At 44.6% G+C, this 122,853-nt stretch overlaps 1 protein-coding gene across 1 annotated transcript; it reads left to right on the top strand.

Annotated features, from left to right (window-relative positions):
• Positions 1-1,255: 1,255 nt before the first annotated feature.
• On the top strand, positions 1,256-110,404 carry LOC145348669 (macrophage mannose receptor 1-like). The gene is made up of 20 exons (XM_080196833.1): positions 1,256-1,341; positions 2,952-3,042; positions 34,737-34,829; positions 37,552-37,929; positions 44,622-44,630; positions 45,359-45,715; positions 56,740-56,859; positions 59,031-59,387; positions 62,653-62,760; positions 67,442-67,795; positions 75,076-75,192; positions 78,327-78,692; positions 91,704-91,817; positions 92,298-92,666; positions 98,392-98,508; positions 98,641-99,009; positions 107,826-107,942; positions 108,086-108,454; positions 108,659-108,719; positions 110,314-110,404. Exons 3-20 carry the CDS (start codon positions 34,787-34,789, stop codon positions 110,402-110,404), a joined length of 3,816 nt encoding a protein of 1,271 aa, XP_080052959.1. The 5' UTR covers positions 1,256-1,341; positions 2,952-3,042; positions 34,737-34,786.
• Positions 110,405-122,853: the final 12,449 nt, after the last annotated feature.

Genomic DNA, 122,853 nt, shown 5'->3' with positions numbered 1-122,853 from the left:
TCCTCTTTTCTTCTACCCCTCCCCTCCCTCCTCTCCACTTCCCTCCTCTCCCCCTTCCACTTCCTGCTCCTTCCTCCTCCCCCCTCTTCTGCTCCCCTCCTCTCCCCTCCTCTCTCCCTTCTCTCCCCATCCTCCTCGTCCTCTTCCCCCCCTTCTCTCACCCCTCCTCTGCCCCCTCCTTCTTCTCTTCACCCATCTCCCCCATTTCCCGGGAGGAATGAGGAAGAGGTCTAGGCCACCTGTGACCCTATTGAGGCCCTTAAGTGGGTAGTTAATGCCCAATGAGGGCTCTCTTCCCACCTGCCTCCTCTCCTCCTTCCCTCTCCACCCTTCTCCTTTCTGCCCTCCCTTACTGATTAAAAATCTGTGTCTATCTAATCCTCTGGCCCTAGAGTCTCCTACACAGGGAAACAATCTTTCAGTATCTACTCTGTCAAACCTCCTGAGAATTCGATCTGTCTCAATAAGGTCGGCTTATTCTTCTGAACTCCAACGAGTATAGGCCCTACTTCTCAACCTCTCCTCATAAGAAAATCCCCCTATATCCAGGATCAACCGAGTGAACCTTCTCTGGATTTCTTCCAGTGTCATTATACCTTTCCTTATCTAAGGGGAACAAGACTGTTCACAGTATTTCAGACGTGATCTAACTGGTCTTTTTAAGTGGAGAAAGACTGCAGAAAGCTGTAACTCAGGGATTTAAGGTCCTCATTTGTAAATTGCAAGAAGTTAGAATGCAAGTTCAACAAGTAATAAGGAAGGCAAATGGAAAATTGGCCTTTATTTCAAAGGGAATGGAGCATAAAAAATAGGGAAGTCTTGCTAAAACTATACAAGGTATTAATTTGGTCACACCTGGAATACTCTGAACAGTTTTGGTCCCCTTATGAATTAATTGAATGTTGGAATAGACTCGATGGGCTGAATGTCTACTTCTGCTCTTAGGTCTTATGTGGTGAGCAAGATGGAGACTGCTCTTATCCGGCACGCATGGCTGAGACACACTGAGTGTAAACAAGAGCTGCTGCAGGATAGGGCACGTGTACACAGCTGCAGTGAGTGAGCAGATCGGCGAAAGTATTCCAGTGTTCTCCTGGCTGGCCTCCCCGCTCCACTCCAATCCCACCCCGCCTCATATTATCCTCCACCCTCCCCTCTTAATAGATCATTAAGCTAGGGCCGGTCAAGAGGCCAGAGTTGGAGAGAGTCTCAGAAGGTTGTCACTTTGAAGAGGATTACTGGGGGTGAGGGAGTGACAGAGACCGTGAGGGGATCATGGAGGGATTTGGAAAAGTGAGAGGAAATTTTTAAAGTGGAGACGTCGCAGGACTGGGAGCCAGGGTAAGTCAACGAGTGCAGGCCGGTGATGGGTGAACGAAACGCGACCTGTTACCAGTTAGGACGCAGGCAGCAGGGTTTCGGGTGAGCTCAGGTTTGCGGAGAGAGGGAAGGGTGGGGGATGATACGACGCGGGGTGGGATTGGGGTGAGGGGGGAGGCCATCCAGGAAAACACTGGAATACTTTCACCGATATGCCCACTCACTGCAGCTATGTACACGTGCCCCCTCCTGCCGCAGCTCTTGTTTACACTCAGCGTGTCTCAGCCATGTGTGCTGGATAAGAATGGTCTCCACCTTGCTCACCACATAGCTGCTCCACCACTGGAAAGATCCCCTCCTCGCCCACTCGCACTGACCTTGTGCGGAACTGTACAGAAGTGACTCCTCTGACAGAGGGAGAGAGCGAAAGAGGTTCTCAGCCCTGAGTTATTGACAGGGCTACAGCTGCTGGAGGCTGACAAGCCAGTGGAGAGAAGGTACAGCTGTTTACTGGAATGTTCCCCCTTCAATCCAATCAGTGCTTTCATGTGTAGTGGGATTTATACTAAAAGCAGCTGTTCTCTCAGCTGCATGTGTGTGTGTGTGTGTGTGTGTTTGTGTGTGTGTGTATGTATGTGAGTGCTTGTGTATATGTGTGAGCATGTGTGTGTGTGTGTGTGTGTGTGTGTGTGTGTATGTGACTGCGAGTCTGTGCGGGTGACTGTGTATTTTGTGTTTGTGTGTTTGTATGAGTGCTTGAGTGTTTGTGTGAATGTATATGTTTGTATGAGTGTTAGTGTATGTGTGTGTGTACGTGTGTGTGTGTGTGTGTGTGTGTGTGTGTATATGTACATCCAGATAGAATATATTGGTAGTCTTGGCTGTAGTTGCACTCATTTTCCGTAAGGCTCTGCCAGTGTAGCACTCATTACCATCCAGACGGAGCTGTCACTTTGGACCTATCCCTATGCTAATGATAGCTGTGACCCTGGTGGGTAACTCTGTCTCTCAGATCTGAGTCAGAAGATTGCGGCTTCAAGTCTTATTCCAGGGGTTGGAGAGCAAATTCCAGGCTGACCCTTCAAGTTCATGAATTGAGGCAGTGTTCTCTTTCTCTCTCTCCTCCCCTTACATGCTCTCCCTCTCTCTCCCCTCTCCCTCCCTCCCCCTCTCTTTCCCTCTCAGTCTCTCTCTCTGATGATCCCTCAAGGCTCAATCTACTCCCTGAGGTGGATGCGTAATATCTCATGGTGTTACTTTGAAGAAGAGCAATGGGGAGGCAGTGGGGTGAGGGCAGGTGGGCGGGTGCAGGGTGGGTATAGGCAAGGGGGTTAAAGTAGGGACGGGGGCTGTCAGATGGACTTCTCCCTGGTGTCCTGTGCCAACACTTGCCCTTTGACCATCACCAATCTGAACTGACTGTCCGTTCATTACCTACAATGGACTTTGTGGGATCTTGATGTGTGCATATGGCTTGCCGTGCAGCCTGCAGTACCATAGCAACTGCCAACTCATAGTCTGCTCCATTGGCTGGGGGAGGAGGGGGGAGGGGGAGGTTGTGTATGTGAGTTCAGAATGTCCTGGGGTGGTAAAAGGTGCTATATAAATGCACATCTTTCTTTTTTTTCCAGGACTCAGGGAAAAGTTGAGGAAAAATAGTATCACTGCATGGAAAGGAAAGCAAGACTATAACCCACAAGGGGGAAATGGATAGAAGGAGATGTGAGTATTGTGAGAGATTTTGAGGTTTATTTATTAGTGTCTCAAGTAAGGTTATATCAACACTTCACTGAAGTTACTGTGAAAATCTCCTAGATGAAGCAGGGTTGGGGGCTGAGTGGCCTCCTTCACTATGTGTTGTGGGAAAATCACCACTCCGAGTCAGATTTAAAGATTCAGCATGTAGTTTATCGGACAAAGCTTTGGGAGAAGCACTGGGGTCTCCACAGTGCTCGCAGTCACCTTCTCAACTTTAAAATGGCAGCTGAGCTTCTTTTATACATTTTCGAATAGTGGACAAGTAAGGACATCAGCAGTTAGCATGTCGTTATACATTTCGGAGAGTAGACAAGTACAGACATTAGCAGTTATCACATTGTTATACATTTATGCCCTTCTTTCAACGACTGATTTTGTTAACAAAACTCATTGTTTTGGTTCTGCCTTATCTCAAGCTAAGGTGATCATCTGGGCCTCAAGGTCTGATTTATTTCCTGTAGTAATTAGACACTAACAAGATTTAACTCATTGTGCAATGTCTGTGCCTAAGTCAGCACATCTTAATGTCTTTTCACAGAGTCCATTTTGTGCCAGGTAACCATCTTGTATCTCTTAATTTCGGGTTTACTCCAATATTATGTGTGCATTAAGATGCACGCCAGGGGTCTCCCGACAGCGGAGCGATGTACCTGAGCTCTGTAGAAGCAGAGAAGGGGCAGTGCATCATTCTTTAGCATGGACAGCCTGCCCCCTTCAGGACATTCACTCCTGCCATACAAAGAGTGGGCGCATTTGCTTGCCCTGCAACTGATCTTGTGCTCCGCCGAAGGTTGATTGGCTAGAAATGGAACACCCACCCTCCCTCAACTGAGAAGAAGCTGCACCTCAGAGAATTGTCGTCAAAGCTGATAGGTTAGCAGCTCTCTAGTGTCCCTACTGCACCACAAGAGGCATGGCCTGTGCCGGGTCTGCAAGCAAGCCCTCGAGCCCATGCCCTGGGATGCCAGGACCAGCTTCGTTTTGGGGGGTAGTGGGATTAGCGTAGGCCTGCGGATAGTGCAGCTGGGGGTGTGGGGTGGGGGGGAACGGTCTGATTGTTGGCAGAGAGGCTGGTGTGAGGGAGGGGGGGGAGGGAGGGCTGTCCTGCAGTTTATCGGATGTCAAGGTTCCTTAAACCGTCCAATTATTTTCAGATCAAGGCAAAATACTGCGGCTGCTGGAACCTGAAGCAAAAGCAGAAAATGATGTAAAATCTCAGCATCTGTGGAGAGAGAACAGAGTTAAAGTTAATTTATTAGTGTCACAAGTAAGGCTTACATTAATGCTGCAATGAAGTTCCTGTGAAATTCCATGAATCACCATACTCTGGTGCCTGTTTGGGTCAGTGCACCTATTCAGCACATCTTTCAGAATGTGGGAGTGGAAACTGAAGCACCCAGGGAAACCCACGCAGACAACATGCAGACTCCACACAGACAGTGACCCAAGCCAGGAATTGAACTTGGGTCCCTGGCGCTGTGAAACAGCAGTGCTAACCACTGTGCCACTCAGGATGCTCTGATGAAGCATCATCCAGACTCAAAGTGTTGGCTCTATTTTCTCTGCACAGATACTGTCGGACCTGCTGAGATTTTCCAATTATTTTCAGACATTCCCCATATCCCAGAGATCATCCGGCCAACCGCTGCATTGAGGCTAGCTGGGGAATGGCCCTTAAATATGGTTAATAATTGACCACTTGGCCTCAGTCAGGATAAGGGAGGATGAGTTGGCCAAGGCCTTGCCTGCCCCAGCGTAAAACTGCAGAAAGTTTTGGAGCACGGGAATTCAGTGGGAGCCCATCCGAGGAACTTTACACTCCCTGCCACCCCCGACTGACAAACCTGCCGGCACAGATGTGGCACGTGGAATATAATATTCTGCCCATTAGGCCAAATGACCAAAAGCCTTGTCGAAGAGGTTGGTTTTAACGAGTGTTGTTACAGCTTTGGCAGAAAGCAGTAATGTTTTTATTTTCTGTCAGAGCTCTGAAATCCAGGTGTTCCCCAAAAAATGGAAGCCACAAGGTAGGCAGATGAAATCATAAGAAGTTCACTACACAAAAATCAAAGAGCTACAAGGATAGATTGGCACTGTTTTCCTTGGAGAAAAGACGGCTGAGAGGAGACTTGATTGAGGTAATTACGATCCTGAGGGGTGTGGGCAGGGTTAGTAATGAGAAACTGTCCCCACTCAAGACAGCATCAAGAACTTGAGGGCACAGATTCAAAATAATGGGCAAAAAGAGTAAACGTGATGTGAGAATTTTTGCTTTCCCTCTCTCTCTCTCTCTTTCTCACAGTGTCAGCTCCTGGCTATTCCAGGAATCCACCTCACTGTTCGGAATCCCTCATCTAACAAAAAGTTTAAGTACTTTTAGGCAACAGATAAAATTTCAACAGGATATTGTTTGATAAAAATGTTTTCATTTCTGTAAATAACTTGTTCTCAAACCTGAAACCTAAGCTGTCTGAATCTAAAATTGCACCCTTATCTTAACTTGATCCCCCCTCCCACCATTGTTTATGCACCAGGCAACTTGATCACATGATTATTTACTGGAAACTAAGTGCTTCACTAAAAATCATACTCTTCTTGAGCCACTGCAGTCCAACTGGTGTAGATAAGACAACAATAGAACCATAAAATCCCTAGAGTACAGCATTTTACCCAGGTCCTCCCCTTCCTTCTATTTCTGTACCCTTAAGCATTTACCATGGATAATGTATCTCACCTACACATCTTGGGACCACCTGGAAGAAACTCACACAGACACTGAGAGAACATGCAAGTGGTGGTGTATTTCCAAGTCAGAATGTTGTGTGACTTGGATGAAAGCTTCGATGTTGCCGAGGGGATAGGGGAGGCATTGGAAGCAGAGTCTTTGAATGTTTTTTTTAAGGCAGAGCTGCATAGATCCCTGATTAATAAATGGGTTTGCAGTACGGGGCTTGAGTTTACAGTCAGATCAGCCATGATCTTGTGGAATGGCAGAGCAGGCTTGAGGGGCTGAGTAGCCTACTCTTGCCCCTAATTCGCATATTCAAATGAAAGAAGCCCAAGGATCTATTCTTGGGTGATACCAGAGGCAATGGTGCAGGAGCAGAAGGTGGTGGTGTGGTGGTATTGTTGCTGGACTAGCACTCCCAAGACCCAGGTTCAAATTCCACCATAGCAGATGGTGAAATTTAAACTCAATGAAATATCTGGAATTAAAAATCAACCGCTGACCATGAAACTATTGTCGATTGTCGTAAAAACCATCTGGTTTACTTATGTCTTTTAGGGAAGGAAATCTGCTGTCCTTACCTGGCCTGGCCGACATGTGACTCCAGACCCACAGCAATATGGTTGATTCTTAAATGCCCTCTGAAAACCACTCAGTTGTATTCAACCGCTACAAAGAAAACAGACCACCCGGCTTGGACCTAGGCACCGGAAGTGACAACTGCAAAGCCCTCCTTGCTAGCAGAGCTAGTGCCAAAATTGGGAGAGCCATGTCACAGACTGGTACCTACACTTCAGGGACTTACTTCAGCGGTTCAAGAAGGCAGCTCACCACCACCTCCTGTAGGGCAGTTAGGGATGGGCAATGAATACAGGGCTGAGCCAGAGACACCAACATCCCCTAAGTGAAGTTAAGAAAAGGAAATCTGAGGGATTCTGTGATGGGAGATAAGACGAGCAAGTCCCAATCAGCTGGGTGTCAATGAAGAAGCTTTGAAGGCAGATGTTGTCAATTGTGTCAAAACCTTCAGTAGAGATTACAAAGTGAGTAAGATGTAAAAGGAGTTGGCATTAAATGAGGACCTAAGGTCCCCTCAATATCTGAAATATAACTTTGAGTGATGGTTTAAGATGAAATAGATTACATGACCTTCACTGAAAATTCTTTTCTCAGTAGTTACAGCATTTACGTACCATCCTGAATGTAGTGAAATGCTTCCTCAAGGCGCTTCACAGGAACGCTACTTAGACAGAAATTGGCACTAATCCATTTCACAGAACCTCAGAACTGTTACAGTGCAGAAGGAGGCCATTTGGTCTATCATGTCAGTACCGGCTCTCCAAACAAGCATCATGACTTAGTATCATTCCCCTGCCTTTCTCCTGTGACCTCTGCACATTGTTTTTATTCAAAAAATCATATTATGCCCTCTTGATTGCCTCCACCACACTTCCAGGCAGTGCATTCCAGATCCCAATCACTCGCTGTGTGGAAAAGTTTTTTTCCCACACCACATTCACTTCTTTTGCAAACCTCTTTAAATCTGTGCCCTCTCGTTCTTGATCCTTTTACGAGCGGGAACAGTTTCTCTCGAACTACTCTGTCCAGCCTCCCGCATGATTTTGAACATCTCTATCGAATCTCCTCTCAGTCTTCTTAATTCCAAGCAGAACAGTCCCAACCACTCCAATCTATCCTTATAACTGAAGTTTCTCGCCCCTAGAAGAATTCTTGTGAACATAGACAGGACAGATGAGGTGACCAGACACACTGCAGTCGAAAACTGTAATTGACTTCATTGAGGGACAAGTGACCTGAGGCTTCTGTGTGACAGAAGGCACTACCTAAAGCTCTCCGTCTTTAAACGCCCATGGGGTATGTTAGCACTACGCCTTAATGGAGGCTGGAAGAGAAAGGCTCACAGCAGTGTAAAATTCTGAGTTGACTGCACCCAGAGCATTGAGTGACAGTTCATGTTCACGAGAATGATCCCAGGAATTAATGGGTGAAGTTTGGTTGCTGGGGGAAGAGTTGATGGAATTGATTGAACAGCCCCAGCAAAGGGCTGGCACAAGTTTGATGGACTGAAAGACCTCTCTTTTGCTGTAGTTTCCTCCGATTTTTACTTGGAGTTGAGGATTGGTAAGAGAGAAAGACTAGGCAAGTCTTAGTGTGGAAGCACTGCCACCTGCTGTCTGAAACTATTCATTACATGAGCAAAATACAAGAGGCGTTTTGGAATTGTTGCTTATATTAGTGGACAAAACTTTTAGCGCATTTACATTGCATTTGTCTGGCCACTGTTTTGATAAATTCCGTGTATTCAAATACCCTATGGTGCCTCACAGGAATGCTCCTAACACCAAACCAAAGGTATTAGGACAGACGTCCAAAAACTTGGCCATACAATTCTTGCAGTGCAGAAGTGCCCATCGGATCTGCACCAATTTTCCATTAGAGCATATCACAGAGGCCCTATCCCTGTAACCGCACCTACTTGCATGGCCAATCCACCTAACCCACACATGTTTGGACTGTGGGAGGAAATCGGAGCACCCAAAGGAAACACATGCAGACACGGGGAGGACATGCAAACTCCACATGGACAGTCACCCGAGGCCAGAATTGAGCCTGAGTTCTTGGCGCTGTGAGACAGCAGAGCTAACCACTATGCCACTGTGTTGGCCAAAAGAGGCAAATTTGTATAAAAGCGAAGTATTGAGCATACGGAGATTTGCAATGATAACAGAAAATGCTGGTAAAACTCAATAGGTCTGACAGCATATGTGGACAGAAAGAGAAAGAGAAACAGAGTTAACGTTTTGAATTGTTGATTCTTAAACGCCCTTCTGAAATGGCCTAGCCAGCCTCTCAGTTCAAGTGCACACAGAAACAGAAAATGCTGGAGAAACTCAGCAGGTCTGACGGCATCTGTGGAGAAAGAATAGAGCCAAAGTTTTGAGTCCGTGTGACCCTTCTTCAGAGCTGAAGGCAAAGAAAATCAGATAAGATTTAAACCATGAGGGTGATGGGTGGGGGAGGGCGTGTTGCTGGGGGGTGGGGGTGCTGTAATTGGACAATGGGAATGGGAAGTGCAGAGGGTTGTGATAAAAGCTGAGAAAGGTGTTCAAAGCATCCATTAAGTGATCAGGATGGTGAATGGCAGAACAAAAGTACAGATTGTTATGAGACTACCTGAGGAACGTGGCAGTTTTCCTGGGAGGTGTGGTGGGGAGGTGGTTGGAGACAAGATGGAGAGCAAGAACTGGAAAGTCTAAAATAAGAATAAAAAGTGATAAAAATGGTTGAATGAGATGAAAAGAACAAACAAAATGAAATAAAATAAACGGTAATGTGGTGAAGGTGCAGGAGAGGTCTATAAAATAATGAGGGGCATAGACAAGGTGGACAGTCAATATCTTTTCCCAAAGGAGGGGAATCTAAAACTAGAGGGCATAGGATTAAGGTGAGGGGGAGAGATACAAAAGTGTCCAGAGGGGCAATTTTTTCACACAGAGGATGGTGAGTGTCTGGAACAAGCTGCCAGAGGTAGTAGCAGAGGCGGGTACAATTTTATCTTTTAAAAAGCATTTAGATAGTTACATGGGTACGATGGGTATCGAGGGATATGGGCCAAATGCAGGGCAATTGGGATTAGCTTTGAGGCTTTTAAAAAAAGTAAAGGTGGCATAGACAAGTTGGACCAAAGGGCCTGTTTCCATGCTGTAAACCTCTATGACTCTATGAGAGAGTTCATTCTCTGGAGTTGATGAACTCAATGTTCAGTCCAGAAGGCTCTAACGTGCCCAATCGGAAGATGAGGTGCTGTTCCTCCAATTTTCATTGGGGTTCACTTGAACATTGCAAAAGTCTAAGGACAGGAGAGTAGGGTTGTGTGTTGAAATGACAAGTGACAGGAAGGTCTGGGTTCTGCTTGCTGACGGACCAAAGGTGTTATGCAAAGCAGTCACCCAATCTGTGTTTGAACATATAGAACATAGAACAGTACAGCACAGTACAGGCACTTCGGCCCTCAATGTTGTACCGAGCTATGTCCAAACCCAATATCAAGCTATCCCACTCCTTATAATTCTGGTGTGTTCCATGTGCCTTTCCAATAATGGCTTGAAAATTCCTAAAGTGTCCGACTCCACTATCACAGCAGGCAGTGCATTCCACACCCCAACCACTCTCTGAGTGAAGAATCTACCTCGGACATCCCTCCTATATCTCCCACCATGAACTTTATAGTTATGTCCCCTAGTAACAGCTACATCCACCCGAGGAAATGGCCTCTGCACGTCCCCTCTATCTATACCCCACATTATCTTATAAACCTCTATTAAGTCACCTCTCATCCTCCTCTGCTCTCAAGAGAAAAGCCCCAGTTCCCTCAACCTTTCCTCGTAAGACCTACCCTTCAAACCAGGCAGCGTCCTGGTAAATCTCCTCTGCACTCTCTCCAATGCTTCCACATTCTTCTTACAGTGAGGTGACCAGAGCTGAACACAATATTCCAAATGTGGTCTCACCAACGTCCGGTATAGATGAAGCATAACCCCATGGCTGTTAAACTCAAAGCCCCTGTTAATAAATGCTATCACACTATAAGCCTTCTTCACGGCTCTATCCACTTGAGTGACAACCTTCAGAGATCTGTGGATAAGAACCCCAAGATCTCTCTGTTCCTCCACATTCCTCAGAACCCTGCCATTGACCCTGTAATCTGCATTCAAGTTTGTCCTACCAAAATGAATCACCTCGCACTTATCAGGGTTAAACTCCATCTGCCACTTTTCGGCCTAGCTTTGTATCCTATCAATGTCTCTTTGCAGCCTACAAGAGCCTTCCACCTCATCCAGTACTCCACCAATCTTGGTGTCATCAGCAAATTTACTAACCCACCCTTCAGCCCCCTCTTCCAAGTCATTGATAAAAATCACAAATAGCAGAGGACCCAGCACTGACCCCTGTGGTACACTGCTGGTAACTGGCCTCTAGTCTGAAAGTTTTCCTTCTGCCACCACCCTCTGTCTTCTATGAGACAGCCACTTACTTATCCAATCGGACAAATTTCCTTCTATCCCACACCTCCTTATCTTCTTCATGACCCTACCATGGGGAACCTCATCAAAGGCTTTACTAAAAATCCATGTATTCGACATCAACTGCTTTACCTTCGTCTACACACTTAGCAACCTCCTCAAAGAATTCAATCAAATGTGTGAGGCAGGACTTACCCCTCACGAAACCGTGCTGACTATCCCAGATTAAGTTGCATCTTTCCAAATGGTCATAAATCCTATCTCTCAGGACCCTTTCCATTAACTTACCAACCACTGAAGTAAGACTAACTGGCCTATAATTACCAGGGTCATTCCTATTTCCTTTCTTGAAGAGAGGAACAACATTCGCCACTCTCCAGTCCTCTGGCACAATCCTCGTGTACAGTGAAGACCCAAAGATCAAAGCTAAAGGCCCCGCAATCTCATCCCTTGCCTCCCAAAGTATCCTAGGATGTATCCCATCTGGCCCAGGGGACTTATTGACCCTCAGGTTTTCCAAAATTGATAATACATCTTCCCTTAGAACATCTACCTCCTCCACCCTATCAGCCTGTATCTCTCACTCATCCTCAAAAACATGGCCCCTCTCCTTAATGAACACTGAAGAAAAGTATTTATTCAATGCCTCACCTATCTCTTCTGACTCCATGCACAAGTTTCCACTACTATCCTTGACTGGCCCTAACCTCACCCTGGTCATTCTTTTATTTCTCACATAAGAGTAAAAAGCCTTGGGGTTTTTTTTTATCTGACCTGCCAAGGACTTATCATGCCCCCTCCTAGCTCTCCTAAGCCCCTTCTTTAACTCATTCCTAGCTACCTTGTAACCCTCAGGTGACCCAACTGAACTTTGGTTTTTCATCCTAACATACGCTTCCTTTTTCCTCTTAACAAGACATTCAACCTCCTTTGTGAAACATGGTTCCCTCACTCAGCCATTTCCTCCCTGCCTGCCAAGGACATACCTATCAAGGACACGCAGTATTTGTTCCTTGAAAAAGCTCCACTTTTCGTTTGTGCCCATACCTGACAGTTTCTGTTTCCATCTTATGCTCCCTGATTCTTGCCTAATCGCATCATAATTACCCCTGCTCCAATTATAAACCTTGACCTACCGTGTGACCATATCCCTCTCTATTGCAATAATGAAGGGCACCGAATTGTGGTCACTATCTCCAAAGTGCTCTCCCACAAACAAATCTAACACTTGGCCTGGTTCATTATCCAATACCAAGTCCAAGGTGGCCCCGTCTCTTGTTGGCTTATCCACATATTGTGTCAGGAAACTCTCCTGCACACACTGTACAAAATGTATCCCATCCGAACTATTCGACCTATAAAGATTCCAATCAATATTTAGAAAGTTAAAATCACCCATGATAACTACCCTGTGACCTCCACACCTATCCATAATCTGCTTTGCCATTTCCTCTTCCACATCTCTATTACTATTTGGGGGCTTATAGAAAACTCCTAACAACATGACCGATCCTTTCCTATTTCTAACTTCAGCCCATATTACCTCAGTAGGCAGATCGCCCTTGAAATGCCTTTCAGCAGCTGTTAAACTATCCTTGATTAACAATGCTACTCCTCCACCTCTTTCACCGCCTTCCCTACTCTTACTGAAGCATCTATACCCTGGAACTGCCAACAACCATTCCTGTCCCTGTTCTAACCATGTCTCTGTAATGGCCACAACATCATAGTCCCAAGTACCAATCCAAGCTCCAAGTTCAGCTACCTTATTCCTGCTGCTCCTTGCATTGAAGTAGATACACTTCAACCCACCATCCTGTCTGCCTGTACACTCCTGCGACCTTGATACCTTCCTCAGTACCTCACAACCCTCACTGGCTTTTGGATTACATCGCATTTTCCCATCCCCCTGACAAATTAGTTTAAACCCCCCTGAAAAGCCGACGCAAATTTCCCTCCCAGGATATTAGTGCCCTTCTGGTTCGGGTGCAAACCATCCCGTTTGTACAGGTCCCACCTTCCCCAGAATGTGCTCCAATTATCCAACTAAATGAAACCCTCTTTCCTACACCATCCCTGCAGCCACGGTCTCTCTGATGTAGAGTAGACTGCATTAGGAGCAGCGAATGAAATAGACTAGATTAAAGTAGGTGCATGTGAAGCATACATAACACAAAAGGAACACCTTTATCTGTGAGCACATTAGTGTAACCAAAAGATGCTGTGTTGTTGTGCAGATCGTTAGGAGGGAGTTTGTTTTGGAAGGTGCAACAGGTACAGTTGGAGCTGGAATGTTCCGGAAGATTGCTGCACTCTGTTCTTTGTTTTCCCTCTAGCTTTTGAGGAAGCCTTCAGACTGTTCTTCGCCCTAAACAATCTTAAGAAAAAATCTTATTTATAGTTCAGAAAAAATAATTTTAAGCAATTAAATTTTTACTTATTGAAATTTGTGCTCCCTATAGTGGAGATTTTGATTTTTGGTGGACTTTTTTTCCCCCCTGATGTAACAATAGTAATTGCAGAACAGGTTGGGATAACAACTTCAGAGAAGGTGATTTAAGCCACAGTGAAGCAACAGGTTTGATTTGATTTATTATTGTCACATGTATTGCTACACAGTGAAAAGTATTGTTTCCTGCACACTATACAGACATAGCATACCATTCATAGAGAAGGAAAGAAGAGAGTGCAGAATGTGGAGTTACAGTCAAAGCTAGGGAGAAGAGAAGATCAACTTAATTTAAGGCAGGTCCATTCAAAAATCTGACGGCAGCTGGGAAGAAACTGTTCTTGAGCGGTTGGTATATGCCCTCAGACTGTTGTATTATTTTCCCAACAGAAGAGGTGGAAGAGACATTGTCCAGGGCGCATGGGAAACTTGATTATTCTGGCTGCTTTGCCAAGACAGTGGGAAGTACCAACAGAGTCAATGGATGGGAGGCTAGTTTACGTGATAGACTGGGCTATGTTCACAACTCTTTGTAGTTTCTTGTGGTCTTGGACAGAGCAGGAACCATACCAAGCTGTGATACATCCAAAAAGAATCCTTTCTATAGTGTTGTGGGAAATATACCACTTCAGAGTCAGACATGGAGGTTTTAACAATACAGTTTTATTTCGGACAAAGCTTTGGGAGAAAGCACTGGTACTCTGCGGTACTTAGCAACTATCTTCTCAGCTACACAATGGTAGTTGATCATTTTTATACCTTTTAGACAATCGGCAGTATGGACATTGGCCGTTAACACATCATTACAATTTGAATGGACAGATATGGGCATTGACAGTTCGCACATCGTTGTAAGCAGACAGGTATGGACATGGACAGTTAACATATCATTGTTCATAGAATGGATACATTTATGCAGTTATGTCTTTATCAATGATTGGTTTCGATCTATACATTCAGTGGCTGATCTTGTTACATTTATGTACTTACGTCCCCATCTGTGGCTGATCTTATTATCAGGCTCATTGTTCTGGTCTAGAGTGCCTCAAGCTCTGACCAGCTTCCTGCAGCAATTCAGATACTGCAGGTTTTAAACTTTTGTGTAATTGTCTGTGCCTAAAGCCAGTGCCTCTTAATGTCCCTTTCCAGGTAACCATTTTGTGTGCCGGGTAACCACTTTGTGTCCGTCACTTTTAATTCCAGCATAATACTCCCCCTTTTTGGTCAGGATTATTAATTAATAATCCCCAGACCAACAACTGCATCTTCACAGGTAGATGTCCATTTTCTTCTTTCTTCGTAGCTTTCAACATCTTCAGGGGTTCCCATCATGTACTTTCCTTGATGGTTACGCTGGCTCCTGGCACAATTCGTGTCACCATTGCTTTACAACAGACATTAAGGCATCCAACAACTAGGCAACAGACAATTACAATTGCAATGAGTACGATCAGTCCATGCAGTAAACAGGGTCCCCAGGATCCCCCCACTAGCCATTCCAGCCAGCTACTCCCTTTCTTGGGTCCCTGTCTGAAGTCATCAAACTGTTTTAGAAATATAGAAAAGTTATAGCACAATAGAGGCCCTTCGGCCCACAAAGTTGTGCTGAACATGTCCCTACTTTAGAGATTACTAGGCTTACCTGTAACCCTCTATCTTACTAAGTTCCATGTACTTATCTAAAGGTCTCTTAAAAGACCCTATCAAATCCGCCTCCACCACCGTTGCCAGCAGCCCATTCCACGCACCCACCACTCTCTGAATGAAAAACTTATCCCTGACATCTCGTCTGTACCTACTCCCCAGCACCGTAAACCTGCGTCCTCTTGTGGCAACCATTTCAGCCCTGGGAAAAAACCTCTGACTATCCACTTGATCAATATCTCTCAACATTTTGTACACCTCTATCAGGTCACCCCTCATCCTTTGTCTGTCCAAGGAGAAAAGGCTGAGCTCCCTCAACCTATCCTCATAAGGCATGCTCCCCAATCCAGGCAACATCTTGTAAATCTCCTCTGCACCCTTTCTATAGCTTCCACATCCTTCCTGTAATGAGGTGACCAGAACTGAGCACAGTACTCCAGTTGGGGTCTGACCAGGGTCCTATATAGCTGCAACATTATCTCTTGACTCCTAAACTCAATTCCTTGATCGATGAAGGCCAGTACACCATACGCCTTCTTAACCACAGCTTCAACCTGCGCAACTGCTTTAAGCGTCCTATGAACTTGGACCCCAAGATCCTCCTGATCTTCCACACTGCCAAGAGTCCTACCATGAATATTATATTCTGCCATCCTATTTGACCTGCCAAAATGAACTACTTCACACTTTTCTGATGTTATTAATGACTTGGATAATGTTGTAGGATTCATCTGTGACATGGGTTATGCATTTGTTGCCTATGATTGGACATACTCCCCCCTGTTGCGCTAACTGATAGTCTACTGCATATCATGTCTGCTGTGTGTATAATCTCAGTTCAGCCATTTCTTGGTTGACAGCCTCCAGTGCCTTTGAAGTGCTGTTTCCCAGGACTGTTACTCCACAAACAATATGATTCCTATTTTTTGGACTGATTACTGCTGCTGCACCCCTACCCCCTCTCAGAGATAGGGCTCCAAGGAACCTGTATCCCAGTGATGATCCCATTGTGCCGGGGGTTTCCCAATCAGCGCAGAATTCTTTGCTGATGGCCCAGATTACTATCTTTCTCCAGATAGGCCCCTTCTGAGGGCATGGAACAGCAAGTGGTCCTATTGTTCCTACTGCAAAAAGGACTGGGAGGTTTGGTGTTTCTGTCGTGTAAGTACCATCAAAGAGGAATACAAATCCCTTCTTAGCCAGGTAGCATTTAGTGTGCTGATTATTAGTTTGTGTAAACCGCCAGTTGCCCAGTTTACTTGACTCCCACCACCTGGTAAGTATCAAATGGGTATGTCCATTCGGCTGAGCTGACATGAGTCCCATTACACTGTCCACAAATGAGCTACCTCTCCGCGGTTACATTCAGGCATTTCTGTTCATTGCAGGTGCAAGTAAACTGACCCCTATTTACCCGACAGTGCTGACGGACACAATGCATCTGTATGCAGGAATCATTCTTGGGGACCAAGGCATATGCACATCCCCGTCCCTGCCCCGTAAAACAAAGCAGATAGCTTGCATTATCCGAACAAACTCCACCTCCCACCTGGAACCCCCTGCACCCAGGATCTGTGGGATTTATAAGTTCCACACACCTTTCCAGTATACCTCTTTTATAATTGCCAGGATGCGTCTGATGTATCTACAGTACATAAGTCATGGGGGCCCACACAGGGGTGGCGACAAATAGGGCTTCTACCGATTGGGCTAACGGGTAACATACAGTTCAATTCCTATGTAAGTGTATATGAGCCTTGTAAAATAGGTTATCCTCTAGTTCAGTCAAATTTACAGTCGCGACAACGCAAAGTAATACAGTTCACACATAATCTCATACATGTCCACGACAAGCAAGTATCAATCCTAATACTGTAAGTTACACAATTTTCTAAAGTTATACTGTCAACCCGAATGTGTCAGCTACTGTTGCTTGCAGTCTTCACCTGTTTTGGGAAAAGCAAAAGCAATGTGGTCACTTTAATTCATTCATTCATTCCTTTGTGTAATTTCAGCTGTGTCCAATGTTTCTAGACACCTTTCTCTCTTATGTCTATACAGGCACAGGTGTCTCCACTAATTATAACTTCATATGGCCCATTCCATTTTGGTGCAAACCCTGGTTTATCAGGTAATGTTTTTAACTAGGATGCGACTTCCTGCTTTTAGGACGTCAGGGAGCATTTCAAGCTCTCTCTGTGCATCTCTTTTTTCTTGATTATCTTTTACCAATTTGCGCATCTCTTTTAGTTGGGTGCTTAATCCCAAAACATACCTTCTGATTTTATCTTTTAGTGGACCCACATCGGTCCCACCTGTTATGATGCTTTCTGGTAATTGCATCACCTGTCCTGTCATCAGTTCATAAAGGGTTAATCCGGTTGTCTGGTTTGTGGTAGCTCTTAGCCTCATTAATATAGTGGGCAATACTTCTGTCCACATTTTTCGCGATGTTTGTCTGGCTTTAACCAGTGCATTCTTAAGTGTTCTATTCATACGTTCACCATTCCAGAACTCTGTGGGTGGTAAGGGATGTGAAATTTTTGTTTTATCCCCATTAATTGAACGTAAGAACATAAGAAATAGGAGCAGGAGTAGGCCATCTAGCCCTTCGAGCCTGCCCCGCCATTCAATAAGTTCATGGCTGATCTGAAGTGGATCAGTTCCACTTTCCCGCTTTCTCCCCATAACCCTTAATTCCCTTATCTATCAGAAATCTATCCACCTGTGACTTAAACATATTCAACGAGGTAGCCTCCACCACTTCAATGGTGGAATCTTCCAAAGATTCTCTACACTGTTTTTACAGTTGGCACACTGTTTTTACCACCTTTCCAGTGAAGTTCCTCCCTTGGTCTGAATCGATTTGTAGGGGTATTCCTCATGTAGGGATTATCTCTTCTGCCAATACTCTAACCACTGTGGTAGCAATACAATTTGTCGTAGGGAACGCTTCTAGCCACCTGGTGAACTGATCTATAAAGCCAGACAATAGGTTTTGCCATGGGATTGTGGTAGTGGTCCTGTGAAATCCACTTGCAGATGTTCCCAGTTTAGTTGGGGCTGGTGTCCCATCTTAATTTTTATGGGTGAACCAGGATTGTGTTGCACGCACGTCACGCATCGGTGACCGTGGTGGGCTATGTCTCTTCCCATTCCTTTCCACCACCGTTCCTTTCCGATACTAGTTATCATGGCCTCTCTACTTGCATGTGAGAGTCCATGGTGTAGTTCCAATAGGGTGTTTTGTATGCACTCTGCTGCTATTACCTTATCTTTTCTTCTCCAAATATTATCAGTTCCTTTGATCGTTCCCTGTGCTTTCCACTTCTCCTTTTCCTCTTTCGAGGTATCCTCATGTAAGTCCCGAATATCTATTTCGTCTCCTGTCTGTTCTGTTACTGCTATTGGCAGCTTGCCAACTGTCTCCTGTTTTAAGGCTAACTGTACTGCTCTATCTTGGCTCCCTTTGAAATTTAACCAGTCTGGGTTATCTCTTCCTGGTTCTTTCGATGCGCTTTAACTTTGATTGCTGAGGCTTCTCGAAGTTTTTCACTAGTTTTTAACAATGCCTCAAGTCCTTGTTGGTGTTCAATAGGAGTTTCTCCTGTGGTTATGAACCCGCTTCTACCCCATGCTGTCATATAGTCATGTCTTACCCCGAACGCGTACCGACTATCTGTATATATGTTTACCGTTTTGCCTTCAGATAAGTCTAGTGCCTGTGTGAGTGCCACTAGTTCTGCCACTTGCACGGATAGACCTCCACCAATCCTTTCTGACCTTACTGTCATTTACTACTGCCCACCCTGTCCAGGGTGATCCTTCCACATATTTGCATGAACCATTTACAAAAAGGGTCTCCTCAGCTGTTGTTAAAGGTACATCCTTTATCCTACCTTCTTCTACGTCAATATCTATATCCCCACAATTGTGTGGCTCTCCTGTGTCTAAAATCCCTTCTACTAGGTTATTTCCTGTGTCTCTTATTATTATTATGGATTTACTTGGAGGTAGGAGGACAGCTTCCCATTTAACCCTTCTCATGTTTGAGATGGACCTCAGCTTTCCCGTGTACAGCATTTCCACCAAGATGTGTTTGATGTGAAGGATTCTATTCCCTGTCATTATTATTGGCTCGCTAACCTTTACAGCCCAGGCGGCGCAATCCAAGGCGGTTATGCACCTTGGCAGTCCGGTGACTACTAGTCCTTCTGCGGTTGAATAGTAACCTATGGGTCTCCTTTTGTCGCCATGGTCCTGTGTTACCACTGCGGAATAGAACCCTCCCTCATTGCTACAATGGATGTGGAAGTCCTTATTGGAATCTGGTAATCCTAGTCCAGGGGCTGATACCAGTTCTGTTTTTAATTTGTTGTAAGCCTTTTCCTGCTCAGGTCCCCGTTCTATGGAACTTAAAGCTGGTTTTCCCCCTTTGACCAGTCTTTGTATAGGTTCTGCCAATTTTGCGAATCCCGGAATAAAACTTTGGCTATAACTGAACAGTCCTAGCACCTTTCTGACTGCTCTTATGGCGGCATTTGTTATATCGCCTTCTTTCGGTCTGTTGGCTTTAAGCCCTTGGGATATAAGGTGTCCTAGGTACAGGACTTGTGCTTTCCCGATTTGTGCCTTTTTGGGGCTCACCTTTCTCTGGGTGAATGGTTTATAATTTACCTTTGGCGGTGCATCTGTTCCCGCTCGGGTTACTGGAGCTAAGTTGTGTCTAGCGCTTCCCGCTCCTCTGGAGGTGTAGGTGGTCCCTGTCGTATGGACTCGTAAGGAGGTAGAGGAACAGTTTCCCCTCTCCATTGCTTCTCTTCAAACACTTGGTTTTATTTCTCCAGTTCCCTTACTCTGGATTCTAACACTCTAATCTTTTCTTTATCTTCACTCCACTTTTTAGTAGAAGCGACTGCTTGCTCAATTAGTCCAGCTAACTAATGTACTAATAATACCCCTGTCTTCTTTGTCTTGTTTTTCTTTTCCCCATCTATCCACTTTCTCTGCCGTTCTAAGGTCTGAGAAGCATTCCAAACATCCCTTTGCATCCTCTTTATTAACGCTTGCTTTTCTGTAATGTACATTTCAATAAGAGATTCTGCAGGTGCTCTCTTAATTTCTTTATCTGCCATCTCGCAGACTTCACTACCCCCGGTCACTATTGCCTCCTTGGCAATGTGTTTTAGATACCGTACGGCCATGGTTACTCCCTAGTAAAGTGTGCTGTGGGATTTCACTATCCTGGGTGTCCATAGGGACTTCACTATCCCCGGCCACTATCACTACTCTAGCACTGTGTTTCACTACCGTCTCAGGGTTTCAATTTATATTCACAGCTTCAATGTGTTTCTCCACCAGGGTCTGGCTCTCGGTCAGAGTTGATCAGCTCCTTTTCCGCACCACTTTACAACATTGACAGTCCAGTACCAACTATACAAACTTTCATGCAAACAGGTGGCAACTCTGTGTTTGTGTGCCACTACAGAGTTTGATGTTAACCAACCTTTGCCGCTTGTGCTTCACAATCTAAGTGCCCTTGGCGCCTCTATGCCCACTTCAGAGTCCTGACCTTCGCGTGGGGGATTTTTCCCTCTTAACAACCAGTCTAAGGCTGCACAGTTGAGACAGGCACTTCCTTGTTCCCTAGTTGGTCAGCACAAGTAAGTTACTTATCACTATACCATATACAATCAATACTTATCACTATAAATACCCCTTAATTTTTAACCCCTTTTAACCTGTATTGTTGACCCCGTCTGACTCCCACAGATTCAGTGATCTCTATCTCAGCTTTCCGATCGTGACCAGTGGATCGAACTTACCAGCAAAAAGATCCTTGCTGACTACACCAATTGTTGTGGGAAATTTACCACTTTGGAGTCAGACTTGGAGGTTTCAATAATACAGTTTTATTTCAGACAAAGCTTTGGGAGAAAGCACTGGTACTCCGTAATGCTTGGCAGCTACCTTCTCAACTATACAATGATAGTTGATCATTTTTACACCTTTTAGACAATAGGCAGTATGGACATTGGCCATTAACACATCATTACAAGTCGAGTAGACAGATATGGACGTCAACAGCTAACACATCATTACAAGCAGACAGGTACGAACATGGACAGTTAACATACCATTGTTCATAGAATGGATACATTTATGCAGCTATGTCTTTTATCAATGACTGACTTCGATCTATACATTCAGTGGCTGACCTTGTTACATTTATGTATTTCCATGGCTGATCTTATTATCAGACTCATTGTTCTGGGTCTGCTCTTATCTAGAGTGCCTCAAGCCCTGACCAGCTTCCTGCAGCAATTCAGATACTGCAGGTTTTAACCTTTTGTGTAACTGTTTGTGCCTAAAGCCAGTGCCTCTTAATGTCCCTTTCCAGGTAACCATTTTGTGTGCTGGGTAACCATTTTGTGTCCATCATTTTTAATTCCACCATAACAATGGTGTATCTGTAAATGTTGATGAGAGTCATAGCAGACATGCTGAATTTCCTTAGCCTCCTGAGAAATTAGAGGCATTGGTGGGTTTCCCTAACTATACCATCATCAGGAAGGGACCAGGACACCTAGAATCTTGAAGCTCTCGACCATTTCCACTTCATCCCTGCTGATGTAAACGGGGGGATGTCCTCCACTACACTTCCTGAATTCGATGACTAAGTCCTTCATTTTGATGACATTGAGGGAGAGATTATTGTTGTTGCACCAGTTCATCAGATCCTCTATCTCTTTCCTGTACTATGTTTTGTCATTGTTGGCCTTGACAAAAATGAAACGAAGTACGTGGGACTGGGATATTATAGCAATTACTGAAACATGGCTAAGGAAGGGGCAGGACTGGAGCTCAGTGTTCTAAGGTACAGATGCTATAGGAAAGATACAACAGGAGGTAAGAGAAGAAGGGGAGTTGTGTTTTTGATTAGATTGAACATCATATCAGTACTGAGGGGGGATATATCCGTGGGTTCGCCCACTGACTCTATATGGGTAGAACTGAAAAACAAAAAGGGAGAGATCACTTTGATATGATTGTACCAGGCCCCCAAATAGGCAGCAGGAAATTGAGGAGCAAATATGTAAGGAGATTATAGATAGCTGCAAGTAAAATAGGGTGGTAATAGTAGGGCACTTTAATTTTCCCAGTATTGACTGGGACAGCCATAGCATTAGGTGATTGGATGGAGAGAAATTTGTTGAGTGTACTCAGGAGGAATTTCTCATTATGTGGATGATCTGACTAGAGAGGGGCAAAACTAGACCTCCTCTTGAAAAATAAGGAAGGGCAGGTGACAGAAGTGTTAGTGAGGGATAACTTTGGAACCAGTGACCATAATTCCATTAGTTTTCATTTAGCTATGGCGAGTGATAGATGTGGCCCAAAAGTTAAAATTCTAAATTGGGGCAAAGCCAATTTTGATGGTATTAGACAAGAACTTTCAAAGGTTGATTGGAGGTGTCTATTGACAGGCAAAAGGATGGCTGATAAGTGGGAGGCTTCCAAAAGGGTGTTAACCAGAGTTCAGAGTAAGCACATTCCTTTTAGAGTTAAGGCCAAGGCTGATAGAAGTTGGGAATCCTGGATGACTCTGGATATTGAAGTCCTGGTTAAAAAGACGAGGGAGGCATATGACATGCATTGGCAACTGAGATCAAGTGGATCCCTTGAAGCGTGTAGAGGTTGTTGGAATAGACTTAAGAGAGAAATCAGGAAGACAAAAAGGGAATATGAGGTTGCTTTGGCAGATAAGACAATGGAGAATCCAAAGAGCTTCTACAAATACATAAAGGGCAGAAGAATAACTAGGGAGTGAGTAGGGCTTCTTGAAGGTCAACATGATCATCTATGTACGGATCCACAAGAGATGGGTGACAACCTAAATGAATATTTCTCATCAGTATTTATTGTTGAGAAAGGCATAGATGTTGGGGAACTTGGAGAAATAAATAGTGATGTCTTGAGGAGTATACATATTACAGAGAAGGAGGTGTCGGATGTCTTAAAGCGCATCACGTAGATAAATCCTGGGACCTGATGAAATATATCCCAGGATGTTGTGGGAGGCTAGGGAGGAAATTTCTGGACCCCTAGCAGAGATATTTGAATCATCGACAGGCACAGATGAAGTACTTGAAGATTGGACGGTAGCAAATGCTATACCTTTGTTTAAGAAGGGCTGCAGGGAAAAGCTTGGGAACTGCAAACTGGTAAGCCTAATGTCTGTAGTGGGTAAGTTGTTAGAAGATATTCTGAGAGACAGTGCCTACCTGCATTAGTGAGGCAAGGATTGATTAGATACAGTCAGCATGGCTTTGCAAGTGGAAAATCATGTGTCATGAATTTGACTGAGCTTTTTAAAGGGGTAACCAAGAAGGTAGATGAGAGCAGTGCAGTCAACGTTGTCTACATGGATTCTAGCAAGGCCTTTGACAAGTACTGCGTGGTTGGTTGTTGCATGAGGTTAAATTTAATGGGATGCTGGGTGAAGTAGCCAATTGGATAAAAAATTGTCTTGACGACAGAGGACAGAGGGTGATTGTAGAGGGTTGTTTTTCAAACTGGAGATCTGTGACCAGCAGTGTGCCTCAGGGATCGGTGCTGGGTCCGCTAATATTTGTTATTTATATTAATGATTTGGATGAGAATTTAGGAGGTATGATTAGTAAGTTTACAGATGACACCAAGATTGATGACTCAGTGGACAGTAAAGAAGTTTATCTAGGATTGCAACGGGATCTTGATCAATTGGGTCAGTGAGCTAATGAATGGCAGATGGAGTTTAATTTAGATAAATGTGAAGTGATGCATTTTGTTCGATTGAACTGGGACAGGACCTATTCAGTTAATAGTAGGGCACTGAGGAAAGTTATAAAACAAGGAAATCTAGCAGTACGGGCTCATAGCTCCTTGAAATGGATGGACAGGGTTGTGAAGAAGGCATTCGGCCTGCTTGATTTCATTGCTCAGAACACTGAATACAGGAGTTGGGATGTCTTGTTAAATTTTAAAAGTTTATTTATTAGTCACAAATAGTATATTCACTCTGCAATGAAGGCATTGTGAAAATCTCTTAGCTGAAGTTGTACAAGACACATTTGGAATACTATGCACAATTCTGGTCACTCTATTATAGAAAAGATATTATTAAGCTAGAAAGAGTGCAGAAAAGATTTACTAGGATGCTACCAGGATTTGACGGTTTGAGTTATAAGAAGAGGCTGGATAGACTGGTACTTTTTTCTCTGGAGTGTATGAGGCTTAGGGTTAATCTTATAGAGGTCTGTAAAATAATGAGGGACATAGATAAGGTAGATAGTCAACATTTTTTCCCAAAGGTAGGGGAGCCTAGAGGGCATAGGTTTAAAGTGAGAGGGGAGAGATACAAAAGGGTTCAGGGAGCAATTTTTTCACACAGAGGTTAGTGAGTGCCTGGCACAAGCTGCCAGAGGCAGGAATAAAGGTGGGTACAATTTGACTTTTAAAACGCATTGAGCAGCTCATGGGTAAGACGGTGTAGAGGGATATGGGCCAAACGTGGGCAATTGGGGCTAACTTAGTAGTAAAGGACAAGTTGGACCAAAAGGCCTGTTTCCATGCTGTAGCTCTAATTACTGTATTTTGAGCACATTTTTCAGTAACATCCGTGCCACTGCACAAGTTTTTGTAAAAATTGAAGCCACAATTTTTCTGACACAAAAGGAACAGCCTCCAGAGAAATGTCCAGCAAATTTGAGCTTTATATTGGACACATTGCCATTAGAGTTCCATATAATGCGTTTTCTTTTGTGCTTTGTTACATTGGCTTTCATTGAAAATTAAGATGAATAAACAGCCTATCACTTTGTTCCAAATTTCTTATTTGAATAATCAACCACTTATTCATAAATTAATCACAAGAACAGCTTCTTCCTTGCTGCCAGCAGACTTTCGTATGGACCTACCATATATTGATTTGATTTAATCTGATTTATTATTGTCACATATACTAATATACAATGAAAAATTATTGCTTCTTGTGCTATTCAGGCAAAGCATACCGTTCACAGAGAAGGAAAGGAATGAGTGCAGAATGCAGTGTTACAGTCATAGCTAGGGTGTAGAGAAAGATCAACTAAATGCAAAGTAGGTCCATTCAAAAGTTTGACAGCAGCAGGGAAGAAGCTGTTTTTGAGCATTGGTACGTGACCTCAGACTTTTGTATCTTTTTCCCAACAGAAGATTGTGAAAGAGAGCATGTCTGGAGTGCATGGGGTCCTTAATTATGCTGCTGCTTTTCTGAGGCAGTAGGAAGTGTAGACAGAATCAATGGTTGGGAGGCTGGTTTGCGTGATGGATTGGGCTTCGTTCATGACTCTTTTTGTGACTTGGACAGAGCAGGAGCCATACCAAGCTGTGATACAAGCAGAAAGAATGATGCATCCGTAAAAGTTGGTGAGAGTCGAACTGGACATGCCAAATTTCATTAGCTCATGAGAAAGTAGAGGCATTAGTGGGCTTTCGTAACTATAGCGTTGATGTGGAGGGACCAGGACAAGTTGTTGGTGATCTGGACATCTAGAAACTAGAATCATAGAATGCTACAGTGCAGAAGGAGTCCATTCAGCCCTTTGAGTCTACACTGACCACAATCTCACCCAGGCCCTATTCCCATAACTCCATGCACTAACCCCATCTAGTCCCCTGACATTAATGGGCAATTTAGCATGGCCTATCCACCTAACCTGCACATCTTTGGACTGAGGGAGGAGATTGGAGCACCCGGAGGAAACCCATGCAGACGTGGGGAGAGTATGCAAACTCCACACAGACAGTAACCCAAGTCAGGAATTGAACCCAGATCCCTAACCCTGTGAGGCAGCAGTACTAACCACTGTGCTACCATGCTGACCAAATAGTACAACTATTTTTCACAGCAATGCAGAACCTGCCTGAACTCTGCAATGGAAGGTATGTTTGAATCACTAGCAATCCCAGAACAACTACAAATTCCAGAAGGCTCTTTAGACAATGACACAAACTCTAGAAAAGCAGCAGAAGATATTAATAAATAAAATTGAACCAAATACACCAGTCTCCAGGCATAGAAATTGTAATCAATCTATTTTACACAAAAAACATCTTTGATTTGATTTGATTTGGTATGTTATTGTCACGCGTATTGTGATACAGTGAAAAGTATTGTTTCTTGTGTGCTATACAGACAAAGCATACCGTTCATAGAGGACATAGGCGAGAAGAAAAGGAGGGAGTACAGAATATAGACTATAGTCAATTCTAGAGAGTTGTAGAGAAAGATAATCTTAAATATAAGGTGGGTCCATTCAACAGTCTGATGACTGCAGGGAAGAAGCTGTTCTTGAGTTGGTTTCGAGTCTTGATGTTCATGCCAAAATAGAAAAATTGTTGGAGTCTAGTCTGGCTTCATGATATATCTTAGTGCTCTTGTCCAAAAACCTAACAGTATGGGGGCGTGTTTCTTGCAGAAGTATTCTGTGTTGAATTTGTGTAAAAACTGGAGTAAATCCTGCTTGTTTTTTCAGCAGGAGTTTCAAAATGAATTTCCTACACTCTGTGCACTGCAGAGTTCAGTAGTGTGAATCTCATGAAAATTCAGTGGGATGGGCATATTCCTGCTAGAGAGACTGGCAGCATAACGCTGAGCAGGTCACTGCACATGCACCAATCTGTCAGTGCCGAGATTGGCACACATGCAGTAGCCCCACACTGCCGGCCTCCTGACTGCTGGCTAGCTCGATTGTCCCCTAGGCCTTTCTGGATGTGGACATCGACTGCTCACTAAACACTATATTTCTCACATGAGAACATAAGAAAAAGGAGCAGGAGTAGGCCATCTAGCCCTTCGAGCCTGCCCCGCCATTCAATAGGATTATGGCTGATCTGAAGTGGATCAGTTCCACTTACCCACCTGCACCCCATAACCCTTAATTCCCTTATTGATCAGAAATATATCTACCTGTGACTTAAACATATTCAACGAGGTAGCCTCCACCACTTCAATGGGCAGAGAATTCCAGAGATTCATCACCCTCTGAGAGAAGAAGTTCCTCCTCAACTCTGTTCTAAACTGTGCACTCTCCCCTCCCCCTCTTATTTTGAGGCTGTGCCTTCTAGTTCTGGTTTCCTTTCTAAGTGGAAAGAATCTCTCTACCTCTACCCTATCTAGTCCCTTCATTATCTTGTAAGTCTCTATAAGATCCCCCCTCAGCCTTCTAAACTCCAACGAGTACAGGCCCAACCTGTACTCGTTGGAGTTTAGAACTCATTGGCCAAAGTCCGACTTTCTCCTTATAGCATCATGTCAGATTTTAGCCGATAATTGCTCCTACAAAGTGTCTTGGGTTGTTATATTAATTTAAAGGTGATGTATCAACCCATCAGATTTATTAAGCCCCTTTAATGAAGGAGGTCTGCTGTCCTTGTGTGGTCTGGCCTATATGTGACTCCAGACTCCCACAGCAACATGGTTGACCCAACTGCCCCTCTGAAATAGTCCCGATCGAGACACTCAGTTTTATCAACCAGCTGCAAAGTCTAAAATAGGAATGAAACCACACAGAACACCTGGCATTGACCTTTTGAAATGACAGCAGTGCACCCAGTTCTGTCGAGCCTGCACAATGCTCCTCACTAATGTCAGGGCCATTGTGCCAAAATTGGAAGAGCATCCTCACAGATTAGTCAAGCAACAGCCTGACAGAGGTATACATAGGGAATAATTCCTTACAGATAATAAGCCAGACACCACCATCAACATTCCTGGGTTATATGTCCTATGCCACCCTCAGCTCAGTACTCTTCCTTGTTGAACACTACTTGGCAGAAGTACTATGGATGACAAGGACACTGAATGTGCTCTGGGTGGGGGACTTCAATGCCCCTCACTAAAAGTTGTTCTGTAGCTGTTTGACCTCTGAAGAGAATGGGACTCTAGGCAAACAGCCTGCACTGTCTACCATCAAGCCAGTGGCAGTAGAGAGAACTCTGGCTCTCATCAATTGAGACTGAAAACTGCTGGAACATTTGAACTTGTGCCAAGCTAATTGACTCAATGGAGGGGAATTTTCCCAACCTGCCTGCCATGGGAATCGTAGCAGGTGGGGCGGAGCATGCAAATGTCCGTTGATCTCAGGTAGGATTTTCCAGTTTTGGGGTGAGCACGACTGGAAAATCCTACCTTATGTGTTTTCTCCCTTTGTGGAGGCCTCAGTCTGGAAAGACAGACCACCTTATATTCAGTCAACTTCCCCTTGAGGCAACATTCTTTTAGACTTCTGACCCTGGACTCAAGATGCAGGTAAAACCTGAACTTGAATCTGATTGTGGTCACACCCTGAACAATTTTCCATTTTCCTTATCCTCTGTTTATTGTGTGAGTGCAAAAAGGATGGATGTTGTGAAACCTCTCTTGCCTGTATGTATGTGGAAAAAAAATTCCAAATTTTAGGATTGGTGTATTTATACAGGGGGAAACCTGATCGCATCAGGGCATACCCTATGTAGGTTAGTAGGGGGTGTGGTGATCGGCCCTTTAAGGGCTACACAGCAGAAAAGGGTCACCTGCCTTGGGGGATCAATTGGGACTGAGAGTGGATAATTACCCCAAGGTGGGGTGGTGGAGGTAGGGGTGGAGAGGATGGGGTTGTGGGCCTGTAGGTCTCTGTACAGTTCTTTTTTGTTAATAAATACTTTCATTGTTCCTTGCAGGGTGGTAGGCAGGCATGGAGGGTAGAAGATACAAGCAGATTAGCCATGATCTTCTTGAGCAGGCTTAAGGGGCTAAGTGGGTATTCCTGTTCCTAATTCTGATGTATGGATGTTTGTATCTTGGAGTAGAATTCTCGGATTCTATGGCGAATTCCACTGGACAGGGAAGATAGCACTCATAGAATTAATACAGTGCAAAAGGAGGCCATTCAGCCCATCACATTTGCACCATCTCTGACAGCATCTCATCCAGGCCCACCACCCCACCCTATCCCATGGCTAATCCATCTAACTTACACATCGTTGGACTGTGGGAAGAAACCGAAACACTCGGAGGAAACTCACGCAGACACAGCAAGAACGTGCAAACTCCACACATACAGAAGCCCAAGTCCAGAATCAAACCCAGGTCCCTGCCGCTATGAGGCAGCAGTGCTAACCACTGTGCACCAAGACGCCCATGACAACCACCATGACAACAAAAATAGACAGTCAGGGCCCATACGTCAGGGCTGGTCCCTGACCCGGTCTTCAGAAATGTCCCCACATACTACAGTACAGTTTGAAACACAGTTCATGCACTGACACAATGTCTGACTTAACATTTTCTTCAGCAAAGGAGAACAAGATATTCAAAGAAGGTAAAAAGATTGTGTCAAATGAAATCTGGATGTTTATAGGGAATGGCTGAACTGTATCAAAAATAGGGGGAAACTATTCTCACTCGTAAAAGGATCAAGGACAAGAGGAGGTCAGTGATTTGCAAAAAAAGCAAATGCGACATGAGAAAGTAACTTTTTCACACAGTGAGTGATTGAGATCTAGAACGTGCTGCCTGCAAGTGTGGTGGAAGCAGATTCGATTGAGACATTTCAGAGGGTATTGGGTGATTACTTCAATAGAAACAATGTGCAGAGATCATGAAGAAAAGGCAGGGGAATGGCATAAAATTTTGGATGACCTCAAGTTTATGTAGTTTGGTAGATGGCAGCTAGAGTGGGTACAGTCAGGAGTGCAGTGGAATAATCAAGTCTTGAGGAACAGATGAGGGTTTTAGCAGAGGTAGGGGCAGAGTTAGCTGGCACTATGCAGGGGAAGTAGGCAGTTTTGGTGTTGACATAGGTATGTGGTTAGAAGCTCATCTCATCACACCCACGTTGCGAACAGTCAGCCTCAGACAGTTTCCACAGTGAGGGATGAAGCTGGTGGCCTTGGGAATGGAGTTTGAGATGGGCACCTAAGACAATAAATAAGAACATAAGGAGCAGGAGTAGGCAACTTAACGCCTCGAGCCTACACTGTCATTTAATATGACTGTGGCTGATCTCATCTCATCCTCAACTTCACGTTCCTGCCTGTTCCCCATAACCCCTCAGCCCCTGTTAATTAAAAACCTATCTATCGCTCAATTAAATTTGTTTAATGTTCTGGCATCCATTGCAATATGTATTGTAAAACAGCATGAGGAGAATGGCAGAGACACAGCGTAAAAGAGCATGAGGAGAGTAGCGAAGCAATATATCTTTCTAAGGTGTGGTGCTCGGAGCTGCTCACAGCATTCCATTAACCAGGGCTTTGACCAGCTATTTTCCACTTCACAAATTCAGATACTACAGCTTTAAGTTTCTTTTTGGTCATTTAAGTGATTTGATCTGTAATAGTAAGAATAAAGGAACTGAATATTATTTAAATGGAGAAAGCGGCAACAAAGAGGATTTGGGGGCCTTTATGCATAATTCACAAAAAAAGCCAGCATGCAAGTTCAGCAGGTAATAGGGAAGGCAAATGGAATGTTAGTCTTCATTTCAAATGGAATGAAGTAGCTTTGCTAAGACTATATAAGGCATGAGTTAGACCATACTGGAATACTGTGAACAGTTTTGTCCCTTATCTAAGGAAAGATGTGCTGACATTGGAGGCAGTCCAGAGAAGGTTCATTAGGTATGGAGGGATTTCCTATGAGGGCAGTTTGGGTTTACACTCCCCACAAATTTAGATGAATGATATTGAGACATATTGGATTCTCAGAGGTCTTGACAGGGTAGATGTTGAGAGATTGTTTCCCCCTTGTGGGGTAGTCTAGGACTAGAGGGCATAATCTCAGAGTAAGGGGGTCACCCATTTAAGAGATGGGGAGGAATTTCTTCTCTCAAAAAGTAGTGAATCTGTAGAATTCTTTGCCACAGAGGGTGGTAGAGGCTGGGTTGTGAAGTATGTTCAAGGACAGATTTTTAATCGGTATGGGAATCAAGGGTTATGGGGATAAGACAGGAAAGTGGAACCGAGGATTCACATTGGATCAGTCATGACATTGTTAAATGATGGAGCAGACTTGATGGGCCAAGTGGCCTACTTATGCTCCAATGTCTTATGGTCCATTAATAAATCGATAATGTCCAGACTCCTGCTCACAAGGAGAATACAGGATTATTTTCAGACTATGCTTTGTTTGATAAGGGTCTCACTGCTCCTTCAGATAATTAAGGGAGGGGAATACAGCCAGTAGTCATCCAGTTGCATGGCCGAGACTCATTTGAATCAGGCAGGGGAGGGCCTTAAACCTCCAAACTTAGAGCCTGCCTGGAGCACTGGCAGTCCCCCACAGTCTGCCTTGGCTGTGTCATCACCCCATTTCCCCCCCTGCCCCTCACCTAGGCAGCCGCACTGCTTCCCACCACTGTTACCCACCTTGGATGCTGAATGGAAAATTGCAGTTGCCCTCCGAGATCGATTGACTGCGTGTCTCCAGAAAAATGACCTGGGGATGGGACAGAGCTGAGGAATCTCCATGCCAAAATTCAGGCCCTGTGTCTGTCAAGGTACTGAATGACACTCTCAGGCCTTTTCTTGGGACTGCTGAGTGACGCGAATGAATGCCCATGTCTGAAATACATGGACAAAATGGCTTGTCTTGCTCTGAAATACATGCAAGTTTGGGATGGGCAACAAATGTTGGCCTAGCCAGTGACACCCACAGCCCACAAATGAATGAAATCTCCCTGTTTTGCAGCCAGCAGCTACTGGAGCTAAGACACTATCTGCAAGGAATTGCAACTAATAGGGTGCGGCATGTGCTGTTCTTGTCTTTGCGTATGTGTGGACTGTAAACAACATAGCGTGCCAGGACATTGCCAACACAGCATTTGTTTCAAAGTTGCAATGTGGCCCTGAACTAACCCTGTCGAAATGCTTTCCACGGCTTCCTCACGGCTTGTTCTTCCTCCCACATAGGCATTGAGCAGCAGATCCTGCTGGGCGAGGGTGAACCTCGCTCCATCCTCACTGAGCCAGATTTGTAGTTCCCCTCTGGGTGATGGTTGGGGCAGAGAGGTGTGTGGGGTGGGGGGGGGGTCAGACAGAGGTGGTCTGGCCCACCCCATGAAGGGGCTTCCTGATCTACCTCAGCCTGCGTGTGTCTTGCCCACCCGTTGATGTCCACTGCTACCTGCTTGCCACTCAACACCGACCTGTGGATTGCGGTGAAAGCTTATTGAGAGGCCCCACCGTGGATGGGTGATATGCCAGTGCTGGACCGTGGCAGCGAGAGGTGAGGCTACACATAGATAGAATAGCTACCAAGTCAACCGAGGTAAGTGCAGAGCTATTCAGCAGAGCTTCTGAGTGAGTATTTCCAGCGTCCAGCACAACTAGAATGCTTAACTGGAGATATCGCTTCAGAGTCTGCTCTTCTTTGTTAAATAGCATAGTTATTCATTACTGTATGGTGATCGAGTGCAATTTAGTTGAAAATAAGCTGTTCTTTAAAAATAAAAATTGGCTTAGGTAGATTGGCCATGCTAGATTGCCCAATCATGTCCAAAGGTGAGTAGGTTAGATGGATTAGCCATGGGAAATCTCTGGGATTACAGGGATAGGGCAGGGGCTAAGGCCTGGGTGGGGTGCTCTGTCAGCGGGTTGGTGCAGATTTGATGGGCCCAATAGCCTCCTCTATACTGTGATTCTAGGGAAAGGGGGCTAGTTAGCTCACTTGGCTTGATGGCTCATCTGTGGTGCAAAATAATGTATAAAACAACGGTTCAATTCCCATCGTAACTGATGTTCGCTTGGGACTTCTCCACTAGCCTCAGCTTTGATGTGGAGTGGTGCCTCTGAAACCGTCAGACCAATTATCTCTCTCCCCAATAGAGAGAGAGAGAGAGAGAGAAATATGTCTACAGACGTTCGTAGACAATGGTTCATTTCCAACTTAAGGATGGGAGGATCATCTTGGAATGAAAGCAAAATCTGTAATGTAAACGGAAAATACTGGAAAAGCCCAGCAGGCCCTAGAATCCTTACAGTGCAGAAGGAGGCCATTCAGCCCATCAAACCTGCACTGACAACAATCCCACACAAGCCCTGTCCCTATAACCTCATGTATTTACCCTGCTAACCTCCTGACATTAATGGATAACTTAGCATGGCCAATCCACCTAACCCACACATCTTTGAAGTGTGGGAAGAAACTGGAGCACCCGGAGGAAATTCACTCAGATACAGGGAGGACATGCAAATTCCACATAGACAGTCACCCGAGGCTGGAATTGAGCCCAGGTTCCTGGCACTGTGAGGCAGCAGTGCTAACCATTGTGCCACAGCATCTGAGGAGAGAGACAAAAAATAAGAGTTAATGTTTCGAGCTTCTGAAGGTGAGTGATGCGGACCCAAAATGTTAAGTTTGGCTTGAGCACTGGCCAACCCATTAGGACAACCCATGCTATTATAGTCAATTTCTACCCTGGGTAGAAAGATGTATCATAAGAGTCCCTGCAGATGGAATCTAACACAATAACAGCACAATAGTCAGAAGCTTTGTCCCAAGGTGGAAGAGTCAATTACTAGGGGGCATAGGTTTAAAGTGTGAGGGGCAAGGTTTAAAGGAGATGTATGAGGCAAGTTTTTTTATACGGACGGTGATGCACACCTGGTACTCATTGCCAGGGGAGGTAGTGGAAGAGCAGATACAATACTGACTTTTAAGGGGCATCATGACAAATACATGAATAGGATGGGAATAGAGGGATATGGTCCCCGCTTGGGTAGAAGGTTTTAGTTCAGATGGGCAGTCTGGTCGGTGCAGGCTTGGAGAGCCGAAGGGCCTGTTCCTGTGCTGTAATTTCCTTTGTTCTTTGCTGTTTGTTCTATATTCCTGTAGTAATCCATTCAATTAAAGCATGCAGTTGTCGCAGCAGAGAATTACAACAACTGCAAGGTTTTTTGGCTCTCCAGATGACTGGGGAATAGTTTTTGGAGTGGAGACTGGAAACAATGGCATCAATCTTCCTGGCATTGAACCGGAGGATATTTCTGCTCAACCACTTCTGAATTTCAGGCGAGCAGGCTGATAATGTAGCTCCAAAACATTTACATGTCTCATCCCTTGTTTAGGTATAGAAGCTATTCTATTTTGGGTTTCTCACTAGTGGGAGGGGAGGGAATATGGTGGTAATGCGACTGCACTAGTAATTCAGAGACCCAGGCTAATGCTGTGGTGGGTGGGGGGAGGAGGGGGCGGGGTCACGGGTTTAAATTCCACCACTAATGGAATTGAAATTCAATGAGCAGATCTGGAATTGAGAAGCAACCCTCAATAATGGTAAACATGACACTATCATCAATTACTATAAAAACCCCACCTGGTTCACGAATGTCCTTTAGGAAAGGAAACCTGCCGTCCTCACATGTTCTGGCCTATGTGTGACTCCAGACCCACAGCTACATGTTGAGGCTTCACTGACCTCTGAAGTAGCCGAATGAGACTCTCAGTCCAAGGGCAAATGAGGGAGCGGGTAAAAAAACTGGCCTTGACAGTGATGCCTATGTTCCATGGAAGAATAAATAAAAAATGTTAACGTGACAAATTGTGACAGATTGTTCCTTGGGTGTCACTCCTGGGATGTGAGTGTTTCTGGCAAGGCCAACATTTGTTGCCCGTTGCTAATTGTCCTTGAGAAGTATATTTATTAATTTATCCCAACACTTGCTTCTGCTTAAACGAAGTTGCCTTGGGGTGGTCCTCTTGGTTACCTGCAATTGACTTGTTTTTCAGTTGCTGTCGTCCGTCTTTGAATATCTGGGTTCTGTTTAGCCGGTGAAAGCATGAGCAGAGTGTTACTTTTCTTCATCATCATCCTGGCTCAAGGTGAGCTCTCTTGTTTACTGTCAGTTAATCTGCCTTTCAGTAAATCCTGGAGACATGAATGAGGTTGGGATTGAACTCTACTCATCTTGGCTGTGTTATTCTAGGGTCTGAATTTTCATTCACAGGTCAGGAGATCAGAGTTGGGATAAATTCCGATTTGGGAGAGTGCCCTGGAGAATTTTTACTCACTGAGTTGGAGGAGTGGGAGCTGGGTGGAGGAGAGGATAGTGTTTATTTGTAGTCCTACTTCAAAGAGTCTATAACCACTTAGGGCTGTCAGTCAAACTGTAATGTGGCAGGCAATCCACTGTGATAATGTGAAGCTGTGAAACAGTCATGCAGTACCAAATAGTGATCCCCGTCAGGTGTATGTCAACTGATGGAACGAAATAGCAAGCAATTATTTTGCTCTAAGACTCCATGCAGTTTTTACAAAATTTAAAGGGTTGGATTTGTCAACGTCTTGACAGATTGACAGTTGTTTTTTACAATTTTAACAGAATCCTTTGACATTTTTGATTGTTGCCTTTGATAGTTGCTTTCAATAGCTCTCTTGACAGTTCCAATGAGTTTATGCACTTTTTGTGCATATTCGTGTCCACTTTAAACAATTTCAAAGGGCACTTGACTTCTTCCAAAAGACATGTAACCTCCCACAAAGGTGTCCGGGAGCTTATCAATCATCCTTCCTTTCCAAAAGAACTTTGCAACGTTTAGACTTGCTCCTGCCAGGACCTGGACCAATCCTAATACTGAGGTTAAGTCACCTAGTTCTTGTCTCTTCCATCGCTGCCCCCACCCCCCCAAAGCCTCTTGCCTCTACACTGACAAATCCTTACTGAATTCTTTTATTTTAGGATTTTCACCTGTGTTTCAAGGTCAGCAGCAAAGTGAAGGTGATTGCTGTTGATATTGAAAAAAAGCTACCCACAAAGATTCAGCCACCCTCTGTGGCATGGATTTCTCCTTTCCCCCCATCAAATTGAATCTTGTCAAGGGGATCTCAAGCCTCCAGCAACAATCGTGTTATCAAGCAAGATGAGTAACCATTCTGATCACAGTATCTTCACAGGCAGCAGACCAGGAAGTGAAATACAATGAACTTTTCACTTCTGTAGAGAGTAAAATATACTACTGGGACATATGTGCGGGATTAAGATGGAAACTGAAATATAAAAAAAATATTTTCGGAAGTGTGGTTTTAAAAATCCTAATGGAAAAATTTGACATTGCGCAGATTAGTTTTTCAGAAACAATGAGGTGGTCCAGCAATAATTATGAAAATAGTAAAATTCAGAAGTCCAGCTACATCTCCTTCAGCTAGGTGTAACTTTTCCAGGGGTTGTTACAGTGAGACCAATAGCATAAAGGGGTAAGCTTTCATCAGTTCAGTGATTTCTATTTGATGTCTTTGTGGGGAAAGGCGTATACTTTAACAGTGCAACTGTGGGAAAGTGTAGGATCACTGACAGCAGTTTCTGGATCGCCACTGTTACGATAGGACAGTGTGCACAAATCCATTTACAGTTTCCCAGTTGTAAATGTTTCTTTTACAACACATATCCTTATCTCCCAAATGTAAGTTCCCATTCACGCTGCCCCTCTGGCACTCCGTCTCAGCTCATTAATTTCCACTTCAACGACTTGCCTTCTAATAAGAATCATATTGATTCTTTGACCCCTATAGTTTTGAAGGTTTTTTTTCATTTAATTAAAACCCCCTACTCACACACACAAGTCATTTTGGTAGATTAAACCAGGGCAGGACTTACTCAGTTAATGTTAGGGCACTGGGGAGAATTATAGAACCGAGATCTAGGAGTACAGGTTCGTAACTCTGAGATGGAGTCACAGGTGGACAGAATGGTGAAGAAGGCATTCAGCATGCTTGGTTTCATTGGTCAGAACATTGAATACATGAGTTGGGACATCTTGTTGAAGTTGTACAGCTCATTGGTAAGGCCACACTTGGAATATTGTGTACAGTTCTGCTCACCCTATTATAGAAAGGATTTTATTAAACTAGAAAGAGTGCAGAAAAGATTTACTAGGATGCTACTGAGGCTGGATGGTTTGAGTTAGAAGAAGAGGCTGGATAGACTGGCTCGTTTTTCCAGGGAGCGTAGGAGGCTTAGGGGTGATCTTATAGAGATCTATAAAATAATGAGGGGCATATATTAGCTAGATAGTCAACATCTTTTCCAAAAGGTAAGGGAGTCTAAAACTAGAGGCTATAGGTTTAAGGTGAGAGGGAAGAGATACAAAAGGGTTCAGAGGAATAATTTTTTCACTCAGAGGATAGTGTGTGTCTGGAACAAGCTGCCAGAAGTAGTAGTAGAGGCCGGCACAATTTTGTCTTTTAAAAAGCATTTGGACAATTACATGGGCAAGATGAGTATAGAGAGATCTGGGCCAAACATGGGCAATTTGAAGTAGCTTAGTGGTTCAAAAAAAGGGCCTGTTTCCATGTTGTAAAGCTCTATGACTCTATAGGTCTGTTTCACAGTATGTGACAGTGATATTCAAAAAATATTGAGAAATCTCGTTCTTTCTCACACCTCATTTAGCTGGGCATGTGAGAAGTCCAGAGGTTGCTGTCAATTTTTGATGAGTGAATAATGGCAAATGCTAGCAGTTTCATTGTACCTACTGTGGCAAAATCCAGGCCAGTGCCTCAACTGGTAAGAGTTTAATGATTCCTTTTATTAAGTCATTTTTCAAGGTTGGTTGGAAACCACACTCTCAGGGAGAGAATATCTCTTGATCCAAGAGGTGAGAAACTGGACTGAAGCGCGGGACTATTGCCAAAGACAGTACACTGATCTTGCAAGCATACTGAGTCCAGAGGTGGGAGTGATCATCGCTGACCTGTCAAAACAAGGGGACAAGGCATGGATTGGACTTTATAATGACAAACAATCCTCTAATGGATGGAAGTGGACGACGGGAGAGACATTCAATTATACCAACTGGGCACCTTCATACCCAAGGGAATTCAATCACACCTCTCCCGCCTGCGTTTACATAAACAAGTATCAATGGTTGGATGCACCATGTGGAATCTCATTGCCATTCATCTGTTACACAGGTATTCTGGTTTGTTGTGTTAATCATAAAATCTCTACTGTGAGAAGAGGCCATTCGGTTCATCGAGTCTGTATTGACTCTGATAGAGTGTCTTACACAGGCACTCTCCCCTGCCCTATCCCTGTAAACCCACACATTTACCACGGCTAACCCATCTAAGCTATGTATTTTGGGACACTAAGGGGCAATTTAGCACGCCAGTCCAACTAACCTGCATACCTTGTGGACAAGTGTTACCTTTCTCTGTCAGAGAAAGGCATGATAGCTTTACATCATTACCGCCAGGAATGCTAATGAGTTCAATTGTGGGAGTCTCGCCCTGCATCCTTTTGTAGGTGTGCAATTTTCATGTAGAGTCATGGAAACCTAGGTCGGGAGTAAGGAGATGGTGAGCCATTGAAATCTCCGCTCACACTGGCAGGATCAAAAGATCCTGTTGGCATGAACAGCTGAAAAATTCTGGAAAAAGGTGGCCATTTGGCCATTGTGTCCATGTTGGGTCTTTGAATACATCATCATACATAGACCCCGATGCCAAGCATTTGTCCATAACCTTGAGTTCATCAACCTCAGATACTCTTTCTGACTCCCAGGTAAAAGTTCTTAGTGGGACTTGAACTTGAATTTTGTTGAGAGGAGGGACAAATTGCCGAGCATTCTATTTTGCACTGATCAGGGAAAACACAAGAATGCCTAATTTCAAATATTCACCACAAATTCGATTAGAAGAGAAAAAAATCCCATCACGGCAGTTGGTAGAATTTCATTTCAATGAAAATATCAGGAATTGAGAATCTAATGATGACCGTGAACCCATTGTTGATTGTTGAAAAAACGAATCTAATTCACTAATGTCCTTTAGGGAAAGAAATCCTCCATCCTTGCCTGGTCTGGCCTAGTTGTGACTCCAGACCCACAGCAATGTGATTCAATCTCAATTGCCCATTGAAATGGCCGAGTGAAGCATTCAGTTCAAGGGAAACTAGGGATGGACGGTAAATGCTTGCCAGCCAGCGAGTCCCACCAATTAATAAAATGAAATCTACCACTTTATGCATTGCAATTTTCAGTTGGCATCTGGCACCCCCATTGACCACCTTGCACCCTCCCTGCCCATTTTATTCCCTCTCCCCACCAGCCTCAACGTATATTGGTGGCGGTGGCGGGGGGGAAGCTTTCAGATTTCCATTATCCATTGGGTGAAGAAGTGCTCCCTGATATCTCCCCTGAACAACCTAGCTCTGGTTTGAAGATTGAAATCCCAATCTCTGGACCTGCACCACAAAAGGAAATTATTCCCTTTCCCTGTGTGTAAGAAATCCTTTCTGACTTGTCTCATTGCTTATGTACACGAGTCAATGAAAGTGGAGTGGAAGGTGCAGCAAGCAATTTGGAAGGCAAAAGCAAAATACTGCGGATGCTGGAATCTGAAATAAAAACAGAAAATTCTGGAAAATCTCAGCAGGTCTGACAGCATCTGTGGAGAGAGAATCCAGCCAACATTTTGAGTCTAGATGACCCTTTGTTAGAGCTGAGAGGAAAGAGAGTCAGCAGGGATTTATAATATGTGGGTGGGGAGGAGTGGTGGATTTGGACGAATGGAATATAAATGAGCCTGGAGAAGGCTGAGAAGGTGTTGAAAGTGTCCATTAAGTGATCAGAATGCGTGAATAGCAAAACAAAAGTACAGTTTGGTAAAGGACTGCCTGAGGAATGTGATAGTGGGCCTGAAGAAGGAGGGTTTGGGATGGGGCGTGCGGGGAGGGGATGGGTGTTGGCTGTGGAAAGAAAGAGAGCGATAAAATGGAGAATGAGATGAAATGAAATGAAATAAAATAAATGGAAATGGGGTGGAGGGGAGAGTTCATGCTCTGAACTCAATGTTCAGTCCAGAAGGCTAATCAGAAGTTGATATGCTGGTCCTCCAGTTTGTGTCACAGCTTTCCAGAATGAACATTGAGTTCAACAACTTCAGAGCATGAACTCTCCCCTCCACCTCATTTCCATTAATTTTATTTCATTTCCTTTCATCTCATTCTCCATTTTATCGCTCTCTTTCTTTCGACCCTGTCCCCCTCCCTCCCCCACTTTTCCAGGCCCACTGTCACATTCCTCAGGCAGTCCTTTACCCAGCTGTCCCTTTGTTTTGCTGTTCATGCATTCTGAACATTTGATGGACATTTTCAACACCTTCTCAGCCTTCTCCAGGCACTTAGATTCCACTTGTCCAATTCCACCACCTCTCCCTACCCTCCTAATATAAATTTCTGCTCTCTTTCCTCTCAGCTCTGACAAAGGGTCATCTAGACTCGAAACATTGCCTCTATTCTCTGTCCACAATTTGGAAGGCAAATTGGACATTGGCTTTTATTGTAAAAGAACTTGACTTCAGAAGTATAACTGCCTTACTGCAGCTATACAAGGCCTTGGTGAGACTGCACCTGCAGTATTGTGTGCATTTTTGATCTCTCTATCTAAGGAAGAAGAGATTGGTTCGACTGGGCTTGTATTCAGTGGAGTTTAGAAGGATGGGAGGAGATATGATTCGAACGTATAAAATTCTAACAGGCTGGACAGACTGGATGCAGGGAGCATGTTTTTCCCGTTTGGGGAATCTAGAATCAGGAGACACAGTCTCAGGATATAGCGAAGACCATTTAGGACTGAGATGAGGAAAAGTTTCTTCACTCAGAGGGTAGTGAACCTGTGGAATTCTCTACCACAGAAGGCTGTAGAGGCCAATTCATTGAAAATGTTCAAGAAAGAGATAGCTTTTTTTAGATTTTACTGGCATTAAGGAGGGACATGGAGAAAGCGGGAGTGTGGCACTGAGATAGAGGATCAAAGAACAAAGAACAAAGAACAACACAGCATGGGAAACAGGCCCTTCGGCCCAACGAGCCTGCGCCGCCATCTTAACAATGTGCTTTTCCTCCTCCACCCTTGACCCATGTCTATGCTTATGGTACCCCCATTGGAAACCAGATTAAGGGGAGAATAATTTAGGGACAATTTGTTACACCAGTCAGCCTAAGAGCACATCTTTGGGGTGTGGGAGGAAACTGGAGCACCTGGAGGAAACCCACGCAACCACAGGGAGAATGTGTAAACTCGCACACACACTGGCCCAAATCCACGTATCTGCACAGCAAACAGTGATAGTCACTGAGCTCTCATGGTGCCTATCTGCTGGTCCAGTTTTAAGCATACACAAACGACGTGAAGTACTAGGCTACTCTCGAAACATCCAAGAGCAGCCCACGCATGACCCATCGTGTGTATGCCTCTCGTTAGACAACAAGGTGGACCAATGCACCTGTGGAGTAAAAGAGAAAACATCAACACATGTAACAATTGATTTCCAGGAGGCTCTGATCCTTATTTAAAACAGTCTCCCATAACCCTCCATCCCTATTTCGCTCATGTGTCTATCTAAGTAAACCTTAAACAAGTCAAGCGTGCTTGCCTCCACCACCTTACTTGGTAGTGCATTCCATACCCCCATGACCCTCTGAGTGAAAAACCTCCCTCTAGCATCCAAATTATACCTCTCCCCCCTCACCTTAAGCCCGTGGCCCCTCGTGATATTTGTCTCCAATCTAGGAAGAAGCCTGCCTCTGTTTACTCTATCTATACCCTTCATTATCTCTTACACTTCTATTAGATCCCCCCCTCAATCTCTGTCTTTCTAAGGAAAATAGCCCGAATTTACCCAATCTTTCTTCATATCCCAGTCCTTTCATACCAGACAGCATCCTGGTAAACCTCCTCTGCACTCTCTCCAGGGTCTCCATGTCCTTCCGGTAGTAAGGTGACCAGAACTGGACGCAGTACTCCAAATGCAGTCTAACCAACATTCTGTAGAATTGCAGCATTAGGCGCCAACTCTTGTACTCTATACCCCTTACTATAAAGGCTAGCATGCCATAAGCTTTCTTCGCAACCTTCTCCACCTGTGTTGCCACCTTCAAAGACTTGTGCACTTGCACACCCAGGTCCCTCTGCATTTCCATACTCTTAATAGGTCTACCCTTCTTCATGTAACTCCCCTCTACATTACTCCTTCCAAAATGCATCACCTCGCATTTATCAAGGTTAAATTCCATCTGCCATTTATCTGCCCAATATACCAGCTTATCTATATCCTGCTGTGTTGCCTGACACTCCTCCTCACTGTCCGCCTATCCTGCCATCTTTGTGTCATCTGGTACCGTTGTTTAAAAAGGGTAGGAGGGATAGCCCGGGTAACTATAGGCCGGTGAGCTTAACGTCAGTGGTAGGTAAGTTGATGGAGAGGATTCTTAGGGATAGGACGTATGCGCACTTAGAGCGTTGCGATCTGATTAAGGATGTGCAGCATGGCTTTGTCAAGGGGAAGTCTTGCCTTACAAATCTGGTAGAATTCTTTGAGGAGGTGACAAAAACAGTCGACGAAGGATGAGCCGTTGATGTCGTCTATATGGATTTCAGTGAGGCGTTTGACAAAGTCCCTCATGGTAGGTTGGTACAGAAGATTAAAGCTCATGGGATATGTGGTCAGATATCTAGATGGGTTGAGAACTGGCTTGCAAAGAGGAGTCAGAGAGTAGTAGTGGAGGGGTCTTTTTCTAGCTGGAGGTCTGTCACTAGTGGTGTGCTGCTGGGCTCGGTAGTGGGACCTCTTCTCTTTGTAGTGTATATAAATGATTTGGAAGAGGGAGTAGGTGGTGTGGTCAGCAAATTTGCTGATGACACAAGATGGCTGGATTGGCGGGCAGTGAGGAGCAGTGTCTGGCAATACAGCGGGATATTGATAGGCTAGTTGATTGGGCAGATACTTGGCAAATGGAGTTTAATCTGGATAAATGTGAGGTGATGCATTTTGGCCGGAATAATGTAGGAGGGAGTTATATGGTAAAGGGTAAGCCTGTAAGGAGTATAGAATCGCAGCGAGACCTGGGGGTGCAAGCGCACAAGTCTTTGAAGGTGGCAGTACAAGTGGAGAGTGTGGTGAAGAAAGCCTATGGTATGTTAGGCTTTATAGGAAGGAGTATAGAATATAAGAGCTGGAGTCTAATGTTGCAGTTGTATAGAACGTTGGTTAGGCCGCATTTGGAGTGCTGCGTCCAGTTCTGGTCGCCTTACTACCGGAAGGATGTGGAAACTCTGGAGAGAGTGCAGAGGAGGTTTACCAGGATGTTGCCTGGTATGGAAGGACTGGGGTATGAGGAAAGATTGAAGAAACTGGGGCTCTTTTCCCTTGAAAGACGCCGACTGAGGGAGGATCTAATAGAGGTATATAAGATTATGAAGGGTATAGATAGAGTAAACAGAGGTAAGCTATCTCCTATGATAGAGACACGTAGGACAAGGGGCCATGGACTTAAGGTGAGGGGGGAGAGGTACAACACAGATATGAGAGGGAGGTTTTTCACACAGAGGGTAGTGGGGGTATGGAATGCTCTGCCAAGTAAGGTGGTGGAGGCAAGCACGCTAGAGTTGTTTAAGAGTAACTTAGACAGGCACATGACTGGGTTGGAGATGGGTGGATATAGGAGATTGTTTTAAATAAGGGTCATTAGCATTGGGGTGTCCCTGGTAATGTAAATGGATATGATATGATAATGTTTTTTCTCTTTTCATTCACAGGTTTTAAGTCGGTCCACCTCGTGTCCAACGAGGGGCATACACGCGATGAGTCAAAGAACAAAGAACAACACAGCACGGGAAACAGGCCCTTCGGCCCAACGAGCCCGTGCCGCCGTCCCACTGTCTCAGTGACCTATTCATGATTTTAGTCTACGCCTAATGTGCGAGGATCAGGGAGGTCCAATATAGGGACAATTTAGTACCCAATCAATCAGCCTAAAAGCACATCTTTGGGATGTGGGAGGAAACCGGAGTACCCGGAGGAAACCCACGCAACCACGGGGAGAACGTGCAAACTCCCACAGACACAGGCCCAAATCCATGTGTCTGCACAGCAACAGAGATAGTCTCTGAGCTGTCATGTTGCCCTCGAGATGGTCCAGTTTAAGCACACTAACGACATGAAGCAATAGGCAACTCCCGAAGCAACATCCAAGAGCAGCCCACTACAACCTGCCGCATGCATGCCCCTTGCTGGACTTAAATGCCTGTGGAGACAAAAGAATTCATTATTAAACAGGCAAAGACTGTAACATCCCTGAGGCAAAAACGGAATCCCAAGCCTACAATGTTTAGTAAGGCCTGCTATATCCCCCTATATGTAGCCCGCTCATGTGGCTGTCTAAGTGACTCTTAAACAACCCTAGCGTGCCCGCTTCCACCACCTTACTCGGCAGTGCATTCCACACCCCCACTACCCTTTGTGTGAAAAACTGCCCTCTAATATTTGTCTTATACCTAGCCCCCCTCACCCTAAGCCCGTGACCCCTCGTTCTATCCATTTCTAATAGCGGAAAAAGCTTACCACCATTTACTCTATCTATCCCCTTCATAATCTTATAAACCTCTATTAGATCCCCCCTCAGCCGACGTCTCTCAAGGGAAAACAGCCCAAGTTCGTTCAATCTTTCCTCGTAAGACAGCCCTTCCATACCAGGCAGCATCCTGGTAAATCTCCTCTGCACTCTCTCCAGGATCTCTACATCCTTCCGGTAGTACGGCGACCAGAACTGGACGCAGTACTCCAAGTGAGGCCTAACCAACGTTCTATACGGGGGCTGCTCTTGGTTGTTTGAGATTGGCCTAGTGCTTCATGTCGTTAGTGTGTGCCTAAACTGGACAAGATACTGGGCAAGACGACAGCTCAGTGACTATCGCTGATTGCTGTGCAGACGCATGGATTTGGGCTGGTGTCTGTGGGAGTTTACGCATTCTCCCCGTGCTTGCGTAGGTTTTCTCTGGGCGCTTCGGTTTCCTCCCACACCCCAAAGATGTGCTGTTAGGCTGATTGGCAGGAATAAATTGTCCCTAAATCAGATTCCCTCAATCTGGATGGCCATAAAACATTAGGCAGGGGTCGTGGGTGGAGAGGGGGACTGGTGGTGTTGAGATGGCGGCGCGGGCTCATTGGGCCGAAGAGCCTGTTTCCCGGGCTGATTTTTGTTCTTTGTTCTATCTGCAAACTTGCTGATCACACCACGTATGCCGTCTTCCAAGTCATTTATATATATTACGAATAGAAGAGATCCCAGTACTGAGCCTGTGGCACACCACTGGTGACAGACCTCCAGCTCGAAAAGGACCCTTCCACTCCTGCTCTCTGTCTCCTGTTACCTAGCCAGTTTTCAATCTATCTAGATACCTGTCCCTGTATCCCATGAATCACATTGAATGGTGGAGCAGGCTTGAAGGTCTGAATGGCCTACTCCTGCTCCTATTTCTATGTTTCTATGTTTAATGTTAAGTCATTATTCGTCGGGTGAAACGCTAACTGATTCCTTTTTTTTGGTAATTGATCTTTCAAGGTCGGTCAGAGGCCACTGTCTTGGGGAGAAAATATCTCTTGATCCAAAAGGTGAGAAACTGGACTGAAGCTCGGCAGTACTGCCAGATCCATTACACTGATCTTGCCAGCATACCCAATGCAGAGGTGGGAGCACGTATTGCTGACCTGTCAGCTCAAGGGGACTGGGTGTGGATTGGACTTTATAATAATGAAAGATCCTCTAATGGATGGAAGTGGACGACAGGAGAGCTGTTCAATTATACCAACTGGATGCCATCGTATCCACGAGAATTCAATCAAACCTCTCCTGCCTGCGTTTACATAAGCAAGGATCAATGGTTGGACGTGTCATGTGGAATCTCATTGCCCTTCATTTGTTACAAAGGTATTTTGATTTTATTTATCCATGGGTATGAACATCACAGGTAAAGCCAGCGTGAGCTGCTCATCCCTAATTGCCTTGAGAAGATGGTGGTGAGCTCCTTCCTTGAAACGCGGAAGTCCATGTAACACAGGCTCACCCATGGCACTTTTAGGCATGCAGGGAATTCCAGGATTTTGATCCAGTGACTGGGACATGTCAAGCTGGTGCGTGTGGTTTGGGTGGGGAACTTGCAGGCTCTGGGTTGTGTTCCCATGTATCTGCTGCTCTTGTCCTTTTAGGTGATAGTGATCGAGGATTTTGAAGGTGCTGTTGCATCTTGTTAAGTGGTACACTCTACTGCCGCCATGCATGGGGGTGGAGGTGAAGTGGGGCGGGGTGAATGCTTAAGATGGTGGAAGGAGCATCAATCAAATGAGTTCTTGGATGGCTTCGGGCTTTTTGCATGTTATTTGCGCCTCCTCCACATGCACCCCCTCCCCACCCAGGATATGTGAGGCCGTGCCACAGTAATAACATGCATGAACAAGGTGAGAGCAGTGCTTGCATCGTAAAATAACTCCTCAGAGGCTGGTGTCCCTTCACCAGATTCCCTTTCTTTACAAACCCTATTTCACTTCTAGGGTGCTTCAGGTACAAGGTCAGAATTGGGGTGCCAGTGGACCCAACTCTCCCTTATTTACATACAGCTGAGACTCTCTGATTGGGCAGGCAATTATTACCTCAATCAAGGAGCTCATACTCCAAGAAGCCAACCTCATGGGCTTTGTTGAAGTCATTACACACCCCTCAGTGGGAGGGCATCCCACCCTTGAGAACTGCTATCCAATTGGATTGACCGGCAGCTTGAGCAGCCCCAACAGTGCCAGAGTCCAGCAGTTGCTGGGCATTGCAAGTGAACAATAGATAAGGACACGGCCACCAGAGACAAAGGGAGGGCAAGATGGTGGTTTCTGACAGAGGAGGATCAGGAAGGGGATGAAGAGGAAGTTTAAAAGTCAGCCCAGAAAATTCTTCACGAGCTTGACAGCCAAACCGATGAGGAAATGTTTCCCTGGCTGGGGAACACAGATGGGGCCACAGTCTCCAAATAAAGGGCTGATAATTTAAAATTGTGGCTCACAAAACAAGTTAAGGTGAGGATGTATTAGATCCAAAGTCCTATAGTGTTGCTACAAAAAGTAGCATATTACATATTACAGAGAAGGAGGTGCTGGAAGTCTTAAGGTGCATTAAGATAGATAAATCCTCGGGACCTGATGAAGTGTATCCCAGGACATTGTGGGAGACTAGGGAGGAAATTGCGGACTCCCTAGCTGAGATATTTGAATTATCGATTGTCATGGGTGAGGTGCCTGAAGATTGGAGTTTGGCAAATGTTGTGCCTTTGTTTAAAAAGGGCTGCAGGAAAAAGCCTGGGAACTACAGGCCAGTGAGCCTCACATCTGCGGTGGGTAAATTGTTGGAAGATATTTTGAGAGACGGGATCCACAGGTATTTAGAGACGCAAGTACTGATTGGGGGCAGTCAGCGTGGCTTTGTGAGGGAAAATCATGTCTCACAAATTTATCTGAGTTTTTTGAAGGGGTAACCAAGAAGGTAGATGAGGACAATGCAGTTGATGTTGTCTACATGGACTTTAGCAAGGCCTTTGACAAGGTACCGCATGGTAGGTTGTTGCATAAGTTAAATCTCACGGGATCCAAGGTGAGGTATCTAAATGGGTGCAAAATTGGCTTTTTTACAGAAGCCAGAGAGTTGTTTGTCAAACTGGAGGCCTGTTACCAGCGGTGTGCCTCAGGAATTGGTGCTGGCTCCACTGTTATTTGTCATTTATATTAATGATTTGGATGAGAATATAGGAGGCATGATTGGTAAGTTTGCAGATGACACTAAGATTGGTGGCATAATGAACAGTGAAGGAAGTTATCTCCAATTGCAACAGGATCTTGATCAGTTGGGCCAGTGGGCTGAAGAATGGCAGATGGAGTTTAATTTAGACAAATACCAGGTGATGCATTCTGGTAGATTGAACCAGGGCAGGACTTACTCAGTTAATGGTAGGGCACTGGGAAGAGTTACAGAACAAAGAGATCTAGGGGTACAGGTTCATAGTTCCTTGAAGTGGAGTCACAGGTGGACAGAGTGGTGAAGAAGGCATTCGGCATGCTTGGTTTCATTGGTCAGAGCATTGAATACAGGAGTTGGGACGCATTGTTGAAGTTTTGCAAGAGATTGGTAAGGCCACACTTGGAATACTGTGTGCAATTCTGGTCACCCTAGTATATTATTAAACTATAAAGAGTGCAGAAAAGATTTACTAGGATGCTACTGGGACTTGATTGATTGAGTTATAAGGAGAGGCTGGATAGACTGGGACCTTTTTCTCTGGAGCATAGGAGGTAGAATAACCTTGTAGAATAAGTTATCCTGTAGCACTGTCAATCTTACAATTGCAAAATATATAGTAATGCAATTATATATGCTATCATAGACATGTTCACACAGGCAAGTATCAATCTTATCACTCTATGTTAACAATTTTCCAAAGGCTGTATTGCCAAACCAAACGTGTCAGTTAATCTTGCTTGTAGTCGTCACCTGTTTTTGAGAAAGCACTCTGGTCACTTTAGTATCACTCATTCGTTTCTTTGTATAACTTAAGCTGGGTCCAATGTTTCCATACACCTTTCCCCCTTATGTCCAGACAGGCACAGGTATCTCCACTAATTATGACTCATATGGTCCATTCCATTTTGGTGCAAATCCTGGTTTGTCAGGTAATGTTTTTACCATGATGTGACTTCTCGCTGTTGGGACATCAGGGAGCATTTCAAGCTCTCTCTGCGCATCTACATAAGAACATAAGAACATAAGAAATAGGAGCAGGAGTAGGCCATCTAGCCCTTCGAGCCTGCCCTGCCATTCAATAAGATCATGGCTGATCTGTCGCTGCTCAGTTCCACTTTCCCGCCCTCTCCCCATAACCCTTAACCCCCTCTCTTATCAAAAACCTATCAACCCGCGTCTTAAAAATATTTAGCGAGGCAGCCTCCACCACTTCAACGGGCAGAGAATTCCAGAGATTCACCACCCTTTGAGTGAAGAAGTTCCTCCTCAACTCCGTTCTAAACCGCCCCCCTTTTATCTTGAGGCTGTGCCCCCTAGTCCTACTGTCTTTTTTGAGCGGGAAGAGTCTCTCCACCTCTATCCTATCCATCCCATTCATCATCTTATACGTCTCAATGAGATCTCCCCTCATTCTTCTAAACTCTAATGAGTACAAGCCCAGTTTATTCAGCCTCTCCTCATAGCTCAACCCCCTCAACTCCGGTATCAGCCTAGTAAACCTCCTCTGCACTCCCTCCAAGGCCAAAATATCTTTGCGCAGGTGCGGCACCCAAAACTGCACACAGTACTCCAGCTGCGGCCTCACCAATGCCCTATACAGCTGCAGCAAGACCTCCCTACTTTTATATTCAATCCCCCTCGCTATGAAGGCCAGCATCCCATTAGCCTTCCTGACCACCTGCTGCACCTGCAAGCTGGGTTTTTGCGACTCATGCACAAGGACCCCGAGGTCCCTCTGCACCGTCGCCTGCTGCAGTTTTTCGCCCCGTAAGTAATAGTCCTTCCTACCATTCTTCCTACCAAAGTGGACCACCTCACACTTGCCAACATTAAATTCCATTTGCCATTTCCTGGCCCATTCGCCCAGCCTATCTAGATCCTTCTGCAGACTCTCCACACCCTCCGCACAATTTGCTGTTCCCCCAATCTTGGTGTCATCAGCAAATTTCAACACCCTACACTCGGTTCCCTCCTCCAGATCATCTATATAAATGGTAAAAAGCTGAGGCCCCAGCACCGACCCCTGGGGCACTCCACTAGTCACCATCCGCCAATCCGAATAGCACCCGTTGACCCCCACTCTCTGCCTCCTATTTGACAACCAATCCTCTATCCACGCTAACACCCTACCCCCAACTCCATGTCCCTCGACCTTCTGCAATAACCTCTTGTGAGGTACTTTGTCAAACGCCTTCTGAAAATCAAGAAAGACCACATCCACCGGCTCTCCTCTATCTACCGCCCTAGACACATCCTCATAGAACTCCAGTAAATTTGTCAGACTCTTTCTTCCTGATTATCCTTTACTAATTTACGCATCCCTTTTAGTTGGGCGCTTAGTTCAAAAACATATTGTTTAGTTTTGTCTTTTAGTGGACCTATATCTGCCCCACCTGTTATGCTTCTTGGTATTTGCATCGTCTTTCCTGTCATCAGTTCATAAGGGGTTAATCTTGTTGTCCGGTTTGTGATGGCTCTTAATCTCATTAATATTGTGGGTAATACTTCTGCCCACATTTTTCCTGATGTTTGCATGGCCTTGGCTGGGCCTTCTTAAGGGTTCTGTTCATGCGTTCCACTATTCCAGAACTCTGTGGGTAAAAGGGATGTGGAATTTTTGATTATTTCTCATCAGTTGGCACACTGTTTTTACCGCCTTTCCAGTGAAGTGCGTCCCCGATCCGAATCAATTTGTATGGGTATTCCCCATCTAGGGATTACCTCCTCTGCCAATATTCTAGCCACTGTGGTAGCAGTACAATTTCTGGTAAGGAATGCTTCTACCCACCTGGTCTATAATGACCAGACAATAAGTTTTGCCGTGGGATTGTGGTAGTGGCCCTGTGAAATCTATTTGCAAATGTTCCCAGGGCCCCTTTGGTCGGGGCTGGTGTCCCATCTTAATTTTTATGGATCGACCAGGATTGTGTTGCATGCATGTCACGCATCGGTAACAATGTCAGGCTACGTCCCTTCCCATTCCTTTCCACCACCATTCGTTTCCTATACTAGTTCCATGGCCTCTCTTCCCGCAAGTGAGAGTCCATGGTGTAGCTCTAAGAGGGTGTTTTGTATGAACTCCGGTGCCATTACCTTGTCATTTCATCTCCAAATGTTATCAGTCCCTCTGCTTGCTCCCTGTGCTTCCCACTTACCCTTTTCCTCTTTTGAGATATCCTCCTGTAAGTCCCGAATATCTATTTCATCTCCTGTCTGGCCAGTTACTGCTATTGGCAGCTCACCAACTGTCTCCTGCTCTAATGCTAATGGCGCTGCTTTGTCTGCGGTTTGGTTCCCCTTGTAATTTAACCAATTGGGGTTATCCCTTTCTAGTTCCTTCTGATGTGCTTTAATTTTTATTACTGTCGCTTCTCGGTGTTTTTCACTGGCTTTTAGTAATGCCTCAATCCTTTATTCATGTTTAACAGGAATTTCTCCCATGGTTACAAACCCCCTTCTACCCCATGCCATCATATGATTGTGTATTACCCCAATGCATACCTACTATTGATAATATATGCTTACTTTCCTTCCTTTCTTTCCTTCAGACAATTCTAGTGCCTTTGTGAGTGTCACTATTTCTGCCACCTGCGTGGATAGACCTCCGTCAATTCTTTCTGACTTTACTGTTTCCAATTTGTCATTTACTACTGCCCGCACTGTCCGGGATGATCCTTCTACAAAAAGGGTCTCCTCAAGTGTTGCTAAAGGTACATTCTTTACCCTACCTTCTTCAGCATCCATATCTCTGTCTCCACTGTTATGTGGTCCTCCTGTATCCAAAATTCCTTCTGCTGGATTATGTCCTGTGTCCCTTATTATTCTAACTGATTTGCTGGGAGGTAAGAGGATGGCTTCCCATTTAGCCCTTCTCATCTTCGAGATGGACCTTAACTTTCCTGTATTTAGCATCTCCATCAAGGTGTGTTTGGTGTGGAGGATTATTTTCCCTGTCATTACTATGGGTTCGCTAACCTTTATGGCTCAAGCGGCACAATCTAAGGTGGCTATGCACCTTAGCAGTTCATTATTACCGACCCTTCTGCTGTTGAATAGTAACCTCTGGGTCTCGGTTTATCGCCATGATCTTGTGTTACTATTGCAGAGTAGAATCCCCCTTCATTATTACAGTATATGTGGAAATCTTTATTGGAATCTGGTAGTCCCAGTCCGGGGGCTGATATCAGTTCTGCCTTTAACTTATTATAGGCCTCTTCTTGCTCAGGTCCCCATTCTACAGAATTTAAAGCTGGCTTTCCTCCTTTAACTAGTCTCTATATAGGATCTGCCATTTTGCGAATTCTGGGATAAAACTTTGGCTATAACTGAACAGTCCCAGCACCTTCCTGATTCCTCTTACAGTGACTGGTCATGGCATTTGTTGTACTGCCTTCTTTCAGTCTGTTAGCATTTCTTTAAGCCCTTATGAGATTAAGTGTCCTAGGTACAGGACTTGTGCTTTCCCAATTTGTGCCTTTCTGGGGCTCACCTTTAACCCTGCAGTTTTTAGTTCATTCAGCACTCAGTATAGTGCTTCCTGATGTCCTGACTTAGATTCTGAAGCTATTAATATATCATCCACGTATTGTAGAATCGTGCTACCCTCTGATAGTTCTACCCTGTTCAGGATGTCACTCATTATTCCATGGAAGGTAGCAGGGTTTTTGTGGAATCCAAATAGTACACTTGGCGAGTCCAAGTGTACTATTTGTCTCCCACTGTAAATGCATATTTGTCTTGGGATTTGGGATCCAAGGGTAGGGACCAGAATCCATTGACTATATCCAATACAGTAAAGATTTTATGCTCCCAAGTCAATCCATTCAGGATTGTCGAGGGGCTTGCTACAATGGGGTGAAATTTGGACACGACTTTATTGAGGCCGGTGTAGTCTGTCGTGAGCCTGTAACTTCCATCAGGTTTGCTCACTGGCCAGGTTGGGGAGTTAGTGGTACTCGTAATTTCTCTCAGGATTCCTTTCTTCACTGACCCTTTAACTATTTCTACTACAGCTGCCTTTGCTTCCGGTTTTATCAGGTATTGTCAGTGGGGCTTGTGCTCCGGGCCGGGCTTCTTTATTGGGCCAGTTTTGGCGAGGCCAGTGTCTAATTTCATTTCGACCCATATTCCAGGGACAGAGGCACAGATGGCTCCAAACCCATCTATGTCTAGTCGCCAATCTCTGATGGTGGCTGTGGCCACCTTGATAGTTTCGTGGTGATTTGTGAGTTTTCCTACTCCAGTTTTCCGACTGTCCCGTTTTGACCAGATTAATTCTCCCTTCCCACAGTCAATCAAAATCTCATACTCCTTTATTAAATCATTTCCCATTATTGTACCCTCGTTATTTTTACATACATAGAATCTCATAGGTAAATACAAATTATTTATTTCTACTGACATAGTCTCGCTCAGGTAGGCGGGTGTCTTATTATCTCCTATCGCTGTTAAATAGATCATTTTACTTGTAGTGGGTAAGGGTAGGTCGATGACAGATATGGATGCTCCTGTGTCCACCAGCATCTCACATTACCTGCTCCTACTAGTGCAGACACATAGATCTTTCCCTCCTTCTTACCCTTATGAATGGGGGTTGCAGGCCTTGAGTCTTGCTGACCTTGGAGTCCCATGGTTCCTCCGATTCTGCTGTGGACATGGATCGGGTCGGAGGTCTCCCATGTTTGTTCCAACATATTGCTTCCGTGTGCCCATTTTTATTACAGTAATTACAATGTCTCCCACTGTTTCCCTTCTTTGGGACCCAGCACTCCTTTTCAAAGTGCCTTGTCGGCCACAATTATGACAGGTCAGTTTGGGCTTAATTCTGCTCCCGCTACCATAGGCAGCTACTCATTCCTATCTTATCCTTGCCTGAGATTTCTCCTCCCCCCCTGTACACCGCTAGCCCATTGCACTAGTTCATCATAATCCTGGGACATGATCATTCTCACTTTTAGGATGGTTTGGTGAGTGCTGGAGAGCCCACCCTTGAAAGGCTGGATGAAGGCTCGATCCCCACGGCCTGGGTTTCCCTGCCCTGAGCATTCCTTGGAGCAACCATTTCCTGTATTCAGAAGTTCCTTCCCACTTTTGTTGCTTGGTCATTGTGATTCTGCTCCAATTAGTAGGAGCATTTCCTAAAACTCTCTGGACTTCTGTTTTAAACAGAGTGAAGGGTGCCTGTTGGACATCTATTTCTGCTGCTTGGGCTACCACATGCGTCCAACGCCCCCCACTGTAGTCTTGTGCTGGGGGAATGGTGGGCCCTCCGGCTACCTGCCCCCATTTATCCACTGGACATGTAGCCCTAACCAATTGGTGTATATCCCTTAAGTGCAGTTGGTGTCCTACCCAAACCATACCTAATTCTCCCTAAAACTTTGTATTTGCGCTTCTAGATTGTAGTTTACCTAGGGAGGCCATTATCTGTTGTCTTTCAACGGGGTGAGTGGTTTGTAATTTGCTGTGGGCTGTGCGCCTCTTCCCCTTCGGGTTACTGGCGCTAAGTTGTGTTCTAGCACTTCCCTTCCTCTGGAGGGGTGGTTGGTCCCTGTTGTGTGGACTCATAAGGAGGCAGAGGAACAGTTTCCCCTCCCCATTGATTCTTCTTTAATACTCGATTTCTTTTCTCCAACTCCCTTAGTCTGGATTCTAATATTTTAACCTTATCCCTATCTTCAAGTCCAGCTAATTGATGTACTAATAATACCTCTGCCTTTTTTGTTTTGTCTCTCTTTTCTCCATCTACCCACTTTCTCTGTTGTTCTAAGGTCTGAGAAACAACCCAGCCATCCCTTTGCATCTTCTTAATCAGTGGGTGTCTGTCTGTCATATATTTATCAATAAGAGAACCTGCAGGTCCCCACTTAGTTTCTCTCTCTGCCATCCTGCAGACTTCTTCACCCCCGGCCACAATTACTTTCTTAGCAACGTATTTTCTCCATCGTTAGGGTTTCTGCTTATACTCATGATCCGGCCCTGATTACTTCCTTAGCAGCATGTTTTCTCCACCATCAGAGTTTCTATTTATACTCACGGCCACGATTACCACCTTGGCAATGTGTTTCCTCCACTGGAGTCTGGCACTAAGTCAGAATGATCAGCTTCTTACCACACCACTTTAAAACGTGCAGACAAGCACACAAATGACACAAACTTTTATGCAAACAGGTGTCAAACTCTGCACTTGTTTGCCACTACAGACTTTGATACTAAATTTTCTTTATTACTTGTGCTTCACGATCCTAACTGCCTTGGTGTCTCTATGCCCACTTCGTGAAGGCCGGTTGTTAAGAGGGGAAAATCCGTGAGGGATTTTCCCCTCTTAACAACCGGTCTAAGGCTGCGCATTTGAGATAGGCACTTCTTTGTCCTTAGTTGATCAGCACAAGTAACAATCAATTCATGTATCTATCTAATACAACCATAAATTCCCTAATTTTCACCCAATTTTAATTGCATTGTTGGCTCAGTCTGACTCCCGCAGATTCAATAATCTCTGCTCCAGTTCACTGATCAAGGCCAATCGATCAGCTCACCAGGTGAGATCCTGCCCGACTACGCCAATTTCTTGTGGGGAAATCACCACTTGGAGTCAGATCTAAGATTCAACATGCAATTTTATCGGACAAAGTTTGGGAGAAGTGCTGGGCTTTCTGCAGTGCACGCAGTCACCTTCTCAACTATACAATGGCAGCTGAGCATCTTTTATACTTTTACAAATAATAGACAGGTATAGACATCGACAGTTAGCACAACGTTATACGTAGAGTGGACACACATAGGCGTTTATGCTCCCCATCAATGACTGATCTTGTTACTGAAACTCATTGTTTTGGCTCTGCTTTATCACAAGCTAACGTGCCTGATCTATTTCCTGCAGTAATGCAGACAGGAAAAGACTTTAACTTTTTGTTCTGCAATGTCTGTGCCCAAGTCAGTACATCTTAATGTCTTTTCCCAGAGTCCATTTTGTGCCAGGTAATCATCTTGTATCCTTTAATTTTGATTTTACTCCAACACTGTAAACCTCTATGACTCTAAGCATGAAGATTGGGAGCAGTTCAGAATTCAGCAAAGCAGGACCAAAAGATTGATCAAGAAAGGTAGAGAATGAGATTAAACTCGAAAGAAACATAAAAGTTGAGTGTAAAATTTTCTACAAGTCTGTAAAAATTAAAAGATTGGTGAAGATAAATGTGGGTCCCTTACAATCCCAATTTATAATGAGATCAAGGAAATGGCAGTGTAATTAAACAACGACTTTTGTTCTGTCTGCACAGAAGATGCCGTAATTAATGTCCCAGAATTACTAAGGAATCAAAGGATAGATCAGAAGAAAGAATAGAAGGAAATTAGTATTAGTGTAAAACAAGTGCTGGAGAAATTAATGGGACTGAAAGCCAATAAATTCCTAGGGCCTGTTAATCTACTTTGCTGGTTAATAAAGGAGAAGGCCATGGAAATAGCGGATGCGTTGGTGGTCATCTTCCAAAATTCTGTAGATTCTGCATCACTCCTGCCCAATTGGAGGGTAAACACAGTAAAAAGTCTGACAACACCAGGTTTCAGTCCAACCGATTTATTTGATAGTAAACTCACTAGCTTTTGGGGTTAGCCCCTTCATTCAATTGGAGGGTGGCAAATGTGACCCCGCTATTTAACAAGGAGGGAAGAAGAAACCGGAGAATTACAGCCTGGTTAGCCTAACATCAAGAGTAGGGCAAATGCAAGTGTTTGTTATGAAGGATGTTATAATAGGACACTTTAAAAATATCAACAGGATTAGACAAAAACAGCATGCATTTATGAAAGGGAAATTAGGTTTGACAAATTACTGGGGTTTTTGGTGACATAACTGGCAGAATGGATAAGGGATTTTCAGGGAGTTTTTGATAAAGTCCCACGTAAGATGTAAGAACATGGAGGGATCTTAAGCGGGAATTTTGAAACTGAGATGTCGATTAGGGAACCAGGAGACAGTGTGGGTCACGAGTGCAGTGGTAATGGGACTTGGTTGTGGGCAGGAGAGAGTTGGAAATGTTAAAATTTAGCAACAGTTCTCACTTTTGGATACGTCAATTCAATTCATCTTTAATGTTGGCTGAAGTTTTAATGTGAATTAAAAACAAATGGTGAGTGAATCATTTTAACCTGCAATGCTTGTACTTTAACAGACAAGCAAAATCCTACTGATACTGTTCCCGTGGAAATGAAAAGGCCCCCTCAACAAGCAAGGAGAAAAAAGGTCAATGCAAAAGCTAAGGATGCTATATCTGGAAGGAGCCTGAAACCAAGTAAGCAGTGCTTCGAATCCATAGCAAAATTTATACTCTGCTTTGGATCATCGTTTTTTTTTGACAAATTGTTGGTCAGGAAAGGTGGAAAGGCTTCAGAGAGGGTACATAGGGTGTTAACAAGGGTGTTGCCAGGGAGGAAGGACTACAAAAGCACAAAAAGAGAACAAGCATTAGGGGCAGAAGTAGGTCATCCTGCTCCATGAACCCATTCCACCATTGGACAAGATCTGATTATGATCTCGATTTTGTTTTCCTGCCTGCCCCTCCATCCCACTCTCCCCAGTAATCCTTGACTCTGTTTCATCAGTCATAAATCTGCCTTGCTATGTCCAATGACCTAGCCTCCACTGCCCTCTTGCAAGAGAATTGTGCAGGCTAAGGACTTTCGGAGAGAAGGAAAGTCTCCTTCTTAAATGAGGTTGGAATAATTCCAACTGTTTCCCTGAGCAGTGGGTGCTTTTTTCTAATTCGTTCAAGGGATGTGGGATTCATCAGCTGAACCAGCATTAATTGCCCATCCCTAATTGCCCCTTGAACTGAGTGGACATTTCAAAGGTCAGTAAATCACATGGCTGTAGATCTGGAGTCAGTTAAGGACATTAGTGAACCAAATGGTTTTTTTTACAACAATGCTTTCATAGTTGTCATTAGACTTTTAATTCCTGATTTTCATCGAGGTCAAATTTCACCACCTGCCCTGGTGGGACTCGAATCTAGATCCCCAGAGTATTGGCCTGGTTCTCTGGATTACTAGTCCAGTGACAATACTACTACACCACTGCCTCTTCATATGGGTGACCGTATGAAGGATTTTGAGATCGTTAGAGGTTTTCAGACAGTTTTTTCTTGTTCATTCATGGGATGTGGGTGTTGGTCACCAGCCAGCATTTTTTGCCCAATCCTAATTGCCCTTAAACCGTGGCCATTAAGCATCAACTGCATTTGCTGTGGTTCTGGACATGTAGGTCAGACCAGGTAAGATGGCAGATTTCCTTTCCTAAAGGGACATTAGTGAACCAGACAGGTCTCTATGCAGCAATCATTTCATGGGCATCATTGGACCAATATTTACTAAATTCAAATTTCACCATCTGCCATGGTGGGATTTGAACAGAAGTTCCCCCGAGGGTCTCAAGATTACGAGTCCAATGATATTACCACTATGCCACTTGTCTTGGGTGAATGATTCAATGACCAGAGTTTCAAAGATCAAAATCATAGGCAAATGAGCTGGAGTGGGGACGAAGCGAGGAGTTGGGGCACACAACCATGAATAGTCTTTGAAGAGAGTTGGACAGGAGGGGCAGCGACAATCAAAATTGGGGATGGGGGACCAAGCACAACTGCTTTTGTCAATGATGAGCCAAAATGGCTTCCAGATCGGTCCCATCCCATTACGATGGGCCAAATGGCTTCCCCCTTGTGCCACGATTCACTGACAGTTTTCAATGACAGCACAAAGTGGGAGATTTATGGTTTTGATTTGCACAAAATCATTACAGTCAGAGGGGAGTCGAGGAGGATTGTTTCTTTTTTTCATGCTTGAACGTTGTGCTGGAAAGGGTGTCGGAAGGAGATTCAGTGAGTTTTCGAAAAGGTCTGTGGTGGTACTGGAAAAAGAAAGAAGGTGCTGGTTGGACTGTAAGGAAAGAACAGAGAATGGATGGTTGGGGAGGGAGCTGTGTACCCATAGGACAGTTATGGCGCAGAAAAAGGCCATTCGGCCCATCGTGTCTGCGCCGGCCAAAAAAAGGAGAGAAAGAAATGAAACAAACGCCATTTCAATCCCATTTTTCAGCACCTGCTCCATAGCCTTGCAGGTTGTAGTGCTTCAGTTGCATGATCCAGGTACCTTTGAACTTAATTGAGTATTTCAACTTCAACTACTAATATGGGCAGAGAATCTCAGATGCCCAACACTCTCTGGGTGAAAATGTCCTTTCCAATCCTTCTACAAATCATCTTAACTCTAAACCACTCTTCCCTGTCTGCCCTGTCTAGACCCCCCTCCCAATTTTGAACAGGAATGGGATTAGGTCGGATTAGTCGGACCATCCTTTGGAAGAGCCGGCAGAGGCACAATGAGCCGAATGGCCTCAGGTCAGTTTTCTGAGGCTCTCCAAACCCCGACTCGACCCCGAGGCCAAGCTGTCAAATCTCTCTTTCAGATCGGCCCCAGCCCATTACGAGCGGAGACAGGGCTTATTACCTGATAGAAAATGTAAAGCCTTGGAGTAAAGCCTGGAGCCACTGTCGCAGCCATTACACCAACCTGGTCAGCATGAGGAATGCGGAGGAGGCCAAGATTATCTCCTCCATGCAGCAAGGGCCCCATTGGATCGGGCTGTACAACGACGGGCAGTCCGGATGGATGTGGACCAACGGAGACAAATTCAGCTACACCAAGTGGGCCCTTTGGCACCCGTACAGTTTCAATGGCACCCTGCCTATGTGCGGGGCCATGCTTGACAGTGAGTGGCATGATGCAGACTGCGATTTCCCCTTTACCTTCATTTGCTACAAAGGTAATGGCCTATGTTGAATGACATGTCGCAAAGCCCAACTGGTCCCACTAGTGTTTATGCCCCACGTGGGGCCTCCTCCTACCCGATGTCACCTCACCATTCCACAGTGAACATATCCTCTATTCCCTTCTCCCACACATACATATTCAGCTTCCCCTTACATGTATCTATACCATTCCTATTCCTATAGGAGCAAGCTCCATGCTGTCCTCCATCTCTACATGTAATGGTTTCTCCTGAATTTGGCGCTGAATTTATTAGCCGCTACCTTATAATTAAGCATTGTTGAAAAAGAGGCAGTTACTGTCGAAGTTTTTCATCTCGTACCCATCAGAATGATTTGCAAGAATGCCATTGTCAGGGAAGTCACAAAATCCAAACTATATGAGAAGCGAGTGCTGATTGGTCGACCAGTAGATCCTGTTGGGTAAAGGCATCGCATTGGCAGAGGTGGAAATAAGGTCATTTGCCAACCAATCAGCACTCTCTGACATTGGTACCCTTGACATTGGTATGCTCTAATGAATACAAGACGAAAAGCTTTGACAAAAAATGTTCCCTTCTCCAGCAGTTCCCAAGCTCTGTACCACCAACCGAGTATTTAACTATATTTATATTGGGAATTTTCCCATACTGCCCACCACCAGAATCGTAGGAGGCAGGGGGCACACCATGCAAAGGTCTGTTGACCTCGGGCGGGATTTTCCGTTTTTGGGGCAAGTGTGGCTGGAAAATCTCGCCATAGTGTTTGGTTTGGGACTCAACGCAAGAGGAAACATCTTTCAGGGTTCTATCTAGTTTAACTTCCGAGCGATTTTAAAGACCTCAATCAGTTCATTCCCGAACCTTTGAAAAATTAATTTATGGAAGGTGGGAGTCACTGGCTAAGCCAATGTTTATTCCTGTCCCTAGCTGCCACTTGAGAAGGTGGTGATGAGCTGCCTTATTGAACCGTTGTACTCCTTGAAGTGTAGGTGCATCCTTAATGCTGTTAGACAGTGAGTTCCAGGATTTTGATCCCATGAGATTGAAGGAATGGTCGATATATTTCCAAGTGAGGATGGTGAGTGGCTTGGAGAGAACCTCCAGTAGGTGGTGTTCCTTGTGTCTGCTGCCCTTGTCCTTCGAGATGGTAATAGTTGTGGGTTTGGAAGGTACTGCCTAAGGGACCTTGTTGAATTTCTGCAGTGCATCTTGTAAATGGTACACATCTATAAGATGCATTTGTAGATGTGCAACAAGTGCCACTGTGCATCAGTGGTAAAGGGACTGAATGTTTGTGGAAGGGGTAGCAATCAAGCAGACTGCTTTGTCCTGGGTGGTGGTGACTTTCTTGAGTGTTGTTGGAGCATCCACTCAAATGGAGAGTATTTCAATATACTCCTGACTTGTGCTTTATAGATGGTAGACAGGCTTTGGGGAGTTAGGAGGTGAGATACTCTCCACAGGATTCCCTACCTCTGACCTGCTCTGGTAGCCACAGTATTTATATGGCTAGTCCAGTTCAGTTTCTAGTCACTGGTACCTCCCAGGATGTTGGTAGTGGGGGAGTCAGTGGTGATAATGCCATTGAATGTCAAGGGTTGATGATTAGATTCTCTGTTGTTGGAGATGGTCATTGCCTGGCACTTGTGTGGCATGAATGTTACCTGCCACTTGTCAGTCCAAGCCTGGATATTGCTGTTTCTGGACATGGATTGCTTCAGTATTTGAGGAGTCAGGAATGGTGCTGAATATCGTACAGTCATCAGCAAGTATCCGCACTTCTGACCTCATGATGGATGAAGCATGGTTGGGCCTGGAACACTACTCAGAGGAACTTCTGCAGAAATGTTTTGGAAACTCAAGCAGAAACGTTCTGGAAACTCAAGCAGAAATGTTCTGGAAACTCCAACAACCATAGCCATCTTCCTTTGTGCTTGGTATAACTCCAGCAAGTGGAGAGTTTTCCCCCGATTCCCACTGACTTTAGTTTTGCTAGGGTTCCTTGATGCCACACTCGGTCAAAAGCTGCCTTGATATCGAGGGCAGCCACTCACACCACACTTCTGGAATTCAGCTCTTTTGTCCCTGTTAGCACTAAGGCTGTAATGAGATCAGGAACTGAGTGACCCTGGTGGAACCAAACTGAACATCAGTAAGCAGGTTAATGCTGAGTAAGTGCCGCTGACAGCACTGTTGATGACACCTTCCATCACATTATTAGGGAAAGGAGCCCTGACCTGTTAGTTCCTTCCTGATAGTTATAACCACATTAGTTTATGCAGATATTCAAGCAAAGGGGGAATTGAATTTTGAACCTGATCTACTTGGGTAAAAATGTGCACGGTCTGGTCCCAAAACAGATGATATCTTGTTGGTTGCCTGATATACACTTGGCTTCATATTCAGTTCTGTTCACCTTCATATTCAGTTCTCCTTAACTCAAAAGTGCCGAATATCAAGCAAGAAATAATGCATGGCTATAAGTGACTCACCCCATTTTATATTCCCAGTATGTGTCCAATTTCATCCCGAAGTATCTCTTACATTAGAATATGTAGGATATAGTTACCAATAAATCCTTAAGATAAATTAAGAGCAGCTTCTATGCCCAGAGAAGGGTGAGAATGTGGATCTCGTTACCAGGAGGAATATTGATCTGATTGGTACAGATGCATTTAAGATGAAGCCAGATTAGGACATGATATGGACAGGAATGGAGATTATACTGCTAGGGTGAGATAAAAAGGGGCTGGGAAGGATATTCGCTCATCTTCCCCCTCTCACACCACCTCTCCCCATCCCCAACATAGGCAGCAGTGTGTATCATTGCCAAGATGCACAGCAGCGAACTTGCCGTCAGCACCTAGCGAGCCTGCAACCTCCACCACTGAGCGTCAGACACATGGGAACACCAGCAACTATAGGTTTCCATTGAGCCACGCACCAGTTTACTTGGAACTATACTGTCCACCACACTGCCGTTGGGTCAGAATCCTGGAACTCCCTCCCTAACAGCATGGGTATACCTACCACCACCTTCTCAAGGGGGCAATTAGGGATGAGCAAAACTTGCAGGGCTAGCCGGCGATGCCCGTGTCCTGGGAAGGGGGTTTATGTGGAATGTAAAACAGATGTGCAGATTCTCCACTCCAGGATTGATGGGACCTTAGGTGAAGCATGTGCACTTCAGGCTCAGGGGGAACAAACTTTTGTATGAGAATTTTGATTTAGTTTGCATAAGAGAGCTTTGGAACAGCGTGTAATGTTACTGACTCCACAGACTTGAAGGCAAAGTCAGAACCCAAGCCCACAAAAGTAAAACAACTGTCAAAATCTGACCGTCGCACCCCTGCCAAAAAGTTTGAAAATGCTTCCAATCCACGTACAGGTAAGAACATTTTGTACACTGCACAGAATTTCAAGACAGCCATGCATGGGAAATTGTGATGCGTGGGCTATCATAATTGGATGGAGACTGAGCGTCAGGAGCAGGCCACTTGACTCATAATGGCAGATCGGTGCATTTTCTCCACACACTTTGCCTTTTCCTCAATACCAAGCTGGGTTTCTCACCACATATTGTGTACTGTCATCAAAGAGCACCTGTTTCCACCTCTGCGACATTGCCCAACTTTTCCTCCCTAAACCTTTGCACCTTTTTAAAGAAATTTGTTCATGGAATGTGAGTGCACTGGGACGGGGGGAAGGGCTATATTTATTGCCCATCCCTAATTGCCCTTGAACTGAATGGAAATCTGCCACCCTTGCCCAGCTGGCCTACATGTAATGCCACAGCAATGTGATTGACTCTTAGATGCCTGCCAATATGGCCCTAGCAGTCAGACCAAGAGCAATTAGGGATGGACAAGAAACCAGATGGATCTAGCCAAAGATACCCATGTCCCCTTAATAACTTGAAAATTTTGATCCGATTACCCATTTATCGTCCAGTTTTCCAGGAATCACAAGCCTAAAATAATGGCCTTAGGGTCAAGTTAGTGATAATAACACCAAGGAATTTTTGGTGTGTCTGTGATGTTGTCAATATATGATGAATTAAAAAAAAACACATTTTGCAAATACATGAAGGGACTAAATAATCTTCCCCTTTGCCACAACTGCAAGCCAACATTGGGTGATGATTGATCCCATGGGGATATTCCACTCAAGCGAACTTGATTGAAATTTCACCCAGATACTACCTAATCAATTGGAACATAAGAACACGGAAACAGAACAGGAGCATGCCACTAGCCCTTGAGCTGGCTTTGAGCCCTTGCCCATCAATAAGACCATGGCTGATCTGATTGCTGCTTTAACTCTACTTTCCTGCCACCCCATCCCCCCCACTTCCGTTACCACTAAATGCCTAACTCCCTTGTCAATTGGAAATCTGTCTAACTCAGCCTTGAATAGCTTCAATCATCTAACAGTCTCCACTGCCCACTGAGGGAGAGAATTCCAAAAACTAACTTCACCCTCCGAGGGAAGAAATTCTTCCTCATCTCTGTCTCAACACTGTTTATTTTGAAATGGTATCACTTCGGTCTGGCCTCCCCCACAAGAGGAAACATCCTCCGGGCATCTACACTGTCAATAAGATATCATTCTTCTAAACTTTAATTAACATAGGCCCAACTTGCTAGACCTTTCCTCATTAACTAGGCCCGTCATCGGAAGAATTGGACCAGTGAACCCTCTCTGAACTACTTCCAATACAATTATGTCCCTTCTTAAGTATGATGGCCAAAACTGTACACAATACTTTGAGTGTGGTCTCAACAATGCCCCTGTACAGTTATAGCAAGATTTCCCTGCTTCCCACTGTAATAAAGGCTGATCTTTCATTTGTATTCCCAATCACTTACTGTACCTATATGCTGACATCTTCCACAAACGTTCTGCAGTCCAGTAGAAGGTACTAGTGAGGTCACATTTAGAATGCTGTGTACAGTTTTGGTCCCCATATTTAAGGAAAGATATTGGAATCACTACAGAGGAGGTTTATGAGTATGAGCCCTATGTTAAGACCCAGGCAGGAACCTCCAAAGTGTTTCATGAAGCTAGCCTAGATCCTAAGTTTTACATTTTATTTTGGCATGGGTGAGCATAAGATGTTTCACTCTAGGTTTGATTCAAGCGACCCACTTGGAAACTTTTTCAAACACAGTTTATTTAAGAACACAGTTAAAATATAACAATAAGAGCTAGCATAACTTTTTACCAATTACAAGAATTAAACAAAACACAGTATGCTCCTAACAGCCAGCCATCATTCCAAGTTAAAAACCATCCCATAGACATACATCCATTTCTATACTTGGCACAGAAGCAAGCATTCTCATTTGATGTGGGATTTGGAAGTCTTTAATATCGACTGTGAATTGTTCCTTTGAATGTTGAATTTTCTAAAAGGCTTATGGGGAGAGAGAGAGAGAGAGAAACAGAGAGAGACACTGCCTTCTCCCACCAGCTTCTGACAGCACCTGAGAAACAAAACTAATAACTTGGAATGCTCTATTAAAAAAAAAGCTGTCCCCTCTGTAATAACTGCAAGGAAACAAAAATCCCATCACCAAATTACTTTATTTATGCCATCCATCTGTACTGAGCCAGCTCTCCAGTTGCTCCCTGTTGAGTGCAGTTTGGGAGACTGACACAACTGCTTTAAATAGGGAGCATGAGACTCCCTGATTAGGACTCATCAGGTAGTTCTTTCCAGGTACCAACAAGTTAAACTAAATCAAATTAACTGAGGGACGAATGAAAAGGGGCAGCCCCCTAAAAGAAGGGGAAACAGCCTGAACAAAAAACAAAGTTGAAAAGAAATTTAAAACATCAAATTAAAATGTGATTATTGGAGTTGATAACATACCCCAGCCCCTCTGGTGCCCATAGGGCATGGAAGCATCAACTGCGCCCGTGGACACTGCATACTCCCTCTCCAGGGACACCTGGCTGCGAATATAGCCGTGTTAGAGGGGCAGACGGTCAGGATGGATTGCCCATTGATTGCCTGCTGCCTGGACCTATTGATAGCTAGTAGGAATTACCAGGTAGTTCTTTTCACGAGCCAAACGAGTAAAACCAACTCAAATTAACTTAGGGACAAATTAAGAGGGGCAGCCCCCCAAAAAGGAAGGGGGGGGGGAACGGCCCAAACAGAAACCAAAGTCCAAAGGAAACTTAAAACATTTAATCAAAATGTGGTTGTGAGGGTCTATAACGCACACCAGCCCCTGCAGTGCCCAGCGGGCGCGGAAGGCATCGACTGCACCCGTGGACACCGCATACTCCCTCTCCAAGGACACCTGGCTGCGAATATAGCTGTGTTAGAGGGGCAGACAGTCAGGATGGATTGCCCATTGATTGCCTGCTGCCTGGACCTATTGATAGCTAGTAGGAATTATCAGGTAGTTCTTTTCACGAGCCAAACGAGTAAAACCAACTTAAATTAACTTAGGGACAAATTAAGAGGGGCAGCCCCCCAAAAGGGTGGCGGGGGGGACGGCCCGAACAGAAACCAAAGTCCAAAGGAAACTTAAAACATTAAATCATAACATAATTATCAGGGTCGATAATGCACCCCAGCCCCGGGGGTGCCCAGCGGGCATGGAGGCGTCAACTGCGCCTGTGTACACCGCATGCTCCCTCTTCAGGAAGCCTAGCCATGAATGTAGCCACGGTAGAGAGGCAGACAGTCAAGATGGACAGCCCATTGATCACCTGCTGCCTGGATCTATTGATAACTGGTAGGACTCATCAGGTAGTTCGTACTCTAGCATAAAACATAGAACATAGAACATTACAGCGCAGAACAGGCCCTTCGGCCCACGATGTTGCGCCGACCAGTTACAAAAAACAATGACCCACTAGCCTATACCAATCCCTTTTCGTCCATAAACCTATCCACAGATCTCTTAAACGCCCCCAAACTAGGCGCATTTACAACTGCAGTAGGCAGGGCATTCCAATCCCTCACCACCCGCTGGGTAAAGAACCTACCCCTGACATCCGTCCTGTAGCTACCCCCCCTTAATTTAAAGCCATGCCCCCTCGTGCTAGCTTTCTCCATCCGAGGAAAAAGGCTATCACTATCCACCCTATCTAAACCTCTAATCATCTTATATGTTTCAATAAGATCCCCTCTTAGCCGCCTTCTTTCCAACGAAAACAACCCTAAATCCCTCAGTCTCTCCTCATAGGACCTCCCCACCATACCAGGCAACATCCTAGTAAATCTCCTCTGCACCCTCTCCAAAGCCTCCACATCCTTCTTGTAATGTGGGGACCAGAACTGCACACAGTACTCCAAGTGCGGCCGCACCAGAGTAGTGTACAGTTGCAACATGACGCTGCGACTCCTAAATTCAATCCCCCTACCAATAAATGCCAAAGCAAGCCAACTTCATTAGCCTGGCTGAAATCATCACATCCTGTCACCTGACCTGTCAATCATCCTCAATCATGCTCCACTCCACAGTCCCCAAAAGACCATTAAAACCTCAATGGCCTATCTCCTGTTCCTATTTCTCACAGTCATACGGTCTAGCATTTGCTGTGCCATTTTCTTTTGTAACATGATTAATTCAATCTTTCTGTCTTGGGTAGGTGTGGGGAGATAGAGGGTGTGAGGGGGGTCGTTGAATGGAGGGGGTTGTTTGAGTGGGGGGTTTTGTGGGTGGTGTGTTTGTGTGGGAGGAGTGGGTCAGGGTTGGGGGGCTGTGTGGTTGGGGGTTTGTATGGGTGGGGGTTGTGTGGGTGAGAGTTTGTGGGTGGGGTGTTTGGATAGAGTGGATCGAGTGGGGCTGTTTGGCTGGGGTTCGTGGGGGTTGTGTGGCTGGGAGGTTGTGTGGAGGGTTTTGTTGGTGGGGTGCTTGTGTGGGTGGAATGGGTTGGCTGTGGAGGGTTGTGTGGGTAGTGTGGATTGGGGAGGGGGGGCTATGGGTGGAGGGTTGGATGGGGGGAGTTGTGTGGGCGGAGTTGTTCGGGAGTTGGGGGTGATTGACATGAAGGAAGGAATTTCAAGGCAAATAGAAACTGCAGTTTATGTAACATACCTTTCCAAGGTAACAACTCCCCGAGAACGTACCATAAAGTCCTCCTGGAGAAGACCTGGTCAGATGCCCGTGATTACTGCCAGGTCCATCACACCGATCTGCTGAGCATCCGCAACAAACAGGAGAACATAGATACTAGCAGCCTTTTTGACCAGATCAAGCTGGGATGGTGTGGCCTATACAACGACCAGCAGTCACCCACGGGCTGGCGGTGGGTGAATGGTGACCGCGTGAGCTACACCAACTGGAAGCCGGGCAACCCCTACCGCTACAAGATGATGAACCCGGTCTGCGTTTACGTCCAGGATGGCAAATGGAGCGACGCCCCTTGTCGCTTCTTGTTCCCTTTTGTTTGCTACACGGGTAAGGTAATCGTAGGGCGGGCGAGAAATTACAGGTCTCAGTGCTTCGTCTATTTATGTTCCCTTTTTCTTCCCTCCCCTCCCCACTTTTTAAGTCACCCCATGCCTTATATCCTTCTGGGAACATTGGCACAATGGGGGTTGGTGAGGGTGAGGAGGGGGTCAGACTGCTTTTATATAGGTTTTGCAGAAAATTTTTACCTTTGAACTTTATGCCTCTATTTATAAAGTCCTTTGAAAATGCAAGTTTCAGTGTGACACACATTGTAGCTGTAGCTTTTGTCTTAGAATTACACATAATGTAGTCTTTCATGTTACACAGCCAGTTCTGTTTCTTTGAACCTGGCCCTATGACATATCCCAGCAACAACATCCAACAAAAAATGTGAACCTCCCAAGCACCCCAAATAGCAGTCGTACACACAAACGAGAATTTCTGGAACTAGCAGTGACACTTAATTCCTGGTTGTACTTCAAAGTCTAAAATTGGTAAAAAAAAGTCTTCCAATAAATTGGCACCAACCAATTCACTTGCAATAATGTACCATTTCGATCCATCTGAGTGGGTTTGGTTAACAGAAAAGTTACATCTTGCACTGAGTGATAAATATTTTCTCATTTTAAATTGAAACAGATCACATTTTTTTTAGATATTTTATTTGTGTCACTAGTAGGCTTATTATTAACACTGCAGTTAAGTTACGGTGAAAATCCCCAAGTCGCTACACTCTGTTCAGGTACACTGAGGGAGAATTTAGCATGGCCAATGCACCTAACCAGCACGTCTTTTGGACTGTGGGAGGAAACTGGAGCACACGGAGGAAACCCACGCAGACATTGGGAGAACGTGAAAACTCCATACAGACAGTGACCCAAGCCAGGGATTGAACCCAGGCCCCTGGTGCTGTGAGGCAGCAGTGCTCACCACTGTGCCACCATGCAGCCTTACAATGGCCCAGTGATGAGCAAAGTACTGCAGACCCTGGAAATCTAACATGTAAACAGAAAAAGCTGGAAATAGTTGGCAGACCAGGCAGTACCCATGGAGAGAGAAACTGAACCAATGCTTCAGGTTTGCAATCTACATTTGATCTGACAAAGGGTCACTGACCTCTGTTTCTCTTCACACAGATGTCATCATTTGTGCTGAGCATTTCTAACACATCCCATTACAACTGGAGCAAGAATGCCAGCACTGCAAATAGCATTCAGACTTCCTAAAGAACAAACACAAAGAACAAAGAACAGTACAGCACAGGAGCAGACCCTTCAGCCCTCCAAGCATGCTCCGATCATGTTTATCTATCTAAACTAACAGCTTATATCCCTCTATTACCATTTTTTCATATGCTCGTCAAGATAAGTATTAAATGCAGCTAACGTAACTGTTTCAATCACCTCACTTGGCAGTGCATTTCAGGCCCTCACCACCCTCCACCGAACTTTTCTCCGCTTATCTTGAACTTGTGCCCCCTTGCAATTGTCATTTCTGCCCTGGGAAAAAGCTTCCAACTGTCCACCCTATCTATACCTCTCATCATGTTATAAACATCTATCAAGTCACCCCCTCAGCCTTCAGCTTTCCAGGAAGAACAATCCTAGTTTATTCAATCTCTCCTCATAGCTAACATCCTCCACGCCAGGCAACACCCTGGTAAACCTTTTCTGCACTCTCTCCAAAGCCTCCACATCCTTCTTGTAGTGTGGTGACCAGAATTGTTCACAGTATTCCAAGTGTGGCCTAACCAATGTTTTATACAACTGTAACATAATTTGCCAACTTTTATACTCAATGTCCCATTCAATGAAGGCAAGCATGCCATATGCTTTCTTCATTACATTTTCCACATGTGCTGCCACTTTTAAAGATCTGTGAATCTGTACTCCCCAATCTCTTTGTGTGTCTATGCTCCTGATGGTTCTGCCATTTATTTTATAGCTTCCACCTGAATTGGATCTATCAAAATGCATCACCTCGCATTTGTCTGGATTAAATTTCATTTGCTATTTTTCCGCCCAATTTTCCAGTCTATCTATATCCTGCTGTATTCTCTCACAATCTTCATCACTATCCGCTTCTCCACCAATCTTAGTATCATCTGCAAACTTACTAATCAAACCAACTACATTTTCTTCTAAGTCATTTGTATATATTACAAACAGCAGAAATCCTAGCACTGATCCCTGCGGAACACCAATAGGAATAGATCTCCATTCAGAAAAATTCACTGCTACCCTCTGTCTTCAAGTCAATTCTGAATCCATCTAGCTAGTTCACTGTTGATCCCATGGGATTTATTCTTTTGCACCAGCCTGCCATGTGGGATCTAGTCAAATGCCTTATTAAAGTCAACATAGACAACATCCACAGCCTTTCCCTCGTCAATCGTTTTTGTCACCTCCTCAATTACTCAATTGAATTAGTGAGACAAGTGTTGACTGGGGGAGCGCGTTGGAAGGTAGGTCTGCTGAGGAGCAGTGGAGGATCTTTAAGGAGATCTTTCTTGGTGCTCAGCAGAAATTTATTCCGATGGTTAAAAAGGACCGTAGGAGGAGAGGTAATAAGCCGTGGATAACGAAGGAGGTAAAGGAAAGTGGAGGCGTTTAGAGTAGCTAAGAGTAGTGGGCGAGAAGAGGATTGGGAGAGGTTTAAAAGTCAACGAAGATTGACAAAGAAGTTGATAAAGAAGGGTAGGAGAAACTATGAAGCTGGGCAAGCGCTTAATATAAAAAAGGATAGCAAGAGTTTTTATAAATATATGAAAAGGAAGAGGCTGGCTAGGGTGAACATTGGACCCTTAGAGGATGAGAGGGGGGACTTAGTGGTAGGGGATGGGGAAATGACTGAGGCCTTGAATAACTTTTTTGTTTCGGTCTTCACGGAGGAGGACGTGAAAAATTTGCCGGGTGTTAGCGATGGAAAGATGGTAGGACAGGAGGAGGGTCTCAATGACATTATTGTTACTAGAGAGGCGGTGCTCGACAGACTGGAGGGACTGATTGTGGACAAGTCCCCAGGACCGAATGGAATGCATCTGAGGGTTCTGAAAGAAATGGCGGAGATGATAGTGGATGCCTTGGTGGTTATTTTCCAAACGTCGCTGGATTCCGGGGAAGTGCCAGAAGATTGGAAAACGGCTAATGTTACACCGTTGTTTAAGAAGGGTGGCAGGCAAAAGGCAGGGAATTATAGGCCGGTTAGTTTAACGTCTGTTGTGGGTAAAATGTTAGAATCCGTCGTCAAGGAGGAAATAGCGAGGCATCTTGAGGGGAATTGCTTGATAGAGCAGACGCAGCACGGTTTCGTTAAGGGGAAGTCGTGTCTGACAAATTTATTGGAGTTCTATGAGGATGTGTCTAGGGCGGTGGATAGAGGAGAGCCGGTGGATGTGGTCTTTCTTGATTTTCAGAAGGCGTTTGACAAGGTACCTCACAAGAGGTTATTGCAGAAGGTAAGGGGGCATGGAGTTGGGGGTAGGGTGTTAGCGTGGATAGGGGATTGGCTGTCAAATAGGAGGCAGAGAGTGGGGGGTCAATGGGTGCTATTCGGATTGGCGGTTGGTGAGTAGTGTAGTGCCCCAGGGGCCGGTGCTGGGGCCTCAGCTAATTACCATTTATATAGATGATCTGGAGGAGGGAACCGAGTGTATGGTGTCGAAATTTGCTGATGACACCAAGATTGGTGGAACGGCAAATTGCGCGGAGGGTGTGGAGAGTCTGCAGAAGGATCTAGATAGGCTGAGCGAATGGGCCAGGAACTGGCAAATGGAATTTAATGTTGGCAAGTGCGAGGTGGTCCACTTTGGTAGGAATAATGGTAGGAAGGACTATTACTTACGTGGCGAAAAACTGCAGCAGGCGACGGTGCAGAGGGACCTCGGGGTCCTTGTGCATGAGTCGCAAAAACCCAGCCTGCAGATGCAGCAGGTGGTCAGGAAGGCAAATGGGATGCTGGCCTTCATAGCGAGGGGGATTGAATATAAAAGTAGGGAGGTCTTGCTGCAACTGTATAGAGCACTGGTGAGGCCACAGCTGGAGTACTGTGTGCAGTTTTGGTCGCTGCACTTACGCAAGGATATTTTGGCCTTGGAGGGAGTGCAGAGGAGGTTTACTAGGCTGATGCCGGAGTTGAGGGGGTTGAGCTATGAGGAGAGGCTGAATAAACTAGGCTTGTACTCGTTAGAGTTTAGAAGAATGAGGGGAGATCTCATTGAGACATATAAGATGATGAATGGGATGGATAGGATAGAGGTGGAGAGACTCTTCCCGCTCAGAAATGACAGTAGGACTAGGGGGCACAGCCTCAAAATAAAGGGGGGGTGGTTTAGAACGGAGTTGAGGAGGAACTTCTTCACTCAAAGGGTGGTGAATCTCTGGAATTCTCTGCCCGTTGAAGTGGTGGAGGCTGCCTCGCTAAATATTTTTAAGACGCGGGTTGATGGGTTTTTGATAAGCGAGGGGATTAAGGGTTATGGGGAGAGGGCCGGAAAGTGGAACTGAGCCACGACAGATCAGCCATGATCTTATTGAATGGCGGGGCAGGCTCGAAGGGCTAGATGGCCTACTCCTGCTCCTATTTCTTATGTTCTTATGTACAAAACCATGCTGTCTGTCGCTAAGAAGATCAGTCAGTTCGAAATGTGTATCGATCCTATTCCTAAGAATCTTTTCCAAAGGTTTCCGTATCACTGACGTCAACCTCACTGGCCTATAATTACCCAGGTTATCCTTGCTGCCCTTCTTAAATCCTGTGAGCCTTTCAGTCGCCTTCAATATCCACCTGTGATCTGGTTTGGCAAAGTCTCCCAAGCATTGCAAACAACAGTCCCACGTACAAATGAAAATTTCTCGTAAAGTAAAACAGGGAGTTAAGTGTCAATGCTGGTATAAGAAATCCTCATTTGTGCATAGGACTGTTGATTGTGGTGCTTGGGAGCGTTTTCTTGGATGTTGCTGCTGGTTATTGCAAAGGGTCAGGTTCAAAGAAACAGAGCTGGTCGCATAATATGGAAATCATGAATTTACACACTCGCAAAAAAAAGTTACAGTGTGAAGAAATTAAGTTCAGGCCTGGATTTTGCACTCTGAAGCCTGTGGGGACTTTTGGCAGGTCTGGTGGCACCTGATGCACCAATCAAGTGCCATTTCTACCTGACCAATCAGTGAGATTTTGATGCCTGCAGATGATGGTGGGCTGGACCCTGTAAGAGTCTGCTGCAATTTGAGAAGGGACCGAGAGGAAGGAACATGAAAGAAGCAAATGGGGATTGGAATGTCTGAGGACAAGGAATGGCTTGGAGCTGAGGGTGAGGGAGGAATGATCTGGTCGAGGAATCTCCCATAGGGGAAATCCCAAAAGTGATTGGGTTTAAGCCTCAAGTGGGGAGGAGATGGGGTGTCTGAATCAAAGGCCCATTCTAACTTTGTGCATTTTTTCTTAAGGTCCTGTGGCTTTGGACCTGCCTCTCATCCCGCTCTGTCAGTTTCAAATAGGCCTGTCTTCCCACACCACAACCACCCACTATCTGAACACCTCCCCAACCCCAGGCCTTCCCAATTCTCCCCGACCTGTGATCACGAAAACTCGCTTTCCTGTCTAGTTCCAGGACTTAGCTTCAATGAGTTCCTCTTCTGGTTGTCCTGGCAGCACTCTCAGGTGATAGGGCAGTGGCATTGTGGTTGCACACAGATCCAGGATAACACTCTAGAGTACAGGATTGAATCCCACCATGGTCGATGGTGAAATTTGAAGTCAGTAAAAGTCTGGAATTGAAAGTCTAACAATGACCATGAAACTATTGTCGATTTTCATAAAAACCTGTCTGGTTTTCTTTAGGGGAGGAAATCTGCTGTCCTTACCCAGTCTGGCCTGCACATGACTCCAGACCTACAGCAATGTGGTTGACTCTCAAAATGCCTTCTGAAATGGAGACCAAAACTGCACACAATCTTCCAGCTGTGGCCTCACTAAGGCTTTATATAATTGCAGCATGACATCCTTGTTCCTGCACTTGAATTCTCTCTCTCTGAAGGCCAATATACCGTTTGTCCTTTTTACTGCCTGCTGCACCTGCATACTTACCTTCAGTGACTGATGTACAAAGTCACCCAGAGCTCATTACACATTCCCTTCTCCTAATTCATGGCTATTCAGATTGTAATCTACCAAAGTGGATAACCTTGCATTTATCCAAATTCTACTGCATTTGCCAGTCATTTGCCCACTCATTCAACTTGTCCAAATCACACTGATGGATCTCTGCATCCTGCTCACTGCTCATCCTCCCGCCCAGCTTTGTGTAATCTGAAAATTTGGAGATACTACGTTTAGTTCCCTCATGTAAATCATTAATATGTATCTTGAATAGCTGGGATCCTTGCAATGATTCCTGCAGTACCCCACTAGCCGTTGCCTGCCATTTGGAAAAAGACCCAATTATTCCTAATCTTTATTTCCTATCTGCCAACCAGTTTTCCATACATCTTAACATATTGCTCCCAATCCCGTGTTCTTTTAATTTTCATGCTAATCTCTTATTTGGGACCTTGTTGAAAACCTTCTGAAAATCCAAATGACCCACATCCATTGGCTCCCAACACAAACTCATTACTACACGCACAGACATTTGTTCTTGCCCTCCTCAGACGCAACATCAGCCTTGCCTGGTGTCTGGACTCCAGCACTCACCAATGCCAGTACCTGCTGATCGTTCAACCAAGCATAGCCCACTAGCCCTCCTATCAGGATCTAAAGCCGATGAGAGATGATTACAGGAGCCGCTCCTTCCAAGAGTAAACCCTCCAAATGACTTGTCTAATGACCTCACCTAATAAAGAGTAAAAGTAAAGTTTATTTATTAATCACAAGTAAGGCATACGTTAACACTTCAATGAAGTTACTGTGAAATTCTCTCAGTCACCACACTCTGGTGACTATTCGGCTAAATGCACCTAACCAGCACATATTTCAGAATGTGGGGAGAAACTGGAGCATCTGGAGGAAACCCATGCAGACATGCGGAGAACATGCAGACTCCCCACTGTCATGACCCAAGCAGGGAATCAAACTTGGACCCATAGTGCTGTGAGGCAGCAATGCTCACCACTGTGCTGCCCGATGGAGATATATACAAGGATTTTGAAAAACTGGTGTCTTGGGCTGCCCAGAGGGGCTTCACCACAGGGTCGCATCCAGCACCCCAGCCCTACTTTGGGTGAGGCTGGCTTAATATTAACAAATTTGTTGCCAAGTGAGTTGTAAAATCTCTTCTATTTCCACAGAGCTGTCAGGAAAATCCAAAAAGCCAACCCCAGACTCTTTGTTAGATTATGATGGACTGTCTGTGATCGCTGCTGAGGAGAAACCACATCAGCTGTCTGAAAAAAATTTACTTACAGGTAAGAAACAATGTTAATTCAATATGGGCCTTCCTGATCTTGTGGGCAGGAACAGAGGATCAGGACCAATGTTCTCATGGGAGGAGGGGGTGGTGGTGGGGGATGGCAGCTAGTGCCGCCAGGGAGGGTTTAAACTAGAATGGCAGGGTTATGGGAACCTGAACAGGGAGACAGAAAAGGGAGAAGCAAGGATAGAAAAAAGAGACAGAAATGTAAGAAGCAAAAATGGAAGGCAGAAAAAAATAAGGGGGAAAAATATATGAGGCCAGATGCAAAATGAAGCTAAGATGATCAACAAGTTTAAAATGACTTGTCTAATGACCTGGTTTTGTGTCTTAATGCCCAGAGCATTCGTAAATGAACCACAGTGCAAATAGATAAAAATGGTTACGGTATAGATGCAATTATAAGGATATGGCTGCAGGTTTACCAGGGATAGGAACTGAACATTCAGGGATCTTCATTACTTAGGAACATAGGAACGTAGGAATTAGGAGCAGAGGTAGGAAAATTCAGCCCTTTGAGTCTGCTCTGCCATCCAATCAGATGATGTCTGATCTCTCCCTGGTCTCAAAATCCAACCCCCCCTCCCATTTCCCATATCTCTTTAACCCATTTTATTAAAATCAGAAACATATCTATATCCTTCTTAAAACCATTTAACGACTTAGACTCCACACGCTATGGGGCAGCGAGTTCCCCAAATTTACCACCCTCTGAGAGAAATAATTCCCCCTCATTTCAGTTTTAAAGCTACTGCCTCTCAACCTATACCTGTGACCTCTTGTTCTAGGTTGCCCCTAAGGGGAAACATTTGATCTACATTTGGTCTAGGAAGGACAGACTAAAAGGGAAAGGAGATGGGGTTAATCAAGGAGGAAATCAGTACAATAATGAGAAAGAATAATGGCTTAGAAAATCATGATATGGAATCTGTATGGATTGAGATAAAAAGATTAAATGACAGAAAACATTGTTAGGGATTGTCCATTGGCCCCCAAACAGTAGTGGAGATATAAGGGAAGGTTTTGAACAAGGAATCAGAGATGCATGCAATAAGGGTACAACTGTAATCACTGGTGACTTTAATTTACATATAGATTGGACAAACCAAACCAGCCATGCTTTGAGAATATGAGAGTAAAATTGCAAGGAACATAGAAACTGACAGTAAAATCTTCTATAAATATGTGAAGAGAAAAAGATTAATAAAGGCAAATTAAGGTCCCTTACAATCAGATGCTGTGGAAATTGTAATGGGGAAACAAAGAAATGGCAGAATAATTGATCATACACTTTGGTTCTGGCTTCATAAAATGGGGCACAAATAACCTTCCAGAAACGTTACAGAACCAAGGGTCTAGTGAGAGGGCAGAATTAAAGAAAATTAGTTTTAGTAAGAAAATGGCTGTGTAGAAATTAGTTGAGGTTAATGGCTGGCAAATCATCAATGTCCAATATTCTACATCCCAGTATATTAATGGAAGTAGCCCTGGAAATGTTGGTCATCTTTGAAAATTCTATAGGTTTTGGAGCAGTTCCTACAGATTGGAGGGTGGCAAATATAACCTCACTATTTAAAATTGGAGTTAGAGAGAACAGGGAGAGTTATAGATCAGTTAGCCTGACATCAGTAGTGGAAAAAATGCCTGAGTCTTTATAAAAGACACCATAACAGAATATTTAGAAAGCATTAATCGGATTGGACAAAGTCAGCATGGGTTTATGAAAGGCAAATCATAATTAACAGATTGCCTGGAGTCCTTTGAGGATGTGACTAGTAGACTAGATAAGAAGGAATCAGTGGATGTTGTGTATTTGGACTTTCAGGAGGCTTTTGATTAGGTCAATAAGAGGAGGTTAATGGGCAAAATTAAAGCACATGGGATCGGAGGTAATGTACTGGTATGGTTTGAGAATTGGTTGACAGATAGAAATCAGAGAGTGGGAATAAATGGATCTTTTTCCAAGCAGCAGGCAGTGACTAGTCTGTTACTGCAGGGATCAGTTCTTGGGCCTCAGCTCTTCACAATATAGCTAAATGACCTGATGGAGGGGAACAAATATTATTTCTAAGGGGGTGGAATTGTGAGTTTTGAGGAGAACTCAAGGTGATTTAGATATCTTGAGTGAGCAAACACATGACAGATGCAGTACAATGTGGCTAAATGTGGGGTTACACATTTCGGTGTGAAAAGCAGAAAGGAAGAGTGTTATTTAGATGCTGATATATTGGGAACTGTGGATGACAAAGGGATCTGGCTGTCCTTGTACATCAGTCAATGATAGTGGAGAGGTGGGTACAGCTAGCAATTAGGAAGGCAAATGATATGTTGGCTTTGATAAAGGTAATTTGGACTAGAAACATCAGCCCTTTTCTCTCATTACAGATGCTGCCAGACCTACTGAGATTTTCCAGCATTTTCGCTTTTAGTAAATGACACTTTGGCCTTCATTGCAAGACGATTTGAGTTCAGAAGTAGGGATGTCTTAGTGCAGTTATACAGGGTCTTGGTGAGACCATACCTAGAGGGCTGTGTGCAGTTTTGGTGTCCCTATCTAAGAAAGGATATACTTGCCATTAGAGGGAGTGCAGAGGATGTTCACTAGGCTGATACGGGGTTGGTGGGATTGTTCTGTGAGGAGCAATTGGTTCGACAGGGTCTAACTTCCCTGGAGTTTAGAGGATGAGAGGAGATCTGATTGAAAAGTACAGAATTCTAACAGGGCTGGACAGACCAGATAGAGGGAGGATGTTTTCCCTGGTTGGGGAATCTAGAACCAGGGGTCACAATCTCAGAATACAGGGGAGACCATTTAGGAATGTGACGAGGAAAAGTTTCTTCACTCAGAGAGTGGTGAACCTATGGAATTCTCTACCACAGAGGCCAAGCCACTGAATGTATTCAAGAAAGATATAGATAATTTCTCAGATTTTAATGGCATCATGAAATATGGGGAGAAAGCAGGAGTATGTCATTGAGATAGAAGATCAGCCATGATCATATTGAATGGAGGAGTAGGCTTGAAGGGCTGAATAGCCTACGACTACTCCGAATTCTTATGTTTCTTTGTTTCTGTCCCTTTGGCTGATGAACTCAGATTTAAAACACCCCATGTGCTCCACTTCCTAGATAATCCCGTGATCCCAAAGATACCCTCGCGTGAATACTTCCTCGTCAAGGAGGAGATGACCTGGGGTGAGGCCCAAGATCAGTGTCGGAATAGATACACGGACATGCTCACCGTGCAGAATAACGAGGAGAACAACATAGCCTCCAAACTGCTCAACATGGACGAGCCAGCCTGGATTGGACTTTTCAACGAGCACCAGGCTGAGTACAGCTGGATGTGGACCAACGGGGAATCAGCCTCATTTTTCAACTGGGACAGTTACTACCCGATGGATTTTGCTACCATGTCTGTCTGCGTCATTATTGTCAATGGGCGCTGGAAGGACATACCCTGTGACTTTAAGTTCTCCTTCATCTGTTACTCAGGTAAGCAGTCATTTCAAATCCGTGACAGCATGCGACTGGAGTCTTGGTGTTGATTTTCTCTTTGGTTCCGGTTTCTCGTGTGTAACATTCCTAAGACTCTGCGCCATTTGCAAATCATCACTAGCAAGTTTGATACACGCAATGCCTTAAGTCACACTAGGAACTGAACAATATTATTCACTTCAGCTCTAGATAGGGAGGTAAACTTCAGGCTTTGAGTTTTTTTAAGTTTTGACTTCCTTAATAACAAATTCCTGCACTTTCCCAATGACTGATTTTGGGATAACTGGCACTCCATTCCCTGATTTCTGTCTTCCTCCTTTCATGCACAGTAGTGTAACATTTACCACTTTTCAATTCACTGGGACCATTCTAGAATCAAGGGAATTTTGGAAAATCACAGTCAGAGTTTTCACTATCTCTGCACCTATCTCTTTTGGAATTCTCGAATGAAGATCTTCGGGCCCAAAGGATTTGTTAGCCTTTAGAGGCTTAGGTTTCTCCAATACCTTATCTCTGCTTGTATCAACTTTTATTACCTACTCTGGTTATCTTCTGGCTTGTGTCTGCTATTGCGACAAGAGTCACAAATTTGTTCAATGCTTTTATCATTTATTTATACTTCATGATATTTTTTCTATCCCTGCCTCCAAGTTACCACTATTTGCTTTAGCTACTCCCTTCCTTTTTACATATTGCTATTAGCCTGTTGGGCCTTTCCTGATAGATTTAGCCTTGCAATTCTGGTATGGTCCTTTTAAATAATTTCTTCCACTCCTTTTGCCAATGATTTTTATCTCTGTTTAATGATTTACAATATATAAAGTGATTGAGAAAGCAAAGATGTGGAGGGGAGGTGATGGCCTAGTGGTATTGTTGCTAGACTATTAATCCAGAAACTAAGCTAATGTTCTGGGGCCTTGGGTTCGAATCCCGCCAATGTAGTTGGTAGAATTTGAATTCAATGAAAAATATCTGGAATTAAAAGTCTAATGATGTCGGAAAAACCCATCTGGTTCACTAATGACCTTTAGGGAAGGAAATCTGCTGTCTTTACCTGGTATGACCTACATGTGACTCCAGAGCCACAGCAAAGCTGTTGAGTCTCAACTGCCTTTTAAGGGCAACCAGAAATGGACAATAAATGCTGGTCAGCCAGTGATGCCCATATCCCACAAATAAATAAAACAAAAGCCGGCCATTTGAAACATAGAAGTCTTTATGTTGTTGCACAGAAAAGCCAGGAGCAGTCCAACAGAGGCTCTATTCATCACACCAGCTATGACCTGAAGACATAGTTAATGGGCACAGGGGTAGTTTTGATTACAAGCATTGTCGCAGGGATTAATGATATCTGGGGGTGTGGGGATTAAGTGAGAAGGTGGAGTAAAGATAGATGATCAGCCATGCTCTCATTTTGGCCTTCTCCTGCTCCTGTATCAACGCTCCTTAACTATCACTAGGTCAAACTCCTGGAACTCCCCCTCCCTTAGCAGCACTGTGGATGCACCTACCTCTACATGGTCTGCAGCAGTTCAGGATGGTGGGTCACCACTACCTTCTGAATTAGCGGGAGAAGGTGGACAATAAATGCTGGCCTTGCCAATGATGCCCACATCCCATAAAAGAATTTAAAAAATGGTTATCATGCTCTCATTACAGAAATGTCTTATGCTGCTCCACCTGATACTCTTCTGATATATTTAGGAGCAGTTTATGTTCTGCCTTCACAAATCTGTCCACCCATTTGCCCATTGTGCGCATGTTTTACGAGGGATATTTGTGACAGCTGTGCTTCTAAACGAATCTTCCGCCCCGATTTCAGAGTAACAGCGAGTGCTCGGCCCCCTGCTCAGGAGGGGAATAAGCAGACGGAGGATATCGTGGGTTTCTCAGAACTTCCCTCCAAGCCCTGAGAAGAGTTCTTGATGAACGCTCCCTGCCCTTGGAAAAACGAATCCCAATTCTTTGAAAGTTGTGCTCCTTGCCTCAGCCTCCTCGGTCTAGCCTCCATGATTGCGGGATTGCCACCAGCTCCACCCGGAAACTGACCATCTGCCGACAAAGTGACATTTTTATTCCTCGTGCCTCTCAATGGCCACCAGACAGACTTGTACATCAATGCTCGTGCATGAATTCAGCCACTTAAGTGAACAGTGCTGGACTCAGTTGACTCTTGCAGCCAAGTTAACGTGTTGGATGAAAATCTGGGTGTTTGAACTAAGCTCCAGGAATGTGATTTTCGTCGAATTATGAGCATACAAACAAGGAACAGGAGTAGGCCATTCAGCCCCTCAGGCCTGCTCTGCTATTTAATAAGATCATAGCTTATCTGATGGTAACCTCAAATTTGCATCCTGTCTCCTCTGATAACCTCCCAGCCCCTTTTTTACCAAGAATCAATCCAAATCTGCCTTAAAAATATTCAGCGAGTCTGCTTCCAAAACCTTTTAAGGAAGAGAATTCTAAAAGTTCATGACCCTCTGAATACGAGAACGTTTGTTCTTTTCTTTCTTCTGTCCTGCCAGCACTCCCAGCTATCATGGTGGGAGTGACACCCAGAGAGGGTGATGGGGAGGTGAGAAAGTGGGGGTTGGGATGGGCAGGCGTCCCTGGATTACTAGTCTGGCAACTTTACCACCACCTCCCCATTACATTGAACGTAGAACAAAGGAACAGGTCATTTGGCCCAAGTGGACCATATACTCTACATGAGTCTCCATTTTCTCTCACTCTTATCAATTTCTTATTTGCCCCATGTGTTCATCTAGCTTCTTCCTAAATGCATCTATGCCAGTCATTTCAACCACTCCATTCTCCCCAGCCAGCTCCATATTCTGTCCTCTATCTAGATAAAGGAATTCCTCTTGAGTTTTCCATTAGATTTATTTGTGACGATTATTATTGATAGCCCCAAGTTCCATTATCCTGTCAGTAGAAACCTCTCCTCTGTGTCTACCGTACTGAGCCCCTGCATATCTTTTCAGCTTTCTGTAGGGCTATCTCATACTCTTCTCTTTTCTGGAGATAGGAGCCTTACCAGTTACTTGTCTGTCTGTCTTAACCCTTCTCCAACACCTATACATATTTTTTGTAACGGAACAGGGCATGGTATACCACGATCCTCCATATTACTCAGTTCCACTGTTGCTGTAGAATCGGGCTGCCCACCCCAATATTTGCAAGGTAGGGGTCTTAACAAAATGTCCACCCAGACCTTAACTGGCGTTCTTCTTAGTAAGCCTATGCTTATAAAATTAATTGCCTTGCTAACCAACCTCTGCTGTTTTGCTTTATGGTTGACCACTGTTAAAGTTGCAGTAGCAACACACTAACTTGGACCAAATAATGATGTGCCTGCACCACTGACCAACTTGCCATATAAATTTCAATACCGATGTGATGCCGGATATGTTGGTCCAAAGACTGGTGGTGGGATCATACCAAAAAGTGTGTCCTTCTGGCTGCTTGTGATAGCAGAATGCAAACTTTACTCAACCAGCCAGTTCTCAGCACATAATGCCCAATTTTAAATGTGTATCCATGATTGGATAATGCTGAACAATCCTGAGTTTGCTAAAAATAATCTCCAGAAGCTGCTTATGTTCATTTGTATCTGCAACCAAAAAGAACAGGTCGAGGCTTTGTACCTCCTTAAAATTGAATGATAGTTAGGGCAATAGTTCCTTGGTGAATTCTCCATGGCAATGATTCAACCAATCAGAGGCGACTTATCAAACAATCAGCACCCTTTTCTTATCCAGTTAAAAACTGATGCTCCTTTTGAAAATGGTTAAAGGTTGTTGGGATTTAATTTCCAAAGTTGAACACAGCTTGTGCTGCATTCTTGTGGTCCTAAAGTGTATTTATTGCTGAATCAATATGCTAAGTGTCACTTCATTCTCATGGAAATGCATTGCTCCAACCAGTCTCAGTCTCGTAAAACTGCCTTAATAAAGTTGTCGGGTGAAGGGCGAGCTGTGTCAATTCCTTTGTCTCCTTCCAGAACCTTGAAACGCAGTTGGACGGTGGGATAAAGTGGTGGAATTTAATGTTGCGAGGGGCACAAGATTGGGTAGTGGCAGATCGAGTGCTGCATTAAGCATACGGCCCAATTTCCATTAATGCAATCAACCAGTCACATTGAAGTATTCTCATGTCAGCAAACTAGGGACTGAATTTTGCACATCTATACAAAAATATTACAGGGAAAGGACTGGTCAGGCCTGACATGTGAGATTAAGGTGGAAGCTGAAATATGAACAAGTTATATGGAAGGTATTTTGAAAGTATATAATCAGTTTAGCATAATGGAGTAATTTGTCATTCTACAAATAGTTTTTCAGTGCCAAAGAAGTTGGTCAGTAATTGTGAACTTGCAAACTGTCCCATGGTAATACAGGGAGTTGGCTTTGGAGGGGGCAGATGGCTGATGAATGACTGAAGGTCTGACTGATGCAAGAGATTCCATTTGAAGAGATTCCACATCAGTGCTGAAATATAATGCTTTTGGAGGGCAAAGGCTCATGATTGGACAGAGGACATTTACCTTCACAACAACACCACCTACACAACAACACCACAACCACTGCTTTGCATTTCACCTCCAACATAGAAATCATCTCGGGAATTTCACTAGAGTATTTATCAAATTGTAAAATTAATTTAAAGTTTACAGGCTTCGGGAGGTTTCAGTTCCGGGATTGAACAACCATCCAAATATGCAAAACCAGCCAATTTAGATATGATTGGTGGGAATGAACCAATTGGCTGGTGGAGCTTGTCGTACCAATCAGGTGCCGATTCAAGCAGACCAATCATGAGGTTCTGATGCCTGTAGGGGGCAGGGCTGTGGTTTATAAAAGGAGCCGTGCTGGAAGCTTCTGGAGAGGTTGAGAAGAGGAAGGGGTGTGAATAGCGAGGACCAAGAAGTCAACATGGAAAAACCCTCTATTTTCCTAAACTCAGCTAAACATCCACGAACAACATCCCATAGCTTTCAATACTATAAACAAAATCTAGAAATAATTACCACACTCAGCATTTTATCTCTTTGGGAATTTCTCTTGGCATAGAATAGCAACATCTCGCAGTTCAGCAGGAGTCCCCAGGTTTGGGAGTGAACAAAGTTTTCCTTAATGTAAGATTCTATCCACTTGCTTTAGATCCACTCTTTACATTCCCTCCATTGGAAGAAAGTTCCAAACCTTTATCATCCCATGTGAAAAGAAATCCTGCCTAATTTTTCTTTGTGGTTATGTCCAGGTTAGACACACCTGGAACTGAAGCCTTGTGCCCAATTCTGTGATACCACACTTTAGTAGGTAGGAAGGAGATTTACTAGAATTACATCAGATATTTAGGACCTTCATTTTTCAGAGTAATGTGAGAATGCACCTAAGTGCATTGAATTTAAGATTGTCAGCTGAGCCCATAATGTAGCTTGTAAGAAGTGACATACATTCATCCACAGAGCACCAGCTCTCCGCAAACAAGAGCAACATGCCCAAAGTGTACATCTTTTCTTTAATTATCTAGGATTTGGGGAGCCTGTCATGCTCCATTGTTTCCTCCATGGCAACACTTCGGCCAATCAGATTTGCCTTGCCAACCAATCAGCACTGATATGTGCTGTGGTATAAATGGTTGTGATGGATTGAAATTTGGCATTCTTGCATTTGTCCTGAAGTGACAAATGAGCAATGTCATGGTTGTGCATCTGTTTATTCAGAAAAGATGGGATTATTTCCTTAGAGCTGAGTAGGTTAAGGGTATTTTTTATATACATAGGTGTCAGAAATCCTGGGTTTTGAGACAGTAAGGAAGCAGAAATTCCCATTAGATCTAGAATGTCTGGTTGGAAGAGCAGATGCAATAATAAATTATGAAGATAGGGACTAGGAAGAGGTGTAGGCCACTCGTATGCCCTCTCTCCACTTCAACCTCACATTCCTGCCAATCCTCCGATAGCCTTTCTCTAACTCTGCCTAAAAAAAAATTAAAGTCTCTGCTTCCATTGCCTTTTGAGGAAGAAAGTTCCAGAGATTCAGCACGCTTTGAGAGAAAGTATTACTCCTCAACTCTGGTTTAATTGAACAGTCCCTTGTTCTTAAACAGTGACCCCACAAGAGGAAGCATTCTCTCCATGTCCACTCTGTCAATACCCCTTAGGGTCTTAAAGGTTGCTCTTCTAAACTCTAGTACATACAAACCTAACCTCTTCAACCTTTCCTCATAAGCCACCCAGCCCTATCTCTGGTAGTAGTCGAGGAAATCTTTTCTGAACTTCTTCTAATATATATTCCTTTCTAAAAAAAATTTTTCCTGCAATTGTTAAGAATATGTCAGCTAATATTTCAAAGGTTCAGGTTTTAGCACACTGGCCTTTAAGTTTGGTGGTCGTGAGCTCAAATTTCAGTGCAAAACCCTGAGCCCAGAGTCTAGGATTCACCATACCAAACCCCCGCCGTCCGCAATGCCCACCCACACTGGAATACCGAGGGGACTCTGTGCTGCACTGCCAGCGATGCTGCTTTACAGGGTGAGACATTATACCCAGGGCCCCAGTGGAGGTGAATGTAAAAACGTATCCAGTTGTCAGGAAAAGCAGTGTACCAGTACAGAATCCGTAACATCAGTCATTCAAAAACAAAAAGGAAAACAGAGCAGGCATCACAATTTGATGTCTGTGCTGATTGGCTGCTGCACACCTGACATTGCCAGCTTGGCTGTGCTTCAAATTTGACTCAAGGCATCCTGGGTTTGACATAGATGCTGATCCCCATCACTGGGGGGAGGGAATTGGGGTGTTTCATTCCCGTGAAATCTCGCAGGGGATAAGACAATGGACGGAGGACTTGGATATGAGCATACGGTGCATGCACAACATGTGCTGTGGGAATGGCGAGTGCTGTGGTCTTTGATGTTAGCCTTTTAATTAATCACACTGGTGAGGTGCCTGAAGATTGAAGTTTGGCAAATGTTGTGCCTTTGTTTAAAAAGGGCTGCAGGGAAAAGCCTGGGAACTACAGGCCAGTGAACCTCACATCTGTAGTGGATAAGTTATTGGAAGGTATTTTGAGAGACAGGATCTACAGGCATTTAGAGACACAAGGACTAATTAAGGACAGCCAGCATGGCTTTGTGAGTGGAAAATCATGTCTCACAAATTTGATTGAGTTTTAGAAGGGGTAACCAAGAAAGTAGATGAGGGCAGTGCGGTCGATGTTGTCTATATGGATTTCAGCAAGACCTTTGACAAGGTACCACATAGTAGGTTGTTGCGTAAGGTTAAATCTCATGGGATCCAGGGTGAGGTATCTAAATGGGCAAAAAATTGGCTTCTTGACAGAAGCCAGAGGGTGGTTGTAGAGGGTTGTTTTTCAAACTGGAGGCCTGTTTCCAGTGGTGTACCTCAGGGACCAGTGCTGGCTCCACTGTTATATGTCATTTATATTAATGATTTGAATGAGAATATAGGAGGCATGCTTAGTAAGTTTGTAGATGACACCAAGATTGGTGGCATAGTGGACAGTGAAGAAAGTTATCTCCGATTGCAATGGGATCTTGATCAATTGGGCCAGTGGGCTGACAAATGGCAGATGGAGTTTAACTTAGACAAATGCAAGGTGATGCATTTTGGTAGATTGAAGCAGGGCAGGACTTACTCAGTTAATGGTAGGGCGCTGGGGAGAGTTACAGAACAAAGAGGTCTAGGGGTCCAGTTCATAGCTCCTTGAAAGTAGAGTCACAGGTGAACAGAGTGGTGAAGAAGGCCTTTGGCATGCTTGGTTCCATCAGTCAGAATATTGAGTACAGGAGTTGGGATGTCTTGTTGAAGTTGTACACTTGGAACACTGTGTGCAGCTCTGGTCACCCTATATAGAAAGGATATTATTATTTAAGAGTGCAGAAAAGATTTACTAGGATGTTACTGGGACTTGATGGTTTGGTTTATAAGGAGCGGTTGGAAAGACTGAGACTTTTTTCTCTGGAGCGTAGGAGGCTGAGGGAGATCTTATAGAGGTCTATAAAATAATGAGGGGTACAGATCAGCTAGATAGCCAATATCTTCTCCCAAAAGTCAGGGAGTCTAAAATGAGAGGGCATAGGTTTAAGGTGAGAGGGAAGAGACACAGAAGTGTGCAGAGGGGCAATTGTTTCACTCAGAAGGTGGTGAGTGTCTGGAACAACCTGTCATAGGTTGTTGTTTGTCCATCGTCGTAGATGAGGACCTTGACACCATTAGTCATTTTGAGGCTGGATGTGATGTGTCCGAAGATGACTGATCAGGCTAATTCGGGCACGGAATGTCCTGGCACATATTGGACAGATTGTGTGGGCACTGTAGTTGTTGCGCTGGTGGCTCTGGACTTGCGCAGCTCACGCTTAAGTTGTGCTTCAGCAATACACCTTGATGATGGTGTCGAGACTAGCACTTGATTTGGATTAAAGTGAGGGAGAGTTGCACAGCATCAGCCTCACTCTCTCTTCCCAATTCCCATCTGGATCCAGTGGCAAGACAAGAGTCAAAACAGCTGGAGATGAGACTAGGTGCAGTGGATGACCAGGACATCTTCTGTATCCTGTCCTGCTCTTTGCGTTCCATGACGCTTGCATAGACCACCTTCTTGGCCGTTGGACCTTCCATTGGTCTCGTCAGCTCAATCTGCTGGAGCCTGTCTTCACATGCTGAGAAAGACATCTCCCTATCTCACCAAGGGTTGAGACCCCTCAGCTATCCTCACCTAGTTTAGCCAGCTTGTAGAAGCCATTGCCTGGGGTATGGCCGCTGTCACATGCAAACAGCTACGGGGAACAACAGGTGAGAGTTGACTGCCAGGTGGGGACAAAGAGTGGACAAACCGCCCTGAAAAGGGCGTGATATGTTCCCCCAGCAGAGATTCTACCCCTCCCTGACACCCCATACATCCTGATGTAGAGATGCCGCCGTTGGACTGGGGTGAACACAGAAATCTCACATCACCAGGTTAAAGTCCAACCAATTTATTTGAAAGTAATCCCACAAGCTTTTGGACATGGCGTTTTTCGTCAGGTGTGTGGAAGGAACCTTCCGTACACCTAACGAAGCAGCATTGTTTCCGAAAGCTTGTGGGGTTACTATCAAATAAATCGCCCCATACACCCTACCAGAAGTAGTAGTAGAGGCGGGAATATTGTTGCCTTTTAAAAAGCAATTAGATAGTTACATGGATAAGATGGGTATAAAGGGATACGGACTAAATGCAGGCAACTGCGATTAGCTTAGGAGTTTAAAAAAAAGGGCATCATGGACAAGTTGGGCTGAGGGGCTTGTTTCCATGCTGTAAACCTCTATGACTCTATGACAAGTTTATCCTTCAAGTAACCAGACCAAGTCTTCAACTGTTGTTTTAATCAAGCTATATAGCTTGGACACTGGAAAGTCATAGGTCACAGTCTGTAATTAGCTGGAGTGCAGATTTCAGAAATGCACAATTATAGCTTCAATTTAATTACAAGTAATTACTCTATTCCAATCACATTTTAGAAGTTATATCTATCCATTCTGAGTTAAGAACATAAGAAATAGGAGCAGGAGTAGGCGATCGAGCCCTTTGAGCCTGCCCCGCCATTCAATAAAATCATGGCTGATCTGAAGTGGATTGGTTCCACTTACCCGCCTGCTCCCCATAACCCTTAATTCCCTTATTGATCAGAAATCTATCTACCCATGACTTAAACATATTCAACGAGGTAGCCTCCACCACTTCAATCAGCACAGAATTCCAGGGATTCACCATCCTCTGAGAGAAGAAATTCCTCCTCAACTCTGTTCTAAACTGCAGCCCCCCGCTCCCCCCGCTACTTATTTTGAGGCTGTGCCCTCTAGTTCTGGTTTCCTTTCTAAGTGGAAAGAATCTCTTTACCTCTACCCTATCTAGTCCCTTCATTATCTTGTAAGTCTCTATAAGATCCCCCCTCAGCCTTCTAAACTCCAACGAGTACAGGCCCAATCTACTCAATCTCTCCTCATAAGCTAACCCCCTCATCTCCGGTATCAGCCTGGTGAACCTTCTTTGTACTCTGTCCAAGGCCAATATATCCTTTCACAAATAAGGGGACCAAATCTATACACAGTACTCCAGTTGCAGCCTCACCAGTGCCGTGTACAGTTGCAGCAAGACCTCCCTGCTTTTAAATTCTATCCCCCTCGCGATAAAGGCCAACATTCCATTCGCCTTCTTGATCACCTGCTGCACCTGCAGACTGAGTTTTTGCGATTCGTGCACGAGGACCCCCACGTCCCTCTGCACCGCAGCATGCTGCAACTTTTCACCATTTAAATAATATTCCATCCTACTATTATTTCTTCCAAAGTGGATAACCTCACATTTGCTAATGTTATACTCCATCTGCCAGGTCCTCGCCCACTCAATCAGCTTATCCAAATCTCTCTGCAGACTTTCAGTGTCCTCCACGCAATTCGCTTTTCCACTCATCTTCGTGTCATCAGCAAACTTTGTTACTCTACACTCGGTCCCCTCCTCCAGGTCATCTATGTATATGGTAAACAGTTGAGCCCCAGCACCGATCCCTATGGCACGCCACTAGTCACCAACTGCCATCCAGAAAAGCGCCCATTTATTCCAACTGTCTGCTTCCTGTTAGATATCCAATCGTCAATCCACGCTAACACTTTCCCCCCAGCCTTTTCCTTCTTAAATGTCTGATACCCCTGGATATTCAGTTCCCAGTCCCGGTCACCCTGCAACCACGTTTCTGTAATGGCCACTAGATCATACCCATTTGTGCTGATTTGTGCCATCAACTCATTCACTTTGCTTCGAATGCTTCGTGCATTCAGGTAAAGTGTCTTTATGCCATCCTTTATCTTGACCCGATTTGTAGAAATGCTACTAACCTCTCCCGTACCCTCTACTCCTTTAATTAGTGGAATGTCCTCAACATTAACCTGCACTCGTACCTTCTCTTTTACTTTTGATTTTGTAATTCCCCATATCCTTGCACCCTCCCCCCCCCACTAATTAGTTTGATTAATTGATTAATTAATTGAGTTATTGATTAAGGTTACATCATTCCGATATTAAAACCAATCACAATCATCTTATGCTTGCTTTATTATAATATTCAATCATCGTTACAGGTTATCATTGTCCCAGCCTGTTCCTGTATCTGCATATTTTTTCCTGTTACAGATGTCTGATTTAATGAATTTTCTCAGACTAATGGCCTCGGTGGTTATCTGTGAAGACTTCATAAGAAGTCTTTTTTTTCATAGTAGCTTATGTGATTTTTAAAATTGTGTGATTATTAACCTTTTCAGTGAGAGTTTTACCATCCAGTGTAAGGCCTTAACCTTAAATTGCAGATGGTTTTGGAGTTGTAAATCATGATTTGGTGAACACCCACATTTACACGATAGAGGGGTCACAAATCATATAATCCCCACAGTGCAGAAAGAGGCCATGCAGCCCATTGAGCCTGCACCGTCCCTGCGAAACAGCATCCCACCCAGGTCCTGTCTCTCACCTATCCATGTAACCCCATGCATTTATCCATAGGTAATCACACCTTTTGACACGAAGGAGCAATTTATCCACCTAACCTGCTCATCTGCTTGGGAGGAAACTGGAGCACCCAGAGGAAACCCATTCAGACAGCTGGAGAACGGGCAAACTCCCAAGGCCAGAGTTGAACCCGTGTCCCTGGCATCATGAGGCAGCAGTGCTAACCACTGTGCCACTGTGCAGTCCAAATCATGGGCTTGATTATATATTTTTTCCTTTCCAACACACCAAAAGGGTTTAATACAGGCACCTCCAGCCTTTTCACTCAAGGGAACCACATATCCTCACTTTTCTCACTCAAGGGGCCAGTGGACACATTTTGGAAAGTTAAGACTTGGTGCAGGAATGAACCGAATCTCAAAAATAAAGTTGGGCTTTTAAGGAACGAAACCATTGATGAGCACAAATACAACAAAGTCTTAGCAATAAATTGTTAAGCTAAAAAAAAGTAAGTAATAAAGATAAGCAGACTGTGAGACGATCAGTCTGTGTGGGGTGAGTGGGTGTGTGTGGGTGTGAGCATATGCAGTGGTGTGTGGTGGTGAGAATAAACGAGAAACCTGAGATTAGGTGTCAGACAATCCCTCGCACTCACCCCGCTCACTCACTCAGTCCCTCATTACCACCCACTCACCTGCTCCCACCAACACACACACTTGCAGATTGACTACCAGCCATACATTCAATGCTATAAACACAAATACATACTCACTTATTCATGCGGATGCAGACACACACGCACATGGACATGGACACACACACACTCACTCCTGGGCTGCTGGGGTGCCATGATGCGGAGGTGCCGGCGTTGGACAGGGATAAACACAACAAGAAGTCTCACAACACCAGGTTAAAGTCCAACAGGTTTATTTGACAGCATTAGCTTTCAGAGTCTGAGGCTCCTTCATCAGGTGAGTGAGGACTTGTGCTTTCAAACAGGTCATATACAGACACAAACTCAATTTACAAGATAATGGTTGGAATGCAAGTCTTTACAGCTAATCAAGTCTTCACGAACTAATTCTCACTAACCGCTCTGGCTGGTGACAATACACGTCTCTTTAACCTGTGCTTGGTCCTCTCTCCACTCACATTGTCTGTACCTTTAAGACTTGATTACCTGTAAAGACTCGCATTCCAAACATTATCTTGTAAATTGAGTTTGTGTCTTTACATGCCCTGTTTGTGAACACATGTCCTCACTCGCCTGAAGAAGGAGCCTGAGACTCCGAAAGCTAGGGCCAGATAAACCTGTTGGATTTTAACCTGGGGTTGTGAGATTTCTTACTGCTGGGCTGACCAGAGGGCTCATCGTTAGGTCACATTCGTCACCAGACCCTTACTGGGATGAAGCTGCTTTAATATTAACAAATATATCAATATATTGTCAAGTAACATGCATGCCAGGGGCTCTGTTTTTAAAATCTCTCTATTTCCGCAGCTCTGTCAGAAAACGACAAAGTGACAACTCCAACCACGTCAGACGATGATACATTGCCTGCAATCAGCGTTGAGGAGCAATCATATCTGCTGTCTGAAAAGAGATCACTCGCAGGTAACTAGGAATCAATCTCGGACCTGATGAGATTTTCCACCTTTCACTGTTTTTGTTTCAGAATCTAGCATCAATGCGTCTCTTCTGTCCATTTTCACAGCACCAAAGAAACCCTACAGTGCAGAAAGAGGCCATCTGGCCCATCGAGTCTGCACTGACCACAATCCCACCCAGGTCCTACCCCCATATCCCTACACATTTACCCACTAATCCCTCAAACCTATGCATCTCAGGACTCTAAGGGGCAATTTTAGCGTGGCCAATCAACCTAACCTGCACATCTGTGGGAGGAAACCGGAGTACCGGAGGAAACCCACACAGACATGGGGAGAATGTGCAAACTCCACACAGACAGTGACCCAAGCCAAGAATCAAACCCAGGTCCCTGGAGCTGTGAAGCAGTAGTGCTAACCACTGTGCCACTGTGCTGCCCATGGATGAAGCCCAATTTAAAACATCTAATGTTCTCCCACTCCCTAGGTGAGTCCCCAATTACCCCGACGTCCTCAGGCCGGGAGTACTTCCTCATCACGGACGAGATGACCTGGAGCGAAGCACGAGATCAGTGTCGGAATCAGTACATGGAGCTGCTCAGTGTGAGTAACAAGGAGGAGAACAACATTGCTGCCAATCTTCTCAGCCTGGACGAGCCAGCCTGGATTGGACTGTTCAATGAACACCATGCTGAGTATAGCTGGATGTGGACCAACGGGGAATTAGCCTCATTTTTCAACTGGGACACTATCTACCCAATAGACTTCACCACCATGTCCGTCTGTGTCATTATGGTCAATGGGCTCTGGAAGGACGTGCCCTGTCACTTGAAGTTCTCCTTCATCTGTTACTCGAGTAAGCAGTCATTACAAAGTTACTGCATGTATAGGTTGGCATTTTCTGAGTGCTGCCAGTGTCTTGCTCTTTGGTACCGATGAAACGTTCTCAAGAAGCAATGGCAACCCTGGCTGGTGAGTGGACCACAGGATTGGACCTCCTCCATCTCCAGTGGGCCAGGAGACTGAAATTGAATAAGATTGAATATATTTAATGCATGCCAAATATACCATAGTACATTATACAAAATGTTTAATCCTTATAATTTTTTGATTCCTGGAATGGCAGGTCTGTCATATGAGAAGAGATTAGGTTGGTTAGAATTATATTCACTGGAGTTTAGAAGAGCGAGAGGGGACCTCATAGAAACTAATAAAATTCTAACAGGATTAGACAGGGTAGATTCCAAAAGAATGTTCCCGATGATGGGGAAATAAGAACATAAGAAATAGGAGCAGGAGTAGGCCATATAGCCCTTCGAGCCTGCCCCGCCATTCAATAAGATCATGGCTGATCTGTCGTGGCTCAGTTCCACATTCTCGCCCTCTCCCCATAATCCTTAATCCCCTCTCTTATCAAAAACCCATCAACCCGCGTCTTAAAAATATTTAGCGAGGTAGCCTCCACCACTTCAACGGGCAGAGAATTCCAGAGATTCACCACCCTTTGAGTGAAGAAGTTCCTCCTCAACTCCGTTCTAAACCGCCCCCCTTTATCTTGAGACTGTGCCCCCTAGTCCTACTATCCTTTCTGAGCGGGAAGAGTCTCTCCACCTCTATCCTATCCATCCCATTCATCATCTTATACGTCTCAATGAGATCTCCCCTCATTCTTCTAAACTCTAACGAGTACAAGCCTAGTTTATTCAGCCTCTCCTCATAGCTCAACCCCCTCAACTCTGGCATCAGCCTAGTAAACCTCCTCTGCACTCCCTCCAAGGCCAAAATATCCTTGCGTAAGTACGGCGCCCAAAACTGCACACAGTACTCCAGCTGCGGCCTCACCAATGCCCTATACAGCCGCAGCAAGACCTCCCTACTTTTATATTCAATCCCCCTCGCTATGAAGGCCAGCATCCCATTAGCCTTCCTGACCACCTGCTGCACCTGCAAGCTGGGTTTTTGCGACTCATGCACAAGGACCCCGAAGTCCCTCTGCACCGTCGCCTGCTGCAGTTTTTCGCTACGTAAGTAATAGTCCTTCCTACCATTATTCCTACCAAAGTGGACCACCTCGCACTTGCCAACATTAAATTCCATTTGCCAGTTCCTGGCCCATTCGCCCAGCCTATCTAGATCCTTCTGCAGACTCTCCACACCCTCCGCACAATTTGCCGTTCCACCAATCTTGGTGTCATCAGCAAATTTTGACACCATACACTCGGTTCCCTCCTCCAGATCATCTATATAAATGGTAAATAGCTGAGGCCCCAGCACCGACCCCTGGGGCACTCCACTAGAAATGCAGAAGGAGGGGCCATAATTTGAAATAAGGGGTAAACCTTTTAGAACTAAGGTGTTGAGAAGTTTCTTCACCCAGAGGGTGGTGAATGTGTGGAATTCACTACCACAGAATGAAATTGAGGCCAAAACGTTTTCTGATTTCAAGAAGAAATTAGATATTGCTCTTGCGGCTAAAAGGATCAAGTGGTATGGGGGAAGGGGGGATCAGGATATTGAATTTGATGATCAGCCATGATCAAGATGAATGGCAGAGCAGGCTCAAAGGGCTATGTTGTTCAATCAGTGTGATGACATAACTATTTTAGCTGACCTAATTCATTACTATTACAAACAATTCTTAATATCTAAACATGTATCTTGGTTTGTGGATTTCAATCAACTCTCCCATGTCCAGATGTCTGATTTAATGACTTTACTCAGACTAAGGGCCTTTAATAAATAAACTAATATTCTATGGTTTGCTTCCCTGAAACAATGGACACACTCAGAGGTGTGGTAAACTGCTTAGCATATGAGTTAGTGAAGTAATGTAAAGTTAATTTTTGGTCACATTCACACTGTGATGAAGCTACTGTGAAAATCACCTAGTTGCCACACCCTGGCGCCTGTTCGGATACACCGAGGGAAAATTTACAATGGGCAATGCACCTAACCCACACATCTTTGGTCTATGGGAGGAAACTGGAGCACCTGAAGGAAACCCATGCAGAAACAGGGAGAATGTGCAAACTCCACACAGATAGTGACCCAAGCAGGGAATTGAGCCCAGGCCCCTGGCACTGTGAGGCAACAGTGTTAACCACTGTGCTACTGTGCTGCCCCCACCTGGTTCCATCTAGTAAAGTAATTACCAATCCTCGTATTCTATGAGTCCTACAGGGATGTCAATCAGCGATGCCCCATGCAAATCCTGGGGATTATCACATTGACTCCCTCACTCACTCAGTCTCTCATTATCACTAACCCACCAACTCCCATCCACACGTGAGATGCACGATAGAGGAGAATTTCACAGTAACTTCATTGCAGTGCTAATGTAAGCTCTACTTGTGGCACAGTGGTACAGTGGTTAGCACTGCTGCCTCATACCATAGGGACCCGGGTTCAATTCCCAGCTTGGGTCACCTTCTGTGTGAAGTTTGCACATTGTCCCCATGTCTGCATGGGTTTCCTCTGGCTGCTGCTGTTTCCTCCCACAGTCCAAAGGTGTGCGAGTTAAGTTGATTAGCCATACTAAATTGCCCCTTACTGTCAGGGGGACTAGCTAGGGTAAATGCTAGGGATTATGGGGACAGGGCCTGGGTGGGATTGTGGTTGATGCAAACTCAATGGGCCAAATGGCTTCCTTCTGAACTGTAGGACTGTATGATCTATGAAATAAACTTTATTTTAGGGTCTGTTGTTAAAATCTCTTCTATTTGTGCAGCTGTATTGGAAAAGCCCAAAACAACAACCTCAACCATATTAGATGGCTCCCTCCGACGAGGGAGCGAGCTATCTTGGATCTGGTGTTATGTAATGAGGCGGGTAGAATTAGGGACCTTGTGGTGAAGGATCCTCTTGGAAAGAGTAATCATTGTATGGTGGAGTTTCTGATGCAGATGGAGGAGGAGAAAGTGGGTTCCCGGACATGTGTCCTTTGTTTGAACAGAGGGGAGTAGATAGGATGAGAGAGGAATTGGCGAATGTTGATTGGGGGAGCGCATTGGAAAGTAGGTCTGCTGAGGAACAGTGGAGGATCTTTAAGGAGATCTTTCTTGGTGCTCAGCAGAAATTTATTCCGATGGTTAAAAAGGATCATAGGAGGAGAAATAATCAGCCGTGGATAACGAAGGAGGTAAAGGAAAATGTTAAATTAAAAGCGGATGCATTTAGAGTAGCTAAGAGTAGTGGGCGAGAAGAGGATTGGGAGAGGTTTAGATATCAACAAAGAATGACAAAGAAGTTGATAAAGAAGGGTAGGGTAAACTATGAAGCTGGGCTAGCGCTTAATATAAAAAAGGACAGTAAGAGTTTTTATAAATATGTAAAAAGGAAGAGGCTGACTAGGGTGAATGTTGGACCCTTAGAGGATGAGAGGGGGGACTTAGTGGTAGGGGATGGGGAAATGGCTGAGGCCTTGAATAACTTTTCTGTTTCGGTCTTCACGGAGGAGGACGTGAATAATTTGCCGGGTGTTAGCGATGGAAAGATGGTAGGAGTGGAGGGCCTGAATGACATTATTGTTACTAGAGAGACAGTGCTCGAAAGACTGGAGGGACTGATTGTGGACAAGTCCCCAGGACCGGATGGAATGCATCCAAGGGTTCGGAAAGAAATGACGGAGGTGATAGTGGATGCCTTGGTGATTATTTTCCAAACCTCGCTGGATTCCGGGGAAGTGCCGGAAGATTGGAAAACGGCTAATGTTACGCCGTTGTTTAAGAAGGGTGGCAGGCAAAAGGCAGGGAATTATAGGCCGGTTAGTTTAACGTCTGTTGTAGGTAAAATGTTAGAATCTGTGAGCAAGGAGAAAATAGCGAGGCATCTTGACGAGAATTGTTTGATAGAGCAGACGCAGCACGGTTTTGTTAAGGGGAAGTCGTGTCTGACAAATTTATTGGAGTTCTATGAGGATGTGCCTAGGGCGGTGGATAGAGGAGAGCCGATGGATGTGGTGTTTCTTGATTTTCAGAAGGCGTTTGATAAGGTGCCGCACAAGAGGTTATTACAGAAGGTCAGGGGGCATGGAGTTGGGGGTAGGGTGTTAGCGTGGATAGGGGATTGGCTGTCAAATAGGAGGCAGAGAGTGGGGGTCAATGGGTGCTATTCGGATTGGTGGTTGGTGACTAGTGGAGTGCCCCAGGGGTCGGTGCTGGGGCCTCAGCTATTTACCATTTATATAGATGATCTGGAGGAGGGAACCGAGTGTATGGTGTCGAAATTTGCTGATGACACCAAGATTGGTGGAACGGCAAATTGTGCGGAGGGTGTGGAAAGTCTGCAGAAGGATCTAGATAGGCTGGGCGAATGGGCCAGGAACTGGCAAATGGACTTTAATGTTGGCAAGTGTGAAGTTGTCCACTTTGGTAGGAATAATGGTAGGAAGGACTATTACTTACGGGGCGAAAAACTGCAGCAGGCGACGGTGCAGAGGGACCTCGGGGTCCTTGTGCATGAGTCGCAAAAACCCAGCCTGCAGGTGCAGCAGGTGGTCAGGAAGGCGAATGGGATGCTGGCCTTCATAGCGAGGGGGATTGAATATAAAAGTAGGGAGGTCTTGCTGCAACAGTACAGGGCACTGGTGAGGCCGCAGCTGGAGCACTGTGTGCAGTTTTGGTCGCCGCGCTTACGCAAGGATATTTTGGCCTTGGAGGGAGTGCAGAGGAGGTTTACTAGGCTGATACCGGAGTTGAGGGGGTTGAGCTATGAGGAGAGGCTGAATAAACTAGGCTTGTACTCGTTAGAGTTTAGAAGAATGAGGGGAGATCTCATTGAGACATATAAGATGATGAATGGGATGGATAGGATAGAGGTGGAGAGGCTCTTCCCGCTCAGAAAGGACAGTAGGACCAGAGGGCACAGCGTCAAGATAAAGGGGGGGGCGGTTTAGAACGGAGTTGAGGAGGAACTTCTTCACACAAAGGGTGGTGAATCTCTGGAATTCTCTGCCCGTTGAAGTGGTGGAGGCTGCCTCGCTAAATATATTTAAGACGCGGGTTGATAGGTTTTTGATAGGCAAGGGGATTAAGGGTTATGGGGAGAGGGCGGGAATGTGGAACTGAGACACGATAGATCAGTCATGATCTTATTGAATGGCGGGGCAGGCTTGAAGGGCTAGATGGCCTACTCCTGCTCCTATTTCTTATGTTCTTATGTAGATGATGATACACATCAGCTCACTGAAAAGGGTTCACTTGCAGGTAACTAGGAATCAATCTTGGACTGGCCAAGATTTTCCAGCTTTCGCTGTTTTGGTTTCAGATTCCAGCATCAATGCGGCTCTTCCATACCTTTTGACGAATGGAGCCAGATTTAAAACGTCTCATGGTCTCCCGCTTCCTTGGAAAGCCCCAATTACCCCGAAGTCTGACGAGGCGCTCCCTCCGAGTGTAAACCTTCCACCAAAGCTCACCTGATGGGCTAGGATTTTGTGAACCTGGTGTCCTGGCCTGCCCAGAAGGGCTTCCCCCTCGGGCTACATCCAGCACCCTGGCCCTACTTTGGATGAGGTTGGCTTAATATTAATTAATATATTGCAAAGTGTGGGTCTATTTTTAAATTTGCTTCTATTTCCTCAGATCTGTTGGAAAAGCCCAAAAGGCCAACCCCAGAGACATTGTTAGGCTCTGATATACCTCCTGAGACCAATGCTGAGGAGGAGCCACATCTTCTGTTTGAGAATAATTCACTTGCAGGTAACTAGGAATCAATCTCAGACCTACCGAGATTTTCCAGCCTTCACTGTTTTTGTTTCAGATTCCAGCGTCAATGCAACTCTTAATGGATGAAGCCAAATTTAAAACACCTCATGTTCTCCCGCTTCCTAGGTGAGCCCCCGATTACCCCGAAGTCCTCAGGACGGAAGTACTTCATCATCAAGGACAAGGTGACCTGGAGTGAGGCCCGAGATGAGTGTCGGAACCAGTACATGGAGCTGCTCAGTGTGAGTAACAAGGAGGAGAACAACATCGCTGCCAATCTGCTCAGCCTGGATGAGCCAGCTTGGATTGGACTGTACAATGAATACCATGCTGAGTACAGCTGGATGTGGACCAACGGGGAATTAGCCTCATTTTTCAACTGGGATACTTTCTTCCCGAACGATTTCACCACCATGTCTGTCTGCGTCATTATGGTCAATGAGTTCTGGAAGGATGTGCCCTGTTACTTGAGCTTCTCCTTCATCTGTTATTTGGGTAAGCAGTCATTACAAAGCCCTTGCACCCATAAGGCTGGTGTTATCTGAGTGCTGCTAGGGTCTTCTTCTCTGGTGCTGGTGGGGTGAGTATATCTTTCTTAAACAGCAATGGGCAGCCCAGGCTGGTGAATGATGGGCTGAATGATTGGGCCTCTTTCATCTCTAGTCGGCCACAAAATTGAAATCCATCTTATTCTCACTAACCATGACCCTGTGAATAAGATTGAATACATTTAGTACACACCGAATATGTCATAATGAGTTTAGAAAATGCTTGATCATTAATATATTAAGGTCAGTTGCAGCCAGCCAGAGTACAAATTTCAGGAATACACAAGCAGATATAGTTTCAGATTTGATTACAAGTAATTAACGTATGCCAATCAAGATATGGGAGTTATCTCTATCCATTCACAACTAGTGATTATGGTTATTTCATGCAAAAGATACAATTGTTAAACACCAATCACTACCATGGAGTGCTTGCTTAATTATAGTATCCAATCAACGTGATAACTTAATCGTGTTAGCTGACCTAATCATTATTGTTGCAAACTATCCTTCATATCCTAGCTTGTGTCTTGGTTTGTGGATTTCAAACATTCTTCCCATGTCCAGATGTCTGATTTAATGAATTGTTTCAGACTTCCTTAGATAAATGAACCAATATTTTATGGTTTCTTCCCTTGTAACTAAGCTGCCTCCCTCTCACCAAACCATGTGCTTAGTATCGTCACTTGTATCATTAGGCAAACTTAGTGTAATAACTCCAGGAGTTAGCTTTCTTGCACAAAATAGTGCAAAGATTGGATTGGACTATACAATGAACACCATGCTGAGTACAGCTGGATGTGGACCAACGGGGAATTAGCCTCATTTTTCAACTGGGATACTTTCTTCCCGAACGATTTCACCACCATGTCTGTCTGCGTCATTATGGTCAATGAGTTCTGGAAGGATGTGCCCTGTTACTTGAGCTTCTCCTTCATTGTGGTGAACACAAACAGGTCCCAACCAGGCCAATACAACAATGGACCCACTCAGAGGCCTGCTTTATCAAGGGCTTGGTATACAAGTTCCACTTGGTTAGGTAATTACCAATCACCAGGGAGCTCGTAATCTACGAGTCCTGTGGAGAGGTCAATTGGGGATTCCCTATACAAGTTCTGGAGAACATTAGATACATTACTTTTGGCCTCTTTGTCCATGTCATTAATATAAATTGTAAATAGCTCAGGCTCAAGCACTGATCCTTGCAACACTCCACAGGTTTCAACCTGCCAGACAGCCATTCAGCCTATTGATCTTGCTCCAGCATTCAATAGGATCATGGCTGATCTGACATTCCTCACATCTACTTCCCTTTCCTCATAATGCTTGATTCTCTTAATGGTCCAAAACCAATCTATCTCAGTCTTAAATGTACACAAGGACTCTGCTGTCTGTGGCAAAGAGATCTGAAGACTCACAACCCTCTGAGAGAAGAAGTATCTCGTCATCTCATTCTTAAATTGGTATCTCTTCATTCTGAGGCTATGCCCTCTGGACCTGTACTCTCCCATGAGAGGAAACATTGGGTGGGATTTTACGGCTTCAATCATCCTGAAACTGTAAAATTCTGCCCGAGGTCAATGGAACTTCCCATGTTCTGCCACTCGCCTGCTATGATTCCTATGGCGGGTGGGCCGGTAAAATTCTGGCCATTCTCTCAGCATTTAACCTGTCAAGTACTTTAAGAATCCTGCTGGGTAACTTTTCTGGTCCCACTCTCTGTGGGAATTATAGTGGATGGGGCAGAGGATTTGGTGGACCATTTAAAAGTCTGTTGACCTCGGGTGAAATTTTCAGTTTGAGCTGCGCACGGCAGAAAATGCCACCCTATGTTTCAATGAGATCTGCTTCTCAATTCCAACGATTAAAGTCCAAACTGTTTAACCTTTGCTCATAAGACAATGTCTCCATACCAGGGATCATCCTAGTGAACCTTCTATGAAAGTCCTCCAATTAAATAATATTGTTCCTTAGATAAGGAGTCCAAAACAACTCACAGTATTCCAGATGTGTACCTCTTACAATTCCCTACTCTTATACGCCAACCCCTTGAACTAAGGTCCAACATTCCATTAACCTTCCTTATAACCTGCTGTGCCCATGTGCTAGCTTTCTGTGTTGCATGCACAAGTATCTCCAAAATGAGGCACAAGTGGAACCAAGTAACAAGGAGAATCTCAGTATACCATGCAGCTCTGTTCCTTGACATTACAAAAGTTGTATAGTGGTATTGGAGAAGGAGTTACAGAGATAGACAAGGAACTCGTGTGGCCTCGATCTCCAAAAAGACAAGACTGAGGGGTCAGCGTACAGAAAGCTTAAAAATTATGCTCAACAGGCTAGACACAGAGTAGAGGTTTACACTCGCAATGAAATGGAACTGGGGCTATGAATAAAAATCATCCCAAAGAAATCAAATGGAAATTTCAAGAGGAGAGAGAATGCGGAATTGGCTAACCTGAGGAGCGGTTGCCCACTCAGCCCATCGGGCTGCTCACTCAGACCTATGTATGATCGAGGTGTCAATAAAATGTCCATTCAAACCTTAACTGGCGTTCCAATCAACAAGTGTCTTACAAAATTGACTGCGTCACACATCTTGGTATCCAACCTCCGTTCTGTTGCTTTATGCTGAGGATGAATCCTGCTAAGGTTGCAGTAACAACACAGGCAGCATGTTCCACTAACTGGAAGTTGTTGCCTCAGGCCAAAAGGACGATGTACCTGACCAACCTGCTATATGAATTTCAGTGCCGGTGTGATGCCAGATATGCTGGCAGCAAGATTATGTCAAAAAGCATGTGATTCCAGCTGCTTACAATAGGCAGAGTGCCAATGTTACTCAACCAGTAATACCCAATGTTAAATGTGTATCCACGATTTGACAACATTGAATAACTAGAGATGCATGTGTTAAAGGAATACCTGTCATTGTGGGTGACTTTAATCTGCATATAGATGGGAGAGTCATATTAGTCACAGTACAATAGAGGAAGAATTTCTGGAGTTTAAGTTTATTATCAGTGTCACAAGTTGGCTGTCACAAGTAAAACTGCAATGAAGTTACTGTGAAAATCCCCTAGCCGCTGTACCCCGGTACCTGTTTGGGTACACTGAGGGAGAATTTAGCATGGCCAATGCACTTAACCAGCATGTCTTTCGGACTGTGTGAGGAAACTGGAGCACCTGCAGGAAACCCACGCAGACACAGGGGAATGTGCAGTCTCCACACAGACAGTGACTCAAGTTGGGAATCAAACCCAGGTTCTTGGCACTGTGAGGCAGCAATGCTAATCACTGTGCCACAGTGCCACCGGTTATGGGTATATGGGATGGTTTTCTGGCCTAATATGTTGAAGAACCAACAAGGGAACAGGCCATCTTGGACTGGGTATTGTGAAAGAAGAAAGGATTGGTTGGCAATTGAGTTGTGAGGGAACCTTGAAGCAGAGTGATCATAATATGATAAAATTCTTTGTCAAGGTGGATAATGATGTAGTTGATTCTGAGACCAGGGTCCATAATCTCAGTATAGGTAATGATGATGATATGAGGCATGAATTTCCAATCCATCATGTCTGTGATGGACTGGGAAATGTTACAGAAAGGAAGGACAATGGACAGGCAATGGCGAGCGGTCAACGAACTAATAGGTGAACTCCAGAAGTTGTTTATTCTTGTTTGGTGCAAGAGTGTAAAGGGAACTTTGGCCAAGCCATGGCTTACAAGGGAAATTAGATTGAAAGAAGAAATATCCAAATTGGCAAGAAAAAGCAATAGACCTGAGGATTGGGAACAGGTTACAATTCAGCAAAGGAGGACTGAGGGATTGATTAAGAAGAGGAAAACTGAGTATGAAAGGAAGAATATGGGGAACATAAAAACTGACTGTAAATGTTTCTAAAGCTATATAGGGAGAAAAAGACTGACAAAAATGAGTGTAGGCCCCTTACAGTCAGAAACAGGAGAATTCATAATGGGGAATATAGCAATGGCTGAGGAATTAAATTCATACTTTGCTTCAGTCTTCAAAAAGGAAGACATGAATAATGTTGAAGTTTTGAGTTTTTAAATTTATTTATTAATGTCACAAGTAGGCTGAGATTAATACTGCAATGAAGTTACTGTGAAAATCCCCTCATCACCACTACCATAAGTTCTGGCAGAAACAAGTTTTAGTGAGGAGCTGAAGAAAATCAGCAATAGTAGAGAAATGGTTTTGGGGAAATTGATGGGATTGAAGGTGGATTATTTCCAGGGTCTGATGATCTTCATCCCAGAGTACTTAGGGAAATGATCCTGGAAATAGTAGATCCTTTGGGTGTCATTTCCCAAAATTCTTTGGACTCTGGACTGGTTCCTACAGATTGAAGGATAGCTAATGTAAGCCTGTTATTCAAACAGGGAGGCGGAGAGAAAACAGGAAACTATAGACCAGAGAACCTAACGTCAGTATTGTTTTTAAAGTTTATTTATTATAAGAACATAAGAAATAGGAGCAGGAGTAGGCCATCTAGCCCTTCGAGCCTGCCCTGCCATTCAATAAGATCATGGCTGATCTGTCGTGGCTCAGTTCCACATTCCCGCCCTCTCCCCATAACCCTTAATCCCCTCTCTTATCAAAAACCCATCAATCCGCGTCTTAAAAATATTTAGCGAGGCAGCCTCCACCACTTCAACGGGCAGAGAATTCCAGAGGTTCACCACCCGTTGAGTGAAGAAGTTCCTCCTCAACTCCGTTCTAAACCGCCCCCCCTTTATCTTGAGGCTGTGCCCCCTCGTCCTACTGTCCTTTCTGAGCGGGAAGAGTCTCTCCACCTTTATCCTATCCATCCCATTCATCATCTTATATGTCTCAATGAGATCTCCCCTCATTCTTCTAAACTCTAATGAGTACAAGCCTAGTTTATTCAGCCTCTCCTCATAGCTCAACCCCCTCAACTCCGGTATCAGCCTAGTAAACCTCCTCTGCACTCCCTCCAAGGCCAAAATATCCTTGCGTTAAGTGCGGCGACCAAAACTACACACGGTACTCCAGCAACGGCCTCACCAATGCCCTATACAGCTGCAGCAAGACCTCCCTACTTTTATATTCAATCCCCCTCGCTATGAAGGCCAGCATCCCATTAGCCTTCCTGACCACCTGCTGCACCTGCAGGCTGGGTTTTTGCGACTCATGCACAAGGACCCCGAGGTCCCTCTGCACCATCGCCTGCTGCAGTTTTTCGCCCCGTAAGTAATAGTCCTTCCTACCATTATTCCGACCAAAGTGGACCACCTCGCACTTGCCAACGTTAAATTCCATTTGCCAGTTCCTGGCCCATTCGCCCAGCCTATCTAGATCCTTCTGCAGACTCTCCACACCCTCCATGCAATTTGCCGTTCCACCAATCTTGGTGTCATCAGCAAATTTCGACACCATACACTCGGTTCCCTCCTCCAGATCATCTATATAAATGGTAAATAGCTGAGGCCCCAGCACCGACCCCTGGGGCACTCCACTAGTCACCAACCGCCAATCCGAATAGCACCCATTAACCCCCACTCTCTGCTTCCTATTTGACAACCAATCCTCTATCCACGCTGACACCCTACCCCCAACTCCATGCCCCCTTACCTTCTGCAATAACCTCTTGTGAAGTCCCTTGTCAAAGGCCTTCTGAAAATCAAGAAAGACCACATCCACCGGCTCTCCTCTATCCACCGCCCTAGGCACATCCTCATAGAACTTCAATAAATTTGTCAGACACGACTTCCCCTTAACAAAACCGTGCTGCGTCTGCTCTATCAAGCAATTCCCCTCAAGATGCCTCGCTATTTCCTCCTTGACGACGGATTCTAACATTTTACCTACAACAGACTTTAAACTAATCGGCCTATAATTCCCTGCCTTTTGCCTGCCACCCTTCTTAAACAACGGCGTAACATTAGCTGTTTTCCAATCTTCCGGCACTTCCCCGGAATCCAGCGACGTTTGGAAAATAACCACCAAGGCATCCACTATCACCTCCGCCATTTCTTTCAGAACCCTCGGATGCATTCCATCCGGTCCTGGGGACTTGTCCACAATCAGTCCCTCCAGTCTGTCAAGCACCGCCTCTCTAGTAACAATAATGTCATTGAGACCCTCCAGTCCTACCACCTTTCCATCGCTAACACCCAGCAAATTATTCACGTCCTCCTCCGTGAAGACTGAAACAAAAACGTTATTCAAGACCTCAGCCATTTCCCCATCCCCTACCACTAAGTCCCCCCTCTCATCCTCTAAGGGTCCAACGTTCACCCTAGCCAGCCTCTTCCTTTTTATATATTTATAAAAACTCTTGCTATCCTTTTTTATATTAAGCGCTAGCCCAGCTTCATAGTTTCTCCTACCCTTCTTTATCAACTTCTTTGTCAATCTTTGTTGACATTTAAACCTCTCCCAATCCTCTCCTCGCCCACTACTCTTTGCTACTCTAAACGCCTCCGCTTTTAATTTAACACTTTCCTTCACCTCCTTCGTTATCCACGGCTTATTACCTCGCCTTCTACAGTCCTTTTTAACCATCGGAATAAATTTCTGCTGAGCCCTAAGAAAGATCTCCTTAAAGATCCTCCACTGCTCCTCAGCAGACCTACCTTCCAACGTGCTCCCCCAGTCAACATTCGCCAATTCTTCTCTCATCCTACCGTACTCTCCTCTGTTCAAACAAAGGACGCGTGTCCGGGAACCCACTTTCTCCTCCTCCATCTGCACCAGAAACTCCACCATACAATGATCACTCTCCCCAAGAGGATCCTTCACCACAAGGTCCCTAATTCTACCCGCCTCATTACATAACACCAGATCCAAGATAGCTCGTTCCCTCGTCGACTCCAACACACACTGTTCAAGGAAACTGTCCCGGCAGCATTCCAAGAACTCCTCCTCGAGCCCACCGCGTCCAACATGGGTCGACCAATCAATATGTAGATTGAAATCCCCCATAATTATCGCCGTTCCATTCCTGCACGCCGCACTTATTTGCACGTTAACAGCCCGCCCCACCTCCAGATCATTATTCGGGGGCCTATAGATGACACCCACCAGTGTCTTCCTCCCTTTGCTGTTCCTAATCTCCACCCACAACGATTCCACTTTCTGCTCTTTGGTTCCTATATCATCCCTTGCTACCACCCTGATGCTATCCTTAATCAGCAGAGCTAAGCCCCCCCCTTTTTCCTCCCGCCTATCCTTCCTAAACACTTGATACCCCTGGACATTCAGCTCCCAGTCCCTGTCACCTTGCAGCCACGTCTCTGTAATGGCCACCAGATCATATCCATTTGTGCTGATCTGCGCCATCAGCTCATCCACTTTATTCCGAATGCTTCGTGCATTCAGATGAAGCGCCTTCATCCTAGCCTTCACCTGGACCCTATTTGCCAGAACGCCACCAACCATACTCACGCCCCCTACTCCCTTTATTATTGGGACATCCTCGGCCTCTTCCCTTACTTGTACCCTCTCCTTAACTTTAGACCCTGTAATGTCACCTACCCTCACACCCTCCCCCCCAATTAGTTTAAAGCACTGTCTACAGTCCTATTTACACGATTCGCCAGGACTCTGGTCCCAGCACAGTTCAGACCAACCCCATCCCACCTGAACAGGTCCCACCTACCCCAATACTGATGCCAATGCCCCATAAATTCAAACCCATTCCTCCCACACCAATCCCTGAGCCACCCATTCACTTCCTTAATCTTATCAACCTTATGCCCATCTGCACTCGGTTCAGGCAGTAGCCCAGAGATAACCACCTTGTCGGTTCTACTTTTTAATTCCATTCCCAGCTTTTCATACTCCCTCCCCAGATCCTCAGTTCGCATTTTGCCTACGTCGTTGGCACCCACATGTACCACAACGACTGGATTCTCACCCTCCCATTCCAGGTTCCTCTGCAGCGCAGATGCGACATCCCGGACCCGAGCACCAGGCAAACAACACACCCTTCTGTGCACTTTGTCATTGTGACAAAGGACAGTGTCAACACCCTTAACCCCACTATCCCCAATTACTACTATGTTCGTTTTCACCTTCTCTTTGCCTATGTGATTAGTGCCACAATAGGCTTACATTAACACTGCAATGAAGTTACTGTGAAAATCCCCTAGTTGCCACACTCCAGGGTACAGTAAGGGAGAAGTTAGTGTGGCCAATGCACCTAACCAGCACATCTTTCAGACTGTGGGAGGAAACCCATGAAGACATGGGGACAATGTGCAGACTCCACATAGAGAGTGACCCAACCCGGGAGTCGAACTGGGGCTTTAGTGTTGTGACACAGTAGTGCGAACCACTGTGCCACTGTGCTGCCTCATTGCTTGAGTCCATTATCAACGATGTGATGACACAGCATTTGGAAAGCAGTGGTATAATCAGAGAAAGTCAGCATGGATTTACAAAGGGGAAATCATGTTTGATGAATGTATTGGAATACATTGAGGATGTAGCTAGTAGAGTTGACCAGGGAGAGCCAATGGATGTGATTTATTTAGACACACAGACACTGGGGCTTCAAGGAGTTGCTCCCTCCAAGAGAAATCCTCCACTGAAACTCACCTCATGGGTGAGATTTTGAGAAACTGCTGTCCTGGTTTCCCAGAGGGGTTTCATGGTGGGCCCACATCCAGTACTCTGGCCCTACTTTAGTCGAGGTTGGCTTAATATTAACTAATGTGTTACAAGAGAGTTGAACAGCGGAGTCTTCATCTGTTACATTTATTGTATTTCCGCAGATCTGTTGGAAACACCCCAAAAGCCAACCACAGACACATTAATAACTAATGATGCACTGCCTGTGGTCGATGATGAGGAGAAATCACATCTGTTCTCTGAAAAGATTGTACGTGCAGGTAACTAAGAATCAATCTCGGACCTGCTGAGATTTTCCAGCCTTCCCTGTTTTTGTTTCAGATTCCAGCATCAATGCGGCTCTTCCATACCTTTTGGTGGATAAAGCCAGATTTAAAATGCCTCATGTTCTCCCGCTTCCTAGATGAGCCCCCGGTGATCCCAAAGTCCTCCGAAAGGGTGTTCTTCCTCATCAAAGACGAGACAACCTGGGCTGAGGCCCGAGATCACTGTCGGAAACAGTACATGGAGCTGCTCAGTGTGCGTAATACCGAGGAGAACAACATCGCAGCCAATCTGCTCAGCCTGAACGAACCAGCCTGGATTGGACTGTACAATGAACATTACGCTGAATACAGCTGGATGTGGACCAATGGAGAATCAGCCTCATTTTTCAACTGGGACACTTTCTACCCGATGGATTTTGCCACCATGTCTGTCTGCGTCATTATGGTCAATGGGCTCTGGAAGGATGTGCCCTGTGACTTTAAGTTCTCCTTCATCTGTTACTCGGGTAAGCAGTCATTAACCTCGACCCCTTTAATATAAAGCGACTGTTTCATAACGAGTTATAGAAAATGCTTAATCATATATGAATAGAACAATCATCAACTTAAAATGGTAAAAGCATGAGAAATGTTGATTGGACTCATGGCTCTCCCAGTCAATGTTGTGAACAATCAACACATGCCTCACTTCACTTGTCTTTGCTTTTAAGTGCGTATCACTTCAGTCACACCGGTAGCAAAAAAAGCAACGCTGATGGACGTCAGCGGAATGTAGCAACACTACGCATGGGCAACAGGCAACAAAATGTCACGTGGGCTGCACTCAGAACCCAAATGGGCTGCATATAGCCCACAGGCTACAGGTTGCCCACTATTGTTCTTAAGTCTCTATGCCATTGTAAATCATCACTAATGGGTTCGACACCCTCAATGTCTTCAGTCATGGTCAACTAGAAATGAACAATATTAACCACTTCAACTCTAGATAGGGAGGTAAATCTCAGGTTATACTTTATAGGACTCTAGTCACACAATCTTATCTGTTGTAACCTTAATGATTCCTATATGGCCTAATAGGAACTATTTATCAATTAAGTCTTTTTTTTTACATTTCTCTAATCATCTGCTGAATTCTACCATGTTTATTTTATGATATAATCTATCTAGGTGCAAGGTGATAAATCCTTTGTTAGATATTCCTTCCTGACAAGGAGCCCACTCCTTGTTTCAGTGAGTTATTTTCTTTCTTAAAGCAAGAAAGCTGGAAACTTGACCATTGCATTATTTGTAACTCATGTACAAGCTCTCCTTTTGTGAAAAGAAAGAAGGAAAATTTGATGAACATATGTGATCAATTGAAATTCTTTGTGCATATGTCTGTATGTCATGGGTAACTTACAGGTGGGACAGGGAAAGAGCTCTGGGAGTGGTTCCATTTTCATAAGCCCCATATATAAGCTAGTCCTAAATGATTGGCCCTTTACCCTAAGGCTGTGCCCTTGTTATTTACTTTGTCTACTTATCATGCCCTTTGAGCATTTAGTATAATTCAATGAGATCACTTCCAAACCTTTGAATCTCTATTTGCATATATCTTCAATTTACTCAGCCTCTCATCATAAGATGACACCCTTGTCCCAGGAGTCAAAATAGTGAAGCTTCGCTGTGCTACCTCCAATGCAGACATATCCTTTCTTCATTATGAAGATTAAAATTGCATACAGTATGCGAGATTGTGGCATTACCAAAGCCCCATACAATTGCATCTGATTCTATTAGCCTTCCTGTTTACCTGCTGCAGCTGTGTGCTAGCTTTCTGTGTTTCATGCACAAGTACCTCCAAGTTCTTTTGTATTGCAGCTTTCTGCAGTTTTTCTTCATTTAAATAATACTCTGTTCTTTTATCCCCTCTTCCAGAATGAATGACTTCATATTTTCCCACATTATACTTTGCCAACTTTTGCCCACTTACTTAAACTATCAATATCTCTTTGTAAACTGTTTGTACCCTGCTCGCAACTAGCCTTTCCACCCATTTTTGTGGTATCTGCAAATTTGGCTACTGTACATTTGCTTCCTCCCTCCAAGTAATTAATAAATATTAATATATATAATCAATATACTAATATATATTGTTTACAGTTGTGGTCCCAGCACTAATCCCCGAAGATTTGAAAAAAAGATGACCATGCTTTCATTACAGAAATGTCTTATGCTGTTACACCTGATACTCTTCTGGTATAGTTTAAGTGCAGTTTATGCTCTGCCTTCACAAACCTATCCACCCATTTGCCTAGTCTGCATGTTTTACGAGCGATATTTGTGATGGCTGTGCTTCTAAATGAATCTTCCACCCCGATTTCAGACTAACGGTGAGCGCTTTGTCCCCTGCTCAGGAGGGGAATAAGCAGACGGAGGATGTCGTGGGTTACTTGAAACTTCTCTGCAAGCCTTGAGATGAAATCTTAACGAATGCTCCCTGTCCTCGGATAATCATATCTCATTACCCTGAAAGTCGTGCACTTGCCTCGGCCTCCTTGGTCTAGCTCCATGATTGTGGGATTGCCACCCAGAAACCTACTACCTGGCGACAAAGTGACATTTGTTCCTTGGGCTCCAGATGGCGACCGGAGAGACTTGTACATCAATACTTGTGAATTAATACAATCGGTTAAATGAACGGTGCCGGATTCAGTTGACTCTTGCAGCCAAGTTATTGTTTTGAATGAAGGGCTGGGAGGTTGAGCTAAACTCCAGTATCATGATTTTCAAAGAATTACAAGCAGCTGCTGAACACTCCTGAGTGTGCTAAGAATAACTATCTGGCACGTATACCCTTGCTAGAAGCTACATATATTCATATGCAGGAACTGTCATCTGCAACCAAAAGGAACATGTCCAATCATTGCACCTTCTGAGAATTAGACAATAGTTTCTGGAAAATTCAAAATTTTCCAGGGCAATGACTCAACCAATCAGTGACACGCCAGAGGATGGCAACTTTTTGCGAGCTGCCCCTAGCATACCCTCAAGTTCTATCTTTTACTCTTGTTCTATGCTTTTAAAACTGCACTGTAACTCTTATAAACTCTCTAACAATGCTCTAATTCAATCTCTTAGCAACCAACTCAAGACCAGCTTCTTCTCTGACAGCCATCAGACTTTTGAATGGACCTACCTCATATTAAGCTGATCTTTCTCTATACCTGAACTGTGACTGTAATTCTGCACTCTCTCGTTTCCTTCTCTCCTATGTACTCTATGAACAGTGTGCTTTGTCTGTGTAGCGCGCAAGAAACAATACTTTTCACTGTATCCCAATACATAAGAACATAAGAAATAGGAGCAGGAGTAGGCCGTCTAGCCCTTCGAGCTTGCCCCGCCATTCAATAAGATCATGGCTGATCTGAAGTGGATCAGTTCCACTTTCCCGCTTTCTCAACATAACCCTTAGTTCCTTTGTCTGTCAAAAACCTATCTACCCGTGACTTAAATATATTTAGTGAGGTAGCCTCCACCACTTCAACGGGCAGAGAATTCCAGAGATTCACCACCCTTTGAGTGAAGAAGTTCCTCCTCAACTCCATTCTAAACTGCCCCCCCCCCTTATCTTGAGGCTGTGCCCTCTAGTCCTGCTGTCCTTTCTGAGTGGGAAGAATCTCTCTACCTCTACCCTATCCATCCCTTTCATTATCTTATATGCCTGTATAAGATCCCCCCTCATCCTTCTAAACTCCAGTGAGTACAGACCCAGTCTATTCAGTCTCTCTTCATAGTGTAACCCCCTCATCTCTGGTATCAGCCTAGTGAACCTCCTCTGCACTCCCTCCAAGGCCAAAATATCCTTGCGCAAGTGCGGCGACCAAAACTGCACACAGTACTCCAGCTGCGGCCTCACCAGTGCCCTGGACAGTTGCAGCTAGACCTCCCTGTTTTTATATTCTATCCCCCTCGCTATGAAGGCCAGCACCCCATTCGCCTTCTTAATCACCTGCTGCACCTGCAGACTGGGTTTTTGCGACTCATGCACAAGGACCCCCAGGTCCCTCTGCAGCGTAGCATGCTGCATCTTTTCGCCCTTTAAATAGTAATCCCTCCTACTATTATTCCTGCCAAAGTGGATAACCTCACACTTGCTAACATTGTACTCCATCTGCCAGGTCCTCACCTGCTCGCTCAGCCTATCCTGATCCCTCTGCAGACTTTCCACATCCTCCATGCAATTTGCTTTTCCAAATTTGACAGACTTCGAGACAGAAGCACAGATTACGCCTTGACTAAGGACTACCTGTCACAGTTTGATGTGTTTGAGGCGCAGGTGGTGAATGAGGCTGTAGATGTATAGCTATCAACTAAAGCTGCAAATTCTTCAACTATCATCTTTGTGTCATCAGCAAATTTCGTCATCCTACACTCAGCCCCCTCCTCTATATAAACGGTAAATAGCTGAGGCCCCGGCACTGATCCCTGTGGCACTCCACTAGTCACCAACCGCCAATCAGAATAGCACCCATTGATACCAACTCTCTGCCTCCTATTAGACAACCAATCCTCTATCCACGCTAACACCTTACCCCCAATTCCGTGCACCCGAACCTTCTGTAGCAACCTTTTGTGTGGCACCTTATCAAACGCCTTTTGAAAATTGTGAAACACCACATCCACCGGTTCCCCTCTGTCTACTGCATTAGTCACATCCTCATAGAAATCCAATAAATTTGTCAAACACGACTTACCCTTAACAAATCCATGCTGCGTCTGCTCTATCAAACCATTCTTTTCTAGGTGCCTCACTATTTCTTCTTTGATGATGGATTCAAGCATTTTTCCAACTACAGACGTTAAACTAACTGGCCTATAATTCCCTGCCTTTTGCCTGCTACCTCTTTTGAACAGCGGCGTAACATTAGCCATTTTCCAATCTTCCGGCACTTCCCCAGAATCCAGTGAAGTTTGGTAAATCACCACTAAGGCAACTACTATCACCTCTGCCATTTCCTTCAGAACCCTGGGATGCATTCCATCTGGTCCTGGGGACTTGTCCACCATCAGTCCCGTTAGTCTATCAAGCACTACCTCTCTAGTGACAGTAATCGCATTCAGGCCCTCAACTCCTACTCTCCTTCTGTCTTTAATAATCGGCAAACTATTCGCGTCCTCCTCCGTGAAGACCGAGGCAAAAAACTTATTTAAGGCCGCCGCCATTTCCTCATCTCCCACCACTAAATCCCCCCTCTCATCCTCTAAGGGTCCAACATTCACTCTAGATACAATACAAGTGACAACAATAAATCAAATCAAATGAAAATCAGAACCCTTCTCTCATCCAGTTAAAAATTGTTGCTCCTTTTGAAAACTGTTAAAGGCTGTTGGATTTTATTTCTAAAGTTGAACACATCTTGTGCTGCACTCCTGTGATCCTGAAGTGTATTTATCACTGATTCGATATGCTAACTGCCAATTCATTCCCATGGAAATGGATCGCCCCACCTGTCTCAGTCTCGTAAAACTGGCTTAATAAAATTGTCAGAAGGGCGAGATGTGTCAATTCCTTTGTTTCCTTCCAGAACCTTGAAACGCAGTTGGGTGGTGGGACTGGTGAAATTTAATGTTGCAAGGGTGCAGCATTGAATAGTACCGCATTAAGCACACCAATGGATTTGCATCAATGCAAAAAGTAATGTTGAAGGATATGTAACATTTTCACTTGGATAAAAGTGGTTCAATTTGGAATGCACTGCCTAGAAGTGTGGTGGAGACAGGTTCAAGAGAGGCATTCAAAAGGCATTAGATGATTATTTGAACAGAAACAGAGTGTAGGTGTACAGAGGAAAAGTCAGGGGATAAGCACCAAGTCATGATGCTCATTTGGAGACCTGGTGCAGGTACAATGGGCTAAATGGCCTCCTTTGGCATCGTAACAGTTCTGTGATATTGGGTTGTGCTTTGATGCCACAGGTATTCGAATATGTTGGTGCCACCATGATCAAGTGATTGAAAGATGTGAAGTTTATTTTATGTTAGAAATACGGACACCAATGTGTCAGTTTGTCTGAGTACCTCTGAGTTGGAGTGTGTGTATCGTGTACGTATCGTGCGTGTTTGGGCTGGGTTGGTGCTGTGAATCGCGGCTCCTGAGAGTGGACAGTTGGGCCAAGGCAGCAGAATTCAGCCGGACGCTGGTTTGGGCTAAAGATAATGCAAGTTTGGCGAATGAAAAAGACAGAGAAGGGAAGGAGTTTTGAATTTCCCGGGGGGGAGGTTCACTTCCGGGATCGAAAAACGATCCAATAAGAACGCGCGGAAGCAGCCAATCAGGTTCGTCCGTTGAATATAAAATTGAACCAATCGGCTGGTAGCGCTTGTCAGACCAATCAGGCGTCGCTTCCAGCTGACCAATCAGTGAGGTTGTGGTGGCTGCCGGAGGCGGGCTGCACTCTATAAAAGGAGCAGCGCCGAAGACTTCAGCCGCAGTTTCGGGAGGGAGAGAGGGGTGTTAATGAAATGAGAGATGTGTGTATGGCTGATTGTGGTAGTTTCCTGGTGTTGAGACATTTGCTACCGTGACGACCGATTTGTGGTTTTAGTCGTGGTTTAGGGAATTAGTGGGATCTACCTGGTGGAGATCTTCGACGACACCAATTTGTGCGTCATACACGCCAAACGGCTCACTATCACTAGACCATCCTTGGCGCCTTGCGGAGTGGGTCGAAGCTCTAATTCCTTTTCAAACAATAGAACGGCTCTTTTCAAAGCCACCTCAACAAGAGAGCACTTTGTACAGTAACTACCGAATTACTTCGACCTGATCTTCTGGTTTTCATCCACAATCCAAAGATGTGCGGTTTAGGCTGATTAGTCATGCTAAAAATTGTCCCTTAGTGACCCTCACTCTGGTTTTCTATTTTATTGCTAGATGGGGGACAGGCTTTAGGGAGGCATGAGGTGAATTACCACAGGATCCCCAGTCTCTGACCTATTAAATCCATTGTATGTTGAGTGATTCAGCAATGGTAATGCTATTAATGTTGGAATGTGACAAATTGATTTTGTTACTATGATAGGATAAACTTTCTAGGAATTGTTCATGTGGTTTTGTGGATGTTGGATTTCCATTTAAGAAAGCTATGGGGAAATAATTTAACAAGTGGCTTACCAATTAAGCTGAATGGAGAAGCACTTGCTTTTTGAAGACTTGTTATGGAGATGCTGGCATTAGACTTGGGCTAAACAGAAGTTTCACTGGGTTGGTGTCCAGCAGGTTTGTTTGGTGGTGGAAGCCACTGGCTTTTGGGGTGCTGCCCCTTCATCAATGAAGTGGGTCCTGTTGCAAGTGGCATGTAAAGACAAACAATTTGCAGAATGATTGGGATGTGAATGATTACAGGTAAAGATTCATGTAATCTGTTGCCTGTCAGGATTTGCATTCCAACCATTTTGTGGATTGCGTTTGTCTTTGCTGTTGGTGAACAAAGTTTTTGCTTGTGGGGGGGGGGGGTGCTCCAGGAACTGGTGGATTTTACTGCCAAGTGGACCTGTTGAACTTTAATCTGGTGTTGAGATGTTTTACTGTTTTGAAGAATTAAGATTAATATCAAATAGGGACCACAGTGCCTGATATGTGAAAGTTGTATGATATACATGCAACATAAGCATATGTCTATTTTTGAACAAATAGATTTAAACTTTTGTATTTTTGAGCTTTGGCCAACAAGCATTGAAGGATAATGGCATAAGCTTAATTGGACAGTGTTCTTTTGGAGCAATGCAAGTCTAAAGATGTGGATTAGCCATTTTAAATTGCTCCTTTGTGTCGGGGGACTATTAAGGTAATGCATGGTGTCATGCAATAGGGACTTGATGGGATTGTAGTTTGTGTAGACTTGGCAGAATGACTTTCATTGTAGGATTCTATGAAGCAGTATCCTATTAAGGGCAGGCCAGGCAGCTGCAAGCTACCAAAGTTGATGAGTAGATGTATTAAGCTTCCATTGATAAGGGGCAAAACACAGTAAAGGTGACTACCTTAATCTCAAGACTGCAGGTATTTGGAGCAATCCTTGTGTACAGGGTTTGTGTAGGTAAGGTTTTATTTTGGGGGTGGGGGGGAATAATCAAAGTTCAGTTGACCAATGAATTCCTTATCCTGTTGGAAAGTAGGTTGCCTATTGCCAAGTACTGTGTATGACTATAATTGGACCATCTAGTTTGGCTAACAGGTTGGGCAGGAGAATCGAGTCTTCAGAAGTACATATGTTGTGTTCATCTGATGTACTATCAGAAGTTGAAATCCTCCCTCTCCCTGTGGTCAAATAGAGTGCCTTTTGGCACACTCGTCTGTTAGCTGAGATCAGCTGCCAGTCCCCCTCCCCCAATGACCTGAATTTCCACTTACAATGGAAATGGGAATTTTTTCAGAGGACAGTGGTGGCTGGTGTCATTGGATTTATTCAAGAGTGTTCAATGGAATTTTAGTAGATAATGTCCAAACCAGCCATAATGTCATTAGGTATATCAGGGTTGGAAGGGCTGAATGGCCTACATCTTTTAAACCCTCTGAAAAATTGGTGGGATTAAATTTAAAATTTAGCATATTGAATTACTGATTAAAACAAGTTAGTTATTCCCTTTGTGGTTACCTTTGTCTCAGTGGTAAATTGAATTTACATCACACTTCTAACATATTGGAATAGCACTGAGTGCCTCACTGCATTTGGAGGCAAACACTTGACAGTGTGAGGCAACATCAGGACAGATGACCTGATTGGTCAAAGGGACAATTTGAGAAGTGTCTTAAATTGTTTCCCTGGTCATCATAAAATATACCTCTGCCTTTTTAAAGAGGGGTGTATCTACAACAGGCAACTGATCTCCAGTCTAGATTGCTTAAAGCCCCTGCTATAATTGGTGGGACTACGTTTCACACTTCCAATATTTTTTGAGGGAATATTGATCCTAACTTCTCTCCTGACTTTCCTGTCTCCTTGTTGTGGGTGCTGTCATTAAGCAAAGTGGGGAACCAAGCAAAAGACTGTGTGATAAAACAAAATACTGCAGATGCTGGAATCTGGCATATAAAAGCCTCTGCTTTGAGGGTCATCTAGACTTGAAATGTTGGCTCTATTCTATCCCTACAGATGCTGTCAGACCTGCTGAGATTTTCTGCATTTAGAAAAAATGTGATCAAACTCATGCACAATGCTTAATTTTTCAAGCAGGCACTTTCTTTCAACATTGTAATTTTTTTGTATGGCAGAGGCTGATAAAGATTTTACTTTTCCCATTTGCTGCTCCTCTGAACCAATCTTGTGGGTTTTCCTTCCTGTTCCCATTATCATTGATTTGTTTGTCACACACTTGAATGCATTTTAATTTTTAATCTGATGGATATACTCAAATTGCCTGGATGAGTGCAGTTCCAACAACACTTGAAGATCAGCAGCATCTGGCTTGATTGGCACCCCATCCCATCACCTCAACCATTAGCTCTCACCACCACTGACTCTGGCAAAGTGCGTGCTAGCTCCATGATGTAGTGCAGTGATATACCAAGGACCCTTTGACAGCACCTTCCAAACCCATGACCACTGCCATCCAGGCCATGAGCAGAAGGCATCTAGGCACCATCTGGAGATTTCCCTTTTAAGTTACTCAACGTCCTGATTTGGAAATATATCATTGTTCCTTCACTGTCAACAAATTAAAATCCTACAACCCTGTCCTAACAACACTATGGGTGTACCTACACCTAAGGGACTGCAGCAGTTCAAGAAGGTGGCTCAGAGCTACCTTCTCAGCAATTAGATGGACAAAAAAATACAGGCATGACAGTGGTAACCACATTCTGTAACTGAATAAAATTTCTCCTGCCTTCTCGTTTTGGATTGCACATTTCTAACCACCTGTCTTTCTTCAGTGCTGATGATTGACTGGAAGTGTTTCTCCTGCAGATCCTGCCCTAAGCCTTCAGCATTTTTCAGAATTTTCTAGATTTTCAGTCCACGGATGAAATGATTCAACCACTTCATCTCCTACCCTACTGTTTAAAAAAAAAGCTCTTTAACCCAATCTGATTTCAGGTCGGTATGGTGATGATGTCAGTGATTGAAAAAACTTGTATTTTTTTGCAGAACAGACCACCGTGATTGAAAAAGGAAACCCCCTACCCCCCAACCTTGACAACCAAATGTTCTGGACAGCCAGCTGAAACTGGTTGAGGTGAGGAATAAATCATCCAAGCCTGATAAATGCAGCTGAGGCCTGAGGCCAGTGGTGCAGTACAGGCAGGCAGAAGAGGATGGAGTCCAGATCCAGGAGCTCAGAAGGCAGCATGGGTGAATCTACAACATCCTGACTGAGCTGAGGAGGTTCTGCAGATGTGTGCTGTTTGCTATTGAAGACTGTTCATAGCTGGCTGCTCTCTGCTCTTGGCTGAGGATCAGGCTAGCTCTTGGGGGACCTGTAAGTTTTTGTATAAGGATATGGAGTTTTGAAGGACTTTGGGTTTGATATATGCTTTAGACTGCAAACTATTACACCTGTCAATTCTATCTGCTATTGAATGTATAATTTACATTCAACCAAAATATGTTGATTCAAATTTAAATTCTGGGTGCTTGGTTACCACCTAAGATGGTATTTAGTGTTTGCTTTGTTTGACTCTTGCTATTGAAGCTTTTCATCTTGCATTCATCAGGACAGAATTGCAAGAATATGTAATCTGAAGGGAACAACAATTTATATTGCGTGAGGAATGCAGACTGCTTTGCAAGTGATCTCTAGTAGCTGTGTTGTCATGGAGAAACAGTTAACTGCCAGCCTTTGTTTAAATTTTAGTTGGTCAAGGAATTGAACAGTATTATAGTATAGTCCAATTAGTGAAAGGGCTGGATGTGGTATTGGGAAATGAGCCTGGCCAGGTGGTCGATGTTTCAGTAGGGGAAGCAATTCAGGAACATTTGACCACAATTCAGTAAGCTTTAAGGCACTGAAGGATAAAGGTAAGTGTAGTCAGCAAGTTAACGTGCTAAGTTGGGGGAAGGCTAATTACTACAATATTAGGCTGGAACTGAAGAATGTAGATTGAGGGCAAATCAACATCTAGCATGTGGGAGGCTCTGAAGTGTAAGCTGATGGGGATTCAGGACCAGCACATTCCTGTAAGGATGAAGAATAAGTATAGCAAGCTTTGGGAATCTTGAATAATGAGAGATATTGTGAGCTCAGTCAAAGAAGAAAGAAGCATTTGTCAAAGCTAGGAGTTGGGAGCACATGAAGCAAGTGTGGAATACAAGGGAAGTAGATAGAAACTCGAGTAAGGAGGGCTAAAAAGGGTTACTGAAAAAGCATTGGCCAGCAGGATTAAGGAAAATTCCAAGGCTTTTTATATACATATAAAGAGTGAGAGGATTGTCCCACTCAAGGACAAGGGAAGGGATCTATGCATGGAGCCAGAGGAAATAGGTGAGATACTAAATGAGTACTTTGCATCAGTATTCACCAAAGAGAAGGACTTGGTGGATGAGGAGTCTGGGAAAGCATCTATGGATAGTTTGAGTCATTTTATGATCAAAATGGAGGTGGTGTTGGGGTTCTTCAGAAACCTTAAAGTAGACAAGTCCCCAGGGCCTGATGAGATATGTCCCAGAATACGAAGGGGCAAGGAATGAAATTGCTGGGGCCTTGAGAGAAATCTTTGTATCCTCACTGGCTACAAGAGAGATCCCAGAGGATTGGCTATTCTCCAATGTTGTTTCTTTATTTAAGAAGGGTAGCAAGAATAATCCAGGTAATTACAGGCTCGTGAGCGTTACATCAATGGTAGGGAAATTATTGGAAAGAATTCTTTGAGACAGGATTTTTCCCTATTTGGAAATAAATGCCCATATTAGTGAGAGGCAACATAGTTTTGTGAGGGGGAGGTCCCGTTTCATGAACTTGGTTTTTTTTTTGAGGAAGTGTCGAAGATGATTAGGGTAGGGTACTGGATGTTGTCTATATGGACTTCAAAAGGCCTTTGACAAGGTCCCTCATGGCAGACTAGTGCAGAAGGTGAAGTTGCATAGGATTAGAAGTGAGCTGGCAAGGTGGATACAAAACTGGCTCAGTCAAAGATTTATGCTTTTAAAAGTCTTTGTATGCCCTGTTTGTGAATAGATCTCCCACTCACCTGATGAAGGGACAGTGCTCCAAAAGCTAGTGACTTTTGCTACCAAATAAATCTGTTGGACTTTAACCTGTTGCGAGACTTCTTACTCAAAGGAGACAGAGGGTAGCAGTGGAAGGGTATGTTTCTGAATGGACGGCTGTGACAAGTGGTGTTCCTCAGGGATCACTTTGCTGTTTTGTAATATATAAATGATTTGGAGGAAAACGTAACTGGTTTGATTAGTACATTTGTGGACGGCACAAAGGTTGGTGGATTTGCAGATAGCGATGAGGATACAGCAGGATATAGATTAGTTGGAGACTTGGGCGAAGAGATGACAGATGGACTTTAATCTGGACAAATGTGAGGTGATGCATTTTGGAAGGCCTAATACAGATAGGAAATATACAGTAAATGGCAGAACCCTTAGAGTATTAATAGGCAGAGGGATCTGGGTGTACAGGTACACAGGTCACTGAAAGTGGCAATGCCGGTGAAGAAAGTTGTCAGAAGGCATACAGCATGCTTGCCTTCATCAGCCAGGGCATCAAGTTTTATGTTTCAGCTTTACAGAACCTTAGGCCTGCATTTGGAATATAATGTTAGATTCTGGTTGCCGCACTACCAGAAGGATGTGGAGGCTTTGGAGAGGGTACAGAAAAGACTTATCAGGATGTTGCCTGCCATGGAGGGCATTAGCTATGAGAAGAGGTTGTAGGAACTTGGTTTGTTCTCACTGGAACACTGGTGGTTGAAGGGAGACCTTTTTCCCAAGGTGGAAGAGTCAATTACTAGGAGGCACAGGTTTAAGGTGAGGGGTAAGGTTTAGAAGAGATGTACGAGGCAGATTTTTTAGAGGGCGATGGGTGTCTGGAACTCGTTGCTGGGATAAGTAGTGGAAGCAGATATGACAGTGAGTTTTAAGGGGTGTCTGGACAAATAGGTGAATAGGATGGTAATAGAGGAATATGGTCCCCAGAAGGGTAGAGGGTTTTAGTTCAATCAGGCAGCATGGTCAGTGCAGGCTTGGATGACCAAAGGGCCTGTTCCTGTGCTGTAATTTTCTTTGTTCTTTGTTTGTTCTTTGTTCGTTGGCTGTAACCCAAGCTTTTGTTTCAGCTCAAGCCAGGTAAGTCAACTCTGGCTCATCAAGGAATTGCCATGGGGAATGAACCAGGATATTGTTAGTTGAAAAAGGTGCAGTGTGTACATGTTCTTTCTGTCTCTATGTATAACATGTATGTAGCTTCTAGTACATGTAAATGTGCCACACTGCAAGCCTGACTGATCACCTCAAATTAGTTGTCAGTGTAATTTTTGGCACACAGGATTGTTTAACAAATGTCCAATCATGGAGTAACATCTATTGTTCGACACTTCCTCATTTTCCAAACAGGTTTGTATAATTTTTTAAAAATCTTTTTTAAATTGGAATCATGGCAATTTTTAAAGTTTGTATTAGTGTCACAAGTCAGCTTGCATAAACACCAATGAATTTACTGTGAAAATTCCCTAGTCGCCACACTCTGGTGCCTCTTCATGTACACTAAGGGAGAACTTAGCATGGTCAATGAACCTAACCAGCATGCCTTTCAGACTCTGGGAGGGAACCAGAGCAGACACAGGGAGAATGTGCAGACTCCACACAGACAGTGATCCAAGCCAGGAATTGAACTCTCGTTCCTGGTACTGAGAGGCAGCAGTGCTAACCACTGCCACCATGCTGAGGGATAACATGCCTGTAAATGAACTGAAAGTGTGAAGACGGTGCATTTGTGTTCCTGATGTGCAGGAAAACTATAAACCTATTGCCTGACAATAATCCTTCCATGTGCATTCCCAAGTTTAGTTAATATTCAAACAGAAGCAAAATATCATGGCTGTCAGAAATTAAGCAGGAAAAGTCACCCAATATTCTCTATTGCCCGAGTCTTAACTTGCATTGATCCCTAGTTTCACTATTATCCTGGTGGTCACTGGCCTACACTGGCTCCTGATCGAGTAATGTCCTAATTTTAAAGTAAAGTTTTCAAAATGTATTTGTTATTCACAAGTAAGGCATACTGCAATGAAGTTACTGTGAAATTCCCCTAGTCACCACACTGGTGCATGTTCGGGTCAATGCTCCTAACCACTACCTCTTTCAAACTGTGGGAGGAAACTGGAGCACCTGGAGGAAGCACATACAGATGGGGAGAACATGCAAACTCCACACAGGCAATGACCCCAAGCTGGCAATTGAACCCTGGTCCCTGGCATTGAGGCAGCACTGCTGCCAAAACCAAATTACTGCAGATGCTGGAACCTGAAACCAAAAGAGAAAATGCTGGAAAATCTCAGCAGCATCTGTAAGGAGAGAAAAGAGCTGACATTTCAAGTCCAGGTGACACTATCTCAAAGCTAAAAGATACAGAATGTGGGAGATATTTTATTTTTCCCCCTCTCCCAACAGTATAAGGGGAAAGGCTGCTAATGGCAGTCCATAGAGAGAATAAAAGGTGTGAATGGCCAAATGGTAGAGAAGCAGAAATCAGAGGGTAAGCTGAGACATATTTCATTTCCTCACCCTGAAGTATAAACATCTCCCACTTTCTATGCCTTTTAGCCTTGTCAAGGATCATCTGGACTCAACATCAGCTCTTTTCTCTCCCTACAGATGCTGCTAGACCTGTTGAGATTTTCCAGCATTTTCTCTTTTGGTTCCTGATTTTAAAATCCTCAACCTTCCATGGCCTTGTCTTGCTGTACCCTTTCTAT

This window comes from Carcharhinus amblyrhynchos, chromosome 9 (assembly GCF_965287045.1).
Source record: "Carcharhinus amblyrhynchos chromosome 9, sCarAmb.v2.hapA, whole genome shotgun sequence".
Lineage (NCBI taxonomy): Eukaryota > Metazoa > Chordata > Chondrichthyes > Carcharhiniformes > Carcharhinidae > Carcharhinus > Carcharhinus amblyrhynchos.
Note: the sequence above shows the minus strand (reverse complement) of the source record. Positions and strands in the feature narration are given on the sequence as shown.

Coding starts and splice junctions, on each gene's coding strand:
- LOC145348669 (XM_080196833.1), top strand. CDS start 34,787: ATGAGCAGAGTGTTACTTTTCTTCATCATCATCCTGGCTCAAG. Junction 75,193..78,326: donor TGAAAAAAATTTACTTACAG/GTAAGAAACAAT, acceptor TCCACTTCCTAG/ATAATCCCGTGATCCCAAAG. Junction 78,693..91,703: donor CTCCTTCATCTGTTACTCAG/GTAAGCAGTCAT, acceptor CTATTTCCGCAG/CTCTGTCAGAAAACGACAAA.